The 135461-nt window shown below is 31.8% G+C and overlaps 6 protein-coding genes across 6 annotated transcripts in view; 4 read left to right on the forward strand and 2 right to left on the reverse strand.

The window, feature by feature from the left end:
* Positions 1-22672: 22672 nt before the first annotated feature.
* On the forward strand, positions 22673-87821 carry LOC139526402 (uncharacterized). The gene is made up of 11 exons (XM_071321546.1): positions 22673-23165; positions 60869-60895; positions 62516-62578; positions 63818-63880; positions 69233-69499; positions 72685-73266; positions 77935-78068; positions 80898-82133; positions 82949-83248; positions 85598-85828; positions 87633-87821. Exons 1-11 carry the CDS (start codon positions 22673-22675, stop codon positions 87819-87821), a joined length of 3585 nt encoding a protein of 1194 aa, XP_071177647.1.
* Positions 87822-88335: 514 nt separating this feature from the next.
* On the forward strand, positions 88336-89983 carry LOC139526403 (heat shock 70 kDa protein 12A-like). Its single transcript, XM_071321548.1, has 2 exons — positions 88336-88378; positions 89331-89983. Exons 1-2 carry the CDS (start codon positions 88336-88338, stop codon positions 89981-89983), a joined length of 696 nt encoding a protein of 231 aa, XP_071177649.1.
* Positions 89984-102036: 12053 nt separating this feature from the next.
* LOC139526404 (uncharacterized) lies at positions 102037-105436 on the forward strand. Its single transcript, XM_071321549.1, has 4 exons — positions 102037-102103; positions 103241-103929; positions 104553-104575; positions 104924-105436. Exons 1-4 carry the CDS (start codon positions 102037-102039, stop codon positions 105285-105287), a joined length of 1143 nt encoding a protein of 380 aa, XP_071177650.1. The 3' UTR covers positions 105288-105436.
* Positions 105437-106937: 1501 nt separating this feature from the next.
* On the reverse strand, positions 106938-108297 carry LOC139526405 (uncharacterized). The gene is made up of 3 exons (XM_071321550.1): positions 108079-108297; positions 107178-107876; positions 106938-107135 (listed from the first exon to the last, which is right to left on the reverse strand). Exons 1-3 carry the CDS (start codon positions 108295-108297, stop codon positions 106938-106940), a joined length of 1116 nt encoding a protein of 371 aa, XP_071177651.1.
* Positions 108298-125238: 16941 nt separating this feature from the next.
* On the reverse strand, positions 125239-128361 carry LOC139527705 (uncharacterized). The gene is made up of 3 exons (XM_071323329.1): positions 127312-128361; positions 126448-126576; positions 125239-125646 (listed from the first exon to the last, which is right to left on the reverse strand). The coding sequence occupies exons 1-3, from the start codon at positions 127970-127972 to the stop codon at positions 125252-125254; spliced, it is 1185 nt and encodes a 394-aa protein (XP_071179430.1). The 5' UTR covers positions 127973-128361; the 3' UTR covers positions 125239-125251.
* Positions 128362-134012: 5651 nt separating this feature from the next.
* LOC139527706 (solute carrier family 13 member 2-like) overlaps positions 134013-135461 on the forward strand; it is an 18805-nt gene continuing 17356 nt past the window's right edge. The window contains exon 1 of the mRNA XM_071323330.1: positions 134013-134645. Coding sequence (XP_071179431.1) covers positions 134532-134645 — 114 coding nt within the window. The 5' untranslated portion in view covers positions 134013-134531. The remainder of the gene's footprint in view (positions 134646-135461) is intronic.

Genomic DNA, 135461 nt, shown 5'->3' on the forward strand with positions numbered 1-135461 from the left:
CAACAACATAAATCATTTATGCTGGTTCATTAAACTATGAAAAAATCTAAGCAGAAACAAGCTAAGTACGCAAACAAAAATAGCAAAGATATAAAGTTTGAGGTAGGAAACCCAGTTTTTTATAAAAATCATAGAAGGGCAAGCAAACTTTCAAAAAAATGGACTCCGTACTATAGGATTATAGAACAAACTTCACCTGTTAGTTTTATTTTAAAAAATCAGTTAGATGGGACAACCACAAAGGCTCATGCTGAACACATTCGTTTGGCTAAGTTAGATTGGGAAATTCCTAACAACAATCAAGGTAGGACATTACGTAAAGCCGCGTATGTAGTTCCCATGGAGTCACAATCGGAAGACTCCTCTGATGATGAAAGCATAGATTCAGACACTCCGTTAAATCAAATTGCAAAAAGATATAAAAAAGAAAGGGAAAATTCTGATGAAGAAGATGATATACCATTAATGGAATTATCAAAAAAATTAAGGGGAAAGAAAATTTTTTCAGAACAAGATAGTCAAATAGAAAATGATGATAATGATGATCAAGTCATTAAAGAAAAATTAGAAAATTCGCCTTCGGATTATGAAGTCTCTGACATTGATGATAACATGTCTAGCACTCATTCTTCGTCGGTAACATCTGAACATTATGACATTGAAGATAACATGTCTGTGAACAGTGTTAAAATAAAAAATAATCAGAAAACTACTGATATTGGGGCTAATGAAACAAAATTAGTATCTAAGGAACATGTACAAAACTTAGTGAGGGCTTTAATAGGTATTATGTAGGTATCAATTGGCTTTATAGGTAGTATGTAGGATGCAAATCATTTAAGAATTTCTAAAACTTATAAAATATGTTATTTAAACCATTTGCAATTTCAATTAAACATGTTGTCCTTAGGACACATGTCACCTAGTCTTATCTCACCCGGTAATTTAAGAGTACTATTGACTGACATAAAACGACGACTACCGGCGACATTAAAAATACCTTGTGACGAAGTTAAAGATACTTGGATTTTTTTTTATAAATTTTTGACCATTGCTGCAAACCAAAAAAAAAACAAAAAAAAAAAACTAAATATATGCTGCTAAATACCAATGAAATTGACAAGTGTTCCAATCCTTTAGTTATTTTTTGTGAAATTAAAAGTCCAGTTTATCCAGTTAATTTAAGTAAATTATGTATCATAGCCTTATTTGCCAATAAAGAAAATTGGAAAACAAGATGTACAGCAAAAGTACGACCAAATACAATTTTGCCTATGGCAACTTATTTGACCGATAGTATGTGGGCAGTTACTACCATTAATGAATTTAGAATCACAATTAGATGTGATGACAATACAAACATGTTGACGGATCAGATAATTAATCCTCCTACCACTATAATTAATTTAAAGCAAACTTGTACCGCTACGAGTGATCATTTGACCTTATTACCTACTTATCAAATGGAAAGTACATTTTTAACAGAAAAAACGTTCGATAGATTCTTAAATACCTTTCAAGTATTGAATACAAGTTTATGGGAACCCTTTCATGCTGCTTTACCAAATTTTACAAAGCTTGAACTACCAAGAGAACTAACGGCTATTAAACAAATTCCTATGAACGCTTTGATTGAAAAACTTAAAAATTTACGGGAAATTGAAAATGATGTTGTATTTCCAAATTGGGGAGTAGGTTTATCCATGGGTTTGGGTGCGATATTCATTGGAATAGCTATATTTTTGTACTGTAAGTTTTTTAGAAACAAATCTTGGTTAGCCAAAAAGAAAGGTGTGAGTTCGGGTTCTAATGCCACGAACGATGGGTACCAAATGGTGACAACGCAAATGGTTGGGACAGAAGTACCTGATTCCAGAGAGAAGCTTCCCTCTGCACCATTACTCAAGGACGATGTTAGACCAAAGACCGATGCGACCAGTCTCTTGAGAAAGATGTACCCAGAGCTAGATACGTCGACTACTTCGTAAAAGGACTGGATTGTAAACCATACAACGTAGACGACCGAATCCACTAGCAGAAGACGAACCGTGTATATAATTTCAAAATGACCCTATGAACTGTGTAAATAGAATTGTATAAACATTTGCGTTCCTAACCAGTATGAAGAACAACTTACTATGATGGTTGGAAATAAAAAATGAACTATGTATACCGAATTATTGAACTTATGATTCTAATGAACTATGTGTAAATATATCCAGGTATTGGACTAGATGAATGTGATGAACTTATTATATTATGATATTGGACTTATAGAACTTTATAAACTTAGATATGTGGTGATGGTTACCGGAAACCTTACAATAGCTATTAAAATAACCTACAGGAAGAAAATTACCGTATTTTATTGAACTTTCGTTCCACAAGAATGGGAGGCATATGTTACACAATAGTGTTGTATCGAAAACATTAAATAGCAGGAAGCCTTTGGACACTAATAACAATCTGTGAATACATTAAATAGCAGGAAGCCTTTGGACACTAATAACAATCTGTTCGTATACTATGGACATATATACCCCGAAGCCCATAAATGACCATGTCTACTGTAAAATAACATTTATCCGTCAGGGGTTAATTACATTATTTGACAATTAACCTCATGTAAATAGTACTCGATAACCAGACGATTATACAACCGGCCTACAGCTATAGACATGTGTATGGACCATTGGACTATATAAGATACCTCAATGGACTACAAGGACACAATTCGAACACACAGAATTCGTCATATCTCGGCCAGTGTCCTAGTGAAAAACATTTATTTTGAATTATTTAAATCGCTCTTTGAAACTTGTAAATTAAGCAATAAATTCTAATTGACAAGTATCACTTATTAACTTATTGATTGTGCCACAAACGTCACACTTTACAGCAAAACTTATAATGAGCTAAAATGAAAAAAAAATGATTTAGAATACATGTGTTTCTGATGCAAAAGCCATATGATGGAATTAATTTCAATACCAAAATATCTCAACAGTTGACAACAGTTTTGTAACTATATCTCTCCTGAGTAAGTCTGTTTAAAGGTTTCTATAACTTTTCGGGTGAATGCCGAAATTTCGGTGCTTTGTATAGAAAATAAAATAAAATTGATTGTGAAATAACTCAACGTATAAGATGTCTGCATGTTGATTTATATTTACGAATGATATCATTGTACTGATGATATAGAAAACCCTGGTCTGTGAAAAGGTTTAGTAACTTAAGGTGGTACCTAACACTACAGGGAGATAACTCTGTAAAGTCAGCTAAAGGTTTTAATTATGTTGTGTTTTAAAGGGAATATCAAGCTTCTCAATGATCAAGATTGGTGTTTGTCAGACTGCTATATAACCAGTGTAATTTTTCTGACAAAACAGTTGGTTCAAAATTTTTGAAATTTTTATATTTTTGTTAAAGGGTCAAATGAAATACATTGTCAAAATTTTATGACAATTAAACGAGCCAAACTAGTTTTAGTGAAAGTGTTGGGTAGCACCTTAATTTTAGAAGTAATGTATGTAGAATATAGGTGAAGTATTGGACAGTAGAAGATATCAAATATATCAAATTTCTTCAAAATACAGGATTGTTACAAAAATAGTTATACGCTAGGACAAAAAAAAAGATACTTTATCTGTTATTTTCGAAACAGAAATGGGACTTACGATGTCGACCCGAATTCATATTTTTTCATATCTATTTTTTTTTTTAAGGAGGAATCGCTTAAATTTTACAATTGTTTAGTAAGAGTACAGCTAATTTAAAAAAAAAAACACATGTGTTAAAATTTATATGTCATCGATTAGTGAATAAAGACATTTCAATTTCAATTAAAAAATAGACATTTTCGCACCAAATGGAGATAGCTTGGAGCTATTTCAGTAATATAAACATTTTACAAGTCACCTGGGGTGAATTCATTTTTTTGGTTGATTTTTGTACCATAACAATAGTAACAATAGTGTAATAAATCAAATTGTAATGCAAAAAAATGTTTAAAATTGCTGAATTTTTTGTACACTCGAGTCTCCTTAGGAAGTAAGAAATAAGTTAACGCTGCCACCGTCGGCGCTGCTGCCGGATCACTTTTCCTATGTCGAGCTTTCTGTGACAAAGATATTTTTTTCTTAAATCTACTGACAGTTACTGACTGAGATGCCAGCTTCCGACCTAAATTAAAATGGTCGAAAGATTGCGTCTTCAGCAATGAAAATAACCCACAATTCCTCCCGTTGAATCTATATCATGCTGGTTTTAAAATGATTGTAAAATTGAGAATGAAAATGTGGAATGTATCAAAGAGAAAACAATCCGACCAATGAGTAGAAAACAGCACAAACCATCAGTTTCACTTCAACACAGCAAAAACATCTTGCAACCAGAGTCCGTCTTCAGCCGGCCCTTAAACAAACTGTGTACTAGTTCAGTAAAAATGAACGTCACACTTTACAGCAAAACTTATAATGAGCTAAAATGAAAAAAAAATGATTTAGAATACATGTGTTTCTGATGCAAAAGCCATATGATGGAATTAATTTCAATACCAAAATATCTCAACAGTTGACAACAGTTTTGTAACTATATCTCTCCTGAGTAAGTCTGTTTAAAGGTTTCTATAACTTTTCGGGTGAATGCCGAAATTTCGGTGCTTTGTATAGAAAATAAAATAAAATTGATTGTGAAATAACTCAACGTATAAGATGTCTGCATGTTGATTTATATTTACGAATGATATCATTGTACTGATGATATAGAAAACCCTGGTCTGTGAAAAGGTTTAGTAACTTAAGGTGGTACCTAACACTACAGGGAGATAACTCTGTAAAGTCAGCTAAAGGTTTTAATTATGTTGTGTTTTAAAGGGAATATCAAGCTTCTCAATGATCAAGATTGGTGTTTGTCAGACTGCTATATAACCAGTGTAATTTTTCTGACAAAACAGTTGGTTCAAAATTTTTGAAATTTTTATATTTTTGTTAAAGGGTCAAATGAAATACATTGTCAAAATTTTATGACAATTAAACGAGCCAAACTAGTTTTAGTGAAAGTGTTGGGTAGCACCTTAATTTTAGAAGTAATGTATGTAGAATATAGGTGAAGTATTGGACAGTAGAAGATATCAAATATATCAAATTTCTTCAAAATACAGGATTGTTACAAAAATAGTTATACGCTAGGACAAAAAAAAAGATACTTTATCTGTTATTTTCGAAACAGAAATGGGACTTACGATGTCGACCCGAATTCATATTTTTTCATATCTATTTTTTTTTGTAAGGAGGGGAACATTTATTTAAAATATTGATTAATTCCAAAACGTAATGTTTTTAAGTTGCTGTAGAAATATCATTAAAAATACCAAAATAAATCATAATACATTCATGCAATGCAGACAAAACAAGGAAGAGAAAATGTATGACTCATCGTTTAAATTAATGACCAAAGGGTCGTTTAACACTTTTGATAAAAAAAACATTGATAACTCTAGGCAGATAATATTGTTAGACTATGAATTGAAGTTTTTTTCTCAGTTAGATTAATAGTGTTAGATATCTGAATTGCCGATTATGAAGATAAATTATCCGTATAAAATGCATGTTCTAAATCTGTAGATTACTTTTAAAATGTGAAATACATGTTAGTACAAATCAATAAATGAATAAAACGATAACAATAAAGGAAGTTTGAATTCGATTATAAAGACTGTGGTAAGTAAGAACGTCATCATATTTTATTTTAAAAAAAGAAAGTTAAATATATTATATATAATTGTGTAAAGCATAGTTCTTGATTTACCAAAGAAAAAAATGAAGAAAAAAAATGTGTCAATTACGTTTCTAGACTAGTTTATCGTTGTAATTTAAAAACTCATCTATTATGTTTTATTTGAAAATTCAAAAACAGGAAATAATGAAAACTGACCAAATCAAACGCTACCAATCAATGATACATTAATGAAAAACAACAGCTATATTTTTTGACTTAGTATTTGCAATTTCCGAAGAAAATGGTCGGTTTATCAGATTTTAATGCTCACCAAACCTCACACTTGTATGACAGTGGTTTATAGATCCGTAATATTGACAACGTTAAGTGAGCAACCAAATCACCTAAGCTGACATAACAATTAAATGTAACAAAAAAATGAGATCCAGCAATCAAAACTGTGTAAACAAACATCACAGACATACAACACAACTGACTAAAACATTTGACAAAAATATAAATAAATCTTAAAAAGACGCAAATAATGGATGGGAAGTTAGCAGCCGGTTCGTTATTCGTTATTCGATATTCAAATTAAGTTGAAAATCATTAAAAAGTATATTATTTAATAACATTAAAAGCATGATTTTCAAAGTTGAAAGGAGTGAAAAGATACGTAGGTAATCGTTTTCTTAAACTCTCGTTGTCCTCGAATATAAACCCTTATCAATGCTTTTGTTAGTTGCATATTTGTCTTTATGTAATAGAGATTTTTATCAATAAAACGACATCAAAACTGTTATTTTATATCTAATATTTCTTAAAATAAAAACCGATCACATTAGAAAATTTTGAAATATAAATGGAAATATATATGGAAAGCCCCAAAAAAGAAATATATAGCGAAAACCTACATGAGACCACTGAAATCACGATGAGACCCCCTTGTTCTTTCAACGACCATAAATTCGATGAATTTATAGACTCTGTATATTAAGATTGTTTTAAAAGGATTTCTCAGAATAATGTCATTTTCGATATCTACGGAGGGCTTAGATTGTCACTTTTTAGCTAAAAATTGTCAAAATTTCAGGACTAAGACAACAGGGCAATGGTGAGGGCCCCCTGATCTCTTAATCTGCCTAATATTAAGCAGACAGTTAGTTTATAGGTAGATACAAACGTGACTCAAAGGAATTTGCGTACACTTTCTGCCTTCTATGTTTATGAAGGGCCCAAAGTGCCAGTTGGATATTCAAAATATATAGCGAAAATCTATCTGAGACCGCTTTTAAGTGACGGTGAAACCCCCTGTTCTTTCAATTACCATGACATTCGACGAATTCATAGACTATGTATATATAAAAATATTTTATTAAAAGGATTTACCAGAATAATGTCATCTTCGATATCTACGGAGGGCTTAGATTGTCGATTTTCAGCTAAAATTTATCAAAATTTCAAGACAAAGGGCACAGGACAATGGTGAGAGCCCCCTGATCTTTCTGTCTTCAATTTTTACGGAGGGCCCAAAGTGCCAGTCGGATATTCAAAATATATAGCGAAAATCTACTTGAGACAGCTTAAGTGACGGTGAATTCCCCCTGTTCTTTCAATGACCACAAAATTCGACGAATTTAAAGACTATTGAAGACCTGTTGGTGACCTTCTGGGTTGTTGTCTCTTTGACACATTCCCCCTCCAACTCTCAATTTTATGTATATATTAAGATTTTATCAAAAGCATTCGCCAGAATAATGTCATCATCGATATCTACGGAGGGCTTAGATTGTCACTTTTTAGCTAAATTTTATCAAAATTTCAGGACAAAGGGCACAGGGCAATTATGAGAGCCCCTGGTGTCTCAATCGGCCTAATATTAAGCAGACAATTATTTAAAAGGTAGATACAAACGTGACTAAAAGCAATTCGGATACACTTCCTGTCTTCTAGTTTTACGGAGGGCCCAAAGTGCCATTGGATATTCAAAGTATATAGCGAAAACCTACCTGAGACCGCTTAAATGACGGTAAGACCAACCGTGTTCTTTCAATGACCATATAATTCCACGAATTCATACACTATGTATATATAAAGATTGAATCAAAAGCATTTCCCAGAAAAATGTCATCTTCGATATCTACGGAGGGCTTAGATTGTCACTTTTCAGCTAAAAATTTTCAAAATTTAATGACAAAAGGCACAGAGCAATGATGAGAGCCCCTGATGTCTCAACCTGCCTCATATTAAGCAGACAATTAGTTAATAGGTAGATACACACGTGACTTAAAGGAATTTGGGTAGACTTTCTGTCTTCTATGTTTACGGAGGGCCCAAAGTGCCAGTTGAATATTCGAAATATATAGCGAAAACCTACCCGAGACCGCTTAAATGACGTTGAGACAACCCCTACTCTTTCAATGACTCTAAAATTTGACAAATCTAGCTATTAACTAAAAGTCTGCATACTATTAGAAAGATTGAGATATCAGGGGACTTTCACCATTGCACTGTGTTCTTTGTCCTAAAATTTTGACAATTTTTAACTGAAAATTGACAATCTAAGCCCTCCGTAGATATCGAAAATGACATTATTCTGGGAAATCCTTCTAATACAACCTTTATATATACAGTGTCGATAATTCAGTATAATTTTATGGACATTGAAAGTACATGGGGATCTCAACCTCATTTAAGCGGTCTCTGGTAGGTTTTTGCTATAAAGGAGTAGGTCCGGTAAGGACCGGTTTTGGCCTCAAATTTCAGGTTCATCTGACGAAAGATTTTGACCACTTTTTAAACATTTAAGTGTCTATTTTATTTGAATTAATTAGTTTATGTGAAAGATTTAAACAGATTTAGTCATTATAAACGATCCGATTCAAGCTCAAATATGAAAAATCTACCTAATATGCCGGAAAATGTCACTTTTCAGATGGTTTTTTGGTAAAAATGAAAGTGGCCGCATCCGTGTTCATCCTCAACCTTTATATATGTTATGTATTATCATAAAATACAACTTACATTTCAATATAAAGGATGAACACGAATGTGGCCACTTTCGTTTTACACGAAAACCGTCTAAAATTTAACTAAAATGCTAGAATTATGAGGATTTCAGTAATTTAGCATGACTTAATGGTGCTAGTACCGGATATATGTGCATTGTATTGTCAAAAACAGCCCATATTTATGTAGTAGAAGCATTCTACTGTCCAATAAATAACTAAAGGTTTACATTTTAACAATTTTGTAAAACTGCTATATTTTGGGGCCAAAAAGGGGTCTTACTGAACCTACTCCTTTCTTTTTTGGCTTTCCATTAATATTTATATTTTTTAATGTTTCTAGAGTTATAAGTTTTTATTTTTATTTTAAGAATTATCATATATAAAAGTACATATATGAAGTCGTTTCATTGATAAAAATTTATATTACATAAAGACAAATATGCAACTAAGAAAAGGGTTTATATTCGAGCACAACGAAAATTTATGACAGCGCTTGAAGAGGTCATTAAACGATTTCCTACGTATGATATCAGTCCTCTTAACTATGAAAATCATGCTTTTAATGTTATCAAGTATTTAACTTGTTTATTATTGTCAACTAAATTTTGAACATCGAACCGACTGCTAGCAGCCGGATGGATATTGAATATCGAATTTCGAATAATGAACCGGCTGCTAACTTCACATACAAATAAAGGAGAAACTAGTAAAAATTTGACAATTACGTCATAAAAAAAAGATGAAACTTCTTGAAAGGGGTAAAGTTAAGTAAATATAAATACAAAGGTAAACAAAATTGAAGCAACACTGTAAAAACACATCCCACTTGCACCCAGTAAGCCTTAGTCACAAAGTCAACAACCCCAAATGAGGAATCCCTAAATACAATGGCTTGTGAAATGTTATACAACCAAAACAAATATAATAGCACGAAGCAAAAACAGTGGAAACTTAAGTAGAAAAAGACGACACATAGCTTCAGCACATAAGATATATTACTCAAGACCATCGTGTATTAATTCTGAAGTAGGCACTTAATAGATGTTTTTTTAACAAAACGCTGTCTCATTAATCTTTTTACTCAGATACCGATGACGTTTTACAGTCTAAGCAGCAACTTCACGCTCTTGAATATCGGATGAGTTGAGAAATATACACTTGTCAACTGTCATGTTCTGACTTGGTACAGGAAAATATACGCTACGCCTTTGCTTTTTTTTCCTGTAACGTAAAGAAGATTTTGCGTCATGAATTGATACACAATATTATTTGTTTTCGATTGAATTTTGTATTTGATTTCTGTAATGTAAATTTATAACACTAATTATGGTCATTTTAAAGACTCGTTTCTTTCATCCTGTTCTTCACGGAACTACAATATGAGTTGATGCATCATAATACGTTCACTAAAATTCAGATAACTCTGAAAAAGGGCGTCAAAAGAAGACAACGTTTATTGTTTATTTTAGACTTTAAATGGTTGGGATACATGTTTTACAATGCTATAAATAAAATATGAGAATTTGATTAAAATCGGTGAACACAATTTGACAGCTAGTGCCCCTTTAAGAAAATCGATGAAATTTACAACTGGTAAGTGGTTTACCTTTAGAAATCATAAGCTTTCATATATTATTCATTACAGTATACAAATGGAGTCAAATCTTTTGCATCAATAAAAATACAAGATCTTGTGGCATTTTGTGCTATCCAGATGGCATTGTTTACACTAGATTCGCACTAGTTTGTATCCATCTATTTAAACATTTGTATTACACAAATTGTCTACCTACCAAAGGAGAACAGGACCCAAGTGTTTTACATAAATCCGTGTCTCAAATGGGCGTTCCCTAATGAATAATGTTAAGTTACTGAATTAACCCTGTACGTCTATATTTGAACACTTATCAAACTTTTTAAGTTTCGCACACAGCTAGATAGTTTAAGTATAATTAACAAACAGTCTGTTACATGTTTGATTGGAATGTTTCTATAGGGTTAATCACTTGAAGAAATTGTAACAATCGAAACATATAAATAATTTTTAAAAACGTTACGTCCATTATAAATTCCTTTTTAGATAGAACACAATGAGGCAAAAAAACAACAACAAATAATCAACTCATCAAATAGAAGCTTCAATTTGTTGGTACGTACATGCGTTTTTCGTTTACATAAGACTCGTCAGTTGTGTCCGATCCAAATATATTTGTAAATGTTTATCGGTAGCATCATGTCCATCTGTGAAAACTATAAACACAAGAAAGCTTCGTGTTTGAGACTGTGTATAGGAGATGAGTATCTTTTAATTAGTAATACAATGTTTGTAATGACAAAATATTATGTGTATATATTTTTTTATAGGTTTAATAATTTAACAATAATTTTACTATTTCAGATGAAACTTTACAGTTGTATATTCACTTTGTTTCTTTTATATTATGCACAAGTCCTGATAGTATGCATGTCTAGTGTCAAACAAGGTCAACTTTTGGTGAATTACAAAGAAAATCAAATTGGAAACAATACAACCGTCTATAATGGATGCTCTACAAATCGTAAATGCAAATGTTTTGACATAACGGAGATAATTTAATAAAATCTCCATTTTTTTCATGAAGGAGTTGTGTCAGTTAATTTGAGTTTGAATTTGCTCACATATCTTCCAGACGATGGGTATTTACCGGTAACGCTGAAATATTTGGAGTTAGCAAAAAATAAGATTTCAAAATTAAGGAATGCCAAACTTGTACCGTTTTCTACTTCGCACCATATCATCAGCTTGAATTTGACGAACAATTTATTGTCACTAGATTCTTATACGTATTACAAAGGTGTACTTCAAAATCTGAAATATTTGAAATATTTAGATATCTCAAACAATTCAAACGAATATAAAAACTATTATTGTCCAGACCAACCATTACAAGATCTTTCTTCTCTTCAAAGTTTATTAATCGATTGAGTTAAAAATGTCACGTTTGGCAAGGGATTTTCTACTCTAAAAAATCTCACTTTACTTAAAATAACGGGAATCGCTGCGAACGGTAGAAAAAACTTTGATAATTTCCCCAATCTCGAACACCTCGATATATCAGCTACAACAGAATGGCGCAGAATTGACCACTATGCTCTTACTGTTTTTGAAAAGGGTGCACTACAAAAGCTTTCTAAATTGCAGTATTTAGACATATCATTTCATCGTAAACTTCATATGTGTGGGTTAAGAAAAGTGACGAATAATCTACCATATACTTCAATCCGTATTCTTAAAGCCAATTATCTGGAATGTGAAAGATCAGTTAGTACCGTGTTATTTGTTGATGATATAAAGCCTTTGAATTCAACAAAGCTTGAGGTTTTATTTCTCGATGGAAATATTCTAGAAGAAACTGATTTCCTTCTCCACGGCATCTTCCGCAGTCTCTGCGCTATTTCAGCGCTAAAGATAATAGATGGGTTGTTTCTAGATATGCTTATGTTGACATTGCTAGATTGACTGGAATAAAAGCTGTTGATTTGAGTTTTCAAATTAAACCATTGTGGTGACGTCAGCCTATTCATTTACCGTGGATTCTTTTTCTAGAATCTACGCTTCCTAGATCCGTCGCTGAAATGGACTCACCAGATTATATTCTATTGTTTCATTTGTGTGTCTAATTTCATTAAGGTTGAATTGACTAATTTACTGATTTCTGTTCACAAATGGAATTATTTTAAAAACTTACCTTTAATTTTTGTAATTTTTTATGCCTTCACTGGGAATCGAACCCGTCCATGAATTCTGTTAAATGTTACTGACTTCAACATATCGATGAAACCTCTGGGCTATCAATTGGTTACGATTTATATGTTTATTTTATATATAAAAATGAATAAATGATATACATCGGTTCAACATACACACAGGGTTTGTACCTTTATATATTAATAATAGGAAAACGTACAGTATAAGTTGGTAGCCACGAGGTTTCATGGTTAAGATTAATGAGGTAAAATTTAGGTCTTGTCTGTTTAGGTTCGAATCCCTGAATTCTCTTTGTTGTCAATAATCTCTGGTTTTCCAGTTTTTGTTCTTGTTTTGTATGTTATTGTGGATATTTTGTGTAATAAAAGCGAGTTTAGTCGTTTATAATCGTATAAGTGTTGGCTATTCCACGTCCACTTGTTTTTCTGTCCATCTGATGAGTTAAGCCTGTTTCAACTGATTTTTATAGTCCGTTCTTATGTTGTACTGTTATACCACTGTCACAGGTTAGGGGGGTTGGGATCCCGCTAACATTTTTAACCCCGCCACATTCTGTATGTATGTGCCTGTCCCAAGTCAGGAGCATAGCTATAATTCAGTGGTTTTTTGTTCAATTTTTACATAAATAAGCCATTAGTTTTCTCGTTGGAATTGTTTTACATTGTCATTTCGGGGCCTTTTATAGCTGACTATGCGGTATGGGGTTTGTTCATTGTTAAAGGCCGTATGGTGACCTATAGTTGTTAGTTTCTGTGTTATTTTGGTCTCATAATAAGAGTTGTCTCATTGACAATCATACCACATCTTCTTTTTTTATATTCCACATGTTTGAAATAAAAATGAATACATTATTTTTGTCCATTATTGTTTTATAAATTAATATCATATGATTTCATCTGTTTTACTACATAATTTTACAAATGTTAATTCGTAAATTCCTATGCTAGAAAATCGTTATGTGCCTAGAATTAAGCTTCGTGTTAAAAAATTTCGGAAACACACTTATTATATGCACTATATGTATCTTTTTCCATTTTCAATTTTAATAGAAATGAGTCCGAATAGAACTTATTTTGTATAAACAGATAATATTCAGATGCCTGATAATATGAAGATCTTAAAGGGCAGACGTGTTGTGTAATAATGTATTTGTATTTTTAAACATTTATTTGTGATATTTAATTGTAATGGATCGTTTGACACGATAACATGGTTATTTGAACTCACTTACAATACCTTCTAATTAAGAATAGGCGTTAATTTTGACAAGACATTAATACAATAGTTTAAGTTATAGATACAATGGATAAGCGTTGATTCATGAAGAACAAACCATTCGCCCTCCGGGCTCATGGTTTCTTTTTCAAGAATCAACGCTTATCCATTGTATCTATATCACATAAACATCAGCTGTCGCAGTCAAAACATTCCTGGTATTGTACTGAATATTTTCACGAAACTTCACACTGTATATGTGATAGACTCCCTATTCGGGATAATGAAAATATGTTTGACTGGAATCAAAATGAAGAAATGTCATATTTTACAAACAACAACCAAAACAGCCATTTGGTAACAGCATGCATTCCATACGATCCTACAAAATTCCAACTTGCAATAATTCCTCCAAATACAGAAAAAATCATTATGGAAAGTGCCAAAATAGGAGACAGTATACCATCAATGTATTTCAGTACACCAACAGTGAAGCATATATCATTGCGAAACAATCAGCTTTACTCTTTCACAGGCCCAATGTGCAATTTGACACAGCTACAATATCTTGATTTGTCAAATAACAGAGCTGTTGATATATCAAGCTATATGTTTGGTTCCCTAGTAAACCTCCAATACTTAGGAATCGACAACAACCTATTGGGGTATTCCAACATTTTCCATGATCACAGTTCTGTTTTTATTTTTGAAAATCAAACAAATTTGAAGTTTCTTAACATGTCGTCGAATTGAATATCGATTTTATTTAAGAATTTTCTGTTCAAGGCATTTAAACTGAAAACTCTTCTATTAGACCACAATTTACTGACGGATTGGGATATTTCTATTAATCATATGAAAGACCTCAACTTTATTGATATAAGATGGAATCAGATATTATATCTATCTAGTGAGGGAATGAATTTACTTGAAAAAGCCTTTCATTTGAATATCACAATAGATATGTCCAATAACCCATTTGAGTGTTCATGCGATTCAATGATTGTCTTGAAATGGCTTGCGATGCATAGAAATTATTTCAAAGGCTTTGGTAATTGTTCATGTATTTATTTGCGTAAATCAATCAATATATTTAAAGCAAACTTGCATTTGAAAAAGAATTGTTATTCATATGTTGGAGTGATTGTTTCGGTGACAATCGGAATTATTGTCTTTCTGGGAACTATTTGTTCTATGATTATTTACCGATATCGATGGAAATTGCGATACTGGTATTATATTCTAAAAGGTGAATATGGTATTGAGCATGATAAGACTGATGGAAATTTTCAATTCGACGCTTTCGTATCTTATGCTGAACATGACAGGTGGTTTCCGAAGGATTATATGATAGACTTTCTCGAGAAGCAGAAAGGATTGCGTTTGTGCATTCACCACAGAGACTTTATCGCAGGAAGTGCTGTTGCTGAGAATATAACAAATGCTATTCATAACAGCCGAAAATTTGTTTGTATCCTTACAAATAATTTCCTGGAATCAAAATGGTGTATGTATGAAATTTACATAGCACTGGAAGATATTGTTGTCTCAAGACAAGGACGAAATAGCATAATAATTGTTCAACTATCGAGTTCAGATATTAGAAACATTCCTCGTGAAATGAGGTATATAATGAACGATGACACGTACCTTGATTATCCTGAGGACGAAGAAGATATGATCATCTTTTGGGAAAGTTTTGAAAGAGATTTGAAATTTTGATTTAATCGTTTAATTTTTTTATATGAGCGTCACTGATGGGTCTTATGTGGACGAAACGCGCATCTGGCGTACTAAATTATAATCCTGGTAACTCTGATTAGTATTTACTATATGTAGCCTTTGGTTGTCGTTTGTTTCTATTGTGTTCAATTGTGGATGTAACACGTGTTCTGATTGGCTTAGAGTGTAGTATCGATCAGCTCATATACATAATTTTGGGATATGAGCGTGACGTCACCAACATTTTCATTAAATTCGCATCTTAACAATGGAATTTAGAATTGAATTAAAAGGAATGACTGTAATACTTGTTCTGTCTATTCGTTATAACATCAAAAAAATAGAATTCAGAAATGATTTCATGCATATATTATTGCGATTTTATAAGAATGGACAAAATTGCGAAACTAATAATGGCAGATTATAGACAGGTGTGTGTTTCAGATATTGAAATTCTAGTTCTTATTATTGCAATACTCACGCGGTCCCATCATTCGCATTGATTAAAACCTCGCAATATGTTTTGAACTAATAGTACATCCGTTCATGATATTGCATTCTCGTTTTTAATACCTATATCACAGGAAAGAAATTGATTACCTCCCAGCATATGACTACAATGTAACTATTTATTTTATGTACCAGGTTTTTTGGAAAATTTCTTTCCAATCTAAAAGTTTTAATACATTCTTTCAAATGGATATAATTTCAACAGGTGGCATTCGTATTGTTGGTGTGTGGTCCTTGCAAGATGATAATAATTTTTAATACAATCATGTATTCTACGTTTGAATCCAACATTGTTGTTTCAAAAGAAAATATTTTTAATGTGTTACAGCAATCAATATTGCATTCAATGCCCATTAAAAAAGAAAGCTTCCATTGATAAGTGTGCGTATGCAATGCAGAGATGTGAAAATTCACAATTGTCAACTGCTTTAAAAAAAATATGCAAAAAGCACGTAAGTGTCATAAAGAATCAGAAAATATTTTGTACTCTCAAAATAATCAATTCATTAACATGCTTTGTAATAAGGGTGTAGAATAATTTCTTTATTATAATAAGGGTACTAGTTGAAAATCCAGACAATTGGTTGAAGAACAACTACTTTTGACGCGTAATTGAAAATGCTTATAAGAAACCTTTTGGCTAAGGTCTAGTGTATTTTTTTAAAAGTATGTAATAAAAGAGGGACGAAAGCTACCAAAGGGACAGTCAAACTCATAAATCTAAAACAAACTGACAACGCCATGGCTAAAAATGAAAAAGACAAACAGAAAAACAATAGTACTATATTAGGCAAGCACCAAATAAATGACTATAACGTCATCGTCGTATATTGAAACATCAGCGGTATTGTGTATTTAATGGTTAGAGAAGGTAACAGAAGCAATGACTTTGCAAACAAATCTAACATATTTGATTGTAATAATGAATTACTCTAAATATATGCCTATTTGATTGTAAAAAAACTTCCGTATGAACATTTGTGTGACATCTATAAATTTATATTTCCCTTTCCTGTAGATTTCCGAAAGTCATGATATTGTTTTTTGTCCGTTATAAACGCGATACATTTGCAAATCATGTTTTACATATTCTTTTTGTTGGTGATATGGATAAATCGGGCAATAGGACTTTCGGGTAGACTTTGTCATAATGCTGAAAAAGGGTAAGCAATTCGGAAATGTAAATGATTTTTCTACTTGAACGTTTTGGTATGCTGGTTTTGTCAGTTAGCTTTACACTCTTACAGCAAATTTTTTTTATTTCATTGTCTCGCTTGAGCATAGGATACAATTATTGGTATACTTATCTTGATGCTTATATCTGTCGGGCACAAATATAAAATTTCACACCTGTTATCTATGGTGAGTTTTTTTATGACGTTTGTCATATGTCCATTGTCATTGCCTTATTTGTATGGTTCAAAACCTTTGTTTTTGTTTGATACAACATAAATTTAATAGTAACGTTGATTCTTGTCAGGTGAAATTATTCATTTTCATCAAGTAAGTTTTTAATTTTTCGGAGGTTTATGATATCTATATTTGGTATACGGATACTGTTAAGGTCTTACTTCTTAATCTGTCGTCTTAACCGTTCTTCCGAGACACATGTGATGACTGTTTTTTGTTTAGGTTAAAAAGGACTTCATTTTTAATTTTCAATGTTTCTACTTTTTAACCTCTTATTATTTGTTAATAAGGTTATCAATGGTACCAGGCTTAATATTTTGTATACAAATCGTGAAAACCGTATAAAAAAGGCTCATCTGTGATCTCGAATCAAAATATTTAAAAGGCAAAATTAAGGACAAAGAGCAAGAGCACATTAGCGATAACAATTCCAAAAAGAAATATAAATCAATTGCTTTCAAAAAGCAATTGTAAACGGTCTTTCCCCCTTTGAAACATGATTGATTTGGGGGGAGGGGGGTTGTTTGTTTGTTTTTGTAAAGGGTCTATATTATTATGTTACCGGAGAAGTTTCATGTTTAGTTTGGAAAGTTTTTATTTTATTTCAGGTCCAGCGCGCTACTTTCGCGCCAGATTGAGGAGACATCACGTGACACGGGTTTATAATAACGAAAACTTCGTTTTTAGGTGGGGACGTTGAACAGACAACATGTACAGAGACGGAATGTACACAATGTTTTTCTTTTGTCATTGTAGGAAATTGACATTTTTGATCAAAGTTCACCAGCAGTGCATGATTTGGATTTAATTGATCCGGTGTAACGTTAAAACACATTTAAGGATTATTTTCTGATAATGTACATTTTTCAGCACCTGTTTGTAACATTTGTAACACAGAATACGTATTTCAATCTAGGAGCGGACATTTTATTGTAGGATTTCACTGAGATTTACGGACCTAGCAAGCGATTTTTACGGCATTGCCATTTCTTTTCTCTAGAAAAATTCTTGAGAAGTAGCTGCACTACGTTGTTTTATGAACTTTTAGTACATGTATGTCCTGCTGACTGCAAATTTTAAGGTCGATTAGACTTGTAGTTTCAGAGTACATGTGGATTTTTTTTTCATAAGAGATGTAAGAACAATATTAAAATTCAATTCTTCTTGAAAAATTGAGTTTTTTCCTTCCACATTGTTTTAAATATACTGTCATAAATAAACTGTCATGCATATTGATTGATTGATTGATTGATTGATTGGTTGGTTGGTTAATTGGTTGGTTGGTTGGTTGGTTTATAACTTCAACACTTGGGATAAGGTCTCTTGAAACAAGCGAAATAAAAAAAAACAAATGATAACTTGGACCCCGTATTAAACACACGAGACGGAAAGATGATTAATTAGTTGGTTGGTTGGTTGGTTGGTTTATTACTTAAACACTTGGGATAGGGTCTCTTGAAATAAGCAAAAAAAAACCAAATGAGACCTTGCACCCCGTATTCAGCACACGAGACGGATACATACATGCAATGATTGATTAGTTGGTTTATTGATTGATTGATTGATTGATTGGTTGGTTGTTTGGTTGGTTGGTTGGTTAAATACGTTTAATAGGGTCAATTGAAACCGCGAAAAAGAAAAAAAGAAGATCTTGGACCCTATATTAAACACATGAAACGGAAATATGCATGCACTGATTGATTGGTTGGTTGGTTGGTTGGTTTGTTGGTTGGTTGGCATTCAAACAAAACTCTTCAAGTAGAGCCAAAACCACATAATTTGTCCCTTTGTACATGACCTTGACCTTTGACCTTGTGACTTTTGTCAAGGTAATTGCTCCACAATGTCATTGCAAAAGACCCTATGGGTCAAGGACATTTTGTTTAAGAGTTTTGCCTAATAATTGAAGTACCAAACATTTTTCACTATGTAAATTTTCTGTATCTATAACCATTTCAAAGTTATAGGGAAATCAAAGACAAAAAAAAATTTCTAAAATACGACCTTGACCTTTAACCTTGACCTTATTTTCATTTGTTTTGGACCAAGGATCTCAAATCAAAAGACCCTAGGCTTCTATCACTTATGGTTTTCCAGTTTAAAATACATTTCAAAATTTCAAATACAAAAGGGGAAATAACTCCCATATTATGGAGCGTTCATATTGCTTCGGTCAAAATTGGACAAATCATGCGAAGGAGAAAATGAGCAATTTTATAAAATAAATTTGTCGTAATATTTTACGGTTGCGAAGGAGTAGTGGACAAAAGGAAAACAGTGTTTGGGGAGATAACTCCTACAAAGAAAAGTATTCGGTTACGCAGGGTAAATTTCAAAGGCGCATTAACTGTTCGATATCATATACCAAATATCTAAGCGACATATTGCGAAACAAATATTTATCGCAAGAACAAAATTAGGCGGAAGAAAAAAAATAATCAGAAAAAAAACAATAGGTCTTTCCACAGAAAAGTGGTCTCAATTGCCATGGAAGTTTTTGCTGATCCTCGAAGAGATGATTCCAGAGTTAGTATTTTATGCCTTCTTGATAAAGGGTTGCTACTGACAAGGCAGCTTTTGGATCGAGAGATACAAGGAGGAAAGTTGAAATACCTATCTCGAAAGTTTTACTGACTTCATCTTGAATTGGTTGATCGATATGCAATGTTTCAAAGATGACGACACATAAGCTCCAATTAATACCTTAACCTCCATTTTTACTCAGATGTAACCAACATAATACAACTTATCTCCAGATTTGTACTGTTATGATATTGTAATTATTGTATTTATTTGTGTTGGCCTGATTTGTATTGTGTGGCCTGATAGTTGTTTACAGAATAATTTTAGAATTGTGCAGTTTAGAAATCTCTGGAACAATTACAGAATGATTGGAACTTTCCAGAATGATCCTAATAAAAGATGCATTATATAAACATCAACATTTTACTAGAAACTTCTGTTGTAACTTTCTAGGATGTTCCATTATAGACTGTTCTAGAATCTTCCATGACAAATATATATATATATACAGACACTAAAGTTAAACTCACTCTAGGACTTACTCTTGGACTTAGACTTAGACATCGATTCGATAGACATTATTATTCACCGCATTTGGATTGACACTTTAATTCTACAAACAAGATCATACTGAATTGTGACCGTAATATTCAGATTGGATTCCGAAAGATTTCCGGATACAGATAAAGATAAAAGATTGGACTCATATTTTGACAGTTAAGTTAACAGTAATATTTGTGTAATACTTCTTGTAAACTTTTGTATAATAAATATTGTTAAATTTTACTATTGATTTGTGTCTTTTGTTGGCTACAATTTAAAGGCGATTTCTGGCCGTAACAGAAATTGGGGGCTCGTCCGAGAGAACGAAAATATCTTATTCAAAATTTATTCAATATTTTTATTATAACTACCGGTATAGCCAACAAGATTCTACAAAATGGCATTTGATGCCGGTAAATTTTTGAAAATGCCAGACCTGGAGGGGTATGATAATTTAAAGAAAAAGGAATTAGTGTTGCTTGCTTAACATCTGATTAGATTTTAAAGTATCTATGAGAAAACAAATTATAAAAAATTTGGTTATAGACAAATTAGTTGACGCAGAAATTTTAGGTGAAGAGGCTCTTGAACTTAAGGTCGAAAATATTGACGCCTTTAAATTAAAACAGCTTGAATTAGAACATGAACTCAAATTAAAAGAACTGGAGATAAGAAAAGAAGATGAATTTAAATTAAAAGAACTGGAATTGAAGGAGATGGAGAAAAGAAAAAAAGATGAACTTAAATTAAAACAAGATGAACTTAAATTAAAACAGGCAGAACTGGAAATGAAGGAAAGGTTGGAAATGGATAAAAAAGAAAAAGAAGATGAATTAAAATTAAAAGAACTTGAAATGAAGTTAAAAGAACTTGAAATGAAGGAAAGGCTAGAGATGGAGAAAATGAAAATTGAAATGGTCAAGGAAGAAAGCAACACTAAAGTCCAGCAGAAATCAGAATATTTTGATGCAGCAAAAAATATACGTTTGGTACCAAGATTTTTGTGAAAAAACAGTCGATAAATATTTTCCACAGTTTGAGAAAATTGCTCATAATTTGAATTTGCCAAAGCCATATTGGACTGCAATGCTACAAAGTGTTTTGGAGGGCAAGGCCGCTGAAATATACTCCGCACTTCCATCAGAAAAAAGTTCTGATTATGACACGGTGAAACAGGAAGTTTTGAAAGCTTATGAGCTAGTACCAGAAGCATATAGACAGAAATTTAGATCTTATAAAAATTTTGATTCGCAAACCTATGTGGAATTTGCTCGGGAAAAAGAAGATCTATTTGATAAATGGCTTACTTCAAAGAAAACAGATAACAATTTTGATAACCTAAGACAATTGATGTTATTAGAAGAGTTCAAACAATGTGTTCATTTAGACTTAAAAACACATTTAGACGACACAACTGTTGGGAAAATACATGATGCAGCTGTAATTTCAGATTATTATACCCTTTCACATAAAAGAAGTTTCAAGGGTCAAAATGTTAATACTTCAAGTGGAAATTACAAAAATCAAAGCACTGAGCGTACTGATAGTATGCCTGTTGCACAGAATAAGAGTCAGTCCAGTTATAATATGTCTAGTCCAAAATTTGATACTTTTGAGAAGAAGTCACTGATTTGTGCTTATTGTAAGAAAATTGGTCACCTGATGGCTGATTGTTTTAGACTCCAGAAGAAGAATGAACGAGATAATAAGCCGAAGTCCAGTGCTTGTACGACTCCCTATATTTCCAGTACGTTGGAATGTCCTGCGAGTCAGGCTTTTAAGTCCAGTTTTTGTGATTACATGGAGGAATATAAACCCTTTATGTCTGTTGTTTTTTATTTCTTTTGTTGATGATACCACTCTTCAGCCTATTAAGATTTTACGGGACACTGGAGCTTCTCAGTCTTTATTGTTAAAAGGTGTGTTGCCTTTGTCCGAGAAGACTTCTGTTGTTGCCTCCGTTTTGTTACAAGGTGTAGAGTTAGGTTGTATAGATGTTCCTCTCCATCGTATTTATCTGAAGTCAGATTTGATCACTGGACCAGTTATTGTGGGGGATTGTCCTAATCTCCCTGTTGAGGGTGTTACGTTATTGCTAGGAAATGATCTAGCTAGGAACAAAGTGGTTGCTGAACCAATTGTTACCAGTAAACCGGTTGTGGATGTTAAATTACCTGAAGATGATGCTGAATTGTATCCAGCTTGTGTTGTAACTAGGGCGATGGCTAGAAAACAACAAGATGAGGATTTGCAAGAAAACCAGTTTGATTACATGGACCTTTCTGACACTTTCCTAGCAGACATTGAAGGTCCTGGTAGCTCAGAAAAGGCCATAATAAGACCAACTTATGTTAACAACAATGTAATTATGCCATGGCCAGACGTAAACAGCCATTCATTAAACAGAAAGAACTTTTTGGAAGAACAAAATAAAGACCCGGAGGTTCTTCAGCTCTGCAAGAGGGCTCAACCACAGGAGGAAGCAGACAAAGTGGCTGAATGCTATTTCCATCAGGACGGCATTTTAGTGAGGAAGTGGGGGCCTCCTGATGCTACCCTAGAGGAGGAATGGAGAGTGGTATACCAAGTGGTGGTGCCTAAAGTTTATAGGCAAGAAATTATTGGTTTTGCCCATGACACCCCCTTGGCTGGACACTTAGGTATAAGGAAGACTTGCCTTAAGATCTTACAGCAATTCTACTGGCCCAGACGTCGAAATGATGTCGCAGAATACTGCAAATCATGCCATATATGCCAGGTTGTTGGTAAGCCTAACCAGAAAATACCACCAGCACCACTTCTGCCTATTCCAGCCTTTGACGAACCTTTCAGCAGAGTTCTAATTGACTGCGTTGGACCTTTACCAAAGACCAAAAACGGAAATGCGTATTTATTGACAATCATGTGTACATCCACACGCTTTCCTGAGGCTATTCCGCTAAGAAATATCAAGACACCTACTATTGTCAAAGCTCTTATCAAATTTTTCACGTTAGTAGGACTTCCTAAGTCTATACAGTCCGACCAGGGATCAAATTTCATGTCAGGTCTATTTCAGCAAGTCGTGTACCAGTTAGAGATTGCTCAGTATAGATCATTCAGAATCTCAAGGTGCCTTAGAACGTTTTCATCAAACATTGAAGAACATGATTAGAACTTTTTGTCTTCAATTTGACAGAGACTGGGATGATGGAGTTCACTTTCTACTTTTTGCAGTTCGAGAGGCTGTTCAAGAATCCCTTGGATTTAGTCCCTTTGAGTTGGTATTTGGCCATACTGTAAGGGGACCGTTAAAATTGATTAAGGAAAAGTGGCTAACTGAACATACTGACCTGAATCTTTTAGACTATGTATCTAGATTTAAAGAAAAATTGTATACTGCTTGTCAAATTGCTCAGAAAAACTTAAAAAATGTACAGACAAGATGAAAATATGGTATGATAAAGATGCCAGGAACAGAGTTTTTGAGCCTGGTGATAGGGTATTTGTATTTGTGCCAGTTCCTGGACATCCTTTACAGGCTGAATATTGTGGTCCTTATACAATAGAGAGTAAAATCAATGATTTGAATTATATTGTAAAAACTCCAAAATAGAGTGTGTCATATTAATATGTTAAAACCATATTTTGAGCGTACTAATGAATGTGAGAGTAAACCAGTTGCCACTTTAGGCATGGTTAAATTTGAGAACAATCATGACAAACCAGATGTAATTGAACCACCTTTTAGTTCTAAAACTATGGAAGAGACAGTTAGATTGAAAAATTCTGAAATTGTGTCAAATCTAGACTCAAAACTTGCACATCTGTCTTTTGATCGTAGAGAAGAAATAAAAACTTTGGTATTTTCTTTTAAAAATCTTTTTCCAGATGTGCCAAAACAAAACCACTGCTGTTTGTCATGATGTTGATGTAGGAGATTCTTCTCCAATTAAGCAACATCCTTACCGGCTCAATCCACTCAAACTTGAAGCTATGAGAAAAGAAATTAAATATATGCTTGACAATGATATTATTGAGCCGAGTAACAGTAAATGGAGCTCTCCTTGTCTCCTTATGCCAAAACCAGATAAAACTTTTCGTTTCGTGACTGATTTCAGAAAAGTAAATTCAGTCTCAAAATCTGATTCCTATCCGATTCCAAGGATAGACGATTGTATTGACAACATTGGTCAAGCAAAATTTGTGAGCAAATTTGATTTGTTGAAAGGTTATTGGCAAGTTCCATTGACACAGAGAGCTCGTGAAATATCAGCTTTTGTTACACCAGATGGTTTATTTCAATATACTGTAATGCCGTTTGGCATGAAAAGTGCACAAGCTACATTTCAAAGAATGATCAATAATGTTATAAAAGGTTTAAACTGTTGTTATGCTTATATTGATGATCTAATTGTATGTAGTGATAGCTGGGAACAGCATTTAACACATTTGTATGATACTTTTGATAGATTGTCACAATCAAATTTGACTGTTAATCTTGGTAAAACTGAATTTTGTCAGGCCACTGTTGATTATTTAGGGCATACAGTTGGCCAAGGTCAAGTGAAACCTATTATGGCTAAAGTGGAAGCTATTATTAAATCTCCTCCTCCTACAAATAGAAAACAACTTATGAGATATTTAGGCATGATTGGATTTTACAGAAAATTTTGTTCAAATTTTGCTACTGTGGTTCAACCACTGACTCATCTTTTACGAAAAGATTCTAAATTTATCTGGAGTGAAAATTGTCAAAACGCATTTTACTAGAAACTTCTGTTGTAACTTTCTAGGATGTTCCATAATAGACTGTTCTAGAATCTTCCATGACAAATATATATATATACAGACACTAAAGTTAAACTCACTCTAGAACTTACTCTTGGACTTAGACTTAGACATCGATTCGATAGACATTAGTATTCACCGCATTTGGATTGACACTTTAATTCTACAAACAACTTCATACTGGATTGTGACCGTAATATTCAGATTGGATTCCGAAAGATTTCCGGATACAGATAAAGATAAAAGATTGGACTCATATTTTGACAGTTAAGTTAACAGTAATATTTGTGTAATACTTCTTGTAAACTTTTGTATAATACATATTGTTAAATTACTATTGATTTGTGTCTTTTGTTGGCTACAATTTAAAGGCGATTTCTGGCCGTAACAGTACATACATGATGAACACGATGGCAGTCACATGTAAAGCAAAATCTGCTTACACGTCTGCACTACTTGAAATCACCCCCAGCTTTTTGCGTGGTTTGTGTTGCATATCCCTCAGCATTATATGTAATGTTTTTAGCAGTGTTGTTAGAATACTGATGTAACCCATTATTTTAGCAGGTGTTCATGAAATGGTTTTTGGTTTAATGTGTTATGTTGTGTTGTGTTTTGTAATTGTGATTAACTTTTCGTCGAATATCGTATTTTCCATGGCGTCGTCATTTTCCCTTTGCTTACGAGTTTTTTTAATGTTCCCTTGGTGTCGTCCGTAGCTTTTTTCTGAATAGGAGCACACAACACATTTATGAAAGGCATAAAACCTTAAATGCAAATCAATTCAAACGTTAACGCTTGTAATGATAATATATTTGTCAACAACCTATTATTTTTACTATTGATTTGAACATTTGCATTTTCCTGTTTCTGTGTGTTCGCTTCGTATTTATAATCTATTCTATAAAAGTCAGTAGTTATCAAAGGTACCAGGATTATAATTTAGTACGCCATACGCGCGTTTCGTCTACATAAAACTCCTCAGTGACGCTTTATCAAAATAGTTATAAAGCCAAACAAGTACAAAGTTGAAGAGCATTGATGACCCAAAATTCAAAACAATTGTGCATAATACAGATTAGGTAATCTATTCCTGGGGTAAGAAAATCAAGTGTTTTTCGAAAAATTCAAAGTTTTGTAATAGGAAATTTAATAAATGAAGACTATATAATTGATATTCATGTTAACACTGAAGTGCTAACAACTGTGCTTGTGATACCCTCGGAGACGACACGTCCACCAGCAGTGGCATCGACTGAGTGGTGTAAATAGTTATCAAAGGTTCCAGGATTATAATTTAGTACGCCATTCGCCCGTTTCGTCTACATAAGACTCGTCAGTGACGCTCTTAACAAATGTTGATTAAACTGAAAACAATTTTCTTCCAAACGAAATCTTTGAATTTTTTTTTTTAATTCAATTCTCTTATTGGTTTGCTTTTAGAATATTAGAATGTTGCTACAATCACGAAGAGGTCAACGGTGTATGCACAGGTAATGTATCTTTTAAACTGATATTCTAAATTTGATCAATAACAGTATTTTATTTGTCTTTATCATATTGGCGAAAAACTCTATCTGAAATATTAATTCCTTTGATATTTAAAGATTTCTATCCTTTGTATTCAATCGTGTTTTTCAAAAGAATCTAAATGCCAAACTCAATTTTGAACTGTACTTTTGAAGTAAGATAAAAAAATATGTTTCTGAATGACAACTGAGAAACTACCAGAGGGTAATCAGTAGGAAGTATTCTATCAATTTTGTTTTATACTTGTGATAAAGTTCACGAGTCACGATATAAATATCTTTGTTTAAGATATTCAAAAATGCTAAATAGTATTATCAGTAAAAAAAAATAGAAAAATTGTTAACTTTATAACACTTGTCGACCATGCAAATGACAAAGACGTTAAATAGTAAATTGTGGATGGTCAAACTGGAAGTTGATTTTTAACAACTCGAACTGTTGATTTTAATGTTGATACAGCATCTAATGTTTGAAATCCAAAACCATCAGGATATTTTACAAAGAAATAGTTGTTTTATGAGAAACATCTGAATCGCTGATTTTTCAAATGTTAGAATATGGTGTTTAACAAATGTTCTTCGTTTATATATGTTAAATTTTAAGTGTTTGTGTGGTTAGGATAATGGTAAATTATATATGAACAAAGTAATTGCTAATGTTCAATTTTGAATGTTTTACTTTCTACATTGAGCACTTTTTACGAGTCTTATATAGACTGAATGCACGTACGCTGTAATTAATTAGATTAATTGTTAAAAAGGTTTTTCTGGCGTCGGTCTTTATACATTTCGAACGTAAATTTTTGCTTTGTAAATGGATGATTTTTGGCATTTCTCTTAAATCTTCTAATGATGTTAATATAATTCAAATTGGCTTTACCAGTATCGTTTCAATATTTTCTTGATCACAAATTTCAAAATTTATCTGGAAGAGCATGAATTTTTTATATGACTTTTGATATTTAGCCATCTTTTGTTTATTTTTTTTATGACATCTTCATTTACTTAAACATGCTATGCGGTGTGAGCCAAGGTTCCGTGTTGAAGACATATAATTTATGACTTTCGAACAGCGGTATACTACTGTTGCCTTTATTACTCATATTAGTATTGTATCTCGGATTGAGAGTTGTCTAATTGGCATTCATACCATATCTTCTTATATCTATTAGATATTAATTTTTTTGAAAATCGAATTTATTATAATTTCAGAATGTAAAATTGGAACAGTTGCATACCGGGGTGGCATATGTCAAATATGCAAAACAAAAATGTATGGTTTCAAATGTCTCGAAGAATGCAAGTGCGACTCCTCTCAAAGGTAAAGCTATACTTTAATCAGATCATTTAAAAGCATAAGTGTCAAGAAAGATAGAATACTTCTTGATCAAAAGATATAAAACATCGGTCAGATAACGGCCTTCAACACGGAGCATTAGCTCACACCGAACAGCAAGCCATAAAGAGCACCAAAAATGCCAGGTATAAAACCATTCAAAATGGATAACAAACGGTCTAATCTATATAAAAAAAAACGAGAAACGAGAAACATTTCTAAACGACATCAACAAACGACAACCACTGAACATCATGTTCCTGACTTAGGACCGGTGCAAAAAAAAATGCAGAGGGTTTAAACGTTTTAATAGGTACAAACCTTCATCCTTACCTAAACAATAGTGTAACACCACAACAGCGGAAGACTTACTATAAAATATCAATTGAAATGGCTCAACTCAATCAATAGAAATATGAAAACAGACAAGTAAATATCAACCAAGTCATCAACCATATCTTGAACAAAATGACGCCATAAACATAATATAACGTTTTAAAACTTGAACAAAATGCAACCAAATAATAGTGTACACAGGTAAATGAAAACAATTGTGTAGAGTAATGCAGCATGGAAATCATTTCTATAATGATTAAAAGACGATTATACGTGAACCTTTTGTCAAAACAGCATCTTGAATTTCCAGATGTATCATACCGTAAAGCTGAATGACTGCAAAATAGTCATACCTACTCAAATGTTGCCCATTTTTTAGCGAATAACTTCCGTGTGTTTGATTAACTGACCCCATTTCTGAGAAACAAAACAAAACACCTATTTACACGAACTATTTGATAACAAGTGCCATGTTCCTGTCTTAGTACAGGACATCTGCGAAAGTACCGTATTAACTTAGAACTGTAAACGTCAATCGAGGGAACAAATGAAATTCTACTGCCGAAAATTGGAAAATGGACAGTTGGAATGCTGAATTCGTCATATTTTTCATATTCTAGTTTGAAGGCATCCATCTATGTCATTATCGACCAAAAGTTAAATACCAAGGAGAACGGAGATATACGAGATCGAGCTATCATTGACAATGATTTTTGAGAAATAAATGTATGATATCAACAATATATCTGAAAGTTAAAATGCATCAGGAATTTTGCAAGATTTTCTCGTTTATATTTTGTTTTGAGAAGGTTTGAACGAATGCTGCTTTATCGGAGTACACACTAAAATCGGTCAGAAGAAGTACACAATAAATACCAATTGAAATACCAACTGTCTAATTGAATATCAATCCAGCAAACTCAAAAGCGCACTTAAACGATTTAAAAAAAATCATTATATCCCAACGATATATCCTTCCCTTCTTCTAATCAAACGAAGACAATAATGTGGTTTCATTTCTATTTCTATTTCACTTTATCTTATTTTTAGTAGAATTTTTTTGTGCAATTATACAAAACATACAGTTCCTTGACTATTGCTTCTACCGGAAATGAATGAGCAGAATCAGTCTCTATAAAACCTGATACTTAATTGCTATTGCTTCGAATAAGTTAGATGGCACCTACAGCCTGAAAACTTATGTTCATATTGACTGTAACAAGAATGTTGTGGTCAGAACTTGTTAGGTTCTATATGCTATCATTTTGTCATTTGAAAAAATAAGTTTCATTACAGTCGGGGATATACTTTATTGGAACGTTTGTAAGCATGGCAAATATGACAAATTATTATCTTATTATTTCAATAATATGGTAATTAAACTACTCTTTCATTTTTAATCATCGTTGCGATTTATCAATGACATGCGTCTTTTGTGTTAAACCTAACTGAAAGATTTCTACGCTAGCCACGAACTGTTGTGTCAAATTTCAATATATCAAGTACGTAGATTTTGCCCTTAGATATAAAGAAAGTAACAAATATTTTAATAGTGTACTATTAGAAAGAGTTTCTACGAATTATACGATTTGTTTCCCTTCTACATGTTTAGATATGAACTATAATGCATCACTAAAACATTTTAGGTGTGATCCCGTCAATGGATGTGTTTCTATTTCAAGTTGTTCAACAAGTGTACCAGGTAGGTGAAATGCACAGTAGACCTTTTCCCCGACAATACATACTATTTATACTGTGTTATCTCTTTTTTCTTTATTTTTGCACGTAATAGTGATTATTGAAAAAAATATAATCAACTACTTTTAAATTTGAAACTGGTGAATCTTTTTTTGTTAGTTTTAAACACATATAAGCAGAAGACTTTTGATGCTGTAGGTATCAATCTGGTTATTTTTATGTAATCTGTCCTCAATAATCACGATACACTTTCTTAGAAGACTTCATGACCACTATTTTTCATTTATCTATTTTGTTTAGTCTTAACTTTTTCCTTTTTCGTATTATTCTTTAATTTCATTTGTTTTCGTTGTTTGCTACATGGTAACACATAACATTTCTCAGTTGACTAGTATCTTCTGTTTTATGTTTATTAATGTTGACGATTTTGTTAAAAAAAAATAATGTTTTTTCTTCCAATTGTGCTTTCTTCATTTGTTGATTTAGAACCCGTCTTACATGTAAATTGTTTAAAGTGTTAAATGCATGAAGTTTTTACATATATTTTTGTTTGTTTTCATAATTGCATATGAACAAAAAAGGATCAAAGTGAACGAAGAGGCAATTGATTTTTCTCTACCAGTACACGATACCCACAGTAATAGATATGTTCATTCATTGATCATACCCATCGCTTACGTTTTTCCTTTCGTTTAGTATAAGAGAAAGGGGGACAATAGTTTTATTCAATTTGAAACAACTGTTAATGACAATTATTATGTTTATTGTGTTTTTCAAATCAGTCATACCGTTTGTGTAAGTGTTTAAGGAATTACCTCTTATTAACTCAAAAATAGAAACCAAAAGATTGTTATGATTTTATTGAAATCAAACAAATATTAGCAGTTGAGTAAAGCACAACCTGCAATTGCATTACATTGTTTTCAGGTCAATGAATTTTAATCTTTCCTGATGTTTGTCAATTGTCCAGCTAAATGGGCTTTGAACTTGTTCTATTTCCGTTATTAAGATTTGGAGTTTGGAATTTCATTTCCGGTTTCATGTTACATTGATTAAAAGGTTTTAAAACCGTTTATCTAAATATTGAACAATAACTCAGACAGTTTGTTTATTTCTACATTCAAATTTTATACTTTGAAAAGCGCTAAATACAAAAGCAATTTTCGTGTACTTCATTTTCAGATTCAATGTAATCAAACCAGACATAGTTTGTTACACAGAATCTGTTGATAAAAGACTTGCATAATTTTGTTTGGAAATTTATTTAAAATAAGAATAACTGACATCCATAGGAAGAGGAGCTACCGCGTTTCTTGTAAAAAAAATTTCTCTACTCACATTCTTTCTGGTATTTCATGCGACTGTTATACTAATAAGAGGTTTAGCCAGCTTTTAAACCAGGTTCAATCCACAATTTTCTACATGTGTTCATACTTTCAAAAAGTCAATCGGAAAATGTTGGTTTTATTATTGTAGCTAAAATTGGAACTACAGATACCTCGGAAATTAAAATGAGTACAATTACAACACATACAGTAGGCGGTAAGCATTGTGAATTTATGTACACGTTTAAGGTATTACGACTGTGTGAAAACTTAGAATTTACAAAATTATGGAAAATTATTTTAAATAAAGGAACATATCTGCTATATGCAAAAAATCTGATTCCATGTCCGTCTTTGGCTGCATTTTTTATCAGGTTGTATTGTCATGGATTTTGCTGATTTAAACACAACACAATTACCGTAACCAAATAACTCTGCCTTGTATTTGAAAGCAGATAATTATATATATATATATATATATATATATATATATATATATATATATATATATATTTAATACCAACTAACAGGATGCTATTATAAGTAAGCAGCAGCTTTATAGAATCCTTGGTAGAATTAAAAAAAAACATCTTCTAATGGGTATATCATTATCTGTACATTCTTATCATTGACCACAAGTTTTGAATTATCTTCAAGAAAACACTTCAGAATGTAACAACTTTCCTTGGCAAATAACACAGAGGTTTGCTCTTAGGGATTGATTCTCTCCTTTGGGTTGAGCTAGCCACGCAGACAGACCGCTACAACATGTTCTATGAGACATTTTGTTTATTTGAGATTTTGTTTAAAAGATGCAACGTATAACATACGTACTATTAGCGAATGATTAAGGAACAAATAAGTAAAAGGGTATCAGTCGACTGCTGAATTGGTAGATACGCCCTAAAACGGTCATTTCACCTTTAAGAACCCATTAGTTACAATCCGTTTAACAACTGTTTGATTTTGTTTTATCTTCTTACAATTGATTGTTAAATATTCTTTTAATTGTTTGTAGCTGAAATTGCAAATACTGCTACTTTGGGAACTATTATAAGCACAGTGAAAACAAATTTAGTAAACGGTAAGCATTTAAATTTTGCGCATACGTTTAAAGCGTTCATAACAAAAATTAGAAATGTTATTGAACATTCAGTGTATTGTCTTTCAATTTGTGGTGAATTGTCTTAATCATAATTCATAGAATTTGTAGATCGTTTTTTACAATGTAGTTTTTATCATGCTTTTTTCAAAGTATACTAAAAGTATGGATTATCAGACTTTTTTCAAGCTACAAGTTGTACACAGTTATCAGATTTTTTATAGATGATTCATGACAAGTGTGATAAAGGTAAACTGCACCATTGAATTTAAGATAAAATATGAGAATATAACTCTGATGATTTGCTTTCAGATAAAAAAAATATAAAAAAGTAGGTCACCGGACTTGTATTCTTGCTACATATTAAAAAAGGTATATTTACAACACTTACTATTATCAAACGTACTTTACATGAGTTATCTCCCCTACACACTCAGATATATCTCCTTATGTAGCAAATTTATAGAAAATAAACATTGTCGTGATTTGGTGTATATTCTCCCTTATTTCTATTCGGTTAGAACTAAGTGATAGATTATTCGAATAAATTGTTTGTACTATTAATATCAATATCTTTTATTGGAATGTGTTGTGTAAACTAATTTTGTTTTTATTGTTAGGTCTATCAAAAAGGGAATGGATAGTATATTCAGCAGGTCTTTCTGTTTTTATTATAATCATTGGAATGGGAATAGGCTATATTGTGATCCGAAATAAAGGAAAAGTATCAGAAAGAAACATAATTTCAAATGAACAAATACCACATCATAGCGAAATTCATAATCATCAATATTTGGAAATATATGACGAAATAGATGAATCAATGGTGAATATCAATAACATGATCTCAGATTCTGTCAAAAAGCGTGATATGAAAGATAACTTATTTGAAACAGTGAATATTGAGGGTCGTGACACAGACAGTTCGCATTCATCTCGAAATGAGAACACAGATTATCTTCAAGTATACCAGACATCAACAGACGGAAATTCGAATTCATCTTCGGATTTAAATAACGAATGTAAAACGAATTCTGAATATATAAAGCCGTATCAATCATACAATGAACGACAAGAAATCCCCCATGGTTATGATATATGCGTTTCAGTTCATAACGATAGCATTTTTTCGACAGATTATAATTATAAAGTTGACGAGCACTCTGAGGGGATGTGTGTCTTAAAAAAACATGAAAATGACAATCTGAAACTATGTTCTGGTTACAGAAAATCTTTTGACAATGTAACACAAGACATAAAGACCATTTTTATAACATCCAATGATGACGAAAGCCTTTTAAAATCCGATGATACAATGGAGAAATGCGAAATCGTCACGATAAAAAATGTTGAAAACAAAGAAGAAAACATTACCTTAGAAACACAAAACAGCGAAAATGAAGCAATTGAAAAGCAAATTTGAAGCTATTTATGCAAGTGAAGCCTGTTAATTTGTTTTATCATCTCCTTATTGTAGCAGGACGGGTGTCTGCTTACATGTCTTACCTCGTCACATTATGTATATGTCTATTATTTTATATCTTGTAGTTTGTGTGTTTTGATGTCTAACTGTGCACATATGAAATTTGCTTTTTGTAGAAAGTCTTTCGAAGACCTAAGGTTGCTTTCTTCAACGTCATCTTTTTTTCCGCTGGAAAGTTGTGGGATAGGCATTTACACCCCACTATTATTACGTTCAACAAATCTTCAGAATATGTAATAATTTTTTTTTATGGATAGTAAAATCATTTTTCAACCAGTTTGAACAATTGAAGTATTAGCATTAAAGCGTTACAAAATGTTGTTAGAGACAAAAGTATGCATTTATCAGTCACGTTCAAACATTGTGTATCTTGATATTTAACGGCTACTGCAGATTTCTTGTCAGTAGCGTTATATTTACTTAAGATTTATTGCAGGAAAGTGTTGATCCTCCTTTATACATTAACATAATTTAGTAAATGATAAATGAAAACATAACAAAAATGATTTGCTTGTCAATCGTGACAATTGTTGGTCCTATATCCTTTCATTTTTATGTGTTTTATATTTTGACATTTTACACGGTCATCCTTCTCGTTTACTGCGAATGACGTATATGACACTGAACGCTTATCTGCAGGAACAGGAAAGCTAAGGATGTACGAAACCGGAACAGTTGAAGAGGCATATAATTGTCTATTGCCAACATTGCCTGTGGCAGTTGAATCCTGATTTTCTTTATAATTTCAAAATTTATAAACGGACAAATTTAGAAGGTTTGTTATTAATCATGTCAGTACTAAATGAGAGGCGAAGGATACAAGACGGACAGTTAAAATCGAAAGGAAACTGACAACGCCATGCCTTAAAAAAAAACAAAAAGACAAACAGACAAAAAAGTATATATAAAAGTAGTACAAAAGACACAACATAGAAAACCAAAGACTAAACAATCTGAACCCCACAAAAAACTGGGGGTGATCTCTGGTGTTTCGGACAGATATGCAGATCCTGCTCCACACGTGGCACCCTTCCTGTTGCTCATGTTATTTCAAACCCGGTAAATAGTCTAATTCTGTAGGTCAAATTAAACTTCTACTGGGTTGTTCATACGAATAACACATTTAAAGTGGTTGAATGTTAATAAATTATGGAGGTATAGCGTTTTGAACGATAGAGGCATGAAATATATTAGATAACTTAATAAAATCAAAAACTCTATAAATGTAAATTTAATTTCTACAAAATACTTTTTTTGTTCTTCATGTCAATTTGAGGAAGCAGTCTATAGCTGTACTAATCCATGTATATTCATATCTTGGACTAAACATTTTTATTGTATTATAGAACGTATTGGCATTTGACCTTGTTTGCATAATAATAAATTCACCATAGATACCAGAATTACATTTTTGTTATATGTCACGTGACTCATATACTGTATCTCATTGATACTCTTAACAAATATTGTTTTGCGATATCATGTGACAGGCCAAACAACATTCTGAAAGTACACATTTTGAAGAAATTAAGAATCTGCAGGAAAGCTTACGTAGGTAACCTGAATTTTACTCTTTTCATTCCATATGCGCAGTTTCGGTTGCTCTTTTTCTTTGTAAATTCAAAATAATCCTGTTTTTTTTTTATAAAACCGTTAAATGATAAAGAAAATCAAATGTGACGGTTGACTTACGTATACCGGGGTATTACCTGTATAAAATCTATTTTAAAACACAATAGCCTCGTTTAATCGTTTCAGGGTGAAGAGGTGTGTAATAATTACAGACCGGATCTTCTTAAGGTAAACATGACAGGACAGAACCAAATAAAAACTTAGCAGTTTCATGCAATGCATTTAAAGTAACACTTACCAATGTTAAATCTAAAACAAGTGAGGGAGTCTTTTTATCAAATACAGGGAAGTTTGATTACCATAAACAGTGAGTTATTATAGTTAACACTAGAGGACTTTGGTCAATGTACGTTATCATGAATAGTTTTAATTTAGCAGAGGCATTTCTATACATGATCTGCATGTTACATATTGATAATACAACTGTCATTTGTCTAGATTTAACCATAACATCCTCTTTCTGTTGATAACTTGGGGTTTTTTTTTTTGAGAATTGATATATGAGAAATTATAACCGAGGACAGGGGCGGATGGAGAGGACAATTTAAAACATTCAAATTACCTAAATACATCATGACATTTCAATAGCTGATTGGAAAGCTGCAATCGTGTACTTTTTGAAAATATATGTCGTTAATATAAAATCTGATACAATGTTGCCGTAAATCAAGGTCAAAAGTCATAACATGAAAATTAACTTTTTTCATCAGGTGAAACAAACAATTTATATTTTTTTCAAAATTAAAAACCCATGAAATAAATTATATAAGTAGTTCCATGTATCAATACTTCCGGTCATACTAGATGTTTTTCGATATTTGCAAATGACGTCATACCAACGTTTTATTTGATTTTGTGAATGTTATAAAACTTTTCAAAACCTATCAATAACAGTAAAAGACAACTTTGTTATTTGACATCGACAAATAGCATTTCTAGAATATTTTAGAATATCAGATTTTGAAAAGTGTTTCCAAAATGCATTGTTGCGGATAAATCAAACACAATTTGCAGTCATGTTAAAATTTGTTTACCGGGATTTGGTATGTCACTGAGTTTTATTTAAATGAATTTCAACTGTCTCAATAAATGAAGTCTTTTCATATGATGTCAGATGAATTTTTCATTCCTCATTACTGCAATAAGTGAAAGCGTGTCATATAAAAAAGTGAAACATGACCGTTTCCGTACAAAATGAAACATTGGAAAAATCGAAATAAAGTTACTAAATATGTCCAAAAAAAAATGTCATGATAATTCATCTGTGTCATGAGGTATGTCGGCTGATACGGCCTTGGTTTTGATGTTGCTTCTACCTACATTTTGAAAAATGCACAAGTCAGTATAAAGGAAACACATGCTTCCTGGCATGATCATTCTCCTTATACTAATACATAAGATCTTGTAGGACGTCTGATGCCATTTGTCCCTCAAAGAAAATGGCTCCAGCTTGTCATTTTCCACAATTTCCCAACGAAATGCACATGATGAGCCATTATTTGGATTGGCTACATTTGCCAACACCAAAACTTTGATTTGTCACACAGCACGTAGAACGTGTTGTTAAAGTACTGATTCACTTGGTGGAATCTTAATACGACTTTTATCTTTAGTCAACTGATGTGTAAGATAATGAATATTTAAGTGCGATTTCTTAAATGTGTATTTCCGATTCGTATAAAGCTGTAACAAAACCCAAGCAGCAACTACGTCACTTTCAATATCATTCTGTGTTAAGGCTACAGGATTAATGGAGCGGCTCGGTTTCGTCTTTAGGATTTTGAATACTGTCTTTTTACCGATGCAAAGAAAAACTTGAAGTGGAATCACCTCCACCTGAGGCATGAACGCACGGCAAAATAACGGTGACAACTGGGTGAAAATGACAGCCGTGTAGTGTTTCTCACGTTTAGCCTTGCAGTAAGGGGAATTAAAGTAGGTCTAATCTAATTACATGAGACTTTTTGTCACGAATAAGGTCCATGTCTATCGTTTCAACTTCCCTACAAAACGCCAAATCCTACGCAGATTTATATTAGATGTAATTGTTTTATATGCAAAAATGCCGCACTATAAACTGCATTACGAGCAAATTCTATTCCTCAAATTGATAAATAATTTCAACGTCTCATGCTTTAACAGCAGCGTCCTTTAAAAATACTAACATTTCAACAGATGCAATGGTGTGCAATGTTATGAACTTTTTGTGAGATAGTTTCTATATAAATTTTACTCTTTGATGAACATGCTTTTCCTAAAAAATGATAAATATGGCTTTGTATCTGGTCCTTCTTTTCCAGGCGAAAAAATGTGCTACTGATTTCAAATTTTGCATACTTGTGCAGCTTTTAGAACACGACCTATAATACCTAAACACGATTGATCTAGTTCCTCTATCATTATAGAATTCATTTAAAAAACGAACAAATCATCACGTCTATTTGCTGCAGCATTTATCAGACATTTTTCGTCCAGATTCTGATGAAATATTATTTCATCAACAACAGAATCGCAGATAATGCATTTGTCAACACCAACCACAACTCGCCTTTTCTTGGCAACGAGATTTTGAAATGTCCATTTACTTGAAAACACAACAAATCAAACACACATATAAACCAAACGAACCCTCCAATGATATTCACTTTCTCGGTGAAATTCAACATAAACGAATAAACAACAATATCATACAACATTAAAAATCCCAAGGCGTCACAAATCCTAAATTGGACAAGAAATTAGCTGAGTTATTACTATTCATGACCTTCGCTTGTCGCCTATAACTAGAAAACCCAACATCTGTTGGTGTGTAAAAAATATCTGGACACGAAATCCCGATAAAAAGCAGATATTTAGCAAAATATTCAATTTCTTACGAATAAACTTTTTGTACCTTTAAGGTTCAAGAGTAACGATATTAAGATCAGCTCAGTAGTTCTTCACTATTGACATGATTAAACATACTTTTTTAATAAAATTGTCCGTTTATAAATTTTGAAATTATTAAGAAACTAAGGTTTCAACTCTCTCAGGCATAGTAGGCTTTACACGAATTTGGCTATTTATTTTAGGTATATTTTGACATATAGATCTTCAACGGTTTCGGTACCTATACATCCTCGGATCTCAAATGTTTGGCTTTGAGCGTTCCTGATGAAGGTAAATCCAGAAAAGCGCTTCAAGAAATTTAAGAAATCGCACTTAAATATTCATTATCTTACACATCAGTTGACTAAAGATAAAAGTCGTATTAAGATTCCACCAAGTGAATCAGTACTTTAACAACACGTTCTACGTGCTGTGTGACAAATTCTGATATGACGTGCTTCTTTAGCTTTGTAAAGAAACCATACTTTATTATCCAATAAAATTAGTTTGCACATGCGTATATTGACTACGGCAGAAAAATGAATTTCGTCAATTTGGTCTGCATTTAATGTATTTCCTTAAATTAAAACACTTTCAAACACTAAAATGATACACATTTTGTTACTAATACTTTTACAATGGCAACAATGTGCTACAATTCGTAATTGACATATTTGACCTAGATACCACAACGTTCATGTTGGCTGTTCTAATTTCAAAACCCCTCCCTCTGAAAAACACGTTTCATTTCTCCCATTAAAAAGGCATGTCAATTGTATATAATAATTTCATTGAAACATATGTTGCGACGATAAAATATAAAATAAAGTATAGGTTATTATTACTGTTGTACTGAAATGACAAAATTGTTTCATATTTCTGATAAAATGGATTGACCCTAGCAGGGAATCGAACCCCATTCTCCTATAAAAAAAAATAGGCGTAATTACCAATATACCACCAAGGTTTCCAATCCATTTTACAAATGCAACAAGATTGTCACCCAGTATTAATTTTAATCATCATGTAATACAGCATTTGAAATCGTCAGATGCACAAAGGAGTGCCCTTTGGCTTTGATCAACTTTACAAGGTGTAGCCACACCGCAAGTATAAATGGATCTCTGTCAAAGGGCCCCTCCTGCCAAGTCGCGAATGTCAGCACAACTTTATCAAGGAATCCTCTATCAGATATGAACATATTTACCAATGCTAGAATATTAACCGGCGTAATATTTACGATTGATTTAGTAAATAAAGACCTACCCGATAATCGATTCTTCTTGTGCGTCCACCGTCATTGACAACTCACTTGAAAATGTGCGTGTCAGAAATTGACCTCAAGGGAAAAGACTGTTGTAATATAACTTTTCTGTTATATTGTGACACAAATATTGTTTTAGTTAATAAATTAATTTGTTAATTTCTGTTTCAATTTTGAATTTTAGAAATACAACTTTGCGAAATTAAACTGGTTTGAACTAGTTGGATAAAAATCGACAGGAAGGTTGATGGAAGAGCCTACACAAATACGGTTCACTTATGTACACAACGAACATAGAAATTACCGTAATTGTCCTAATCAGAATCGAAATAATTGATGCCAGCTATACTTTATTGTAGTTTTAACATGGGTAGGCATTATATTCGTGTTATTTTAGCCCTCGCTATCGCTCTGGCAAAAATAATCACGAATATAATGCCTACCCATGTTAAAACTACAATAAAGTATAGCTGGCATCAATTATTTCTTAATCAAAGTTTTCGTGTTGGCAAATGTAGCCAATCCAAATAATGGCTCATCATGTGCATTTCGTTGGAAAATGGTGGAAAATGGCAAGCTGGAGCCATTTTCTTTGAGGGACAAATGGCATCAGACGTCCTACAAGATCTTATTTATTAGTATAAGGAGAATGATCATGCCAGGAAGCATGTGTTTCCTTTATACTGACTTGTGCATTTTTCAAAATGTAGGTAGAAGCAACATCAAAACCAAGGCCGTATCAGCCGACATAGCTCATGACACAGATGAATTCGGACGCAATAAATTACTAAACATGTTGTTTTCAATTTTTAACCATTTTCGTTCACAAATTATTTTAAGAAAGTGTTAGTTTTTGTCTACCGAATGAGCAGTGGTGTATTCGTTGCAAGATGGGTAACAAACATTTTTCTGAAGCTGAATTATCGATAGAGAATTTAAGACATTAAAATTCCATGAGGTGTTTGAGTAATTTATAATCGTTAACTAAAGGACTTTTTCAACATCCGCTCCACTAGTAGCTTAACTGTTTCATGTTACAGTTGTCAGAAACCTAGAAATGGGAAATGAGGCAATTGGGCCAAGCGATGTATTTGCTTATACAACAAATAATATTGATAATACGGTCATATTCAATTGACAAAGTCATGGAACCACAAGTTGCAAGGTATTTCCACATGAAATTTAAACAATGAATGCTAACTACATTTTCATTTTTGAAATTCACCTAGAAAATACAATAATAAAATTTAATAAAAGTGTTCTGTCTATGGCTATAAGTTTGGTAAAAACTAATTCACACACTAGAAAATAAGACATAGTCAATTAATTAAATTCAAAAACACTTTTTTTTTTTAAAGTTGAATATTTTTTATATACTTGATTTGCTACATTTTTTTACTATAAATAAACTCATCATGGTACCAGTATTCAAATTTCATATTTACGCCAGACGTGCGTTCCGTCTACAAAAGACTCATCAGTGACGCTTGAATCCAAAAATGTTGAAAAGGCCGAATAAAGTGTGAAAATAACGAGCATTGAGGTCCAAAAAATTCTAAAAGTTTTGCCAAATAGTTACGGTAATCTATACCTGAGGTAGAAAAGCCTTAGTATTTCAAATATACTAAATTTTGATAAGGGGTAACTTATTATTATGAACATATCAATGATAACTCATGTCAACACAGAAGTGCTGACTACTTGGCTGGTGATACCCTCGGGGAAATAAATCTCCACAGCTGTGGCATCGATACAGTGGTTGTAAATAAACTCATCATAGATACCAAGATTAAAATTTCATATTAACGCCAGACGCGCGTTTCGTCTACAAAAGACCCTTCAGTGACGCTCGAATCCCAAAATGTACAAAAGGCCAAATAAAGTATGAAGATGAAGAGCGTTGAGGTCTAAGAAAACCCTAAAAGTGTACTTAAACTAGTGTACGTAAACCTTTGTGTAATTCAACGTTTTTTACATATCCAAAACGTTACGATCCAATAAATCTCGATAAAAAACTTGAAAGTAGGAACAATTGCGATTTACAATCACTGATTTTTGTGTGTGTCTAAATACATATATAGATTTCTAATACATATAAAAAACGTAAGTACAAGACTAAAGAAAGCTAAAACTAACAATGACCACTGTCCTTTCCTCGATCTTGATATATATATCACTAACGGAAAGCTTAATACTAAAATTTATGATAAAAGAGACAATTTCTCATTTCCTATCGTTAATTATCCATTTTTAGATGGTGACGTTCCCTTGTCCCCATCTTACGGTGTTTATATATCTCAACTTGTACGATTCGCTCGTGTATGTAACAATGTTTGAGATTTTAACGAGAGAAATTTATGCATTACTGAAAAATATTACACCAGGGTTTTCGATATCACAAACTAGTCAAAGCATTTACTAAATTTTATCATCGGTATAAGGACATCATTCGGAAATATAGCTCAACATGCAGACTTTTTATACGTTCAGGTATTTCACATCCAATATTTTATGGAAATATTCTTTATAAAGAATAAAAATGTCAGTATTCACCTCAGAAGCTAACAAAACCTTTAAATAGACTCACTAAGAAGGGATATAGTTACGATACTGTTGTCAGGTCATTAAAGATTGCATATTTTGGCGTTAATATTGATTCACTTATAGGGTCTTTGCATCGGAACTTAACACATTTATTATTAGTAAACCAGTTGTTGGCATGACACGTGTTATGTTCTTCTCATATATGTTATGATGGTATGATACTAAACCCCTCACGGGGAGGACTGTGCCTGATATTAATATGATAAAAACATATATTTCAATCAGTTTAATTGAAGTCTGGATCTGCCATGTAAGTTAACTGCTAATAGTCTGATGTTATTTATGTATTATTGTCATTTTGTTTATTTTTTTTTGGTTACATCTTTTAACATCAGACTCGGACTTTTCTTGAATTGATTTTTTTTCTGCATTGGCTAGAGGTATTAGGGGAGGGTTGAGATCTCACAAACATGTTTAACCCCGCCGCATTTTTGCGCCTGTCCAAAGTCAGGAGCCTCTGGCCTTTGTTAGTCTTGTATTATTTTAACTTTTAGTTTCTTGTGTACAATTTGGAGTTTAGTATGGCGTTCATTATCACTGAACTAGTATATATTTTTTAGGGGCCAGCTGAAGGACGCATCCGGGTGCGGGAATTTCTCGTTGCATTGAAGACCTGTTGTTGACCTTCTGCTGTTGTCTGCTCTATGGTCGGGTGGTTGTTTCTTTGGCACATTCCCCATTTCCCTCCTCAATTTTAAATATAGTATATACGAATGCATTGTTGTGAGAACATTATGATTACAAGGAACTCGATTTAAATTACTTTGAATATCAAGAACTGTACACTAGTCGTTACTTTAACCAATTAAGTTCAGGACATTACACTTTCTGACTTTCAAAATATAAAAAAGTCATTGTGAGATGAGTACATTGAACCTCGTAATCCCATGGACTATGGACCAAGAAAGTCCAGCAGAAAAAAAATCGCATTTAATCAATGCCAGTTTGAATAAACAAAAGCAATGTCTGAAACATTATGCAGTAGCATTGGGTAGTAAAAGACAATATTTTTGTAAATACGTTAATGCCTCAATTACTTGTGAAGGCTCAAACGGTTTTAAAGTTTGGCGATCGTTACTCTCATAAATATTTCGGATTAATTATCTTCTTTACTATTCCTTCAAGAATGAATCCTATTTTTCTATAAATCTGATACTCCTTGAATAAAAAAAAAACTAGTGTACAATATCTACTATTTTGTAGAACGGTAAACCAAACTATGAGTTTAGAAATGTTTGAATATTCAACCCAGCACATAAAAATTATGTAAAGACATCAATATTTAGTCAAACAAAAAATTATAGAATAACTTAATAGTTAAGCAGTACGAATATTTCCTCAAATCTAAAAAGTATTGCTTAGACAAGGTTTATATGTCCGAATCTTGTCATTGCGTCTCTTGTTCGAGAAAACCGATCCTCGCAAAAACTACAGGATAAAAAAAAAATACTATAAAAAAAATAAAAAAGGAATTTACACTATACTTTAAAATTGAAACTGGAAACTTGGAAGGCAAGTAATGGATCTTTAACGCAGTGAAAAAATCCCGTACTTGGAGACAGACTTCACCTGACCCCTGAACAAAAATTAAACTTAATTTTACTCCAAAACGTCTGACTTATATTTAACTTTAAACTAACTACCTATTGATTACTTGTTACAGCAGTCAACATAGCTGCATAGTACTACCAAAAAGAACAAAAGTATAAGTATTACGACAAATGATTATTTCTTTATTATTGTTATGAAAATAAACTTGCATATCATGAAGTGTTATATGTTTATCCTTCATTTTAAGGGTTCGGAAATGAAACCAGAGACAACGATAGTAAACTTCAATGTATATTATAATTAGCCAGCTCAAACGAATATAAATTGTTTAATAAATAAAACACCACATAAATAAGATTAATATGCATACAGGTGTAGCAGCCTTAAATATCAATTACATTCTTAATTCTTCAAACAAAAGCCCTTCAATATAAGTTCAAGCAAACACTACCAAGCCAATCATTCAATAGAATACAGTTACACAATCAAAATCTATCTTCAAACACGGAAAAATTTGTATTAATATAACGCAATGTTTGGATATACCCACATTATTAAACAATAACCAACTTAAACAAGGGGTGGGTGTGTGGGTAAACATAATAACGAACTGATGCTACATTAACTATAGCAAACTTCGAATACATTTATTTTCTCAAACAAACCCCTCAAGTAATGCTTTTTTATGTTTTTCACAATCTCATGAGCGCATATACCCGTAAAACCGGCATTTCGAGTATATGCCATCCAATCAAAATCACACATCCGTTTTTATCGTAAACAATCACTTGACCGTCACTACGTCATGTGACCAATACCTTTAATACATATATTTAAAATCTCTAACATCGACGAATAAAATAAATATCAAGAAATAAAAAGAAAACTTGAATCACATGAATCTAAGAAGAATTAGGCTGGTTAAATCGATATATTGATCAAACTTAACACAAGCAATAAACCCACGACATAGAATTAGTGGGTTCTTGATTATTTTGAATAAATCATAAAAGAAATTATTAGAGATATCAGACTTATTCTTTGGTTCGCCCTTATCATAAACATTCGAGTATACATGTCTATTGATTTGTATGAATTTTGATTGGTTTTTGTTTTTAAATACACATGTATTACCATTGTAATATAAATAATGTTTATTATTGTATATTCACCTCATGTTACACCTAATATATGTGTCTGAGCGTTTCTTTACAATAACATCTTAAAACCTTGAAATCATTTGTAAGTCTAATCTAAAAAATGAAGGTAGTGAAATTTTGATTAACTTTTCTGAGGGTGGTAAAGGGTTATTTTCGTGCAACGTTTTCGGCCTTTTTATTTCACGTGTTTTCGTGTTTTTGTGTTTTATTTCTCGTTTTCTCGTGTTTGGTTCGATGTGCGTGCTTCGTATTTCCCCTTATTTATTTTCCGTGTTTCGTGTCGGTGCTCTTAATTTCTCGTTCTTGCATTGTTCCGCATTAATTTTGATTAAAAAGTAAATTGGAACTAACTCAAAGTCAGTGAGTTATAGTACCTTTTGAAACTTGTGTAATATAATAGAAATTGATGTATATTGTTACCATTCTACTTTCTATTGTATATGTATGCTATACATGTAATAGAGTCCATCATAATAATTTTTTTTTTCAAATCAGATGCAAGTAGCATAGCCTAAAAAGTGACCACAAGGTCTTTATGTCCATTAACAATGAACGGCTGAGTAATAACTGCTGGAACTTTTTTTCTTAATATTTACGATTTTATTTCTCGTGCTTCGTTTTTCCCGATTTTTATTTTTCGTGCTACGTTTTTGCGATTTTTATTTCACGTGTTTCCGTGTTCAGTACCCCCCTTTACCACCCTCTTTTCTCTGTGCATGATTTTTTTGGCACTCTTGTTAGTCATTAAGTATTTTCAGGTAACGGCATTGTATGTCCTTTGTGGAAACATGGTCTTTTTTCATTACCTTCATCTTAATTTCTATCTTCTCCATCAATTTAGCTTAGTTCAATCTGTATGTAATTAATTTACTATTGCTTTTAAAACCTGTTAAAGTGTCCTTTTGTATTTACGTAATTCTTGCCAGCAAGATATGATTAAATTTACACTAAAGTAATTTACATTTTACATATTTTCTGATATACTTTCCGTTGTTTCAGGTTGAAGAATGATCAAATTCAGAGTTGGTACATGTATAATGGTAATTATTATATTTTAACATAACTAGGGCAATTATTCTGATATGGTTTATTTGGTGATTTCAGTGAATTTACCAGGCGCTGGTCAAATCACATTGCAATGCATTATATTACAATTACTTTGACTGAACAATGCATTAAATTACAATTAGAATTACATGCATTTTCAAAATAATGCATTTCTTTACAATTAATTTTGCCAAGTAATGCATTGAATTACACATTACATTTGCAAATGTTATTATTATGTGAAATCAACAAAAAAACATAAAGTCACAAAAGATTCTAGCATACATGTATATAATAACTGTTCCTTATATCAAAATGGTATACATATTAGATTTATGTATCAATTAAAAAGAAAAAAGTCTATTTAATACAAACATTACATCTTGACATCATAAGGGTTTCAAGGTATACATGTCTAAAAAGAAATTACAGAGATAAAGTTCGATATTTATTTTAACTGGTGTTAACTTCACTTTTATAGATATACAACTGGTTTTTTTCTTGATTCCGCATAAAAATATTTACTGAGAATTGCTTTCCTAATTAAATATTATACAAATTCAAGGAGCTCAAATAATGACCAAGTGTTCAAAATGGTCATAAGATTGATTGTAAAACAAACTAATAAGTGTTTTATTATAATGGTCAGTTTTCTGTTATTTAATTATGACAAGGTACTTATTGATATTTTGTCAATTATATAGAGCTTAAAAATCAATATTCAAATGATTATGTCCTTAATTAATCCATAGTTCTGCTTCAATTAATCTCCAACAATCTGTGAAAGATATATTGTACATGAATAGATATTAAAGGGTACCAGGTTTATAATTCAATACACCAGACGCCCGTTTCGTCTTTATAATCGTCATCAGTGTCGCGCAGACCTAAAAAACAATGTAAAATCACAAACATACAGAACTCCGAGGAAAATTCAATCGGAAAGTCCCTAATCATATGGCAAAATCAAATGACAAAGCTCATCAAACTAGTGGACAACAACTGTGATATTCCTGACTTGGTACAGGCATTTTCAAATGTAGAAAATGGTGGATTAAACCTGGTTTTATAGCGCTAAACCTCTCACTTTGCATGACAGTCTCATCAAATTCCGTTATATTGCGTGAACTAAACAGATATAATAAATAAAAAAAGTAAACTATACATACTAGACTAATTTGGATAACAAAATAACATGTATGATAAAATTACAGAATTATAAGAAATTAAGAAAGCTGCTCAACTCAAAATTTTCCCTATATTATTGATTTAATACAATTTTCCAATAAAAGTTTGTATAACAGTAAGTAGAGGTAGATTAACGATCATTTTGACATTTTGGGATCTAGTTTGTTTGTTTTTTCGGCAAATGATAGGTCGAGATCAGAGTTTTTTAACTTGGGAATTTTTACTTGTGAGAAATATAAAGGCAAGAGTAGTATACCGCTGTTTAAAACTCGTAAATCTATAGACAAAAAACAAAATCGGGGTAACAAACTAAAACTGAGGGAAACGCATTAAATATAAGAGGAGAACAACAACACAACATTAAAACATAACACATACAACAACGGACTAAGCATCAGACAAAATCCTATGAGAATAACCAATATAAAATCAAAACCAAATACATGAATTTGGGTTTGAAAAGTACCGCGACACGTTTTATAATAATTTGAATTCACACTCAAATATAAGAGAAAACAAACAACACAACGTAAAAATGTTACACACACAGAAACGAACTATGATAAAACAATGGCCATTTTCCTGACTTGGTACAGGACATTTTTAAATAAAAAAATGGTGGGTTGAACCTGGTTTTGTGGCATGCCAAACCTCGCACTTTAGTGGCATTGTTAAATATAACATTAAAATGACAACATAATAATACAGGACTACAATACAAATAAATAGGAGAACGTATTAGGCAAAGAAACACATGACTAATAGATAACAAAAGGCATCATGTTTAAAATTCAATACGTCAAAACCGCGCCTCGTCCAACTAGTCTATTTATATGCTATCTAATAAAGGGCATGTTTTGATATGATAATAAATAAACCGCCAAAGAAAAATCCTCTGTCTTCGATTTTGGCTAAGGTTATGCAAAATAACCTAACAAAATACTTTAATACCAAATTTAATCATATATTTTATTTTTTTCTAATTGAGTTAAATGCCATATGCGAGACAAAAGGTAAACAGTTTAAAGAAATTCAAATCGTTAACTATAACTACAATTTTGATTTCACAATAACTACATTCCTAATCGGAAGATATTCAAATGTTTCATTTAAAATAATCTTTAAAAGCTATCTTTGTGAAATGACGTATCTTTCTAAATTGTCAGATAAAATTTAGAAATAATTTTATTTGAATATAATTAAAATATATAGAATAACTATCTAAATAGGTATACAGCCAAACAAGTACATAGTTAAAGTGCATTGAGGACCAAACATTAAAAAAAATGTGCTTTTCTCCCTGTTGAAGGCCGTATAGTGACCTATAGATTGTTAATGTCTGTGTCATTTTGGTGTCTTGTGGACAGTTGTCTCATTTGCAATTATACCACATCTTTTTTTTTATATATATATAATTGATATTCATATCAAAACTGTAGTGCTGACTACTAGGCTGGTGATACAGCAGGGACGAAACGTTCACCAGCAGTGGCATCGACTCAGTGGTGTAAACAGTTATCTAAGATAACAGGCTTATAATTTAATACGCCAGACGCGCGTTTTGTTTATAGAAGACTCATAACACATTACATCCAATTACTTGAAAAAATGTATCAAATTTGCATTACCCCATGCTTGGAATAAAGAACTTTGACTTTTACAACAGCTAAGTTAAACTGGATACACTAAAACATAAGTATCCAGATTACAGTACGTGACATTTAGTGACAAGAGCAATACTATTTGACATTCGATTTAATGTTTCCAAATAGGACGCAGGCCCTCTTGAAGACTGTGATAATATGATATAGTGAATCAAAGTGTCCTTATTGCATTAAGCGGATAGTAGTCATGTTGTAAAAAAAATGCTTAACCTTGAAAATGAATGAATATGCTGGCAGTTACCAGACGAAAGAGAATTCGTATGAAAATTGCATAAATAAAGGCAACAGTAGTATACGGCTGTTTGAAAGTCATAAACCGATCCAGTGAAAACAAAATCGGTTTACATACTGAAACCGAGAAACACATTAACTATAAGAGGAAATCAACGAAACAACAGAAACACTAATATGAACCAAAAACAAATAACCATAGAACATACACAGGAGCAAACTATAAGAAAACAACTGTTATTTGCCTGACTTGGTACAGGACATTTTAAGAATAATGGTAAGGTGAACCTGGTTTTGTGGGTAGCCAAATCTCGCGCTTTTATGGCAATGTTAAATATAACACTAAAATGACATCATTATATGACAGGACTACAGTACAAATAAATGCACGAACATTCATGACGGGCAAATACAAAAATAGACAATGCTATCGAACATTTCGACATGCTATCCACAGAATAAATAGTTATCAAAAGTACCAGTAGGATTATAATTTTATACGCCAGACGCGCGTTTCGTCTACATAAGACTCATCAGTGACGCTCAGATCAAAATAGTTAAAAAGCCAAACAAATACAACGTTGAAGAGCATTGAGGACCCAAAATTCCAAAAAGTTGTGCCAAATACAGCTAAGGTAATCTACTCCTGGGGTAAGAAAATCCTTAGTTTTTCGAAAAATTCAAAGTTTTGAAAACAGAAAATTTATAAAAATGACCATATAATTGATATTCATGTCAACACCGAAAAAATGACTACTGGGCTGGTGATACCCTCGGGGACGAAACGTCCACCAGCAGTGGCATCGACCTACTGGTGTAAATAGTTATCAAAAGTACCAGGAAACAAACCCGAAAAACAACAAATGACAGCACACAAAAACAGCACAACAAAACTACGAACGTCCACAAAAGTGACGTCACATGTAAATTTCTACAAAAAATGTTACAGTTCAGGATCAGGCTTGTAAATTTGTCGATTGATGTATTATAAAACAATTCCAAAAATATTAATATGGAATTGTGTTAGCAATTAGATAATTGATATTATTATTTAGCTATGTCGAAATTAGGAATCAAGCAGATATACATATAAGATACATTATCATATAGAATAAAATATATTAGATGTTTATTATTGAAAACTTTGTATCTTTAAAAAATGTGGAACGAATTTTTATTCAGGAGGAATTGTTTAAAGAACCTGTTTTAAGAAAGTGTTTATTTTTCTAAAATGTACCTTACTATTAGATGCTTGCTGTTACTTCTGCATATGAACTGAAGTGTCCTGATACAGCCCAGTGGCATTTGAGAGCAACACATTCATGTTCAACCGACCATTCATATGTTTGTTTGTTAGATGTTTACGGACAGAGACAGTTCAAAGAAAAATGTTTGGGGCCAGATAAAAGCGAACCGGGTAAATATAAACATTATTAAAAGATATCCTTCCCATCGTACATGTAAGTTCTCAAAACTACGTTACTTTTTTCTAGTTCTGGAGCAAGCTTAAAGTTATCAATCTCAATTGAAAACCTTCAGTTTAACATATATGACATAAAATATCTGTTTATTAGGACAAACAATAATAAGAAAATGAAAAAAATTATGTTAAGGTGAATTTGTGTTGCTGTTGCTGTCTCATTTACATACTTTTAATCATAAAGGACTATTTCCCCCATTAGAAGATAGAAAGAAATTAAAAATTTGTAAAAACAAAATTGAAGATAGACCTTAAACTGGGAAAAAAATCAGATAAGAGTTGACTATTGTCAAACAACCAACATTTGTCAAAACTACCTTTTGTCAGAAATACTGATGCAACTATAACAATGTCTGGAGTATTATTGAACGTTAAACATTTGATGTTGCGTTCAGTATGATAAGGATTTCTATGCTATCAAATACCAGGGGAAAAATGCCGAGAGGAAACTCGGAGAGCAATTAACATTTCCGCCATTGAATAACTCAAAGGTTAAATTGTTGAAAATTTGGAATTGAAGATGACTTTCCGAAGATAACCCAACTGACATTCAGAAAAATGATTTTAAAGTAAATAAAAAAAAAAAAAAAATCTTTTAGATTTCGACAATAGATCTTAACAATTTGTAAAGCTCTGGGTGAAACAGCTGTGATTAGATATGGCATAGGCTGTCAAAGATACATGTAGATAAATAACTAAAAAAAACGGAAAACCAACTAAAAGTCCTTTATAAGGTACAACCACAATGTGAATCTAAATAAGGACTCAACAAAAATTTGCAAGACGTAAAATGATGTGCAAATAATTGTTTTATTGTTACCATAAGTTGTCCTTTAATTAACAAGACGAACGCTGCTAAATGAGTACTTACATTACTTATCTTATATGCATTAATCGGAACTGATGATTTCTTTCATTGAAATATACTATAAAAAAAACAGAAAATGATTATAAAAATAGCTCTGGAAAACAATAATTGCTTCACAAATGATAAGAGAAAATATTTATTTGTAACTCCGTAAGTACGTGAAAAATACTCTCATTCGAGATTTAACGATATCTGAGTTTATCTGTAAGACTAAAATGGTTTTTAAAATAGTTTGACCTCAAATTTCACTGAAGGGACATACGCATTATTGAAAAAAGCATCTGATGCTGCAAAGGGGTAGGTCTGGTTGGACCCTTTAAAGCCTCAAAATATAGCAGTTTTACAAAATTGTTAAAAAATAATCTTATAGTTATTAATCAGAAAGCAGAAGTAAATATGGTCTGTTTTTGACAATACAATGCACATATGTTGGGTATTAGCATCATAAAGTCATGTTAAATAACTGAAATCCTCGAAATGTTTGCATTTTGGTAAATTTTTAGAAGTTTTCCGTTTGAAATGAAGGTGGTCGCATTTATGTTCATTCTTAATATTTAAATGTAAGTTGTATTTGATGATTATACATAACATATATTTAGGTTGAGAATGACAAAATTCATCTGAAAAGTGATATATTATGGCATATTTGATAGATTTTTCATATTTAAGCTTGAACTGGAGCGTTTTAGTGACTAAATCAGCTAACATCTTTTACATATACTAATTGACTAATGTAGACACTTTTAAAAGTGCTTAAAAAGTGTCCAAAATCTTTCATCAGATGAACCTGACATTTTAGGCCAAAATCGGCCCTTACCGAACCTACTCCTTTGGAAGAGCTAAAGTTATCAATAATGTAAAGTTTATCAAGTAAATCAAGATTAATAGCTATACAATTTAGTATATAATATAAACGCGAGATTGAAAGAGAGACTAAATATACAGTTTTGCTAACTTCACATGGTTTGTGACATTTAATACCATATGACAGTGTCAACCATAGTTAATTATTTTGAACATTTATGGGACTAACATAAGTACTTATGAACATACACCTTAAATCACCACTCGAAAAGATTTTTTCTGACAATATGATTAATTGCGATGATTATCTCGACGGTTAGTTTAAAGAAACGTGACCTATTTCACCCCGCAGAACAAATGTATTGTTGCGAGGTGATGGGATGGTGTTATTATTTTAATTTTGATTTAGATTTATTTGTACTCCTCCGTCATAATTAAGTGTTCATTGGTCAACTTGACTTAGCGTCATGTGTGCTTTTTAGACCGTCCTCCGTTTACTTTTACAAACATCTTCTCCTTTGAAACTACCGGGTAAATGGACCAAAAAAAAAGGCCACAATCATCATGAGGGTATCTAGTTGACAAATGTTTCAAATGACGCCGCCTACTCATCAGCATGACCGACATGGTCACAATGGTGAAAAACAAGTTTTATATTTTATCTTAAAACATTTATAGAGAACGAAAATCTGACGAAACATAAGAATTAAAATTTTTTATATCCACTTAGTTTTTATTAAGTGTCGGACAACAAGTTATAGAAGTATTTCCCTGAAAACGTCACGTTTGACTAATTTCGTATCATTCTCGTCTGTTATCTTAAAAACTATTATGGAAAATATGATAAGAAATCAAGATCTACATAGAAATCAAATGATCGGAATCGTGAGCCAACTCTATTACAGAGTCATTGACCTTTAATAACGATATTTACCAAATGCTTTTGTCTCATGATTTAAAAACTGGAATGTATAACAGACGGAACTTGAAATAGAACAGAAATAACAAAAAGAGTTCTACTGAAAACTAGTCGAGTTCTTATTTCTGTTTAAGAAATATTTTTACCGATTTTATTGATCATGTGTTTGCCTAAATTCTCGAAATTGAAATAGATCGTGACTTTAAAAAGCATACACGATGAACATGATAAGATCTACAAATACGTCAAACAACTGAAGTCTTCAATTGAATTATCATTGGAAATCTGTCTTTTTAATGAACATTTGTTCATTTTCAGCGTATTTGCATAACGTTTTAGAACCTATAACAAAAAATCAGAAACACTTTAAATAGCAAAAAAAATATCAAGTTAAGTTGAACAAATAATGTAATTTTTGCCGTTATTGCTAGTTAACCCTTTGCAGTAGTTATTGCAGTGAAGCGGCAATTTTTATGATTATCATTACAAGATCAGCAACACTGATATATCTGTCGTTAATTATTTTCTAGTCTGCAATGTAAGAGTGTGATCATGTTTCACCATGTTTGAAGTTCTATATACATGCTGAACTATGTGAAAGACGAAGGCTCTATTTTATAAACATCATAAAGTCATTTTTTTTTTCAGGAACCAAACTCGTATTCCAACCATATTTCAATCTTGCTAATTGTAGCTTGAAACACTATCAACCATTCACATTTTCAACAATTCATAACAGTGATTGTGTATATCTGAAATCAATATGCAACGAGGAGGGTCAACTGAAATTTTATAATAACAATTTAAGAAGTGATGCTACATGTCGTTGTGACTATACTAGAGGATATATCTTTATTAAAAAACCATCCAATGCGTGCTTTTGTGTACCATCAAAAGAGGACTGTTCATGTTATAAAAGCAACTGTAAACATGTATTATCAGGTAAGTATAACACATTCTGATCAGTTTTATGCAATTTTCTTCATGATCTTATCGGTACCCGATGAAGGCAATTCCAAACAATATATAGCTAGTATCATTAGCTAATTTTACACTGGAAGAGGTATAATGAATTTATACTAATAGATCGATTTCACCGATGATCATACATTTCGCACCGGACTATCTACTTTAGTTTGTCAACCATCGACTTATTCTGAACATCTGTATTTCTTCTGTCGCTGATGGATATCACTGCTGACACTACGTTGTGTGTAGTGTAGTACTTTAAAATTACTAACACTTCTTGCTTCTCAAGCTGATGTGCCTCTATTCACTGTGAGTGACATCAGTACAATTGACAACATTTTGTCATTATAACGATTTAAAACATGCATTAAAATATAGTAAATTAGAAATTATATTAAAACTCCCCGGTGCAAAGTTACTATATCCCCTTCCCCTATTACTTAAAAGCTCAAACTATAACAGAACTCATATTGTATAAACTGAATTAAATGCATTAAAACAGGTACATAGACCATATTTCTGTACATATTGAACTTGTAAGGCTATTGACCAAAGTTTAGTTTTTTATGTGTAAAAGACAAATTGTTTTTTAAAATGAAAGGTTCTTATTCTTACTCTCATTCTATTACCTATAAATTTAGAATAAATAGTCAACAATACAAAATCTGCATAACAGTATTTTTGAATTACAGATAAACACCATAAAAAATATGATATAAATTGTATGTTATTATTTTGTTATACAACCACAGTCATATTAAATTTAAACTTTTTCTTAGATTATACTTGTTTGACGGGGGATTCAAGTCCTAATATGAGTAAATGTTCTGCCATGCACAATACAACGTGAGTAATAGTAATTATATAAATGCAACAAATGCAGTATAGTATTTGTTACAATACGGGTTAGAAGTCAGATCATGTTATCCGTAAGGTTTGTCGAGTGTCTTAAAATATATCACCGATTACACATATCGTTGTCATATTAAAAAAATGAATTAATAAACCTTTTTCTCTTAATAATTCGTTTTAAAGCATCATATCAATAGAGAATATTATATTGATTTATGATGTAAAATGCACCTCAAAATAATATCGGGAGCTCTGCTAGATGTATTGGAGGGGTTGAGGATTACTTTGATGTGTGATGTTGAAAAGGCCATGGCATATGCATAGTATATAAAATTGAGAATGAAAATGGGGAATGTGCCAAAGAGACAACAACTCGACCATAGAGCAGACAACAGCAGAAGGTCACCAACAGGTCTTCAATGCAACGAGAAATTCTCGCACCCGGAGGCCCCTAAACAAATATATACTGGTTCAGTGATAATGAACACCATACTAAACTCCAAATTGTACACAAGAAACTAAAAGTTAAAATGATACAAGACTAACAAAGGCCAGAGGCTCCTGACTCGGGACAGGTGCAAAAATGCGGCGGGGTTTAACATGTTTGTGAGATCTCAACTCCCCCCTATACTTCTAGCCAATGCATAAAAGTAAACGCATAACAATACGCACATTAAAATTCAGTTCAAGAGAAGTCCGAGTCTGATGTCAGAAGATGTAACCAAAGAAAATAAACAAAATGACAATAATACATAAATAACATAAAACTACTAGCAGTTAACTGACATGCCCGCTCCGGACCTCAATTAAACTGATTGAAAAATTATGTCTTCATCATATGAATATCAGGCACAATCCTCCCCGTGAGGGGCTTAGTATCATACCATCATAAAATATATGAAAAGAACATAACCCGTGTCATGCCAACAACTGGTTTATTAAGAATATATGTGCTTAGTTCCGATGCAAAGACCCTATAAGTGAATCAATATTAAAGCCAAATTATGCAATCTGTAATGACCTGAAAACAGTATCGGAACTATATCCCTTTTTAATAAGTCTATTTAAAGGTTTTGTTAGCTTCTGAGCTGAATACTGACATTTTGTGCTTTACAAAGAATATTTCCATAAAATATTGGATGTGAAATACCTGAACGTATAAGAAGTCTGCATGTTGAGCTATATCTACGAATGATAGTATATCAAAAACATTGTTGTTTATTTGCACATGACATGGCGTGATACAAATTTTGATGTTTTATTTAGCCAGTACGACAATAATATAAATAACATGTCAATATGCTTAAATTTAACGATTTAAATTGGCAGTACACATTGAATTTATTTGTGTTTACTTTTAAGTTCATTTAAATTGGATTTTAAGAACCTAACATATTGTAGTATGCGGTCACATACTCTTTCCAACTGTATTCATTTAAATGTAAATTGTATACTGGTATGGTAGTATTTTGGTATCGATAGCTTCACATGACAAAAGCCATTCTGAGTCCTGAAAAATATGTGCAACTGTTTTTTGTTGGAACATTTATTTTACTGAGCTTTCACTATATCTTCTTATATTCATACACCAATCACAAAGAACAAGTTTTTGTTTCTTTACAATAACTGTTGAATGAAATTAATATACTAATCATTCATATTTTGATACAGAAATGTCTGATGAAGTGTTAGTTTTTCATAAGCAGTGTTAAACAAATCAGGAAAGGAACATGTTACTGTTTTATCAATATGAACCTTCCTTTAAACTACAGAGACTCGATATGTAAGCTTCGTCTATCTATCAAAACTTGCAATCATTATAGATTTTTAAAAATACGTTGTATACATTGTTATCCTTAAGCTGTACAATTTTCACAATTAAAAATCACATTATATCAATGATATCATTTCTTACTGTTTAACAGTTTCAAAAATGTTTGGGTTTTGAGAATCAAGTTAGATAATTCTTAAACGTTAATGTGTGATATTTATATTCATGTCAATTAAAACTTTTAACTATTCTTAATTTTCAGAAGTATTTTTAAGTTGATTAATATTTCAAATTGGTTTTTTTTTTTTATTATTTTCTTTTCAACTCTATATGTGTACTTTAATTATTTACATTTCAACTCTTTATGTGTACTTTAATTGTTTTCTTTTCAACTCTATATGTGTCCTTATTTTTTTTTTCATTTAAACTCTATATGTGTACAATAACTATTTTCTTTCAACTCTATATGTGTACTTTAATTACTTTCTTTATAACTCTATATGTGTACTACGTGTTAGCTCATCTGTTCAAAATATCCATGAAACTAAAAACAGAATAAATGATTAGCAAGAAAAGATTTTTTAAATAAGTCAACTATCAGAAATCACAAGTCGACACCCTACTAATTTGCTTATTATTTCTGAAATGTTTGAAAGAGAACAATGTGTTTTAAAGGTTGTTGAAAATGAAATAATGTGTAATGTGCTTGTTAACCTATTGTCAGTATTGAATGTGAACTCAGTGGCGGATCCAGAACTTTTCCTAAGGGGGGGGGGGGGGGGGGAGCGCTGACTGACCTAAGGGGGCCCCGCTCCAGTCATGGATCCGCGTCCGTCGTCCGTCGTCCGTCGTCGTCCTGCGTTAACTTTTACAAAAATCTTCTTCTCTGAAACTACTGGGCCAAATTTAACCAAACTTGGCCAAAATCATCATTGGAGTATATAGTTTAACAAATGTGTCCGGTGACCCGGCCAACCCAACCAAGATGGCCGCCATGGCTAAAAATAGAACATAGGGATAAAATGCAGTTTTTGGCTTATAACTCAAAAACCAAAGCATTTAGAGCAAATCTGACAATAGGTAAAATTGTTCATCCGGTCAAGATCTATCTGCCCTGAAATTTTCAGATGAATCGGACATTCCGTTGTTGGGTTGCTGCCCCTGAAATGGTAATTTTAAGGAAATTTTGCTGCTTTTGGTTATTATCTTGAATATTATTATAGATAGAGGTAAACTGTAAACAGCAATAATGTTCAGCAAAGTAAGATCTACAAATAAGTGAACATGACCAAAATGGTCAGTTGACCACTTTAGGAGTTATTGCCCTTTATAGTCAATTTTTAACCATTTTTCGTAAATCTTAGTAATCTTTTAGAAAAATCTTCTCCTCTGAAACTACTGGGCCAAATTTAACCAAACTTAGCCATAATCATCATTGGGGTATCTAGTTAAAAAAATGTGTCCGGTAACTCGGCCAACCAACCAAGATGGCCGCCATGGCTAAAAATAGAACATAGGGATAAAATGCAGTTTTTGGCTTATAACTCAAAAACCAAAGCATTTAGAGCAAATCTAACAGGAAGTAAAATTATTGATCAGGTCACGATCTATATGCCCTGGAATTTTCAGATGAATCGGATAATCGGTTGTTAGGTTGCTGCCCCTGAATTGGTAATTTTGAGGAAATTTCGTTGTTTTTTTGTTATTATCTTGAATATTATTATAGATAGAGGTTAACTGTAAACAGCAATAATGTATAGCAAAGTAAGAATTAAAAATAAGTCAGTATGACCAAAATAGTCAATTGACCCCCTAATGAGTTATTGCCCTTCATAGTCAATTTTTAACAATTTTCTTAAAATTTGAAAATTTTCAATAACATTTTCCACAGAAAGTACTGTTATAGATAGAGATAATTGTAAGCAGCAAGCATGTTTAGTAAAGTAAGATCTACAAACACATCACCATCACCAAAACACAATTTTGTCATGAATCCATCTGTGTCCATTGTTTAATATTCACATAGACCAAGGTGAGCTACACAGGCTCTTTAGAGCCTTTAGTTAATATTGAAACGGTTTCTATATACTATATCACAATTACTTGATAAATAAAGTTTAACGACAAGATATATGCAGTTAGACTTTTAGTAAAATTTTGATCCATGCTTTTTCATAAGTGCCAAAGTAAACAGTTATATTAGAATTCATAATCAGAGTATTTTTATCTGTAGGTCATCAATTAGGAATTTAACAAAAACTCTCTCGGAATCTTTGAATACGCAGTGTAAGTATCAATCAAGAGATATACATTAAACAAGGTTGTTGCATACTTTTAACTGACGCCGTGTAAGGAGAAATTCCATAAATGATACCACCAATCGATATTTGTGAATTTAGGTAATTTTCCTATAATTTCAGTTCCAAAATTGCTACAAATACACCTAGATATTGAACATACTATTAACGTTTGATAGTAACCATGATGTCTGAGTTAATATACTTATCTGTTTCACATTAAAATTAAACAAGTCTTTCCATACGACGACCACGGGTAAAAGTAATTCGAAACGAAATTGATTTGTTTGGCGTGTGTCTCGAATACTAATTACAAGATCATCTGATTTATAGGCAGGAAAAGAAAAAGGTTTTAAAAAAAAATGCAGAATGAATATATATGTAAAATAATTATAGCATTCTTTCTTCGATATCACGTATGAAGTCTTACTTTAAATCTGAAATAAAAAGGATAAATTTTTTTTGTTATTGAAAAATACATCTTTACAGACTGGCAGTCATTAGTATTTAAACCAAATATGTCTTCATGATTTTTTAAGTATAGAAAAACTTTCATTCAAATCATTGCACGAACGTATTCTTGTTTTATTACAGCTGGTAACAGGTATATTTTGCCGATTTTAATTGGAATACTTACGCTCTTGGTTGTAGTTTTACTGGGTGAGTAGTGGACTCAAAATCATTTTAACTTCAGACATACTCATTTCAATTTTAGGTCTATTCATTTGTATTTACTTTTTATTTTGTTTTATGTTATTTTCTCAATATTTTGAGTTGTCAAAAATGTTTTATGGACATGATACTGTCAAGTTTACGCTTTCAATGACAATGTAAAATATCAGACCTTTTCGTAACGACATTTGTGTCCCTATCAGTGTTTTTGTGCGATAACTTTTTTGAATTCATGCGAAATGTCCGTCATTTCACCCATAGAAAATTTATTGAAATTATATTCAAGTGATAATGTTCTTGTCGCTTTCAAAAGCCTTGCCATTCCAACACATTAGGGTTACCATTATAAGTCTTTTCTATTCGGAAAGCGTACTCACTATATTGAATTTTTTCATTTTTAGTGTGAGGTCATTCTGGATTTAATACTTTTTCCACACCTGTGTTAGCCTTTTAAAAAAAATATGTAGCTTTAATAATTTCATCTAAATGTTATACAAACGTTTTTCGGCTTCTAAGAGGAACATTTTGTGGTAGTTTTTCTTCAGACACCCGAATTTAATCTCATGAAAGGAAATGATTTTTGAAATGAAAAGTATGTTACTTTGTTATAATGAATACTACATTTTGTTTTTATCTTTTGGAAAAAATTATCACTTATTAACATTTTGTATGCCTGACATGAATTTCGATTACAAAAGTCTTAAGAGCGGGCTCAAATCCAAACATTTAAAAGGCCAAATGACAAAAAAGTATTTAAGACCCAAAATTTAGCAAAAAGGTTTTGCCAAATTAAACGAAGGTGATCCCTTTTTGAATTTTGAGTTCTTTTAAATACTCTTTAACTTCGTCATTTATTTGGTCATTTTAACTTCTTTAATTCGATCGTCACTGACAAGTCTTTTGTAGCTGAAACATGCGAGCGGTAAACAAAATCCTAAATCTTAACCAGAATTTTAGGAAATAAAAACGCTGCACTTTTCAATGATTTTCTTCTTAAATTGAAACACACAGGTTAATCCTTTAAGATGTTTATTTATTTTTCTTTCAGTTATGTTTCTGTTTGTGAATGCTTTTGGTAAGTACATTATCTTTGTTTTTCTTTATGAGCGTTTTATTTCAATGTACAAAATGACCACACGTTACTGTTTCATATCTTAACGGTGAGTTAAGCATTAATTTTACAATTCTTGGCAAATTAAAAGAAAAAAAAAAAAATTGTTGACTCATTTAAACAAATCAATATAGAATCTAGGATCAGAACTAAAATGTGTTTTTTTTATAATCAATAGTGCATATATTTTCTTAGGTTGATATTAATTTGCAAATATTTCATGCACTCTCAATATAAGAAAACATTTCAATTTGTAAGCTATGCAATGCAATTACCAGAATAAAGGAAAAGGCTTATGATTGCTTTCAAAACATAGGATATGTCGAATAACTGACAAAAGTTTTCTTTCAAGTGGCAACTTGAAAATCTTTTAAAGCATTTTTTTTGGATTGAGGAGTTACTGATGTAAGGGCATTGATGTCCCGATTCCGCAATCATGCAAAATTGTATGCATTTCATACAGTGATACTGAATACGCTATTTAGCTCTGGTTGTACTGACAGATGGCAAATTGCACATTTCTATGCCAAAATCAATCCAGATGGAAAATAGTCTGATCAACTTCATATGTATGTCTTACTTGTGATGCAAAGAAATGATTTATTATTTTGTTTCTTATCAAACCCAAACGAGACCTGTGTTTTAATACATTCCGACATGATGCAGGAGCGAAATTATACATCCTGCATAGCAAACGCTCGTTCACTTTTTAGCACAATGATTTCTTATTGTCAAAGATAGAGTAATTCAGTGATGTTGGTAAATAAACTCATCATAGACACCAGGAATAAATTTTGTAGAAACCCCAGACGCCCGTCTCGTCTCCAAAAGACTCATCAGTGACGCTAAAATACAAAAAAGTCAAAAAGGTAAAAAAAGTACAAGACTGAAGAGCACTAAGGATCAAATTCCTAAAAGTTTTGACAAACACAGCCAAGGTAATCTATGCCTGAAGCAGAAAAGCCCCAGCCTTTCAAAAGTCCAAAATCCTGCCAACAGTCGGCTAAACGCTCTTTGTACGCGTTAAACTAAAACATTATTTCAGTGAAAGTATACAAATCCAGTTCTATATCTTGCAGAATCCATTGACCGTGTGAAGGCTGTATAGCTGGTCAAGGTCGTTGATCACTTCCGTTATGCAAAGTCCACTCATTGTACTAAATGTTTAATTGTCCTCCTCATCAAAGGGCATAAGATATTGTTACAGAAAGATATTTGTAAAAGATAAAAATGCACTCTAAGATAAAAAGAGCATCGAGGTAAAAATATTTCAAAAGGTTATACCAAATTAACTCAAGAAGTCTCGAACGTTAAGAGTTTATAATACTAATCAGTAAAGATTTCGACAACGTGTGATGTGTAGCTTCATTGAATGTGGTTGCAGCACTAGCAAACAATACAATTGAATTTTGTATTTGCAAAAATACAACAAAAAACCCCAAACCATACGTATATAGATTTTTTTTCATTTAAGGAATATTTTCATTTAAAAAACGATTTCTTATACAATATCTAAATAGAAATTATTCATTATAATCATTAATAACTTTATTAATATTATTGTTATCTTTATTCTTATTTTAGATCATTTTGAAAGATTAAAAGCACAGCATGTACCTGAAATTGTGTCTTATATTGAAGATTCAGGTATATTCCAATGAAGTACAGCATTTATTATACAATTTGAACCATTTGTCTAATATATTTTGTTTTGCGAAATCATTAATGAAATTGCAAATAGCGAAATGATAATTAGCTTTTAGCAGCCAGTATGGTTTAATTTTGTCAAAATAAGCTTAAAACATTGATTATGAATTATTCACTTGTAGATGAATAATTCAAACTCGTTGAATCTGTTTGCATATTAACTTTAGTATAAGCCCTTACCTTGAGATGGAGAACACGTGAATTGTATGTGTAAAATTATTCAAAGGGAAAGAATGTCAACATTGAAAGGGAAACAAAGGTCAATCATTTGATTGAATGATTCGATCCATAAAAAAATATTCTTATACAGGTAAAAACGATGATAAACATTTATGAATATGAAATTCAACTCAATAATTAATTAGATGGCATCCAGACTAAAATACACACGAAACGAAACTACGTATTTTCATGCCCGTACCCTGTTAATTCTTTATTTTAGGCTTTCAATAGGTCAGATAAATGCTTTACATTCTTATAAATCAAATATGAGAATTTGATTAAAATCGGTGAAAATTTGACAGCTAGTGCCTCTTTAAAGTCATATGTAACTCCAATAAAAAAAAATGATGAACATGTTTTTTAATCACTAAATTGTTAGTTCTTATTATAAAACTTATATACAAAAACTTTTATTCTGAAAAAAAATTCTTTAATTCGTCCAAATTTAGAAGAATTTTTTATTGAATTGTTTGCTGCCAGAAAAACAATCCACAGACCAGTTTTCCGTATGTAAATACCTCAGCCTGACCTTCTAGTAAAAATCCGGAATTCGCAACATGCAACCAGTCAACAAAAGTAAAAATCGCTCCGTCAACCGAAAAACTGTATATATCTTATAGTGCATGTTAAACGCGTGCCTTCCTGAATATTCAAGCTTCTTTTTTGATTGTTTACAAATGTTACAACCAGTAAACTTCGGTTCAAAACACGACCATTAATTAGCTGCCATATTTTCACAACAACACTGACCAAGTCAAATATTTTTTTCACAATAATATGATATGGACACTTAAAAAACTCTCATAATTATTATTTTTAGTATTAATATTATTTTTAGTATTAATATTATTATTACTATTTGAATATTATGATAACATTGTTATCATAACAAGTGATATCATTATAACATGCATCATTATTATTAATAGTATTAATCTTATTATCATATTATTCAAGATCACTTGGAAAACTCAATATCAGAGCATGGACCTGAACTTGTGCCTAATATTGAAAATTCAGGTAAATTCTAAAAACAAATCTAGCTTTGCTATAGTACATAACATATATGTTTATTATAATTTTTAATCGTGTATGTTATTAAAACAATCCTTTATTTCCACAATCTAATACAAATTGAAGATTACATGCATATCAACAATAAAAATATTACTTATATTTATAATTATGATCATTATTATTACTACTCACTACAAAACGGGAAACTATCATTTAATTTTCCAGCTGAACAATTACGGGATATCTAATATTATTGCTATTTTGTGCTTTTTTCCTTTGATTTTTTTTGTGATAATTTTCATATCATGTTACTCGCTTGAGATGGAAATTTATCGCTAGAAAATAAGCCTGCACGTGGCGTTGCTAACGAAATTGACATGAAACGTCGTCATAGGTAAAATAGCGATCAAAAGATTACATTTGTTCTTCTCAACTCGATTGCCTTTCTCGTTTTCGCCGTCCCAGCTCAAGTGAGAAAATCAATCTCGTTGAGATGATCACCGATAATCTATTATTTCAATAATATTAAAAAAGAAAAAATGCGGACAATAGCTAAAGAATATTCAAACTCATAAGTCGAAACCATATCAAACATAACAAATAAGACACACAATAGTGTATTTAACACAAAATATGACCTTTGTCAAATTGTACGTGCTCTATAGGAATAAATCTTTGTAATACCCCAACATAAGACCATTCGTTGTTTTTGTTATTTGAGTACAATTTAGCCAAAAATCTGATTCCATCACGTCAAATGCATTGAATATGTATTTTTCGTCATAAGGTTCCGAATTTAGTGTAAATAATGAAATGTACACGTAAAAAATGAGCGTCGAAAGGGTAAATGAAAAAGAAACTCAAAAATGTTCACTCGATTTCTGATCCATCAATATATGAATAAAGTATGAATTTTATTTATTATTAGTCTTATGATGATAATTTTTTTTTTATCATTTCAAATATTAACATTTTTATCGTCATTATTTTGAATATTATGATTAAATTATCTTCCTAACATGCGGCACTAAACATGCTAAACTTTTTGTTAAAGCGGAAAAATTAACATTGTTCGGCCTCAGCATATTTATAAATATATCAAGTTCCTTTTATCCATTTTATTTAAAAAAATCGAATGATACCTTAGTAATAATACGTTGATGTCACATTCGACGAAAATAAGACAAGATTGCGATTACTACAAATAGAACACAATCTTCGTCATCAGTGAAACTAGGCCAATTAAGGACGCACAATTTGTTTTCGTTTATGAAACATTAATCTACATATAAAGACATTTTCATGTTCACTATATGTTTTCTCAGAAACAATTTCTGATAAGGCAATATTTGAATAGTGAATATTATAACATTATCATGGAAAAGCTATTTGTATTTTATTAACACTGTATTGTCATCTAGATAAGATTTCTGATACAACATGCTTTCACATTGAACCTGTGAATTTATGTTAAAATAATGATTATATCAAAAATGAGTATTATTATTTTCATTATTACTATTATTTTTTATTATTATTTCTTGTGTAAATTTCTTATATCATCCATTAATTTCATCGGACACGCGGCTTTTGTTAATTTCTACTTCCTATCATATGCCCAACCATAGTCACATGTGATCCTATTAACACTGGGTGCTAATGCCTAAAATTAACACCGCCTGAGCCCGAAAAATAAACACCCGCTACATTGTACCGCAGAGGTTTATCAATTTTTATTTCTACATCATTTCCATCGTTTTGTTTTTGTTTTGAAATATCCAAAACAACAATAAATGACAGTGGAACGTATATCAGTATCTATATTTGAAAGCATAACGAAGAAACAAAGGATGTGACGTTACATACGGAACATTTCTGTATAACGTAACGTTACGCGCAATTATCTTTATTATAATTATGATTTTTATTTATTTTATTATTATAATTATTATTGTTATCTTTATCTTTATTATTATTATTATAATAATTATTATAATTATTATTATTATTATAATTATTATTATTATTATTATTATTATTATTATTATTATTATTATTATTATTATTATTATTATTATGTCTTTTTTAAGGTGTCTGCGTAATAAGAATTTTGTCAATTCATTTTTATTTCTCTGAATGATAAAAGATAGTTAAACAAGTTTTAAATCAGTCGCCACTAATGTTCTAATGTTGACTCAACACTCGTCTTCCATACTTATAGATTATCGTTGGTCATCTCAACAAGATTTATTTTCTCGCTTGGGCCAGTACGATGAAAGTGAGAAAAGCAATCGATTTGAGATGACCAATGATAATCAGTTTATCGCTATTTTACCTATGACGATGTTGTTAAATTCAATGACAACGTCACGTGTGTGTTTAGTTACAAGTGACAATTTCTTATAACTCTACTGTGCTTTGTAAGAAATTACCAAACAGTAAAATCAAAGAATTTTCGTGAAATGGCGATAATAAATCATAATCCTGAATTCTTCGAATAGTTTTAACCTTTGGGCCGATGCACTGCTGGTAGACGTTTCGTTAACAAAGATATTACTAGTTAAGTAGTCTGCGCCTTTTTTTGTGTTATCATAACGTATCATTGATATGTTTATTTTCGTTACATAAAATGTTTAATCTCGGCTATTCTTTATCAGAGTTAGAACATTAAAGTTACCGAGGATTAAGGAATTTGGTGATATCTTAGAGAAAGAAAAGAACCAATTTCCAATCTGTTATTGTGTATAAATTCCTAATCAATTGATATAACTGATCAACGCTACTAATGGGAGCAACGCAATAAGTTTCTCGTGTGGATAAAAGGACTTGCTCACCCTTCAAGAGTACCTTGCGATCTTCTCTGGTTCCAATATGCAGTTGTATTCCTTATTTATCATCTGAATTGATTGTCATTCTGCTCCACATAGTATTTTGTAGAATGTTTAATCATGGTTCATATAGTTCTTGATATTTATAATACACTGAGGCACTTAATGTAAAAATGTATATTCTATAAATTGTATTGCTTCAAGAGTATCTTGAATAAAGTGTTGTCATAGTGATGGGGTTCGTGTTGTTGAAAAATACACAGTGTTAGTATTTCATGTCGACAGGATAAATGAAAAACAACACTTTTTCTGTTAATTTCTTGCATTTGAATGTCTAAGCAATAAAAATGCATTTTATGTTTATTGTTATAGATCACATGGAAAAATCGAGTAAGGAGCATGTAGCTGAGTTTTATATTGAAAATTTGGGTATATTTTCAATAAAATGCAACATTGCTATAATCATACAAACTCAGATATATAATACAGTTTAATAGTTTCAAAACGCTGCTATAAATATAAATAATATGAACCAATAATTAGATTCTACACAAGAAATTAAGGTGATTTATAACACTACAGGGAGATAACTCTGTAAAATCAGCTTAACGTTTTAAATAATTTGTGTTGTTAAGGGAATATTTAGTCTCTCATTGATCAAAATTAGTGTTTTTCAAAACTGCTATTTAACCAGTGTAATTTTTCTGATAAAATGGTTGGTTCAAATTTTTTGAAAATTAAACGAGTTAAATTAATTTAGTGAAGGTGTTGGGTACCACCTTCAAATGTCTATACCAATTCAGGATAAAACAGTTCTTACCCAGTCGTTTGATTTGTATTGATCTGTTGATTCTGTCATTTGTTTTAAATTGACTCCTCGTTTTGAATTTTCTTCGGCGTTTTTTGTTATTTTATTTTTTCTAGAAGACATAAACAATAATTTTTATAAAAATAGTTTAAAGGGTCGTTTTCATTTAGTGATGTTCATGTAAATATTAATAATTTATCTTTTCTTCATGTGAGTGCTCTTTTGTTATATGGTTCTTGAATTTGTTTTTTTTTACGAAAGTCGAGAAGGATCATTCAAAATTCAAAATTCATAACTTATCAATTATTAATTCACCATTCAAAATTCAAAATTCAAAAATCCTACAATAATCTATTAGCTTTTGTTTGTTATGAACATATACTCATTTAAACAAGGCGAAAGGTGCGTAAAACATCCATTGGAATACAATGAACTTGATCATTTAAAACCCTTGATAACACAGTGTCCTTGCAAGAAGCAACACTCTTTAAGGAAACACAAGCCTATACTATCGAGTCGTATATATATTCAATGTGCAGTCAAAGTTTGAATGTCGTTTCACTCAAAAGGAACGTTCACAATGGAAAAAACTTAAATCATTGCTTTTCTGAGATTTTGACGTCGACCAACCCTCGTTGTCAATTTCTGAATGTTCTGACTTAACTGTTCCCTGTATACTGTGTTTTGCAGTAAATGAAATAAAGGTGGGTAGTTTTTTCTTTTTGAGAGGGTGGTTTTTTTTGGGGGGAAAAAAGGGGGCAATTCACAACAGCATAATGTATTGCACAAAAGCAAAACATTGAGTATAAATTAAAATCATATAACGTATGTTGAGTTCTTTCACTACAGTTTTTCTGTGTCAGAAATCTATTATGTGTCAAATATCTAACTACAATCCAAATTCAGATCTATATCAAGTGTGAATATTGTGTCTATTTTTGCCCGAACGGATCTGGGTTGGATTTCTGCGGTCGTATCCAGCTGCGCACGGCGAAGCAACTTATTTTATATGCAGTCAAAAAGCTTATCATCACAGTATATCGATTTGCAAGCTGACTTTGACATTCAACTTTTGTTCTAAGTGGATCTTTTATACCAAAGACTTTCAAAAAATAATCGCACAAGATATATAAAAAAGTTGGTGGATAATCAAATGAATTCAAAGAGAAATATCTTTATTGATTTTAGCGGATGTAAATAGCAAATTTATGCACTACAAAACATTGCTTGTCAACATTCTAGTGATGTGGTGTCATAGTTCACAAGAAAGTCAATTTGTCCTGCGAATATCAATTCACAGATACATGTATGTTCTTTGATTTTTAACTTTAAGTGCAATCTCCACATATATTTTAACTATATCCATACTTATGATTGATCATGATCGAGTGAGGAAATCATATATATATATGCTTTCCTCATTCGATCCTGATTTATCTCAAGTATGGATATAGTTGAAAAAATATATATACTGGTATATACATATATATAATAAGACGTGTTGTTAAGAGGCTATAACGAATCAATCTTACCGGAACCTAACTGAACATGAAAAAATAGATAGTTCATAATTTGAAGACATTACAATTTGATTTATTAAACTTGAACATGATTAACCCAACGAAAGCCTTTCTTTATAATAGATTCATTACACACTATGAAAATATAAGAAGACAATATTATGATCTTAATCGGAATTTTTTTGTGTTTTTGTTTTAGATATACCTGATCAAATAAAATTGATGAAAGAAGATGATGTGCGGCTTTATCATGAAATAATTAAAAATGGAGACATTGCAGTACGACACTATTTCCGAGTTATAATAATTGGAAAAGAAAATGCCGGAAAAACATCATTAACCAAAAAATTAGTATGGGAAAGACCGGATAACGTTACGAAATTACATGATAAGAACGAAATAGACATCCACAGAAAAAAATGTACATTAAGTGTTAATGATGGTTCCTGGTTGCCTCCCAGTCTTGGTAATGTATACATGCGTACAGTTTAAGTTAAATAGATTGCTTATAGATCCATAAATATGCTCTAAGGAGGGACGTAATGTTTCTGAAATATGATACCTATTTTTTGCTTTATATATTTGAATTAAATTTGGAAAACATCTTTGATGGTTCAGATGAAAATAAGTTCTTTTTCAGATATTCATGTTTCCGATATTCGAAAAATTTTAAAGACTTTATTCTGGAGTTTTACAGGTCATGTACGAATTGTCATGTTAAGATTAATATACATGAAACTCGAACTTCCTTTGAATGGTCAAATCTTCGATAGAGCTTTCCTTTCCTCCCTCAAAAGTTATTTGGGGATATTATTTGATTGATGTTTGAAGCCAATTTCAACATCATTGTGCTTTATTGTAGTGTCAGTTTTCCTTGCTGGATGAAGCTGGATTACCCGGAGACAGCCACCAAACTTCGATAAGTAAACTGACACCAGTCAATTAAGATTGGAGTGGAGTGCACATGACCCGTGTGGGATGCGAAGTCACAACCTTAGTGTTGTCTGGCTAGTGAAACAGTAGTTCGACTTCTTATACCACTTGGCCAACGAGGTCGCTATCTATTAAGGAAATTGTTCTAACTTAATTTAATTACCTTTTAGCGCTTTCGTTGTTATACGCACCAGGTATTACCCTTTTTATTTCATGTTTTTGTTCAATTTCAAGAATGCTCGGTCCAATGACCTGCAGTATTATCTGGATATATTGGTGATATTGCATCGGCAGTGTTTATTTTTTTCTTCTTCTGTTTTGTCCCATTAAAGTAAATGCGTTTGTTCAACCGTAAATACATTTATATGTATATTGAACATTTCTTGAATGGGTTATTCAGTTATTTTCGAATCATATTTTTAATATTATATGAGAAAGGAATATGAGCACTTTAGCACTTTTTGGGTTCCTTTTAGTCAAAATTCCTCTCTTGTTTTTAGGTATTGATTACTCCTTTGCTTTCAAATTCTTTGGTTTGAACGTTCTTATAAAGATAATTTCAAAGTTGTTATAATTTGTCTTATGTGCAGCAACATTCTCTCAATTAAGACCAGTGTGTTGTCTATAAGTGTAATAATAGTTATCAAAGGTACCAGGATTAAAATTTTGTACGCCAGACGCGCGTTTCATCTACATAAGACTCATCAGTGACGCTCATATCAAAATATTTATAAAGCCAAAAAAGCACGAAGTAGAAGAGCAATGAGGATCCAAAATTCCTAAAAGTTGTGCCAAATACGGCTGAGGTAATATATTTCTGGGATAAGAAAATCCTTAGTTTTTCGAAAAATTCAAAGTTATAAGACGCACACCACCTATTTTTTGCCCAATGCATTCTGCCGTTAAATATTTCCACTTTCAAACATTAAGGGGGTGACGGTATCAATATACTTTTATTTACAGATCAGACTGCACTAGTTACCGTAATTTAGGATTCATATAATTGAGAAAGGAAATGGGGAATGTGTTAAAGCGACAACAACCCGACCATAGAGCAGACAACAGCCGACCCCACCAATGGGTCTTCAATGTAGCGAGAAACTTCCGCACCCGTAAGCATCCTTCAGCTGGCCCCTTAAAAATTATGTTTACTAGTACAGTGATAATGGAAGTCATACTAAACTCCGAAAATAATTCAGCATACATGGTACTCGGTATTTTTTTTAGAAAAAGGCCAAAAGTAAAATAACAAAAACTTCAAGGAAAATTCAAAACGAAAAGTCCTTTACCAATAGGCACAATCCATAGCTAAAACACATGAAGTGAATTAATAACAACTGTCATAACCTGACTTGGTATAGGTATTTCCTTAGTAGAAAATGATGGATTAAATCCTGGTTTTTTTAGCTAGCTAAACCTCTCACTTTGATGACAATTAACTTTGATTTCTTTGAATTCCTAAAAATAATAATCGTAAATCTGGTTTTATGACAGTCCTTTACAATGTAAAGTTTTTAAATGATTTAGTTTCAAACATACCGAACAGAAAACGTTAAAATAGAAGTGTATCTAATATGATATGGCTATAGGGCCTTTAACCTTTGAACTTATTCATTCATTTGTGTTATAAAATTTATTAATTTTAATGTGTTCAAGGATCACCGGATATACATTTGAAACCTAAATTAAACATATTCTACAGAGTTCGATTCGACAGATTAATCATTTAAGTATTTGTTCCTTCTGATATTTCATTATACTGTCCTCTGGCTTAAATAAAATAATATATATCTGTGTACCATTGATTTTTTATGATGTATATATATCTTTCAAAAATAATATAAATGCACAATACCAGGTGAAACTACTAAAACAAAGCAGTGAATTGTGTCGATAGTGTCTTTACACTAACTCAGCGACGGGGATGACGTTACAAATTTGCAAAAGCAAACTGCGGTTCAAACATTGTTGATTTTAATGTTGTATGATTGCTTCGCATCACGATGCGGAGCTATTAGTTTCAATCGAAATACACGCCATCGTGAATAAATTACTTATCCCGTATAGATGCTGATTGGATGCGGCTGAGATACAGCAACAACTATTGGCTTAAATGAGATAAAGAATTACAGACTTTTCTCGTCCAGGATAAGACATCAAATGCCGGAACATTGACTATGTGTATTTCAGTTCCGATGAAATGTCATTAATTCATGTCCGTTTTATTATGCATACATTTCACAGATAAATTCAATATTGAAATATCAATTATTAATACGTTTTTATTTGCTTTGTTACTCTGCAATTTGCACGATTTGCTTTGCTAAACAATGTTCATATACAATGTTTACAGAAATGCATTATCTGTAGTTTATAACTTTTGACAATCTAGGCACACCTCCAGAGTCGTTTCTATTTATAATTGTTTTAATTTTCATCAAGAAATTTCGATTTTTTTTAAAAAGAAGGGGTATATAACGTACACAGACACTCTGAAAGAACATCCATTTTTTATCAATCAATATATATAAATACCACATACTAATTAACAACAAAATGCATAATAAGACATATAAGACATAAAGCTTTATTGAGAGTCGGTATATGCAATACTAGCACACATATTACCTTAAATAAGGGTTGAGCGAAGCAGTCCATAGCTTTTTAGAAAGCTAAAACGTGTATAAATTGTTTTTAATTCTTCATATATTCATACAGAATCTGAAAGAGAATGTGGACAGAAATTGCAGATAGCATTGGAAAATAGAAAAATTGGTTCTCCAGAAACCTTTGCGTTAGATAAAGACATTCAATACGTGTCTGACACCACATCAGTCGACATAAACGATCGGTATCCTGAAATATCAACTTTAACGAACGAAGAAATATTATTAAATGAAACAGATTCGTCTGATTTACAATCTTCAGACGATCATATTTGTAGTATAAGAGATGATGAGCGAACATTATTGAATGCAGAAAACGCTTTATCTTCGTCAGACCTAAAAGCTCTAGAAAATACGCTAACGAAGGACGACAAAGGGAATCTTGACGCAGATTTTTCCCGTGTGGAGGAATTCAAGAAACTATTAGAAAATGTTCATTTAGATTTACTTGAAAGTGCTACAATAGGAAATAATGAAACGACAAACAAAGATATTGTCTCGTTTTCTTTGTGGGACTTTGAAGGCGACAGCGAATTTTATGGAACATTTCAAGCTTTTCTTTCCAGTTGTGCTGTTTATTTGTTGGTTGTGAATGCATTTGAGGATATCAATGCCTCAAAATCTAAATCTCGTGGTAAGCATAATAAGCTTGAACATTATGCACCAAAACAAAACAAAATACATTATCAATGAATCTATTTAAGTACTTGCATTTTCTTTATATTTGCATTGCTTTCGAAATGAGGTATTATTTATCATTTCATTATTACAGAGTTATATTATTTCACTGTGCAGACTTTTAATGTATGCATGATCATTTAAATATTTTATATACCTGTACCTATCAAGTTTAAGAAGAAGAATGAATATGCTAAAAATTATGTCAGATATACACGAGCTTACCAAGTCTAGTTTTGGCAGTGTATGTTACCTTCGAAAGTTCAGGCATTTTGTTAGTTGTGATTGGTTGCGTTAAACTATAAAAATAAAGCAAAACATTAAAAATCATCAAAGCCGATAGTAATACAGTTTTCCTTAAAATCATAGAATACTATATATGTAACCATTAGATGAATTACTTCCGCAAATATTTGTTTATTTTGCCGACAAATAACAAAAGTATCGCAATATATTACAAAGGCTCAAAATGTCTTTGTCTGAGTGAAGCTACTTAATTAGCATAGTCAGCCATAACCAATAAGTAGCGCTATAACCTAGGAACGACTTGGTTGGTCGTGTAACAACTTCGATGTTGACATGAATATAAATTATTTGGTCATTTTTTTAAATTTACTATTTCAAGGACGACTTTGTTGGTCGTGTATATGGTCATTTCCATAAAGCGTCACTGATGAATCTTCTATAGACGAAACGCGCGTCCGGCGTTATAAATAATAAGTTTGGTACCTTTGATAAGTATTGGTCAATTATACAAAGATTAAAACGTACAAGTTTCTCAAGTTGGAAAATCAAATGAAACACAGTCTATGGAAGAAGCGAATCGATAAAAACTTTTCTTATATCAACGAGCGATATTGTCTTATATCAACGAGCGATATTGTCTTATATCAACGAGCGATATTGTCTTATATCAACGAGTTGCATTGTGGGACATTTCAGACGAATGTTAGCATTTGTACGAAGAAAGGCAGATTTCTCGGTATAAAGTATTGACTCTTTTCTTAAAACAGGGTAAGATTTAACACGACATACGTCTGCTGTATAATTTCCATGAATTATTTTATGTAATAACAAGCAAGGTGTATTTAAACGAGAAAATTGAATTGTTGAATAAATGGAACATAAATGCACGATTTATCATTTGTTGATGTAAACATTCCATAATTATCATGTAGCAAATTCAGTCGAATGCAATTGAGATGAATTCAATTGTTTGATAAGCCAATATAACTTATAAGTAAAAGATACTGCTATATTTTATTATATCAATGCGATGTTTGTTTTATATCATAGCGATGTTGGTTTTTTTTTATATCAAAAATTTTTGAATGCGATACTTTTCTAATATAACTGCTATAGTTTTCTAATATACAACGAATACGATGACACGTCACAATGCATGTCAAGAAAACCGCAAACATAATTTACAAACTTAGTTCATGACCGGCTTAATGTTTGAGGATCAATATCACTAAAATTTCGTATCTGTAACAAAATAAAAGCTTACATGAACTTATAATTTCGAAAATGTTGCTTGACCCTATTGATAGTTGAAAGTGTTAACAACCTGTTCAGTCTATTGTTTTCAATCACATGGTTTAACCGACTAATTCTATTTGAAGTGATGATGCAATGGCGGAATTTAAATGCGGCTGTAAATAGTCTACCGGCCTATTAGATTCTAATATAGGTCCAGTGGCCGATCAACGTATTTGAAGTGGGACATATGGTTGGAACTCCCCCCCACCCTTTATCCTGGGTTTGAAACCCCCCTTTGAAAACGGCTGGATCCACCCTTGAGGTCCCACTGCTATAGCCCATCCACATGGGTAATATCGAAATAGACAAAAAATATCATTACTTAAAAGGAAAAAAAAACAGTCATTCAAACAATCCAATCCAATACCAATGAATATGCAAATGGTAAAATCAATATTCCAAACAATTAAAATGTACAAATGCTGATGTCCCGAACTTTGAAGATACTAACTGAGTAGCCTCAGACTTTAAATTGAACAGCTTCAGATACAACAAAAATCAAAAATCTTGTCAAACAGAAAATGTATTTGTTATTAACATAGAAAAAATATTGAGAAGGAAAACAGTTCTTTTTGGATATCAAAGACTTTCCTCGTTGGTAAATCGATATCTCTATGAATATAATCAGCTCGCCGCGTGGACGCTGATTCACATCGCGATGACCGTGAGGGCATTCCCATGTATTGTTGCCACAGAGATTTGACTTTCGTTTTTGACTAGTAACCGATCGTATAAATACGCATACATTTCTTAGTGCAAAATAACAATCCGTATCGCTTGTTATAGATTCATTTCTTCATTGAATACTAAAAAAAATATTTAGAAAACAAATAAATAAGATGTAAATGTCTGTTGACGTTAGAAATGTGTATATATCTTTTCTATATTTACAAATTTAGATCGTTCATTGTGTTTTTATGGTATTTTTATTGACGTAATCGTTCTTGTACCATCATAACTGTCGTTACTGTTAAAGCTTTAGAAGTGTGCTAGTTCATATTGCACTTTTAACAAAAGATTCAGCAGCCAAATGAGGCTTTTGGAGGACTGGAAAGCAGTTTCTTATAAGGGGAAATTTTAAAGATTTAGAAATATAAGAAGATGGTGCATGAGTTCGAATAAGACAACTTTCCATCAAAGTAATAATTTGTTTCAAGTAAACCATTATAGATCAAAGTAGGGCCTTAAACACGGAGCGGAGCCTTGGCTCACAACGAACACCATGCTATACAGGAACCAAAACATTACTAGTGTTAAACCATTCAAACAGATATATATTATTTCGGTGCGTTCATGATAAAATTTGCTAAATGCTTTACATGTGAACAATAGTTTTGATACTTAGCTATTTGATTACACCATTGTTTATTAAACCCCATCGGTACTGGCATTTTCAAATTATTAAAATAGTGAATTGAACCTGGTTTTATAGCGCTAAACCTTTCACGTGTATGACATTCTCATCAAATTCTGTCATATTTACAACGATGCGTGAACAAAACAGACATAAGGTAAAATTGTCAAAATATGGGTACAGCTGTCAAATATTAATACTAATAAGTACTAATATTGATATAACAAAAACACCGCTATGATGTTTTAAAAGTATCGCATTGATATTAGAACTAATAGCATTTGTATATTTATGTATATAAGAAAAACACAGCACTTCAAATTTTACACGGACATAAACGTTTGCTTTTTACTAACTTCTGAATGCATATTTTGACGCAATTGTTTTTTATATTTGAACAATAAGTTTTGAAGATAGTATTTTCCGCATGGAATGTCTGCATATTTACAATTGATATTAGACAATATCGCTATGGGATATAAGAAAAGTTTTTATCGATTCGCTTCTTCTATAGACTGAAACATCTAAAAGTTTATTGATTAAGTTTTAAAAAAAATTAATTGGCATGAACATACATAGCTTTATCGCTCTCAATCAGTTTTGAAACTGCAAGAATCCATTTTTAGCTGTAATAATTTTAAATATTTGACTTAACCAGCAAATGAGTAGTTTTGATACATTATAAAAGATTGCTATCGAAATATGTTTATTACTTTTTTTAGATAGCCTTAGCCAAAAAAGTATAGCAACAGTTTATAAAAGCTGTAAAATTTAATATTAGATTGAAAATTTTTGACCAATACTTTTATCAATTGATATACTAGTAGTTGTATTACGTTTCACTGGTCTATTGGAATATCACTTCAAACTAACATAGAATTAGAAAAACACAGGTATCGCAGAAGATAATGTTGGTCGTATAACAACTTCGGTGTTGACATGAATATCAATTGAATGGTCATTTTTATAAATTTACTCTTGGCAAAAGTATGAAAAACGTGTCATGTAAATAAAATAATTCGCAACGTATATGAATGGTTAACAGTTTCCATATTTGGTGGAGAAAACAAATAATGACAAAGAGGATAAAAGTGAGCTTCTTTACTTATACGAATTTTAATTCAACAAACTCATATCACTGGGTAAAATTTAATATAAAGTTTTAATAAAGCCTGAATTGTACTTTTTCATTAAAATGTTGGAGTGATTAAAGAAAAGGTTAATCGGAACGTAAGAATTGCTGATTTAGAATAACAAAAAAACTGATATACCTCAAGATTAAAAAAAAATGAGAAACGTCAAATATGAACAACAGATGATTTGTAAAGTATTGTCACAATTTTGTAGCTTTTACAGAACGCTTGTTCGGGTAGCTAGAGTTGTTGATAGAAGAGGGACGAAAGATACCAGAGGGACAGTCAAACTCATAGATCGGAAATAAACTGACAACGTCAGTTCCTTGGTGATAGTCTTGGTGATTTTCTGCATAGTAACATTTCCGTGTTTTTCTTTGATTCGTTTTCTCTGTTTATTTGAGCCATTTTATAACAATTTGAATTTGTTGTATAACAGAATACTTTTTGTAATCACCATATTAAAAAGATAGTAAAAGGTTTACCTTAGTATGTCCATTATAGTACGTGAAATATAAGACAAGTAACATAGAAATAATTTTCACGTTAATATGTAGATATGATTTATTAATATATTATAATTTGCGTGTTGTAGATTATATTAAACGGTGGTTTAACATCTTTCACTGCTTTTGCTCGGCGTTAAAGAACACAAAAGAAAAAGGGCGAATTTGCAAGACACAAAATCCACCTGTTATTGCTGTTGGTACCAACACTGACCGATTCAAGGTATAGTTTTGTACAATTTTAGAAATAAAAGGATATGTTTTCAACAAGGGATTAATGGACGAACATGTAAAAACTAAGGGTCATCGATAGACCTCCAACAATGTTTAAATCGATTTAACCAGTTTCAATCTGATACGGTCATTTTGATCCGAACAATCAATCATTAAGTCATAGTAATAACCATTCAGATAATTTGCTTTGAGTCAATTAAGATATGTTCAGTCTAGGTTTAAACTGTTCAGTAATTGTTCATTACGTATAAGATACAATACAAATGTAACAAAGAAACAGGCCGGAAACAACCGTTGCCGGATAGTTTTTCTGCACGAGTAGTCAGGTCAACCTGACTACAAGTGCAGAAAAACTATACGGTAGGTTGTTTCCGGCCTTTTTTTTGTTACTTTTGTTTTGTATCTGACTTGTACGACGTTTCACGGAAGAAGTATTACATTTTTCAAGACTGATCATTTTTAAATGGCCTCAAAGCAGTTAATGTAAGTTATAGAATAAAGTAAACACGTTTTTGTTTTTATTTCCCTTCAACCGAGTTTTTTTTCTACAAAATAAAATCAGGAATCCAATAATTTGACAAAAAAAAGAACCATTTCATGTCACATTTGATACTTTTAAAATGCAAATTCGTAAAAAGTAATATATGAAAGAAATATTATTTTGGTAAATAAGATATCGTTTGATTTTATGGGTGAAACGGAAAGCGGGGAAAACAGGGAGAGGGGGGGCTAAATTGATTTGAAATAAACAGGCTGTTCCACGCCCCCTATTCCTCCTTTAAAAAATTGTTTGCTGCCAAATACATGCATTCAACATTCAGTGGGGGGAGGGGGGTCCGGGAGTTGGAACCCCCTTTTTTGGACGATTTATGTATTTTAATGGAGACATATAGTTGGACATTTTTTTCCTGGGTTGGGAACCCCTTTCTTAAAATGGATGGATCCGCCCCTGATAGATTTGAAGGCAACTTAAATATAAATTCAATAACAATATAAATGTAACAAAAGAAAACACTTTTTACTTATATGATCAATCGTGAATTGGTGAGTTAATAAGGATTTTATCTTTTGGTGAGATTTGATTTTCATTTGCATATTTCCTGTCTCTTTTGATTGAAATATAAACGTCGGTATCATCATTTCTTTACTTTCAGCATTGTCCAAAATGGTATTCATGTCCATGTATTAAAGAAAATACGTTTATTGACCGAATATTTTGCTCCATAAGAAACGGGTGTGATATGTTCTTTTCTGAATATATTAACTATTTACCTTTACAACGCCATCACCCAATATTTATAATGTTTTTAAATTAACAATATTATATATATACGGTATTCGAAAAATCAGCATTGTCCAAAATGGTATTCATGTCCATGTATTAAAGAAAATACGTTTATTGACCGAATATTTTGCTCCATAAGAAACGGGTGTGATATGTTCTTTTCTGAATATATTAACAATTAAGGTCTGGTTTTGGCCCAAGAAAATAAAATGTTTGATAACTTTTTCAAATTGGAACATAATCTTTAGAAATGCATAGAGTCAAGAAATATAAATAAAAAACATTAAGATTCTTAAATGATGACGTCACAATTACGTCATAATATATACTGTTTTCACAAAAACGATAAAAATTCAGAATTTATGCAGTTTTCTATCTTTATTTCTGTTGTGGAAACATCGTGCGCAGCCCAGAAACAACAAAATAATTTAACTGAAGCTTTATCATTACTATTGACAAAATCTCACCAAACATAAAGTTGTTTCTTGGGTGCGCACATACTTTTCCAATCGAAAATATACTTAACAATTTGATGAAAAACAAGGAAAATCACAAAATTTTACAAAATATGCAAATTAAGGCATGATTTGTTGCCATGGTAACTTGTTTAATGTCCAAAATTATTTTGTTTTTCTGAATACCCTCTACCTGAGATACTTTTCAGTAATTTTAAAATATGTATGATAACTTTTAAATTTGCAGTAATTTTTGGGCCAAATAAGGGCCTTATTGCCCCTACTCATTTGTGATTTGCTTTACCATAGTAATTTTTTTCTCATAAAATTTGGGATCAAAATATGTTTTGTAAGGAGTTTAAACATACCCCCATCCCTTTTTGAAATTAAATGTTGAATCCCTTAGTGTACTGATATGAATAGTATTTTACTGGAAATGTTTAAAAAAATATATATATTGATGCTAACGTAAATATTTTATTTAAAAAAAAGACAGGAAATATGTCGGTGAACCAAAAAGTTCAAATCTAATTGAAAGTTAAAGTGCCCATGAACTCACTGATCATGCACGAGTGATTCTATTCATAAAAAGTGTCCGTGTAACAACTAAAAAGAGTCCGTTTATCGTCTTAAAAGAGTCCGTGTAACACCCTTTAATGTTCTGTTTTTCTATAGCTCTGAGGGGGCAAAGTCGTACAACTCATTATAAACATCAATATTATTCTGAATTGTCTAAAAAGGTAATATACTGAACATTACTAAATTGACTGCAAGCTAATTGTCTATAAAAACTCAATTTACTGTAGTCACTTGTACATTAAATTTAGTCTAGTCAGTTATTTTTATTATATTTCAAATAGGAATAATAAAAAGAAAAGTCGTAGTGTATCATTATATTATTGAATCACGTACAAATATGATATTTTGCAAATATTGCTGAACAAACATAGTAATTGCCGTAATAAATAATTATCGAAATCTAATTCGCATTTAAGAATTTCATATTTTGAACAGATGATGCTAGAATGTGTACTTTATTCAAGATAGCAATCAATAAGATATAATTTTTTTTATAAAGTTAGAAGAATTGGACGAAAAGACAAACACTTTTCGTGATGAACTGTGTAATATTGCAAGAAATGCTAGTTCTGAAAACACAGGCACTCTGAGAGAGGTTTTCGTTTGCTCAACTACTAGTGACGATAACGGAATGTTTGATGAGATACGTAAAGAAATTTCCAAGCATATAAAAAGGCTGCCAGGTTGGGGTGTGAAAGTGCCGGTTAGATGGGTTGTTCTCGAGGAATTTCTACGGAAATTAAAAGCAAACGGAACTTTTATTCTACAGTTACAAGTGTTAATCGAAATCGCAAGAGACAAACGAATTGGCATTTCAGATTATAAGGAGTTATTACTATTTTTGCACTTTAACCATGAAGTAGGAAACATTATTTTCTTCGCAGATGACGACTTAGAAGATTATGTAATTCTTGATCCTAAGTGGTTAGCACAAGCGTTTAGATGTTTTATGACAGACAGACATAAGTTAAGCGTTAGGGTTATGGCAACAAAAGATTTCCAAAAATTGCAGGTCACGGGAGAAATGAGCGACTTAATTATTTCGGAATTGCTTAGTTCAAATCAATATTACAATTTTGTTACCCACAAGTCTTACCTTCTGAAGGTAATGAACAAATTTGATATTCTTATGAAATATAGGAATACAGACTTGAAAGATGTTTTATACATGCCATTTATGATACAAGACACAAACTGGCAAAATGTATGCACATATTTTGCTACCGAAAAGAACAAAAAGTCATCATGGCTGTGTTTTGAATTCGAATTTTTACCTCCGGCATTCTTCAATCATATTCTTTGTATCTTTATTAGGAAATATGAAGTAAGCATGTTTATGCTAGACAATAAACAAATGTCTGCTATCAGTCGAACATTTGGGCTTTTTGATCTTGATACTTCAGGTAGGGAACTAGTAGTTTTACGAACATTTGAAAATGTTATAGCTATACAGTTGTGGACTCACACTGACACAAATATGGATCCATTAAATGAGGCAGAAAAATTGAGAAAAAGTCTGCAGTACTATATATCAAAAGTTTCCATAAAGTATAGATTGCATGTTGATTATAATATATATCCAAAGTGCAGAAGCGGCGACTTTACACAAAGCGGGAAAAAAGTATTTTCTGAATTGGAAAAGATATCTCATCTCAAATGTTTAGAACACAATGTAATGCACGACACAGATGATTTGTATTTGCCATGGTATCCTGTCCAGAAACGTAATCAGAATGTAAGTAAAAACATGTATGGCGTGTGCTAATTTTAAAAAAAACTTAAAAACTTAAAACTCTTCGCTTTCGCTGAAGTTTAACATTAATACCTTTACATAATCCTTTTCTCGATATTCATCATCTTTCTTTATTTTAGCTTGCAGCAATTTAACGTATACACGTAAAGATATTTAAATATTTAATTTCAAGTAATCTACGATCTTCTAAGAAATCGTATTTTTTGTCACCAAGGACGTTGAGTGCGATATGTATGTGTATTCTGATGATGGCAGTGGTAGTGTTAACTATTTGTATATAGCTTAATAAATCTTAAAAGGCTAGTAGGGGTCGACAATATGATATAGTTGTTTAATCTATAATGAGTCAACTGAAGATTTAAGTGATTTTTAATAAGTTTTTAATATAGTATTGCTCTGTTGTTTTTTTTGGTTTTTTTTTGTTTTTTTTGGCTAAATGCAATTACTGTACTATATTTTGACTCTGGTGAAGGATAATTTTTGAAGTTAACATCATTTGTTGGTAATATATATCAGACCTGTGAACGTTTATTATCATCTGTATGTATCCCTCTTCGTCATCAGTCGTTGCTTTAACAAACATAATTCAATTTTTTGTCCAGACTTTTCCGAGTTGATCAGACCTTGTATATCTACCAGCGGTAAGTATCGGATGTAATTTTTTCTAAATCAAAACATCTTCTGTAAAATGTTCTCAATCCTACAATTGATGTCAAGTATCGAAATAAATTCATATGGTGTTGAAACCAATAAACGACACATTTATATTTATATTTAAACTTGTTACTTCATTACAGCAAATTCTTCCAGATAAAGTTATTGTAGCAGCAATTGACTTTGGAACGGCAAATTCCGGATATGCTTATTGCAATAAATCAGATTTTAAAGAATCCGGATTTAATGCTAAAATTTATTGTAAGCATTGGAAAATACATGGAAAAGTGACATACAAATCTCCTACGTCTGTGTTGTTTAACCCTGATAAATCGTTTCACAGTTTTGGGTTTGAAGCAGAGGAATTTTATCGCGAAAAGTCAGATTCTATAGATTTTACAAAATGGTACTTCTTCAGGAATTTCAAAATGCTACTTTACAAGGTACGATATGTAATAGTTTTAAGAGTACTTAGATAATTGTTACACTTAACATGACTAAGTATATTTTCTATTTTTGTAAAAGGTAAACACATACGATTGGTGGACAAAGAAATATTAAGTAAAAAAATATAAGCAGTGTTAACTCATGCTCTTATTATTTTTAACTGTCATTTTTCAATTAAACAATTACTTTGTCAACTAATAAGTTGTGGCATATTATGAAGATCCTCAACATATTTCAGTTCGTTTGAAAAAAAAATATTTTTAATATTCAAAGAAAGTATATTTTACAGATTTCATTCTTAGAAATTACTGAATCGAGCTCTTCCAAAGATGATCAAAACAACTTTAAAAATATATTGAAATTTACACCAATGTTTAAGTAGATTGTTATGTTCACGGTCAAAGACGTAAAACTGATACAATAAGACAAGACACTTAAAGAATGTCATCTCAAAACATACGACATGTTCCAATTGTGTCATGCTAGCAAAACGTTTTTCAGTTTTACTTTTGCATAATTCTTTTATTTATAATCAATAAAAACGACAAACTATCAATACCAAGACAAAAAAGTGTTTTATATTGAATACGTAAACTTTTCCTTTCGTTTTTATAGGTTTTATTTAACAGGTGTCATATTTTCAAATGTTTTGTGTTGAATTGATTTTTATTGCAAGTCCTTCTATCTGTATGTCAGTGTCCAATTCATTTTCAAATTAAAAAGTCATTGAATAACTACAGATGATATTATGACTTTTGACGTCCAGGATAATTTTGTTCTTTCAGGAATCTTGTGCTGATAGGAAATTTTTGGTATTAACTGATACAATTATTCGCGGTATTTTTAGACTCTAATGATATATAGCTTAAAGTATGAAATTACGGATTTTTTGTGTTATTAAAATTTGCTGTTACAAAATGTTAGAAGTTATTCTAAATTAAGGAACGTATCTCCCTCATGCAAAGCTCTGATTCCTTTGACGGATTTGGCTATACTTTTTTACCTTTTGGATTATTGCTCTTCATCTTTTATATAAGCTTTGGATTTTAAATATTTTGGCCACGAGCATCACTGAAGAGACATGTATTGTCGACATGCGCATCTGGTGCAGGAAAATTGGTACCGTTAATGTTATTACTACCACTGGGTCGATGCTTCTGTTGGTGGACTGTTAGTCCCCGAGGGTATCACCAGCCCAGAAGCCAGTACTTCGGTACTGGCATGAAAATACGGATTTTTTGTGTTATTAAAATTTGCTGTTACAAAATGTTAGAAATGATTATAAATTAAGGAATGTATCTCCCTCGTGCAAAGCTCTGATTCCTTTGACGGAGTTGGCTATACTTTTTTTACCTTTTGGATTATTGCTCTTCATCTTTTATATCAGCTTTGAATTTCAAATATTTTGGCCACGAGCATCACTGAAGAGACATGTATTGTCGAAATGCGCATCTGGTGCAGGAAAATTGGTACCGTTTATGTTATTACAGTAAATTAGCTGATTTTATATAATCACATTAATCAGTGATTTTTTAGAAAGAATTCAAGTAAATATGTTCATCCTAAATTAGATATAGGAAGATGTGGTATGGGTTCCAATGAGACAACTCTCCATCCAAGTTGCAATTTATAAAAGTAAACCATTAAAGGTCAAGGTACGACCTTCAACACAGAGCCTTGGCTCAAACCTAACAGCAAGCTATAGAGGGCCTAAAAAATTACTAGTGTAAAACCATTCAAACGTGAAACCCAACGGTCTAGTCTATATAAAAAAGAAAAACGAGAAACACGTATGGACTACATAAACAGACGACAACTACTGTACATCAAATTCTTGACTTAGGACAAGTGCAAATATTTGCAACGGGATTAAACGTTTTAATGGTACCAAACCTTCTCCCTTTTCGGAAAAAATGTTATAACATCACAACATAGAAAGACAAACTATAAAATATCTGTCGGAAGGCTTAACTCAATCACAAAACGCAAATTAACACACAATAAACGAATAAGATGTTATTCGAATTGTTTTTCCGATAACGGAGTCTATTATTACAAGCTAATTGCTACCATAGAGATAATAGAAGAGATATAAGAATATGTGCCATTACAACAACACTTTATAATCAGTTTCGATAACATATGGTAGGCATTTTTGAAGACAATTACAAATGTACCCTGCTACAGTTTAATCAGTTGTATGAATCAGTGAAATATATGTCAATTATAATGATAATGGTTATGTGTAATTATACGTAAAATCAGTTCTGTATTCCTTGTACAAGTAATGAAATAAGAAAAATAACACGTACTCTAAATAAAAAATCTTTCAATTGTTTTAACAGGATATACTAACCAAAGATACATTTATCAGTGACATCCGAAATGCTGGGAAAGACATGTTAGCCGTTGATGTCTTCGGTGCTGTTATAAATTATTTCAAAAATCATTTGTTAAAAGACTTAACCTTACCAGGAAATCAGACTTTTGATAACGAATACGTTCATTGGGTGATCACAGTTCCAGCCATTTGGGACTATGAAGCTCGACATTTCATGGCGGAAGCTGCAAAAAAGGTACTGCAAAGAATCATCTTACTTATTTCAAACGATCTTGTCTACAAATGCTTCATATTTAAATGTATGTACATTTTTGTTTAACAAGACTGCGTTGACGCAGATTTCAGTGATATTACCATTTTGTTTATGTCTAACTTCAGAAAATTTAGAACAAGGGCAGTTACCTGGATGTTCCAATGCAATTAAAAATAATAAATAAGTATTAGATTATTTTAGTATTTTATTTAGACATGGATAATAATGTGTGTAGTTTTCTAAGACCTTGAGTTATACGGTTGAGTTTAAAGTAACTGGCTTCTTTGTAATGAATTTAGATTGTTTTTATACGACGTAAACACTATCTAATATAAAAAACTAAAGAATTAGGAATGCTCAATATAAAAAACAAAATTTTATAAATACATTGATGAGAATAGAGTATTATGGATAAACCCACATAAAGCTTATATAAATGGATCGATCTGCATTTTGATCCGGGTATCTATGATGAGTTTATCTACATAGTCTTATCCTAAACGAATAATAGAATTCGAAATTGTGAATTGATATAGAAAAATCAGGATTATGATAATAGTCTTTGTAGAAATTAACTCAAATATTGGATTTATATCATTGTGTAAATCTTTAAAATGGGATTATAACCTATCGTAAAACCTTCGGAAAAATGATGGGAAAATTTAACTGCTTGTTAAATTTGTTAAATGTAGACTGCTTATTTCTAAAGATTTATATTTAGGAGGTTTTGTCGCCATTTATGCCACTCATTTTCTTATTTGTAATTAGTATTCGTTATTAATTTATATAATTATTGAAAAGCCTCCTGCAGTTTTGTTTTGTTTTTTTTTTGTTTGTTTTTGTTTTTGCTTTGTCTGTTTGTATTACCTTTACATCTTTTGTCAACTGCGAAGAATAAGTAAAATGCATTTCTACTATTTTTCAATTAATTACAGAAAAACAAGTGAAACATTCTATTTAGAAAAAAAAAACTAATTTCGGGGGAGTGTTTTTTTTATGTTTAATTAAACATATTTAGAATGTTTAGAAACAGACAAGATAGTTGAACTACATCCTGAACATGTATATCACATTCTTGTGATGTTTTTTTTTTTTTATATTTGAAAAAAAAATGACATTATTCAATCTAGATCTTATGGAAAGATACATATATGTAGTACAGTAGTAATATGTTATTTTTGGCCCGAACTTTGCTTCATATAGTAAAAGTAAAAATAGTCTGGAAGCTGTTGTTCAGTAACTGTTATTGTCGTTCGTCAATGTGGTTAATAAGTGTTTCTCGATCCATGTTTTTTATATAGATTCCGCCGTTGGTTTTCCTGTTTGAATAGTTTTACACTAATCATTTTAATTGCCCTTTTCTTGCTGTTCGATGTACACTAAAGCTTCGTGTTGAAAGCCGTACTTTGACCTATCATAGTTTACTGTTGTTAATTGTGACTTTGATGGAGAGTTGTCTAATAGGCGCTCATTCCATATCGTCTTATATTTATTTAGAAAGATTTGTCTATTTTACAGGTCATGTTTTTGTCACATAGCTATTTAATCTTTAGGTTCTTACACATCCTTTGCTAATACTACTTGATCTTGATAAGGAGTTAGAGGTATATATCATTTAAACATTCGAATGGTAAGCAAACAGTCTCCAACAAGTGTATTCACTTTATATCCAGTCGTAAGTTAAAACAAAAGTGTATTTTCAGCAAGGGACCATATTCAACTGAATACGCGTTACTCTATATGCATGTCAAAAATGCATGAAAAACTCTTTTGAATATCATTGTAGGCTAATATAAAACTTGATCAGTTGACAATTGTTGCAGAACCCGAGGCCGCATCATTCTATTGTCGCACGGTACCAACTGAGGTCAAATCAACTTCATGTGGTAATAAACAAATAGCTTTAATGCAGAAAGGCTCACAGTATATCGTTTTGGATCAAGGAGGTAAGTTACAAACCGACAATACTTTATAAAAACAATGTGCACGCTTGGAGTAGGTTATGATTACTCTTGTTGATTAAGTTTGGTAAAGTTCATATTTCTTGGTTTTCTTTTAAAAAAAAAATCAATTTACCTCAATAAAAATTATTTCGATAAACAAATTGCGAATCGTTTTCTCAGTTTCAAAATTAAATATTAAGTCAGCTGAAATTCGTCGCAGTTATCGGTAGAAATAATCTAAACTATCAATCGCGCTCACTCGAGATGTAGTTTTCCACAGTCCATTCATAAATCGTCAAAACAAAAACCACTTCTGACCTACCTTTTAAGTGATCGCACTGTAATAATTCTGACCTTCACATTTTCCAGAATGTTTTCCATTGTAATTCCGCCATTTTCGTTTCTATGAGGATCCTTTTTTTACATATGAAATAAGTCACTTTCGGGGTTTCCAGTAATGTTCTTTTCATTTATGTGATAAAGTTTCCCGCGCTTTATGCAAATTTCATGAAATTGAACTCCACGGAAACACTTCCGGTAAAAACAATGGCGGATTCCACCATTCAAAATCGTGTTGCAAAATGTGAAGGTCAGGATTATCACAGTGCAATCACTTAAAAGTTAGGTCAGTAGTGGTTTTTCTTTTGGCAATTTATGAATGAAATGTGAAAAACTATATCACGAGTGAACGTGGTTGACAGTTTAGATTATTTTTACCGATAACCGCTACGAATTTCAACTGACGGCGACTTTAGTGTTTAAAATTTGTTATCAATATATTTTGAGGTTTTCGTCCTGTCACTTCAAGTTAACACCGTGAGACTAAACTATATATTTATCAAAAGAAAATTTTCTAAACCTGGAGAAAAACAAACATATAATTGATTATTTTATTTTTTTTATTTTTACTGAACAATTTGACTCACAACGAGAAAAAAAACAAACTAATTGCACTTGTTCTGGCAGTTGTATCTAATAGATATTGACAGTTTTGTCGTATAATAAATATATAAATATATTCTGTCAGTTTGGTCCAAGAAAAGATTTTAACAGTCATACCCTAAAGCTACTAATTGTAATCCTATAAGTGACATCATCTTTGTGTTATATTTCTTTTGGCGTAAAAATTTGGAGTGTTGTGTATAAATAGGGGAGACGAAGCTATTAACAAATTGCATTAACTGTTGGAGGTTTTTTTTTATTGTTTAATTTGAAGGATTAATTTTGTTGGAAGGGGAGTATGTTTGGATCTCCAACTGCTCACTAATAATTTTTAATTCTACTAAAAGAGGGACGAAAGATACCAAAGGGACAGTCAAACTCATAAATCTAAAACAAACTGACAACGCCATGGCTAAAAATGAAAAAGACAAACAGAAAAACAATAGTATACATGACACAACATAGAAAACTAAAGAATAAACAACACGAACCCCACCAAAAACTAGGGGTGATCTCAGGTGCTCCGGAAGGGTAAGTCGTATGTTCCTTTGATGGTCAATATAGAACCAATTTGACGGAATTATTTTCTGAATTTTTAGGCGGAACTACAGACATTATTGTTCATGAAGTTAAAGGTCCTGATACCCTTCAAGAAATACATCACCCTTTTGGAGGTTGTTATGGAGGAAATACAGTAAATGAACAGTTTGTTTCATTTCTTGACAAAATATTTGGTGAAGACGTTGTGCAGCATATTCGTAAAAACTATCCATCCGAATATTTTGACTTGCTGTCAGAATTTGAAAATAAGAAGACGTCCTTCAGTGGAGAAAACAGTGATGACATTTCTGTTCGTTTACCTTTGAAATGGCTTACTTGCTTTCAGGAAAAAACAGAGAGATCAATATCCGAAGAAGTAAAAAAGCCAACATTAAAGAATAAGGTCTCTGTTAGAAATGACAAGATGCGAATCAAACACGATGTGTTTCTGTCATTTTTTGAATATTCAATTAAGAAAGTTTTGGAAATTTTAGAAAAACTTTTAAAAAAGCCACATATTAGAAATATTGATTTACTTCTGGCTGTAGGGGGTTACTGTGAATCGATGTTTCTAATCAATGCCATAAGACAAAGATTTCCAAAGCTTAATGTTATCCAGCCAAAGGATCCATCTCTCGCTGTATTGAAAGGTGCAGTTTTGTATGGTTTTAAATCACACACTGTTAGCCGGCTAGCATCACATTATTGTTAAAAATAAATGAAATTGATTAACTTAAATTGTAATGTCCTCCCTTGGGTGGACCAATAGACCTACATATGGTAAATTCTGGAATAATCTATTAACTTTCACTTAATCTTAATTCTCAACAGATGATTTTGTGTGAAGGTCAATTTTGTAGTATCAAATCTTGACAAAAATGGTTATATTTTAATTCGCTATACGTCTTTTCAATCACATTTAGCAACGGACTTAATACTCAGGGCCATGTATGACCTTTATAGAATTTTATAGAAGTACTATAAATAAACATTCATTTGTTATCCATGAATTTAATTTATATAATTTTTATATACTACTATTATTATCTATTATCAAGTGTTATTAATGGTTAGTTAATTTATCTTGTAACTGACACTTCCTGTCTAACTCGGAACTTAACATAGAAACTAGTATGCTGATCTTTAGCTCGTTTTATTTTTAAGGAAAAGGTTTCCATTACAAATACCTTTTGTGATTGAAAACATTCTACGGTTTGTTGACACGAACTGGAATGTGTAAAGATGACAAAAATATAACAAAACTCTTGTATTTTGTTTCATATGATAGATATAAAAGGATGTGGTATGCGTGGCAATGAGACAACTCTCCATCCAAGTCACAATTTGTAAAAGTAAACTATTATAGGCCAATGTCTGTATTCAATACAGAACTTTGGCTCACATCGAACAGCAATCTATATAGGGTCCCCAAAAAATACTATTGCAAAACCATTCATAACAGATCAAACGGTCTAATCTATATAAAAAAAAACGAAAGACGAGAATTACTTATGAACCACATCAACAAACGACAACCATTGAACAATCGGTTCCTGACCTAAGTCAGATGCAAACAAATGCAGCGGGTTTAAACGTTTTTATAGTTACCAACCTTCACCCTTATCTGAAAAGATAGTGTAACATCACAACATAAAAGGACACACTATAAAATATCAATTGAAATGGCTTAACTCAATCAAAAGACATATTAATACAAACAAGTGAATATACACTGAACAACTAAATTTGATCTAGGACAGAATGTAAAGACAAAATCAATAAAATAAAATAAAGGTTGACGCATTAAACATGTTAAATAGAAACAGATATAAAAATGTATTACATTTTTGCCTCAAAAGACAAGAGTGTTACAAACATAAATATATGTTAGGACATAGTTGTTGGTAAAGGGGAAAGTATATGAGAATAAGAATAAGAATACTTTATTAATCCAATTATAGACCTGGAATAGAATATGGTAAATTCTGGAATAATTTATCAACTTTCACTTAATCTTAATTCTCAACAGATGATTTTGTGTGAATGTCAATTTTGTAGTATCAAACTTGACAAAAATGGTTATATTTCAATTCCACGGGTTTTAAATTTCATACAATGATTACAATGATTTGTTTTATAACAATGAAATAATAAAATGAAATACATCACAATAGAATACTGAACAGTTATTGCCTGCACATGGAAGTGAAAGTAATATGGAAGACAATCTGTTTCTTTAAGGATTATTCCCCTTTTAATAGATATGGTGTTTTGAGCTGCATAAAAATGAAATGCAGCCCCAACTGATTAGATATAAGGGTATTTTTCTCCCATGTACACACAGCACCAATTACTAGATATTTATGTATATAATTTTATTTTGTTTACAATTGCAAGAATATGATAAGCACGTTAGAGATTTGACTGCAGTTTATTAATGCATATATAAGCATTTACATATTAATAGATGAAATATGCATACACGTAGATGGAGAAATGTGAATTTAAATTTAATTTTTTGAATTTAAAGTATATATATATTACTTTATAATCAGTTATGGACTTCAGAAGTGAACTAACATTCAATTGTTTCCATATTTTTTGTTATCTTTCGTGAATTATTTTATGGAGGGAGGTAGTAAATAGGCATATTTAACTTGTTGATCAATTCCAAAAAGTAACGATTTTTGCTATGCAAATATCATTAAAAAAATGCAATAAAAAAAATACTGAAATGCAATTCAAGCTAGACAAAGAAGAGAAAATGTATGGCTCATTGTTTAAAGGTCTAACCAAAAGGCCGTTTAACACCTATGACAAAAACGAAAAAAACAATAAACAAAGACATTGATTACACTAGGCAGATAATATTGTTAGACTATGAATTAAAGGTTTTTTCCCGTTAGATCCCGTTAATCAATAGATTACTTTTATAATGTGACATACATGTTAGTAAAAATCAATAAATGAATGAAACGAGAATATTAAGGAAACTGAATATAAAGACTGTGGTTAGTAAGAACGTCACCATTATATATATAATATTGATCGTTGACTATTTATTCAGTCATTTTATATATATATATATATTGCATATATAAAACAAAAAGTTGAATGTGTTTCATCTTATTGTGTGATGCATAGGTTTTTTGTGTTTCATCTTATTGTGTGATGCATAGGTTTTTTTTATGTACAGTCTTAATTAAAAAAAAAAGAAAATAAACAGAGAGTGGCAATTAAGTTACAGGATAGTTTATCGTTGTATAAAGCTCATCCATTACGTTTCATCTGCAAACCTCTCGATAAAAACCACCTGCAGGAATTGAGACGGATCGATACTAGTTGTATTAACCGCGTATAGTCTCCATTCATATATGCTTTTTTTCTACAATGCAACTCGACACTCGGATCACAATTATATCATAACAAAAAATTATCACATAACCTTCAGATTTCGTATTCAAATACAAACCTGATTGACGGCTTAAACAAACAGAAACTGCTATTGTGAATTACATAAGCCGTATTTGGCACAACTTTTGGGAATTTTGAATCCTCAATGCTCCTCAATGCTCTTCAATTTTGTACTTGTTTGGCTTTATAAATATTTTGATATGAGCATCACTGATGAGTTTTATGTAGACGAAACGCGCGTCTGGCGTATTAATTATCATCCTGGTACCTTTGATAACTGTCACATTTCATTCAAAACTATCATAATGTAAATGCAAGCGAACTAAACTGAATGATTAGTTGCCTTTATGTACATTTACCTGCAGTCTAATATTTTGCACGTAGAAAAGCAATGCATGCAACACATAAATGCTTTTATGAAAATACCGAAATCTAAGGTAAGACAAAGAAAGGTCTCTCATCAAACCACAAAAATTTGAAAAAAAGTATACCAAATACCGAACTCCAAGGCAAATTCCAAAAAAGGGAAATACATAAAATTAATGAAAACGAACAAAATCAAACAATATCAGTCAATAGAACAAGTAAAAAACAACTGCCAGATTTCTGACTTGGTACTGGCATTTTCTGAACAAAATGCAGATCTAAACCCGGTTTTAATGCTCCCTAAACCGCACACTTGTATGACAGTTGGTTGTACTTCCGTTATATTGACAACTTTAAGTGAGTAACAAAGTACACAAGCCAACATACTAGGGTAATGTGACAATAATAAACATACACCGCAAATTTGCCACACAAATGACTGACAAATCTATACAAACATAAAAATACATCTAACAAAGACGCAAACAATAAAGGAGTAGATCGTAGCATTGGACAATTATGTAATAATGGGTTATATAGAATTTCTAGACAGCTTGATGGTTAAAGTTATGTATATATTAATACAAAGGTAAATAAAATAGAAACAACACTTTAAAAAAAATGTGCGTCCCAATCGCACCTCCGAAGACACATGCATTAAAGTTTCTTTAGTAAAAAGCCTAAACCCCGAGAATATTGATAAAGAATTGCACAAAAACTCCTTATTTTGGGGTTATTTTTTCAATTTGATATGTGCCCTTGTTGAAAAAGTGTTTATGATTTGACTAAGAGGTTCGCTAAAATTAAGATAGCTCTGCAAATATGTATATATTGAACCGTACGAATGTCATAACAAATGCGCAAAAAGAAGAAAACGTTCCGCTAATTATGAAATATGATTCAAATTGAGATGTGAAATTTCAAAATAGAATAGTGATTTGTTTCGATTCATATCAGATCTCTTTGATGTCCATGAAAAAAAGGCTACCTCATTTTCAAAGAGGCCGACATTGTTGAATCTAATGATTATCGATTTTTAGCTATGAACCAACATTCGTGACAAACAAGTATGTACGATAAACATATTTTGATAATTAAGTTAATATCTTCCTTTGACTTTGACAAATCTATGAAATGTATACCTGGTTTAATTTTAAAAATCAAAAGCTTTCATCAGAGACATATATACACATTGAATTTGAAGCAGAAGTGATACAGTGGCAGTTGTGCAGATGGATACAAAAGCAAATAAATTTCTTGTGTGTTCAACTTCATTTGTCTTCTTTATGTTTACAAAGTATACATGTACATAGTTTTTACATACATGTAGTATGATTGCTAATGAGACATGATTTACATGTATGACTATCATTGGAAGGCTACTCTATAAATATATCTTTGTACATCAGGAGAATGGAAAATGCTATCTTTTGTAGCATAAAGGTAGCATAATGTAAAAAAAAGAGAAACTGTTAATTTATCCAACAACGCCCCTGTGAATATATATCTTGACAGTACTAAATAGCAAAATATTTCGTTTCACAAATTCCTTCCTCACCATGGAAAGTAACATATTTAATTGTTCACATGAAATGACAAAATGTGTAGAAAAAGAAGCAAGAAATGTTCACTCTACTACTGTACACTAGTCACCCACATTGGTCACCATCTATGTTTGTTTCAGTCCTTTAACAAATTGTCAATGGTGCTTATTTATATTTATCTGTTGTGTTGTGTTGTTTCAGTTTTACATGTCCTCATTCTGTAATCACTATTTCACCACTCCTGTTTAAACTTTTGAAAAAATGTTTATGCTAATATTTTCTGCAAGGCACAGATGCTATGACTAAACTGAAATGTGAGGTTTATGTCAATGAGACAACAACACAACGACAAAAATATTCTTTGCACATCTATGAATGTTTAAGAATTCTTGTGGAGGTCAAAAGCACATAATGTGTACTTATATATCCATGACCTGGTACATGTATGTACCTATTGATGCATTCCGTCCTAAACATTATAAGTTGTGTGAAGAGACCAAGCAGTTTATATGCTTATAAAAAAAACTGATTTTATAATGAATTTCTGTATAATAAATTCCGGGAATGAGACTATTTTATTTAAAACAGATGAGATATTAGTAAAGGTTTAAACAGAAGCAGGAGATGTCTAGGGGCAATACAAAAGGTACAAGGTCGTGTAACACAGAGGAAAAAATAACAAATGAAAAGAAAGAAAAAAAAAACAACCCCCATAGCACTGCACCGAAAATTACCTTGAACAACATAAACCCACAAAAGATCAGATAAAACTTGTGCACAATTTTAAATCTTTCTAATTTCAAACTCAAGTTTCACTACCTGATAGGAAAGAGTAAAGAGAAGAATGTTGCAGTACTCCGGTGGTCTATGAAACAAAACATTAAAATTCTACAGTTCAGCAGAGCATTTTACTGTACTTATGATACAAATTGTTTTTAATCAGAGTCCGTGATATTAAGTCTTAAAAAAAAAAACTACAAATAATGACAGATTCATATTCAATATTTCATGGCAGCAAAAATAGTGATTTTGACAACACTATAATGTACGTTCATTTAGGAAATTTATGCAAAGGTTCTATAAATAATTTTATTTTAGGTCAATCAACAATTAAAAAGTATAATTAAATTAAAACAGATTTAAAATCAGTTTCTCACGAGACAAATTTCTACTCGCTACATATTTTTTTTATATATATGAAAAAGTTGCTTCATTTCTTTTCTTGTCATGTTAAATGACTATTTTTGTTTTCCTGATTGAATACTATAGTATTGTCCTGGGGTCTGTTGTTCAACTTGTCGTTAGGGCTAACGCGTCGTTAAAATTTCTTAATCATTCGATTAAAATTAATCATATGATTAGTGTGTTGTTCAACTTGTCGTTAATTTTAACGCTGTGTTAAAAATGCTAAAACTGTCGTTAAACTTAATCCACCTCTTTGAAGTGTATTAAATTTTAATCATATGATTAAAGCATCCAAGATGGCTGCTGTATCAATGCAAAAATTAGTTTATCCTCGAAATATGAGGCGTTTAAGAGATATTTAGCTCCGGGAAAGAGATTTCAGCCATAAAATACCTTAATATTTGAAAGAAACACAATATAGTTGCTAGGAGTTGAGTTGAAACATAAATTGGAAAGAGATTTGACAAGATGGGGCGAAGGATCGGACGCACTCATACAATGGGCATTTGATAACAGAGAGAAATTGCACATTTCGGCTGTTTTTCGTTTGTATTTTACCGCTCAGTGACAGTGTTGATTACAAAAAACTAAACGTACGCTGAGACGGGCCACATGTTATTGTGCGGAACCATTCAGCAAATTATGACGAACAGCCTTCATAAATAAATAATGTTACCATAGCATTAATGTACAGGCCATAATTGATTTTCAAAGCAAGTCTTTGCTAATTTCCCCATTTTCGAAGTTCAAATATTAGAACTTTCAGTTTCAGTAGCGCCCTTGACCTAGTCCTAACTGTTTACGCAGGTAAATTATGATGGGTGAATTCGTCCCCGTATATCTCGGACCTTACGATTTTTATCTTTACACGGAGTTTTTAAACAGTGTATATTGTTTTCCCATTTAGTAAAGCTTATGAGCTATGAGGATCCAAATCATGGGTGGATCCAGCCATTTTGGGGGGTTCCAACGTAGCCCAGATTAAAAGGGTTGTTTCAAACCTCACGTCGCCTTTCAAAAACTTTGATTGTCAAATAAAAGGGGGATTCAAACCCCCGGACTCCCCCTTAGGCCTAGGATCCGCAACTGCAAATATTTATAATGAAAATATACTGCCATCAGTGTTTAATATTACTGATTAGGTATTAAGAGACTGAGTCAATAAAATGTCTCATATTTTTTATCTGACACAATATACAAAAACAAGCACCTGTTAATATTAAGAATCTAGGAAATCTCATATTCGAGTGTCAGATATATTTCAAAAGAAGTATTATACCACCATTGGGAGAGAGGTACAACAATGTATGATTTATGTGACTAGTGCTTGTTTTTCCAGATCATCACAGAATATATCTTTGATTTTTTTTAACTTCCAACTCATCTATAGATGCTTCTCTGGTTAGTCCGAGTAAGAAATGATAAGTATAAATGATCATAAATTGCATCAATATTAAAAAATAAAGAGCATGCAAATATCTCATAGAGCAAAAAACACGGATAATTTATATTGACCATTTGTTATATGGTTGTGGTCTTCAGTGGCGACACGTACATGCAGGTCATGTTCCGGAGCACCTGAGATAACCCCTAGTTTTTGATGGGGTTCGTGTTGCTTATTCTTCAGTTTTCTATGTTGTGTGTGCTATTGTTGTCTGTTTGTCTTTTTCATTTTTGGCCATGGCGTTGTCAGTTTATTTTCGATTTATGAGTTTGACTGTCCCTTTGGTATCTTTCGTCCCTCTTTCATAAATTAATTTCACTTTGCAATGGATCAAATCTACGAATGGATCCAGGTAATGGGTGCAGTAGGAGGTCCACCGGAGTTTTGAGAGAGGAATTCTTGGCATGTAACAGATGGAAAATTTAGGGTCAGAATTCATAAAACAGACATGGGGCAGTGGCAAATATGGCATGCATATTTGAACACACAGAGGGTACCCCTGGCACCGACTGTTTTCCCCCAAAAAACATAAATCTATTTCTCTTCTATGTGACTTCAGACTTTATGTTTTCAATTTTAGTTTCACTTTCTATATTCTGTATTTATTCTTATGTAAGCCCTAGGTGAAAAATAACTTGATGCAGGAATATATTAATAATAAACATCTTGGAGTTGGGCTATTTCTTTCTGTCCGGGTGGGGATCAACTTCAAGCAGACAACATGCATGCGTATAACGACACTGAAGATTTTCTTTTTTTTTTAAAATAAAGACAGTTGTTGTCAGTCATGACGTCCTTGAATAGATCAGTTAGAAAGCAAGGTTTGTAGTTTAAGTACACAGGAAAACCTCATTTCTAGTGTTGAAAATAGAGGGAGCAAAAGTTCCACATCCAGGGAATATTTTTATATAAAGAACTTTTTATTTGAAAGGTTTATCTTTTTTCAGTTTAATTTAAAAATAAAAAAAATCGACAAATTGTGATTGGTCTTTCTTCCTTTCTTTTGTTATCTAGTGAATTATCATGTTAAAAATCCAGTGGCAAATACTTCATGCCTTTATATAACGGAGAGCAATTAGCTAAACTTTTTGCCACAAAAATAGATACATAATCATAATTCATAGTTATTTTATTCACAGTGAGCAGCCATCTTTGTTGGTCGGTTGTAGCACAATCTCATCAAATGGTAAAAAAGACCACACAATAGGTTCAAGGACACAGTTATCGTCCTTTGGTTTTCGTTAGTTAGTCCCTACTGTGAACAGTGTATAACTTGCATTTGTATTTGATACACTTTCACAATTTATTTCTTGATATCTAATGCATGAAATATTAAGTAGGGGGCTGTTATTACATGTTATAAAAATTTGGGTGCTGAATCTTTATGATCCTTTATGTTAAGTAGTGATTTGGTCAGTTTAAAAAAGGTCAATTTTTATTACGTCGGAAGCTGTCAGTTAGAGCTGGTAGAAGTTTCTATTAATTTGATACACTACACTGTAAAAAATCTTTTTGAGAAAGAGTAGGTGCGATTTTTTAAATTTGAATTTATTGTCTAAAAGAAATGCTCTACGAAATAACTGTGTTCTCGGGCCAATAGGGACCAAATTAACATCTTCTACTTGTATACCGTAAATCAGCATTTCGATGTGCCTGTAATTCAGTTGTTGCATGTCGTTTGTTGCTATATATATTATTGTTTTACGTTCTTAGTTTTGTTCATGAATATATATAAGGCCTTTAGATTTCTAGTTTGAATTGTTTTACTCTCTTGATTTGTCATATCTATAGGTCTTTTATAGCTTATGCTTCGATGTGAGTTTTGCTCGTTTGAAGGCCATACGGTGACCTATATTATATCTGTTAACTACTACATCTTTTGGTTCCCGATAGGGAATTGTCTCTTTGACAATCATGCCACATCTTCTTGTCTTTATATTTACTATTAGCAAAGCCCATACCGTATAGTCAGCTATAAAAGGCCCCGATAAGACAATGTAGACAATTCAAACGAGAAAACTAACGGCCTTATTTATATATATATATATATATAAAAAAAATGAACGAAAAACAAATATGGAACACATAAACAAACGACAACCACTGAATTACAGGCTCCTGACTGGGGACAGGCACATACATAAATAATGTGGCGGGGTTAAACATGTTAGCGGGATCGCAACCCTCCCCCTAACCTGGGACAGTGGTATAACAGTACAACATCAGAACTAACTATTTCAGAGGTGTTTTCAGGGGCCCAGGCCCCCTCCCCCTTTTGTTGAAAAAATTTGGTTGATTATATAAAGGGAATCACTGAAGCATGATTGGAGCGGGCCCCCTCTTAGGCAGTCAGTGCCCCTCCCCCTTTATGAAAATTTCTAGAATTAACAATTTGTTATTTCAATTTTAAAAAACCATTGAAAAGGTTCTCGGACTGTGCCATTACACGTGCACAAGTGAATATTTAAAATTGTCACACTGTATCTTCTTATGCCGTGTGAACTGCAATCGATTACAGTTTTGTTTTTATTACGATCTACACCATCCGTAGAAATGATCTGAAATGTTAACTTGGCATGCCATACTTGATCAAATGCGGACGTGAAAGAAAGCACCCTTCACATACGCGTCAATGGAGATTGTTATTCCAAATTATTTCGTCATTTTTAAAACAAAAGCGTATCTTTCGCATGTGTAGAAGGTATGACTTAACTAACAAAAACTATTTTAACAGACATTTGAAGGAATCATTATGTAAAAACAAAGACTTCAACTGAATTATCATTGCAATCACGGACACTGTCGTTGTTGTCAGACACCAAATTCCGGCATTAAAATCATGGTCATGAATGATGCATTTTGATTGAGGACGGAAGACAATCTCTGACATTGCTTCTGAGTTAGAACAGTCACATGTTGCATGATAAGACTATTTCAACGACGATTGAATTTTTTTAATATAATTAAGAAACAAACTGATTTCAAGTTATTCATTGAATGTTGGTTTTTCGACCACCTGTATGACCTCATCATTTCAGATACAAAGATTTATGAGCAATAACATGAAAAACTCTGGCCCTAGTCATAATTTAAAGTGGAATGCAAATGGCTTTTGCTGATTATTACAAAATGCACCCGAAACCATTTTCATGGTAAATAAATGCATATTACTTTTGAATTTGAGATTACTTAATCAGTCCATTCACTGAAATTATTTTTTCATTCAAGCATATTTCATTTTGAACTGGAAACATATCTAAAATATTTTTATGTTTCCATAAGAAAAAACATGAACATGTTATAAGATATTTATTCAATAATTATTGGTACCCAAAACCTGTTTAAAAGAAGAATGTTATAATTTAATGCATCAAAGGAAATTTTGTAGGCCCTGATTTACAATGCATTGTGGGAAACACTTGCTAACTACCCAAATTTAATCATATGATTAAAAATTAATCGGATGATTAGTAAATACAATGATTAAAATAAGTTGAACAACGCAATTTAATCATTGCATTTACTAATCATCCGATTAACTTTTAACGACTGATTAAAATTAATCATATGATTAGTTTAATCACAAGTTGAACAACAGACCCCAGTGCTTCTGTTAAAATAAAGTTCTGGTCATGGTTAAAATAATATGTCAGAATTTGTTTAGTTTTAAAAACAATTCCCAAGTAATGTTCCATTTAGAACTTCACCTCCGGCAAAATTCCGATGATCGGAGGGCAATAAATTGCGTAATCGCACACCTGTGAATCAACAGTCACAACTCTAAGGAACTAATTACCGGAAAAATAGGACACACATAATTTCACTGTGTAAATTAAGGAGCAAACTAAAGCAAAGAAATGCGGTACAGAAAAGTTTCTGGTAATACCATTGATCATTACCAGATTTATTAAATTATATGAAATGCAGAAAAAAATATTTTTCTCAATAAATGCATAAAAATAAATATAACGATTTCAAGTAGTTTTTTTTTTAAAATTATATGATCTGAAATAATTTCCACATTGCTTTTCTTGATTTTCTATCGAGGTTATTCATCCCTGACTTGATTACATGTTCTATTATTTATCGACGAGAATCTCATCCCGGGCCGCGATCTTTTACGGGATTTCACGGAGTTGCCAATCTCTGTGTATATATGTCTCTGCTTTCATCTATTATTCATTACAATACAAATGAAGATCAATTTTTTGAAACAATACAAACATAGGTTCGTGTAGCAATTTTGGTCCATCATAATGACCTTGTTTACACTAGATTCGCACAATACTTTTTTAACCTAGTTTACATCGTCTTTCAAAGCATATGTATCATAAACATTGTCTACCTACTAACATAGAGGGGTGGTAGGAGGGGTCCTGATCCCGAAATCCCGGGCTTAAAAATACGAAATCCCGAGGTCCCGAATGTAAATAAACCTAAATCCCGACATCACGAAATTCGAAAAAAAGAATTCCCGGATCCCAAAACGGTTAATCCCGAAATCCCGAGCTTAAAAACACCCGATCCCGGAGTCCCGATTAAGGTCCTATTCCCCTCAACATAGTCTACATTTGAAACTTATCAGACAATGACACTCAGTTTCACACACAGCTAGTTAAATTAAGTATGATAAAGCAAAGATAATAAACAAACAGGGTCTGTGAAATGTTTAATTAGAATATTTCTATAAGATTAATCACTTAAAGAAATACGTGACCTCACGGTTATCGCCGCCATCTTGGATAGGGGGCAAGTTGCGTAGTAACTGCGATTGATTACTTCCGGAAATTTCGTAGCAGGAATTTTGACAACATGAAATACAAATCAACAGGAGAAAGATTTGCCGTTGATTCTGACACTGGAAAATCCTATATGAGTTGTAAATGGTAATAATTATATTATAACTTCTGCCCTTAATTTACATTCATTAATTAATAAATCATAAAAACAAGGGGGCGTGGCACATACTTTTTTTTCATAACAGGGTGAAGAAAAACACATTTTATGAAAAATCCATCATCTTTTTATGCATAAAGTTAAAAAAAAAAACAAAAAAAAACACCCTTATGTTTAAAATACAATCACTTATACCTGAGTCCCTTGTGTTAGAGTGTTTTCATGGTGTTGAATGCAATTAATACTGGAAGAATTGAGGTAAGTCTTAGAAGAAAAAAAATATCTATATCATTTTAGAACAAATTAAGTGAGATTTCTTTAGGATAAGAGAAATCCAGTCCAAACTTGTTCTTTTCTTTTTCTTGGGGTGGTATTTTCATGGTCCTTATAAAAAAAAATCAAAAGAAATGCTAAAATACCAGGATAAACTTTCCTATTATATAAATTAAAGTGAAGCTCTTATGAAATCTGTATTAAAAAAAAACCCAAGTGTAGTCCATATAAAAAAAAAATTTAAAGAAATGTTCAAATATCATGGAGCAAAAAAGTGCAAAATATATATAAATATAATAAAGCCTTTATAAATACTTCAATTCATTCAATATAAAAAAAAAAACAAAAAAACAGTGATATGATGTAACATTTCAAAATTATGTCATGGATGTTTATTTTTTTATTGATGAAAATAAGAACATTAGATATGATTGACAATGAGATAACTATCCACCAGATACCAAATGACCAGAATATATTTTGTAAGCAACTGAATATGTTACCATATATATCAATCAGCAAGCTGTTATATTCATGTACACTAGGAGTTAACAAGTTTGTGTTAATAAAGATGTATTCACTTACTTTATGAGTAGCAATTAAAATTTAGTATGTTACACTGGTCTTTAAGTTTCTTAGTCGGCTTAGAAGATTTCAAGGTGATCCCTAAATATTTTATTATGACCGCCAAAAAGTAACTGCTGATAAAAAAAAGATGTGCTAACAAGTCAATTCTTTTAGGTTGTCAATGAGCCTCCAGGAGGATATTGAAATTGAATAATTGAAAAGAAAAAAATTAAATTCTAACTTTAAGAATTTGTATTCATAATTGTAATTTATTTTACAGGTAAATTTAAAATGGATAGTACAGATAATGCCTTTGAGGAGTTTTCTTCTAACACTATAGGCAAATTAAAAGATTTCTTGTCTGCAAGAGGACTCTCATGTATGGGAAACAAGCAACAGCTAGTATCAAGATGTTTTGTTGCATGGGAGTCCAACATTCCATTAAGGTATTCAGAACAGGAGCAACAAAGCAAACTGAAGACAGAATATGCTAACAGATTAAAAGAGGCAAATATAGATGACCCCAGGTCTTTAAAAGATGATGACTGGTCTTCAGATGTGAAGGAGTGGCCCAAAATAGATCTTGGCAAGATATTTTCTTTTATTTTATCTAAGAAAGAACAAGATATGGACTTTATTGGACATTATAAAACCCAAAAGGCCTACTCATATTACCAGTCTGGTTTTGTTGATACTGTGTTCTGTGCAACATTAAATGGATCTCAAATAATAAAGTCCCATGTGACTCCATCACAATCCATCAGGAATAAACCACATGATGTTTGGTTGGCTGTAAACAATGAAAATGAAATCGAAGTATCTTGGTGCAGCTGTATTGCTGGGCTTGCCCAAACTTGCAACCATGTCATTGCAGTGCTTTACAAGATTGAGTTTGCCACCAACATGGGTTACAATGACCCTTCCTGCACATCTGTTCCTTGTGGGTGGAATACCTCAACAAAGAAAAATGTACAACCATGACGTCTATCTGATTTGAATCTACGCCGAGACAACCGTAGTAAAATATCAGGTACTTGTAATAATAATTTTAATGAACACCTTTGTGAAAACAATTTTTTTAACCTGGTCAATGTTTTTGCTTTTTTTTCTTCAAAATGAAGACTTTTGAAAACAATTTACCATCAAGAAAATGCAACTGTTTCCAGACAAATACAACAATATAAAAGTCAACGAAGGATGTCTGTTAAAAGTTTTTGTATTAGTTTTTTTGTACTGTCTTTATATAATTGTGTAATATTATACATTTAATTTAGAAGATAACAGTATATGGGAGATAACTCTAACTTATTCAGAAAGATTTTATAAAAACTGAAAATTCAATAAACAAACAATTTTAATACATTATAACAAGGTATGACCTTAATAATTAAATAAACTAAACATACCATACATTAACAATATACTATGCAAAATTCTAAACACACACGACTAAACATTAATATTGATACAGCTTTTTTTTATATGTGGTACGTTAAACCTGTCACAATAGTAAAAACCTTTTAACCTGAATTTATATTTTACACCATAATTGCATTGTGATTTTCTATTTATTGAAAACTGTTTTCTTTCAGGATCTACAATGGACAATGCAGAAGTAAACTTACAGTTTAAGCTTAAGTATGACCCAAGACGAGAAGATCAAAAGTCAGTGTCAGATGGTCAAGTTGAGGGGTTATATTCATCACTTCACAGAGTAAGACCTAAAGCAGTACTTTTTACTGGTTTTCCAAATACTCAGGCTGAAACTAATTGTCCAAAATCAATGCTTGATGCAGGAGAAATTTTTGCCAAAAACAGTTCAGATACAAGCAGTTTCATAAACAGCTTAACTTTAACTCCTGATCAGTCTATCTTAATTGAAAAAAAACTCAAGGGCAGAGCAGTAACAATTTTTGGTTGGAGCAGAGAAAAGGCAGATTAACAGCATCAATCCTTCATGAAGTCTCAAAAAAATGAATGAGATTGTTAAAAACAAAATAACAAAAACCACTCCTTTAGTAGCAAAAGTTTTGGGTAAAACTTCTAACATTGACCATGTTCCAGCAATTAAATATGGCCGTGCTCATGAAAACACAGCCAGGAAAGTGTTCCTAGCTCTAGAATCACCTAAACACCGTAACTTTAAGGTTGAACACTGTGGATTATTTGTAAAAGCAGACCGTCCTTACATTGCAGCCAGTCCAGATGGAATTGTATCATGTCTTTGCTGTACAAAACAGGTGCTTGAGATAAAATGTCCATTTTCCTTGGCAAATAAATCTGTTGTTGATGGTTGGAAAAATTTAAGATTACTTGCAAATGAATGAGAGCACTCAAAGATTACAACTTAACCAGTCTCACGGATACTACACCCAAATGCAAGCTCAAATGGCAGTGACTGGTTTGAAAATGGGACATTTTTTTGTATGGTCTCCTAAGGCATCATTCCAAACCAAAGTTCAGTTTGATCCTAAATACTGGGTAAATTTACAAGAACAACTTACAATATTTTTTAAAGCTTATGTCGTGCCATACTTGTTATGTAACAAGCAACTTTGTGTATGTCCAAAGTGTGACAAGGTCTACTGTGAAATTGAAGAAATATCTAATCAGTTGGAGAGTAGTGTTTTATGTGAATGTTGTGATTTGTGGTACCACTGGAAGTGTGTTGGCATTAAGAGTAATCCAACTACTGAGACATGGGTTTGTTCCAGCTGTCTTTTGAATGCTCTTGACTTGTAAATTTCATGTTACATCGTTTCATATTCATACATTTAGATTTGTTTTATAAGCATGAGGCAGCATACACTTTGTAGTTAACTAAATAATTTTACATTAATGTTCAAGCTACTTAATAAGTATTTCTGTTAGTTATTTCTAAAATTCTTCCAACTTTAAATTGGTATATGATGCTTGCAATATGTATATGAATACAGAACTTCCACCAAAAAAATGTATGTTGCCTTGACAGTAGCATTAGATTATAAAATCTGTTATTATAACAGTATTAAAGTCTGATATTTTAGAAATTAAGTTTTTTTTAATATTGCGAATTAATAACATTAACAAACCCGTCTCACTTGGTAAAATGTACAAATATATGTAAAAATAAAGTCTCTGATTCTCAAAATATGTATGAAAACAGTTTTTCATAGTTCTTTCCTGAATCATCCATATAGAAATTGCAATAAATTAAAAACCAATTATTTCTAAATATTATGGTATACAACAGTATTATATATATTAGTAAGTCTATTCTAGCACTACAGTATTATATATATTAGTAAGTCTATTTTCACCATAAATGCATGCACTTTTAATTAACTTCCTATATTACTATTTTTCGATATTATCATTTTTAAATCAAATTTTCTGTCAATATGGTTGTTCATCTTTATTTAATGATTTTCATTTTAAGATTAAATATGAACTACAGATATATCTTTATAAAGTACTTGTTTTTTAACATGATTTTTTTTTCTCTGAATACACTATTTTTCAATTAAAAAAAGAAAGTCCAATAATTTCAAGGAAGTGACAACAGATAAGCATGCATACATAGTATATTATTGTTAAAAGTAAGCTTTATAATATAATCTACCTATTGGACTAAATGAACAACAAAATACTGTAGTCGAGAATTGGAAGCAATCTGTTATATGTTAACAAAATTTTCAATTTATTTGCATTATTGGAAACTTGAAAAAAAGATAAAAGTTATAACTGCTACTTTGTTCTTTGTTGTTCATTCAGGGAAAGCATGGTGCTAAATTATTTCACAATCAATATCTCATGTTTCAATTTATTATACATGCAAATCTCACTGTTGAAGCCTTCAAGGAAATAGTTTAATAATATTTTTAACAGTATTTTTCAATCAAACTTTCAGCATTTATCATATCATGTATTTTTTCTCTTCAAAAAATTATTAATACTAATGCATACAAAATGTGAGATATTTGATTTGATGAAATAATTTAACCTAAGGGGTCAAGCATATTGCAAGCAGCACAACAAACAACAACAATATCATCAAACACAGGCAAACATGAAATAGGGATTTCGTTTTTAAAAAAACGAAATGTTTTGAGACGTCCAATTGCTTGCTCAACATAAATCCTAACAATTGCTATTTTGGAAGTTTCCAATACATCTCCTGAAGACATAGACAGTTTACCACAAGTGCTTGGCGGGATACCAAGTCTTGCTTAAACAACCATTAAGTCTTCTTTTATCTTAAAACCCCTGTCAGCCATAACTTGGTCATTTGGTTCCAAGTTAAAAATAAAGGCACAGTTGTTGAAGATAAATTTGTCAGACGCTCTGCCACCGTAGCATGGAGAAACATAGGAAAACATTCCATTTGGAGTAATGGCAACAAAGAATTTAATTGTGCAGTGGTGTTTATAGTCAGACCAACACTGAGCCTGTGTGTCAAGGCTTGAAGGAGTTTCAATAAATATCTCAGTACAATCAATGATGCATCTGACATTAGGGTAAAAAGTTTTAAAGCATGATGGAAGATTTTCTTTAATAACATTTTTTGAAGGCCAAACTATAAGATGGCATAACTCCAACCTCATCAGTTTAATCCATGTTATAAATATGGAGCTGACAAGTGCCTCTGAAATTTGTAAACGAAATGCCAAATCATGTACCAACAATCCTAACCTCAAACGCATCATCACCAACAATAACTCAATCTCTAATTTCAGTTTTCTACCAGGACCTGGTTTTACAAATAAATCTGGATCATCATCCATAGAATACCTCATTGGTGCCTCTTGTAAAGTTTGTTTTGATCCCTTCCAGTAGTGCATAACCGAGGCTTTCATACTTAAATGATCAAATATAGTTTTAAAAACAGTGGTATTGAGTAGACCAGTATAAAACTGCACATCCGCATCTCTGGATAACTGTACGGATGCAATAGACAGTGTAAATGATTGATTTAAAATATTAGTACTCAATTCTGAGGAAGATTCTTTTTGTTTCTTTTTTTCGTTTTTGGTTCAGGTGTTCTTAAAGTCAGTGAGCGTTTAACAGGAGGTTTTTGGGTTTTATTGTCACTGTTTGTAAGAAAAAGTGTTGGATATGAACATCTGAATGTGCGTTCACCATCCTCAAGATGATTGGAACAAACTTTAGCATTTTTATTTTCAGTATAATCTTTTCTTCCCTGATGAATCTTGGAATGCCAGATTTGACGTATAGTTTTTCGTCTTTCGGTAAGCCATGAAATTGAAAATTTGTAACATGTGATTTTATGACAATTTTGTCAGGATAGCGTCTGTCATTATTGCATATTTCAATGCTACACCTGTCACTTTTACCCATCGTTAGTAAAATACATATAAATGTTAAGGAATACTATATAGTAAAATATTATTTCCATCGATCATCGCGGTGGGAAGTCGTCAAGAACACAGTATTATTTTATGTAGGGGGTTCACTCGATACACGCAAATTTGTATTAGTTTTAACTTCAAGGTTAATCGAGCAAATTTATTAAATAATTGATTTTTTCTTTTTTTTACTTAACACCGAGCTCATGAGGTTCTTATATCTGATCTTATTGCTGTGTCCACAATTATTATTCTACGTATTTCACCTGTACCGGTGTGGACAATTCCATGTTTATATCACATGACATTTCCGCGGGAAATTCTTCTATTGGGACCGTAATGAATGGAAAAAAATATCTTTTATTATTTTAAATTGTACAATTTTACTATTATAAGGTCTATATAAATGTAAGATTCACCAAATTCATTAGGTATTTTACATTAGTATGAAATTGCTACTTATATGTCTTAATATATTACAACGGATTTAACCAGTTTTTAGCGCATTTGATCATATTTTACTTAATTTTATCGCTTAACAATAAATGGTTTACTTTTATTCTAGACTTATATAAAGCAATAATAACAGATTTTTAACATAAACATGAGATAAGATAGTTTTAAAAACACCCAAGTCCCTGTATATATGCCATGTAAAAAAAAAACTAAAAAAAAACACTTTCTTTCTTTTATATGCATGTGCTGTACATATTTTTAATGTGTTTACAAATTTTAATAAGACATTAAGGGTGTATACTCCATTCGGAGGTGCTCCTACTTAAAGGAGGCTTATACACAAAAGAAGAAGGATGTAAATTTGGATTAATGCATCTGTAATGTGAAATATATTGTTCTCTGTGTATATATTTTTGATGAATTGATGATAACATTTTCTGCAACATAATTAGATGTCAGGTTTGTACACATTTAGTCTCTATTCTAGTCTATAATCAAAACTGAAGCCAGTTAACTGGTGAAGGGATACATGTGCTGCATAATCCCATCACATTTCAACCAACAAACAACTATTGAATATTTTATCAGCTGACATATCTATTTTTTATTTCATCTAATGTCAGTCAAACCAACTGACAAAATCAGCGGAAACCATGTATTCGCGAATTCTATGTCTTTCACCTGCTATGGACGATTCTGTGATTGACCTACATACACCTTATCGCTAATCCCGGCTGACCCGGCCGCTTGAACTTTTGACAACAATCACTTTTCCATTGTGGCGTCAGATATTTTGTTTTATGACGTCAACATTTTACAGGAACCTGTGTGATATCCAGAAATGGTGGACAAATAGCGATAAGGTGTATTACAGCCATGAAAATGGTATATCCCAATTTACTCATGGCATTTACGTGGGAATTCCGCAAATACCATACTGCCATATCGAATTTACCAAATAGGCAATTACAAAACAAATATATACATGTACATGTATAGTCACAGAAGTTTGAAATCCTAGCAATGACGGTGTAAAGATATGACAAACTCGACTATCACAGTAGAATAAAAAAATAGGGAGGTACACCCCCACCCTTATTTTTATCTAGAATTATCTACATTTATAACATATAATTTATTTACTGTAATTTTTTATTTACAATGACAAATTTCTACAAATCCAGTAAGTTCTTTTTGAAGTCCGACACATTTTTGATGAACGAAATTACGTCCTCCACGGATACGTGTACATACAGAATTTCTTAGTATTTCAGTTACAGTTAGCAAACTTTGCTTTTGATTATCAATTTGCGTCAAGTTATAAAGCTGTATGAAATGTATGTCTTGATATTGTTTCAGTTTCGTTTAAAACACATCCCAAGTTTTATTTTTTTTCACCATAAACAAAATTGGTCCAAAGTATAACATGTACATGTATAATGACAGTAATAAGAGTAGGTGTGCAGTTAAATCCTTTAAAAAAGTGAAACCATTGAACTATATTTTTCGCCTTAGTTTGACAGTCACACTCCTAATCTTGAGTAGTATCTTTAAGAACATCAAAGCCATTAATACGTAGTAAAACTGTTCAAGTTGTACACCATTTGTTGAATAATAATATTTTATTATTTATCAGTATTAAGTTACAAGTATTGTTTAGTACATATGAAAGACTGAAGCAATACAACTATAGAAGATTTAAGTTTAATCAATCTAGCGTACATTGCTGTTTTTCATGTAACAATAACGTAATGTAACCGTAGCCTCAGTAATTATTGTTACATTTGTAATTAATCGGTTCCTCACCCAACTTTGCATTCCGGCAATTAGTCTCCAATGTAACAATAATATTTTTATTATTGTTACATTTCCATGTAACCGTAGCCAGTGCCTTGTTTCTATGATAATGACACCCCCTCATTTTTGAAGGCTGTATGGTTGCCTATAATTGCTATGTCATCTAATCCTCTTTGTCCGGTCATGCTCATTGCCAATCATAAAAAAAATATGTCTGTTTACGGTTACCCAACCCACCCTATTTCGAGTGCTGACCCTAAGTTATTTTAAGTGATTTTATCTGTCATAAAGTGAAAAATAAAATGACTCATGTCAAAAGTAACAGTAAAGATAGTGTCGCCTGTTACATCCCAAGTTCACAATCGTGAATATGATAGCTGTTTTTAGGAAATTCGCGACTCGTGTGATGAAATAACACTTTGCTGCCATATTTTCCCCCAACCAATAACAAAGGGAAATAATTTTCAAAACTACAGGTAAACTCGGACCACGACAAGATGAAACTGCATGACTCAAAATTATGTCACAAAAAGTAAAATGAAAAAATAAAATAAAATGGGAATACCGACCTACATGTACCTACCCTATTTTTTTTAAAGTGCATGTATGTAACCTTAAACTAATTAAAAGATATTATTTAAACTTATGTGTTTAAAATTTTGGTATAACTACAGAATTACAACTTATGACAAAACTTTGAATTTCCTACTCAAATAAGTGATTTAAAAATCACTTATTTCAATGAATCCCCTGACTTAAAACAGACATATATTTTTTTGTTGGTTTACTCTTTGTAATTTTTATATGTATGATTCTCCACCCTAAAGAAAAGTTGTTTGGAATGAAATGAATCCCCTCCAGATCCTCCTTAATAAGTTGAAAAGGCTTTATTTACTTCTTATATACTTTAGAACTTTGTTGTGTTTTGTGGGGGGGGGGGGGGGGGTCGAACCTGTTGTTTATAAGTTGTAAATCAGGCCATTACTTTTTCTCAATTTAATTGTTACATATATTTAACATGTCTGGACTGGTTTTTTTTCTTCTCTTTTTTGAAGGCTGTATAGTTGCCTATATATTTACTTTGTTATTTGAACCTCTGTGGATAGTCGTTTCATTGGCAATCATACCACATATACTTTGTTCTATATGGATTGCATACCTGAAAAAGATGTTCAAAGTTGAATATGCTGCAAACTTCAAACAGCCTACTACAACTTATTTACCATGAAACTATTGATCAGAATTGAACTATACATGTATACATTTATAATTGATTTCATCCCAGTCCTCATGTACATGTACCACTATAGCTATTAATCAACAGAACAAATGCAAATACTTACAGTTTTGATGCCATCAAAGGTTTTTTTTTATAAACCTCTAATCATAATTATATCAATATATTAACTGTATCCCAATATGAACATGTTGGGCTCTTCTACAGCAGTATACAGTATAAGGTTTTCTTATTTGTATAGGCCTGTTTACAGGATGTATAATGGAATACTGTTGTCAGTCTGTCTGTCCGTCCGTTGTCAACATGTCAGACATGAACTTTAAAAGGCTTTAATGAAATTGCATAAAACTTCGGTGAATTGTTTATATCTATCGTGAGCTCCCTTTCTTTTTTTTTACAAATTTTAGAATTTATGTTTCCGAGTTCAAAAAAAGGGGGGATATTCCAGTTTTTAAACTATAACTCAAAAATGCTTTCAGCAGTTCTCATGAAACATTGGTGAATTGTTGATATCTAGTGATGTAAGCTGCTGCCTTTAGAAAGAATCTTATGAATTTTACATTTCCAAGTTATGGGGTTTTATATATATATTAAAAAGGGGGATTTTTCAAGTTTCTGATAATGTTATCAACAATTCTCATTAAACTTTGGTGCATTGTTTATATCTATTGATGTAAACTCCCTGTTTGATTTTCATAAATTTCTAATATGACATTGAGAAGTAATTGAACTTTATTACAAAAAAATCATGTGAATCCCACACTGATGTATAACATGTACAATAATCAGACATCAACCCAAGCCAACCTGGATGTAATTGAAAGACATCTAGAGGTCAATACACAGTCTTAAACAAAAGACAAAATAATTAAAATGTCAATTGTTCTTGAACAATTGAGAGGTCTTTCCTTTTGTAATGCAAGATACATGTTCCAATAGACGTAGAATGTATTGAAAAGCTTTAAAACACACTGAAAATCCTTTAAATAAGGTCAAAAACACATCATTCGTTTTATGGGACATGACCTTAACCTTTGACCTTTGTCAAGGTCATTAGTCCCAAAATGTCATTGCTGAAGACCCCATGGGTCTAGGATCTTCGGTTATATAGTAAAAGCTGATTTTCTCTTTTCAGAAACCTAAAACAGGGGTTATGCCCCTTACAGAAAGGTCAAATCTCTTCGGTCAAAATGTAACAAAGTTGCGCATTAATGACCCAAACATTTTCCACTATACAACACTTCTGAAAGTATTGAGGTTGCTGAGATTATCCGCTAACAAGGTGTTAGGTCAAAGGTCAAGGTCAAAGTCACATGAATTGATGATGAATGGTGAAGATCCTAGGTGTCTACGACTTACGGTTTCAGAGTTTTGGTGGCCAACCGACACCGGTTAATATTAATAGGGACATAACCCTACTAATGAGTCGTTGAATCTTTTCGATCCAAATGTAATGAAAAACCAAGGTCGGGTCCTGAACAAATTTCACCCTTCCTTTTTTTCTACCTCTTACGGTTACGGTGTTGGAACGATAACAAGGTTTTTGGGTTTCGAAGGGATTACTCCGAACCGACAAAATTTTTCGACTCACAGGGTGAGTTCCGGATAGGTATTCATGACACCGATACAAAGTGTGAACATGAAAGCGACACGTCTTACGGTTAACGCAGATAAATTTGTCAAAGTTTAGCGGAAGAATAATAATAATAAACAAGAAATACAGTAAGGTTTTTCCCTTTTGAAAAAGGAAAGACCTTAATGAAAAATATAGCAAATTTTTGAGAAGAATTATTATGAAATGTATTAGCAATATTTAGAATATATCGTTTAAAATTTAGGTTTCACCTATCATTTTAAAACTGGTATTTCGTTGTGGCTAGTCTATCAGAGGGATATATCATGAAGTCAGATTTGAACATCGACTTGAGAAATGAAGGTGGAGTAAAGTCCGAATGTCAGTTTTAGTCTTATATACATGTATGTTTGTCAATTTCACTCTTATATATGTTTACATATATTATTGATTCAGTGGTGATGGTAAATAGACACTCACAAGTCTAAGATAAAATTTTATAGTTTTGAATGTTTCTTCATCAGTTAACTAAAATTAGGTGGAGATACATGTATGTTCTTATTTCCAACAGAGGGGCACTCAACCTATATCAATTTGTGCATGAAGTGATTGATAGTTGATAGATACTGAATGCTTTTACCACAAATTTGTGAAAGTTTTAACCGGTATTTATACTTAAATTACAATAATAAAATTCATGTCTTTCACTTCAGGACTTCTAATCCAACCATGTATACATAGTATGGCATGTTATTGAGATATGGTTTTGGTCGATGGATGTTTATGAAGGACCTGTAGAACAAAGTATATCACTGGATTGAACTCTTTGTCCAAGTGTATTATGAAAGTGCTTTGCTTTGAGCTCAGTTCATTGTTATGCAAATCATTCATTTGGAAATAAAGATTTGACAGATAACTCTCATGTACGTACAAGGAATTATCAAAGTAGTATCCATTTTATGTACAATGTAAGTAATAGGGAGATAATAGCATTTTATTTAGATTTGAATCAAACATTTTTGTTCATTAGCCAAATTTATAAAAAAAACACAAATTTACCAAACAACGCTACTCTAGCTACTAGCAATATGATGCCTGATTGTTATGTTACACTTTATTTTATACATCTATACTGCCTACATGACACCGTAGTCCTGAGTGTAAATTGTCATCCAGTATGTTAAAAAAAGACCAAAATTTATAAGGTCAATTTGGCCTAATTGAATTCTAAAACTATATTTCATTGTACATGTTCAACATTTATCATTCATTTGTTTATTTCTTATTTTTTTTGTGAATTTACAGCAATTTTTAATTAATACAATACACTTTCATACCACAACAAAACTGCCTTACTGTATTTGTATTACCTATATTTGTATCCATATCACAAAATGAATTGCAAAGAGAATATTTTTGCAATACCTTTTTCATATTGAATACTATAACTTTTTAGATCTTTAGACATATTATGTAGATGTTCATATCCACTTGAAATTTTATCAGATGACTTCTGTAGCTGTTATATTTTTTATGAGTCTTTGAAGCATGCTCACAAAGGTTCTTTTGATGTCGATATCATTTTCATACTGGCCAATTTTTTTTTCGCTATGACCTGCTTTTGAGGAAATATTTTCAAATAACTAATATAAAATAACACAGAAGTTTACTCTCTAGCTCATCTATATTCTAGCCCCAAGCATCATGTCCGGCATTGTCATTATTAATGTCTTCTAAACTGAGTAAATTAATTCCTAAAAAAAAATTAAATGTCTTCTAATCTGAGAAACAATTTCGACATTAAAACGAAATCTTTTACTAATGATCATGATGACTACACAAAGTAATATAAATAGAACCATACAAATAATAATTTTCTCAGATACCATCTCCCATATAAAAAAAAATCACATCATGAAAAAATGAACCTGTTATGTGTTCCTCTCCTAGATTCAAAATGTATCCAAAATCAAAGATGTGGAACATATTCTATCATAATCATTTGGCAATTAATGCAATTAGGGTCTTTTCCATGCCGGTTTTGAACATAAAAAACTCAATATTAAATAAACAACTCTACCAATGCTCAGGTTGGTTGTCATATTGTGCAACACAGTTGATAATATAGAACCCTATGGAAAAAACATAGAACTTCTTTTGTCATACAAAACACTGTCAAACATCCAAACATACTATCCACACTGATTAGTGTCCACACTTGTAACAATAGAAAAATATAGATAATTAGAAAAAAACTCGAGTATTTTATAATTTATTGAACTTTACATAATTACTACATTGTAAATCCATTTTTATATAGAGCACCATGATGCATAAATCAACAAGTAATCAACTCATCAAATATAAGCCTCACATTTTTGGTACGTATACGAGTGTTTTTTTTACTTAAAACTCGTCAGTCGTGCTCTAATCAATATAATTGAGAATAGAAATGGGGAATATGTCAAAGACACAACAACTCGACCAAATAGCAAATAAGAGTCGAAGACCACCAATGGGCCTTCAACGCAGCAAGAAAATCCAGCACTCTGAGGTGGGACTCAGCAGGCCCCTAGATAAAATGTGAACTAGTTCAATGAAATGAAATTCAAACTGAACTCCAAACATATAAATGAACTAAAATTTAAAAAAAAAACATACAAGACTAAAAAAGGCCAAAGTATATTTGTTAATATTCATTGATAGAATGATGATCCAACTGTGAAAACTATATACACAGGAAAGCTTCATTGTTGTATAGGAGATCAGTGTCAAGTACGTTAGTAATACAATGTTTTTGCTTTTTGGATTTTTTTTGTGGGTTAACTTGACAATAATTTTACTATTTCAGATGGAACTTTACAGTCATATATTTACTTTGTTTGTTTTTTTATTGCGAACAAGTCCTGATACTATGCAAGCCTGGTATCAAACAAGGTCAATTATTGATGAATTACAAAGTAAATGGAAAGAATGCAACCTTCTATGATGGATGTTCTACAAATCGTAAATGCAAATGTTTAGACATATCGGACGGAATATTAGCCGACTGTTCCACATGAAATTTAATAAAATCTCCATATTTTGACGGAAGAGATGTGTCGGTAAATTTGAGATACAATTCGCGCACGTATCTCCCTGGCGATAGATATTTACCGCCGAGGCTGAAATGTTTAGACTTTGCACAAAATAAGATTTCAAAATTAAGGAATGGTAAATTGGTTCCGTTTTCTACTTCAAACAATATTATCAGCTTGAATTTAACGAGCAATTTATTGTCACTAGATGATGATACGTATTACCCTGGAGTATTTCAAAATCTAAAATATTTGAAATATTTAGATATTTCAAACAACTCAAACGAATATAAAAGCTATTATTGTCCAGACCAAGTATTTCAGGATCTTTCTTCACTTCAAAGTTAAAAATATAACGTTTGGCAAGGGATTTTCTACTCTTAAACATCTCACTTCCCTGAAAATAACGGGAATCGCTGCAAAAGGTATCGTAAGCAGATAATACTTTGACAACTTTCCCAATCTGGAACATCTCGACATATCAGCTACAACAGAATGGCGCAGAATTGATCACTTTGCTCTTACTGTTTTTGAAAAGGATGCACTACAAAAGCTAACTAAATTGCAGTATTTTGATATATTATATCATCGAAGACTTCACATGTGTGGGTTTCGAAATGTGACGAATGATCTACCATATACTTCAATTCGCATACTAAAAGCAAGTTATCTTGAATGTGAAAGATCAGTAAGTACCGTGTTATTTGTCGATGCTATCAAACCTTTGAATTCTACAAAGCTTGAGGTATTATTTCTCGATGGAAATAATCTGGAAGAAACTGATATCCTTTTACCACGGCATCTCCCGCAGTCTCTGTGCTATTTCAGCGCTAGAGATAATAGATGGGTTGCTTCTAGATATAACAGGCTATTATTTAAACTTGGAATTATTTTTAATTATGGAATTTGCAAAATTTTCTGTGCTGGAAATTTTTAATAAATTCCATGCTTATTTGGTGTTATGATGTTTTGAGCAGTTCATAACACTTTCCATACAATGTATTTTGTATAGATAGTGTTGTGCACGGCACAGTACATTCTATTGAAAATGTACTATCTTTTATGTAAAAGAAAGTGTTGTGCGCAGCACAGAACATTGAAGTACAGAATAAGCATGGAATTTACTAGAAATTTCAAGCACAGGAAATTATGAAAAATCCATAATTAATAATAATTCCAAGTTTAAATAATAGCCTGTTATATGCTTATTTTGACATTGCTAGATTGACTGGTATAAAAGCTGTTGATTTGAGTTTTCAAAATAGACATCAGATGTCGCAGTCAAAACATTCCTGGTATTGTACTGAATATTTTCATGAAACTTCACACTGTATATGTGATAGACTTCCTATTCTGGAAAATGAAAATATGTTTGACTGGAATCAAAATGAAGAAATGTCATATTTTACAAACAAAAACAAAAACAGCCATTTGGTAACAGCGTGCATTCCATACGATCCTACAAAATCCAACTTGCAATAATTCCTCCAAAAACAGAAAAGATCATTATGGAAAGTGCAAAAAAAGGAGACAGTATACCATCAATGTATTTCAGTACACCAACAGTGAAGCATATATCATTGCGAAACAATCAGCTTTACTCTTTCACAGGCCCAATATGCAATTTGACACAGCTTGAATATCTTGATTTGTCAAATAACAGAGCTGATGATATATCAAGCTATATTTTTGGTTCCCTAGTAAACCTCCAATACTTAGGAATCGACAACAATCTACTCGGGTATTCCAACATTTTCCATGATCACAGTTCTGTTTTTATTTTTGAAAATCAAACAAATTTGAAGTTTCTTAACATGTCATCGAATCGAATATCGATTTTATTTCAGAATTTTCTGTTCAAAGCATCTGAACTGAAAACTCTTCTATTAGACCACAATTTACTGACGGATTGGAATATTTCTATTAATCATATGAAAGATCTCAACTTTATTGATATAAGATGGAATCAGATATTATATCTATCTAGTGAGGGAATGAATTTACTTGAAAAAGCCTCTCATTTGAATATCACAATAGATATGTCCAATAACCTATTTGAGTGTTCATGCGATTCAATGATTTTCTTGAAATGGCTTGCGATGCATAGACAGTACTTTAAAGGATTTGGTAATTATTCATGTATATATTTGCGTAAATCAATTAATATATTTGAAGCAAACTTGCATTTAAAAAAGAATTGTTATTCATATGTTGGAGTGATTGTTTCGGTGACAATCGGAATTATTATCTTTCTCGGAAGTATTTGTTCTATGATTATTTACCGATACCGATGGAAATTGCGATACTTTTATTACATTTTAAAAGGAGAATATGGTATAGATCACGATAAGACTGATGGCAATTTTCAATTCGACGCTTTCGTTTCTTATTCCGAAAATGATAGGTGGTTCCCGAAAGATTATATGATAGACTTTCTCGAGAAACAGAAAGGATTGCGCTTATGCATTCACCACAGGGACTTTATTGCAGGAAGTGCCATTGCTGAGAATATAACAAATGCTATTCACAATAGTAGAAAATGTGTTTGCATTCTAACAAATAATTTTCTCGGGTCAAAATGGTGTATGTATGAATTTAATATAGCGCTTGAGGATATAGTGGTCTCAAGACAAGGAAGAAATAGCATAATAATTGTTCAATTACTGAGAACTGATATTAGAAATATTCCTCGCGAAATGAAGTATGTAATGAACGATGACACATACCTTGATTATCCAGAAAACGAAGAAGACAGGATTATTTTTTGGGAAAGTTTTGAGAGCGATTTGAAATACTAGTTCTAAACAGACATTGTTGGGAGTAGCGAATCCGAATCAGTGTCTGTAGTATCGTTTAAGATTCATAAAATTAGTATCATAGTATCATACTTAATCCCTAACGGGGGGGATTGTGTTTGATTTTTATAGGATGAAGACATAATCTTTCATTCAGTTTATTTGAGGTCTGGTGCTGGCATGCTAGTAACTACTAGTAGTCCTTTGTTAATTTATGTATTATTATAATTTGGATTAGTTTCTTTTGTTACCTATTCTGACATCGTACTCGGACTTCTTTTTAACAGAGTTTTACTCTGCATATTGCTGTGTGTGTTGTTTTTTTTTTACACTAGCTAGAGATTTTGGTTGAGGATGAGATCTCACTTTACATGTTTTACCCTGTTAGTTTTGTTAATCCTTCGGCTATTTTCTGCTATATGGTCGAGTTGTTGTCCCTTTGACACATTCCCAATTACCATTCTCAAATTTATTATCCCGTTCTTACCTTAGCCGTATTTGGCACAACTTTTTGAAATTTTGTATCCTCAATGCTCTTCAACTTTGTACCTGTTTGGCTTTATAAATATTTTGATTTGAGCGTCACTGATGAGTCTTATGTAGACGAAACGCGCGTCTGGCGTACTAAATTATAACCCTGGTACCTTTGATAACTATCAATAGATTAAAATGAACTTAAGACACTAGTAAATAAGTAACTTTGTAATAAATTATTTTACACCATAGTTTAAACACTTTCAAAATTGACTGATATTTATCTTAACAACAAAATTTTATTGAAAGGCCTTTAAATGTCCATTATATTTTCGTCAATAATAATCAAAACAATATATACAGCATTCCGAAAACCCCGTAAAAAATGTATCATAATGTAGACATTTTGATTTTATTATATTAACGTGACACTTCAATGGTATCTTAAACATAAATTTTACATATCAATCCTGGTATTTGCGATTGTTTGATTTACATGTAGTTGAAATGCTTTACAAAAAGATATAGATCAATGTAATTAAAAGAAATGTCTAACATACAATTTACAAGTGAGAGGTTTAGCTAGCTATAAAAATATGTTTAATCCATCATTTTCTACGTAAGAAAACGGTCTGCAAAGTAAGTGTCCTTTGATAAGGGCAGAAAGTTCATATGTAAAAATGGATGACGTGGAGTGGTATATACATAAGAAGAGTTGTATTCACATAAGAAGGTCAGTATTTGGAATTGAACAAAATTGTACGACCAATACCGAAAGGTCAACTTTGAAAACAATTTGTTTAAATTCAGATCTGTAGTAACTAGCTCACTCGTCGAAGCTCATATTAGCATAACAAAAACACATATCTACATATTAATTAGATTGATTTGAAAGACACTCGAAGTAACTGATGCCCTTGCATAGGACATTTTCATCTTGAATACCCTTGATTGGGAACACCCACGGTTTAAACTTTGGAAAAGTAGTATAACATAACGCTGCAAAGCCGTGATTAAAACATAAAGACTTTAGATTTTAGAATTGCATGTTACTGACATGTGCGTGTTTTATGGTGAATCAGTTGTATTTTAGTTTTATTCAAATGCGTAATTATTATTCCATGTTTGGTTTCCGTTTGAATAAAATATATTTGGATTCATTGTGTTATGTGTTGTTTCCGTTTACGATTTGAATTAATAAGTCGTTGTCACCTACAGTTCATCATAATACAGAAAACAGGCATATAATTTTACAACTGGTACTACCCGAATAATTCAGTTCCTCCCCATGATCGATTCTTTCATTTGCAAGATGTGGCCTCCGTAGGACAGGTGGATAAAGCGACTGAATTATTCGGTTTAAACTTTGCAGGATTTTTTAGTTTACATTTCTTGTTAGCTCACCTGGCCCAGAGGGCCAAGTGAGCTTTTCTCATCACTTTGCGTCCGTCGTCGTCGTCGGTCGTCATCGTCGTCTGTTAACTTTTACAAAAATCTTCTCCTCTGAAACTACGGGGTCAATTTTTATAAAACTTGGCCACAATCATCATTGGGGTATCTAGTTTAAAAAATTGTGTCCGGTGAACCGGCCAACCAACCAAGATGGCAGCCATAGCTAAAAATAGAACATAAGGGTAAAATGTAGATTTTGGCTTATTACTCTGAAACCAAAACATTTAGAGCAAATCTGACATTGCAATATTGTTAATTTAGTGAAGACCTATCTGCCCTAAAATTGTCAGATGAATCCGACAACCGGTTGTTGGGTTGCTGCCCCTGAATTGGTAATGTTAAGGAAATTTTGCTGTTTTTGGTTATTATCTTGAATATTATTATAGATAGAGATAAACTGTAAACAGCAATAATGTTTAGCTAAGTTAGATGTACAAATAAGTCAACATGACCAAAATGGTCAGTTGACCCCATTAAGGAGTTATTGCCCTTTATAGTCAATTTTTAACCATTTTTCTAAAATTTTAGTTATCTTTTACAAAAATCTTCTTCTCTGAAACTACTTGGCCAAATTTAACCAAACTTGGCCATAATCATCATTAGGGTATTAAGTTTAAAAAATGTGTGTGGTGACCCAGCCAACCAACTAAGATGGCTGCCATGGCTAAACAAAGAACATAGGGGTAAAAGGTAGATTTCGGCTTACAACTCTGAAACCAAAGCATTTAGAGCAAATCTGACATGGGGTTAAATTGTTTATCAAGTCAATATCTATCTTGCATGAAATTTTCAGATGAATTGGACAACTGGTTGTTGGGTTGCTGCCCCCAATTGGTAATCTTTAAAGAATTTTGTTTTTGTTTTGTTTTTATCTTGAATACTTTAATAGATAGAGATAAACTGTAAACAACAATAATGTTCAGCAAAGTAAGATCGAAAAATAAGTCAACGTGACCAAAATTGTCAGTTGATCCCTTAAGGAGTTATTGCCCTTTAGAGTCAATTTTTAACAATTTTCATTAATTTGGTAATTTTTTTTAAATTTTTACAAAATGTTTTCCTCTGTATCTAAAGGGCCAAGTTTATTATAGATAGAGAAAATTGTAAGTAGCAAATATGTTCAGTACTATAGTAAGATCTACAAACACATCAACATCACCAAAACACAATTTTTGTCATGAATCCATCTGTGTCCTTTGTTTAATATGCACATAGACCAAGGTGAGCGACACAGGCTCTTTAGTGCCTCTAGTTTTTCCTGTCATCGATATCCTAACCGAGGTTTGCTCCCAGAAATTTGTTACACAACTAATAGGGTTATTATGGAATCTCCAGTTGTCAACACCACGTCTTCATAATAATCAAGTCACTGCGCATGCGAGAATGTAATGAGATGGTATTCTGTATTATTGGGTCGCTTGTACTTGTTTTGCTATGGTTAACTATTACATTCGATAGTATTAAGGACATTTTGTTCAGGCTTTGATCAATAACAAAATAGGGATATTGAAGAGGATGGTGATAGATTACTTCTTTAAGTTCAGTGGCAAATCCAAAGGCATATTTAGGACGAGAAAAAAAGTAAATGATACATGAATATTAACCCTTCTTTGTTGAACCACGCAAGGAGTCGAAAGTTAAATGTGCCATCACTTACTTGTCAATGCCACGTGCTTAACATATAAAGCAGCAAAAACAAATTTTGAATTGTGTCTTTATACTTGGCCGGGGTTCGAACCAAGATCTTTTGCACTCCAGGCAAACACATTCATGCGACTGCTAAAATGGTTGGAAGATTTAAGCTTTTATAATCTCTACCATGTCCTACTCAGTGCTACATTGACTGTCTTACGTTATATCCTTTTATTTAGAAACTTTTAGAATTGAGAATGGAAAGGGAGAATGTGTCAAAGAGACAACAACCCGGTCAAAGAGCAGATAACAAACGAAGGCCACCAATGAGTCTGCAATGCAGCGAGAAAATCCCGCACCCGAAGGAGTGCTTCAGCTGGCCTCTAACAAAAATGTATACTAGTTCAGTGATAATTGACGTCATACTAAACTCCGAAATATATAAAAGAAACTAAAATTAAAAATCTTACAAGACTAACAAAAGCCAGAGGCTCCTGACTTGGGACAGGCGCAAAAATGCGACGGGGTTAAACATGTTTTGCATCGGTGACTGGTCATTAATTTTGTCTGTCAGACGTCTTCAAAACTCTAAACGATTCTATTGAGATTGAAGCATATTGTAAAATCATCGTCTTTTGTACATGTATGTACACATAGACCATGCAATTTGACCTCAAAGTTAGCTGAGGAACATTTTGTTTTTACCCAAAATCAATTTTGAGAATAAAATATGACTTTTACAAATTCAAAAGAGGGGATTCTGGCATACATGTATAAACATTAGACAATAGGAGCACTAAGGCTTTTATGTAGAATAAGAATCGAATTCTTGAAGGAATTATTAAAATATCTGACAAATAGATATCTGGAGGGATAGAACTCGAAATATTCATATTATTTATGGATTTCTAAATGTACTGGGCGTTAAATGTTTTTAATAAATCTAAAACGTAGTTTAGGTTCATTGCATTTATGTGTCAAATAATCTGTTACAGTAATTATACCAATGAACAATAATTACCATTAATTGATAAATTACTTTAAAATTTGTCATTTTGAATATAATAAAATTATTATATCATATTCAATATCTGTATTTAGTAAACCTTTTCATGTTCGTAATTTTTTGTTTTTGACATGCATTCGACATCAAAGGAAGATAGTCTGGCGCCACTGCAGGGTTGTGATTTTATCATTTTAGGTATCTGTATAATTTCTGAATAAAGTCAACAGTAGTATACCGCTGTTTAAAAGTCATAAATCGATTGAGAGAATACTGCGGTATCAGCTGTAAATAAATCTTTAGCTTTTTAGACAAAGTTGGAGTCCTTGTTCTATATATCTATCTATCATTGTTTGCAAGATTATTAGCAAAATTAGTAAAAAATGATAAAAATCATCATATACGAAAAGGGGGTTATATGTAGCTACAATAAAGAATAAGTGATGATTTTTGCATTTCTCTTGTTGGTAGATCTTGTCTTACTGCATAATCTTTTTTTTTCTTTTTAAATTAATCTTAGAAAAAACGAAAGCAAAATGTTAAAAATCAACTATTTCTCCAATGAGAAAAACGTTTCAATCTATCATAGTTGTGTAATAAGTTAATTCTCCAACATGAACTTTGCGAAAATAATCTGCTGTTCCTAAAGAGTAAGAAGTTCCTCCATTTACACTGGTTGTATTGCTGATAATAAGTAGAACTCAATAAGCAAGCCAACACTCAGCGATTGTTCATGACCAGGAAATATTGATTTTGATATGGCAGTTTATTAGAGTTATACTACTTAGCAAAATTACTGGGCCAGTGAGAGTAAGTCTGTTGTTTCTATAATCTGTTTGGAGAACTTACAAAATGTATTTGTGATTTCGTCATTTTTCGTTTTTGTTTCTTTTTGTCATGGCGTTGACAAGTTCGTTTTGAATGTCCCCTTGGTATCAACTGTCTTTTTTTTTTTACAGTGAATATGAATGAAACCCAAAAAGAAATACAAAATCGAAATATCAAATATGATCTTGTTTAATTTACCAACGTTTTTTTGCAACGGCAATGCAAACGTGACAGTTATTGCAATGAATTGTGATTTATTCAAATTATTTACAGGAACATAAATAACCAACACTGTTACGCTAAGTTTTCTCGTACCCAAACATTAAGAAAGTAAAACATAAGCATTCACTTAAACGTAATTTATAGACTGAAGAAAACTCAAAAGCCAAGCTATAAAAATGTTATTCTTTTTTCCACATATTCTTGCAAGATATCAAGTATTTGACTCGTCATTCAAGTTTAAAAATTACGCCTGACAAAAATATCACATCACAGCAACTTTCAAACTCAAGCCAAGGAAACAGTCGGTACTTCAGTGTGTGAAATGGAGCATGCAACGACCAAATGTTCAGTTGTTTGCCCTTGACTGGCAAATTTAAATAAAACACATAAGAAGAAACATTTATTTCAATTTGAAAATTGTGACACAGGAATGAGGATTTCCATACACGTACATTTGGTTTGCAGCCTTGATGACGATAGTATCTCCGGCCTCGAGATGTGCAGCCTGTACAGAAGTTCCGGTAGCGTAATGACTTCTGGCGCCAAATGCGTCACTTCCTTTTATGTAGACATGCGTGAGTTGTTTTTCATTTTTAAGAATGTAGAATGATGCAAACTGGGAATAAGACATAATGTAGACGGAAACAAAATATAATCCCGGAATCTCACAGGTGTAAACTCCACTACTTGAGAACGTACTCAAGCTAGAAATTCCTGCTGAACTAATAGTATGTGGGAAGTGAATTACGTCTCCTTGTGAGTAACTGCCATTAGCTGCACACGAGCTCAATGCAACTGAAAAATACGCATTTTTAGAAAAAAAAAGTTTCTAGAAAATTTTATGTTATATTGTTTGTCTATTCATAATAAATTAAAATTGTATTTTGGAAAAAAAAACATTAAAAGAAAAAAATTGATTGACAAGATTAAAATATTAATTCACCGTGTTGCTTCTTTCGTCGGTCATATTTTGATGTTAATTTGCTTTTATTTATACTCATATCTTTTTTTTAAATTCTTAAACGCTTTTATATTTTTTTTTCATTGTGAACAAGACAATAACAATCAAAACCAAGGAGTAATCGAAGACTCACAAAACCAAGGGACATTTACATCAGCAGCTATAAATAATAATAGAAAGAAACAACACGAACTCCACTAAAAACCGAGAGTGAAATCAGGTGCTCCGGAAAGGTAAGCATTTTATGCACCTTATACGACACCCGTCTTGTTAGTTCTTTGTTCATCTCGGTAATGATGGAAGGTTATTATGACTGAGGAAGAATACCAGATATGATTTCTGACACACTTTTGTCATAATGGTCAATCAGCTCATGATGGCGACTTTAAAATTTCTTGAGTGATGACCTTAATTTGATTGATACAATTTACATTACTTTAACTGTGTACGATACTCCAATTTTAGAATGAAGCAATTCAATATATTGTCACCTAATATTATTTTGTTTGTTTTTCGATCGTGTAATTGCTTTATAGACGTCAAAGTCGTGAAATCCTCCCGTCGACGTTTCCTGTTTTCGCTTTTATTTGCAGGGAAGCAGTACCAATCTTTCTGCTAATATGATCACTACAAACCTGTATGATTTAACTCTGCAATCTCGTTTTCAATATGATCTGTAGTCTCGTTTTGGAGTTTGGTGAGGTTCCCTACTCTTGATTCAATACCTGGTATTGTAGATTTTATGATGTTACTGTTATCTTGGACTAAAAATAAATAGGTGCTTACATAAAAATGGTATTCTTAATTTTAAATATCTTTTGAGATTGTATATACGAGTCATAAATCTTCCGTGATATCATTTGCAATACATATGACTATTTCAAATACGATTGATTGTGAGTTGCTTAACGTCCAGTGGCAAATATTTCATGCATGTTCAGGACGATTTTCATATACGAAGTTAAGAAATAAATTGTGAAAGTTTATGAACATATGAATGTTTATTAACATGTGAATGCTGATTCCAAACTATTGCAAAACAAAATTGGTCCCAAGCGTTCTTAGTAAAGTATATATAACTCAGAGTTTGTGTGGGCCTAAGGAGATGGGGAGGTTTTTTATTATCTAGCAAGGTTTAAACCACAGCCTTTACATAGATAAAAATAAATGTATTTGAATTGACGGAATAATTTGACGGACTCACAGACTAGAATATATATAACAAAATACTCAGAGACTTTATCAGAACACACAACAAGCCAATTTTAACAGAAGAATTCCAGAATTTAAAGCTTCATGACTAGCTTTCTGGAATGTTTTCACTGACACTGATAATTTTATTGTTTTCTTGTTAAAACTTCACAAATTAAAACTTAATACGCAAAACAAATTAGAGAAGTACAATACTGGTAGAATTATTTCAATATTTTTAAATGACGATCATTTACCCTGAAAATTAAACGACCAATGTGAGTAAAGTATACTCATACAGTACATACCAGTAACGTTTAAAATCTTAATCTGATCTTCAATGAAATGGTACGCTGAGCGTGGAAATAATTGATCGTCGCTGCAACTCTTATTCAGCTCATTTATACGTGTGTTAGCCGCTTTTATCTCAGCCTGTAAATTTGTCACATATATGCTACTGTTTTTGATATGATCTACCAATGGTGCAATTTTTGACGCGACTACGGTAACCTCGTTCTGAAGATGTCCGACGGTAACTAAGTTCATCATACTGTCTGAATGTTTCAAAACAATTAAGTCGTCGTTTACTTTTTGAGTTGCATTTTGGCATGCACCAAGGTCAGATCGAAGCTGTCTATTTTCTGCACGTATGTCGTAAATTTCTTCTTTAAGTGTCATCAAAATCTGTTTAAAAACGGCGGATTCACTTCTTAGGTTCTGCATCTCTTGCTCGCGTTTAATATCCATCCGCTTTGTAATCTGTATTTCGTTTTTCAAAACGGCAAATTCATTATCAAGATTTAGTAAATATCTTTCCAGATGAATCCTTGTTGTATTTTCTTCGGAAATAATATCCGTTATCGAAAAATCATGCGTACGCTTTAACTTGGTTGAATGCATTGACAAATCTCCATTTAAAAATGAAAAACATGCTAAAATTAACAATGCTATAACACTTTCTGAAGTCATAACGCATAAATATTCGTACAAAAAAATGATGTCCTTACGAAATTAAATTTCACTTGTGGTTTAATTTATAGAATATATTCTTATCAAAATAAGGAAACTGCAGCAAAATTCAAAAGAAGCACGTCAACTACTTTTGATTGGTCTATTTTTTAATCTTCCGTGACATGTTCCAGTTATGTCAAACTGATATATTCACACGCCCTATATACAACATAATATAGCTTTATCTAATTTTTGTATATGGTGTACTCACCTGAATAAAAGTCGAAAAATGAATAATGGACCAGTACTTCAGTGTTGTATAAAAGTCACTGTGGTTAATATACTTCGAAAGAGTGAGACTTATAATTCTCTATTCTTAAAAACTTGTGTGAGTGTGTGAATTTAAATTAATTTGTTTTTGTGTTTGTGTGTGCATAATTATTAAATAAGATTATCATTGACTTTGTTCTGAAAGTTGTAACATAACTTTTGTACTGACAGATCTGGTGTTTTTCTTTTTTTACACTTTTACTAAGAAGAAAATAAAACAAAATTGAGATATTGTTCTGTTGTACAAGTCGTAATTCTTTCCATAAATTTCTTGATGCATGCGTTTAGCGTATTACATCTTTCCTACTTAGACTAAGATGTCATGTATAATTATAGTAATATATCTTGTTGTTTGTTGTTGTAATTATACTGAGTTTTCTCCTGTAGCTGTTATAACATTGCTGGGACTGGTTTATATGATAATTTTTCTATGAACAATCAATGTGTGATCCAGGAATGAAAGAACGTCTGCTTGACAAGTTGTATCATTGATACAACCAAAGGTTGACTTTTTTTTTTACTTAGGTATACGGATAAGGCCAACGTTCTCCCTACTGGCATTACCATGTAGGCTAAGAAACGGTCGGTGCGTTATGCGGTGTGTTTAATTTTCAGAGCTAGTTTAACTTTTGAAAGTTTAATGGCGGTTGTATTATTGGCATAGCTATAAAACTTGTTTATTTTGCTTTCTTTTAAATGGTTCAAATATTTTCCATTGGACGTCCAGCAAACAGCAGTCAAGCAAACGATATTACATTAAACTCACAATAAATAAACATCGGTATATATGTCGTGTACATTTTATTATTTTGTACAGGTTATTACTTGTACAAAATTTTCATACAAGTAATTACTTGTATGACCCCATCATACAGGTTATTACTTGTATAAATATAATTGTACAAGTAATAACCTGTACAAATTTTGTGGAGAAAAAGATAATAACTTGTACAACTCATTATCTTTCGTATTTTTTGAAATTTATATTGTGTTTGTTTTTTTGTTTATCAGTATTATTGTTGAAATGTTAGAAGTTTACAGATGAACGAAGGACGCAAAGTAATGACATAAGCTCATGTGACATCTTATGCAAATTTAGCTAAACAGCTAGATTCCACGTCAATACGGACTTCTGGTGCAAAGTGACATGGTCGTTAAACGCAAAAATAAATTGGTACCCTTCATTCATTTATTTCAGCTCTGGCCAAATGAGTTTAACATGTTTAAGTTCTGTAATTACAATAGCCGTAAATTCCCTTCCATTATCACTTTGCAGTATATGTGGAGATCCCATAAGTAGAAAAAAGTGGCCCTGGTAGTGCATGATCCACTTGTATTCTCCATTTGGAAATGACTGATAGTCAACAAGGTCTACTTGACAACGGGAATTAAAGTCTGTAGAAGTGATAGGACGAACAACTAATTTTGTGGTTGCAGTACGACTTTTCTTCAAAATACATTGTTCACACATCTGAATGAAAATTCTGATAAATTCTCTGCTGATATTGGCAAATTGTTTTATTAACTCCTTGTATGTCTTGTGGATGCCTCCATGGCCAATTCCAGAATGTGCAGTTCTAATGTTAATGGATAAAGTTCATCTACTGTACAATAGTAAAAAAAAAATGTCGCCTTTGCGAATGAGTTTTTCAATGCCTGCTACACTCAAAATATCATATTGCCTTAAGAAATATCTTTGAAGAGCAGTCTTTTTGGAACTTAATTTTGCTTTCTTTACATTCCCAATAGTCTCTCTGTATCTTTCACGTGTAAATAATGAATTATTAGAAGAATTATTATTGTCATCACACAATTTAATTATTTCATCATTAAATTTCTTTTCTATACTGTTTTCCATCTCTGCACTTTAGTTTTGACTACTTAAATGAACAGTTTTGCTCATATACTTGATATGTTAAATGTACTCACATATTGAGAGTTTATAACTTTAGGCAAAGTAATGAATTATATGTTAAAAGGGAAACAATTTGTTGTGAACTTCAAATAGGCCAATATAAAATAATGATTTGTACAAGTTATTATCTTTTTCTCCACAAAATTTGTACAGGTTATTACTTGTACAATTATATTTATACAAGTAATAACCTGTATGATGGCATCATACAAGTAATTACTTGTATGAAAATTTTGTACAAGTAATAACCTGTACAAAATAATAACATGTACACGACATATACATTTAATTTTGTTTGCTAAATCCACTGGCATATATGTCTGGCATATCTATGTCAATTGGTGTATATAAATAGAAAGTGAAGTCGAACCAAACACAGTCACCAACAATTTACAATGTCACGTGTTAATTTTCACTGCAACTGAAGTCGGCATATTGAATCAAGCATATAGAAAATGTAAACTTTGAGAAGAGAAGTAATTGTAGCCCTCGTTTTCACTTTTATAAGGTTTCAACATCCAATTGGTATGCAACATTCATTCGGTCATGACAAAAGCTGTAAGATTGACACCAGCTGTGTCATAGTTCTTATTATATTATCAAAGAGGTCGTCCTTGTATTCATATGCAAGACATTCAGGTCAGGACATATAGTTTCATATTGTCATAAAACAAGTGCAGGTCAGTATATCGGTATTCTATGTAAGGCCGTATCAGACTGTTATAATAGGGAACGAATAATCATGGTATCACTGTAAATTTGCACAAACTAACAAAAAAATTACGATGCAATGAAAAAGGGGTCAATAAGACAACAATCCAACGACAGAAAAACAAAAGATGTATATTGTGGTTAGCAAAACTGATATGGTTTTCAAATTATAGTCATGTGTCTTAAAATGCTCGAAAAGGGTGGCTATAATCTTGATTGCCATGGCTGCTCAAAATGGCTGCCAGCTTGAGTCTGTGTTTATGTTTTATAAATCGACATGGAACTGAATATAGGTAGGAATGAATTATGCAGACACCATTCTCTAAATAATTAAACTAAATGCTAACTTTGAATGCGCATGAAGATGGTAACCATTCAAACCCTACCCATTTTAAATTCGTTTGTGGACTTACAAAAGGGTACAAAAAAGGATAAACGATAGAATCAGTTCAGAAAAAAACAAACATACGTACGTGTATTATAAATGTATGACAAAAAAACCCAAGTACACATAAAACAGTAATAAATAATGCCATGCAATGTAGCAACGAATAGCACAGTTTCTCAAAGCAATCAATTGTAATGCTTATTCTAGACGAATTAACAAACTTAGTACCATTAAGCATGACATGACCATATTTTTAAAATGCGTATCATGTTCATAATTTCATTTCAGCTTTTCAGTAAAGTATTTTAAAACTCTCTCATAAATAACTATATTAGCAGTAATTATACCTGTAATATTCCAAGTTTTATATAAAAAAAAAGACGATTTGGTACAATTGCCAATGCAACAACTCTGCGATCATCGGTCTTATGGCTACCGTTAACCTATTCCCAAGCCTGTAAAAATTTCGGTGGAACAAGTCATTTATTCTACTTTTTTCCAGAGTTTGTTCTTTGTTATTTTTTATTAACAAGTTAAGCTTAATCCAATAGACGGCACTGAATTATACCTTTCTAAAAATTGAGATTGGAAATGATGAATATGTCAAAGAGACAACAACCTGACCATAGAGCAGACAACAGCCGAAGGCCACCAATGGGTCTTCAATGCAGCGAGAAACACCCGCACCCGGAGGAGTCCTCCAGCTGTATATAACAAATATTATATGTAAACTAGTTCAGTGATAATAGCCGTCATACTTAACTCCGAATTATACACAAGAAACTAAAATTAAAAATAATACAAGACTAACAAAGGGCAGAGGCTCCTGAGTTTGGACAGGCGCAAAAATTCGGCAGGGTTAAACATGTTTAGAAATTTAAAATGTTATACTCTCGTGACAAATACAATGGTACGGACCAGCTAGAATTAAAGTATGCTAAGCTTTTTTATATAGTATATACTGTATATTATGGAACAGCTTAAAAGGCACAAAACCACGTACATTGCTATAATATCAATACAAGCCGGCATTCTTATCAGTATATCATCGATGAAAGGCTTCAAGTAAAAGTTTATCCATTAATCTGGACTAAAGTGATAATCTGTAATTAAAAAATAAAGATGTTTTTTACCATTATACTAGTTTGTTTTGGGTGGTTGCTGCAAACAGTTCAATTGTTCCGTGTTGTTATTTTTATTTAATTATTTTTTTACATTTCATCTCAATAATTATCTATCTTATTTTTCACATCCCTGTAAGATCACAACAAGTGCATATCATGTGCAAATACTAAAACACAGTAGGTAGCAGTTTACCCTACTTTAACGGAAGCCATATACACCTTTATCACGAAGGTCATTGATCTTCAATGAACTGGCAAGAACCCGTTGTCTTTATAAGTGGTACTTATCTCAATAAATTCTATCACGTGATTAAAAGTACTTATGTCAAGGATACTAACAGCTTGACTTATGTTAGTTAAAGTAAGATTACTGATATGCACTTGTAAACAGGATAAGAAATGGAGAGATGGAAAAATATCTCGAAAGAGAAATTTGAAAAAAGTTTCAGATGTGAAAATGTATTTTTAACTTCTATTACATTTGGTCTCTGTTGGAGAGTTGTCTAATTTTCAACCACACTTTCTCGTTTATATATGTCGAGTGGTTTAGGGCGACCGACACGGTGCAGGAGTAGTCTTAGAGCGTTAGACAGTGTTTTCCTCGATACCATAACAGCATGAGTTCGAATACTGTCGAGGGAAAACACACATTTACTTTGGCAAATTTGCAGATTTAACATTGGTGTGCTGATATTTAGAGTAATTATGAATATAATAAAATATATTGTTAACTTATTTTAAAATATCCTTTAGTAAAACAAAAGAAAACACTAGGTAAAATTTAGCAAATTTGATATGTTCAGAAAAATATTCAACACCTAAAATAATTTTAAACTAAAAATATAAAACATACCGCTTAGTGATTCAGATGCTATTTTCACTTTTTAAAAAGTTACACACAATATTTGATAATCATGAAAATAAACGGTAATATATAAGTACATCTTCTTGCGTGAGCAACGTGAAAGGATTGGCTTATACCCTAAGGCTTTCGGATTTTCTGAGAATTCTTTGATTTGCTTTTTTTTTTTTGCTTCATAGTTTAAGGTATGAATAATCAAACTAAAAATCGAAATTACAGTATATATTTATTGAATAAGTCAGTGTCATCATACAAAAATCATGTGCCGGGTAATGCACAGAAAAGTGACGAAAACACTATAACCCCAAACGTTTATAAGATTGATAAAAAAATTCTGAAAAGATTTAGGTTTCAATAATAAAAATCGTTCAATGAACACGAAAAACACAATGCATGTAATTCATCAACTAATGATATATTATAAATGCTTAAAATATGTGTACATTTTAGTTTACAACATAAAATGTATGTCAAAGGTCATATGGAACTAGCTGTGACTTTGCATAAACATGTACGGTGGAGGTTTAATCACACGCTGCATAAAAAAACTATACCACGTGGCTCCTGTAATGCATAATATTATGGGTATATAAAAAACATCATAGAGTATTCAACACAGTGACTGTAATCCTAATTTACTTACATTTATTTTGCACCTACTGAGATAAATGAGCTTTTGATTAAGTGGATATTTTTTTAGCATTCGAAGAACTCTTATCATGTTATGTATGCAAGTACATTTGTAACACTACAGTTTTGGTCAGATTGTGACAGTTCTGTCGTAATTTATTTCGCTTTTAAAAGCTACAAGAGGATCGCATATTAAGCAGCTAGTAGTCTTTCAGGGAATTTCAAACTTTTAATTTAATTTGCTTTATCTATAAGTCAATGTCACATATTCTTTTTATATATGTTTAAATTTGGAATTTGAAAGCTATTCGGATCTTTAGTTTTCTTTCGTGGAGAGCAGACACACAACAATCTGTCCGCGGACGCGACAGCAACAGACAGTGTTAGTCCTGTATTTGTAGGGCTGTAAAAATGAGCTAACTAACGGTGCTTGTTCGGCAATAATTATGTAATAAAAATCAACAACAGCTTATCCGATTTTTCATGACCTACTGTGTTGGATTTAAAATACAAATTTCAATACACTATCAACATGCGATATTGATAAGCACAAAGAGTTGAACTATTGACCGCATTTGTGCCAGTTAATTTAATTCAATACACGTGTTTTGTTAAAAATGATACGAGAAAAAGTGGCGTGGTTCTTACGAAATTTATGGGCAGTGAGGAATATTATCATCGTTTTTATTGCATTCGTTGCACCAATAAATTTGGCAATCGGAGACAGCAAGGTTAGTCATTTCACTATTATATATCCTTTGATTTTTGATACCTTCGAGCTCAGTTAAATTATTTGTTTAGTAAACAAAGGGTTGTCTGTATTCAAATTTTAAAACGGATATGGCAAATGTGAGAATAGTTATCAGAGAGTAAGTATATTCTATACTGTTTAGTGTTGCAACTTATAAATTTCGTTTTCAGCAAACTCATTTGAAAAAATAAAAGACGATGTTTATAATTCAAAATTATTTAATCACAAACGTGATAGGATTCAATATCAGATCGATACATTTGCAGTTAAGATGAACTGTTCGAGTTTGTTTACTCGGTGACGTCCAGTTTAATTTATTGTTTGTTTAGATGAAGAAAAAAAGTACAGCTGTTTTACTTCTTGTCGTTTTTTTTATTTGTTTACTTTGAGTTATAATTAATAAAAGGCATCTGCTTTCAATTTACAAAAAGTTGATTTTCAAACATAAACTAGCTATGATATGGATATTTATGTACGTTACAGTATTCTCGTCCTAGTATTTATGAAATCTTTGTCTCTGGATGCAAATTTACCAGCAATCAATAACAAAACATAAATGTTGTTTGTTTATACCATGTATACTAGAAACTTTGTATACCATTGATTGTATGTAAACATAGAAGGTCATACAGCATGTGTTGCCAAACATAATCATTATGATTGAATGGCCTGTAACATTTGTTCTTTATGAAACAATGATCTTATGATATGAGGTATTTATAGATCATATATAACATAAGTAATGCCATCTACATTTCTTAAGCATATCCAAAGATCCATGCATATAATCATGATA

The sequence above is a fragment of the Mytilus edulis genome, chromosome 6, assembly GCF_963676685.1.
Source record: "Mytilus edulis chromosome 6, xbMytEdul2.2, whole genome shotgun sequence".
NCBI classification, from domain to species: domain Eukaryota; kingdom Metazoa; phylum Mollusca; class Bivalvia; order Mytilida; family Mytilidae; genus Mytilus; species Mytilus edulis.

Excerpts from the sequence above, each read along its gene's own strand:
- LOC139526403 (XM_071321548.1), top strand. The coding sequence starts at position 88,336 with ATGGCGGATTCCACCATTCAAAATCGTGTTGCAAAATGTGAAG. Across the intron at positions 88,379-89,330 it reads TCGTGTTGCAAAATGTGAAG|GCGGAACTACAGACATTATT; the intron begins GTCAGGATTATC and ends CTGAATTTTTAG.
- LOC139526405 (XM_071321550.1), bottom strand. The coding sequence starts at position 108,297 with ATGGGTAAAAGTGACAGGTGTAGCATTGAAATATGCAATAATGACAGA. Across the intron at positions 107,877-108,078 it reads TTCCAATCATCTTGAGGATG|TTATCCAGAGATGCGGATGT; the intron begins GTGAACGCACAT and ends GCATCCGTACAG. Across the intron at positions 107,136-107,177 it reads AGATAAAAGAAGACTTAATG|AAACTGTCTATGTCTTCAGG; the intron begins GTTGTTTAAGCA and ends AGCACTTGTGGT.
- LOC139527705 (XM_071323329.1), bottom strand. The coding sequence starts at position 127,972 with ATGACTTCAGAAAGTGTTATAGCATTGTTAATTTTAGCATGTTTTTCA. Across the intron at positions 126,577-127,311 it reads TAAGATTTTAAACGTTACTG|TCCAAGATAACAGTAACATC; the intron begins GTATGTACTGTA and ends ATTTATTTTTAG. Across the intron at positions 125,647-126,447 it reads TGCAGAGTTAAATCATACAG|TTGCATTGAGCTCGTGTGCA; the intron begins GTTTGTAGTGAT and ends CGTATTTTTCAG.
- LOC139526404 (XM_071321549.1), top strand. The coding sequence starts at position 102,037 with ATGAAATACAAATCAACAGGAGAAAGATTTGCCGTTGATTCTGACACT. Across the intron at positions 102,104-103,240 it reads TGGAAAATCCTATATGAGTT|GTAAATTTAAAATGGATAGT; the intron begins GTAAATGGTAAT and ends TTTATTTTACAG. Across the intron at positions 103,930-104,552 it reads ATACCTCAACAAAGAAAAAT|GATCTACAATGGACAATGCA; the intron begins GTACAACCATGA and ends GTTTTCTTTCAG.
- LOC139526402 (XM_071321546.1), top strand. The coding sequence starts at position 22,673 with ATGGACCTTTCTGACACTTTCCTAGCAGACATTGAAGGTCCTGGTAGC. Across the intron at positions 69,500-72,684 it reads CTGGTTGCCTCCCAGTCTTG|AATCTGAAAGAGAATGTGGA; the intron begins GTAATGTATACA and ends ATATTCATACAG. Across the intron at positions 85,829-87,632 it reads TGGCGGAAGCTGCAAAAAAG|GCTAATATAAAACTTGATCA; the intron begins GTACTGCAAAGA and ends ATATCATTGTAG.